Source organism: Melanostigma gelatinosum (assembly GCF_949748355.1).
Source record: "Melanostigma gelatinosum genome assembly, chromosome: 9".
In the NCBI taxonomy this organism is placed as follows: Eukaryota; Metazoa; Chordata; class Actinopteri; order Perciformes; family Zoarcidae; genus Melanostigma; species Melanostigma gelatinosum.
Window position 1 is genome coordinate 6612341 of NC_136642.1, and position 104109 is coordinate 6716449.

At 43.2% G+C, this 104109-nt stretch overlaps 5 protein-coding genes and 2 long non-coding RNA genes across 14 annotated transcripts; 4 read left to right on the plus strand and 3 right to left on the minus strand.

Annotated features, from left to right (window-relative positions):
• Positions 1 to 12363: 12363 nt before the first annotated feature.
• On the minus strand, positions 12364 to 15711 carry LOC306781706. 2 transcript variants are annotated; one of them, XR_013772229.1, is made up of 6 exons: positions 15428 to 15711; positions 14332 to 14376; positions 14025 to 14241; positions 13727 to 13881; positions 13507 to 13592; positions 12364 to 13326 (listed from the first exon to the last, which is right to left on the minus strand). It is a non-coding gene; the product is annotated as an uncharacterized lncRNA (long non-coding RNA). The 2 variants fall into 2 exon arrangements; XR_013772228.1 differs by lacking the exon at positions 14332 to 14376.
• An 840-nt stretch (positions 15712 to 16551) lies between these two features.
• On the plus strand, positions 16552 to 22137 carry LOC306782237 (uncharacterized protein). Its single transcript, XM_079275503.1, has 6 exons — positions 16552 to 16811; positions 17288 to 17347; positions 17885 to 18250; positions 19672 to 19911; positions 21393 to 21492; positions 21774 to 22137. Exons 2-6 carry the CDS (start codon positions 17296 to 17298, stop codon positions 21832 to 21834), a joined length of 819 nt encoding a protein of 272 aa, XP_079131629.1. The 5' UTR covers positions 16552 to 16811; positions 17288 to 17295; the 3' UTR covers positions 21835 to 22137.
• A 15090-nt stretch (positions 22138 to 37227) lies between these two features.
• ago3a (argonaute RISC catalytic component 3a) lies at positions 37228 to 57447 on the minus strand. 2 transcript variants are annotated; one of them, XM_079274594.1, is made up of 19 exons: positions 57121 to 57447; positions 50560 to 50731; positions 50287 to 50407; positions 49932 to 50140; positions 48977 to 49113; positions 45170 to 45304; positions 44892 to 44979; positions 44144 to 44291; positions 43830 to 43949; positions 42693 to 42815; positions 41637 to 41770; positions 41156 to 41340; positions 40883 to 41042; positions 40573 to 40663; positions 40284 to 40478; positions 39855 to 39989; positions 39190 to 39291; positions 38156 to 38355; positions 37228 to 37973 (listed from the first exon to the last, which is right to left on the minus strand). In XM_079274594.1, exons 1-19 carry the CDS (start codon positions 57137 to 57139, stop codon positions 37865 to 37867), a joined length of 2583 nt encoding a protein of 860 aa, XP_079130720.1. In that variant the 5' UTR covers positions 57140 to 57447; the 3' UTR covers positions 37228 to 37864. The 2 variants fall into 2 exon arrangements, with proteins under 2 accessions (XP_079130720.1, XP_079130719.1); XM_079274593.1 differs by having other exon boundaries at positions 42672 to 42815.
• A 906-nt stretch (positions 57448 to 58353) lies between these two features.
• On the minus strand, positions 58354 to 74872 carry ago1 (argonaute RISC component 1). 2 transcript variants are annotated; one of them, XM_079275176.1, is made up of 19 exons: positions 74758 to 74872; positions 71780 to 71966; positions 68326 to 68446; positions 67497 to 67678; positions 66855 to 66991; positions 66404 to 66538; positions 66071 to 66158; positions 65400 to 65547; positions 65153 to 65272; positions 64931 to 65053; positions 64694 to 64827; positions 64233 to 64417; positions 63924 to 64083; positions 63657 to 63747; positions 61880 to 62074; positions 61573 to 61707; positions 61385 to 61486; positions 61058 to 61257; positions 58354 to 60917 (listed from the first exon to the last, which is right to left on the minus strand). In XM_079275176.1, the coding sequence occupies exons 1-19, from the start codon at positions 74780 to 74782 to the stop codon at positions 60809 to 60811; spliced, it is 2577 nt and encodes an 858-aa protein (XP_079131302.1). In that variant the 5' UTR covers positions 74783 to 74872; the 3' UTR covers positions 58354 to 60808. The 2 variants fall into 2 exon arrangements, with proteins under 2 accessions (XP_079131302.1, XP_079131301.1); XM_079275175.1 differs by having other exon boundaries at positions 64694 to 64863.
• A 3377-nt stretch (positions 74873 to 78249) lies between these two features.
• dhdds (dehydrodolichyl diphosphate synthase) lies at positions 78250 to 83976 on the plus strand. Of its 3 annotated transcripts, none has more exons than XM_079276016.1 (9): positions 78250 to 78314; positions 78629 to 78709; positions 79573 to 79689; positions 79775 to 79917; positions 80697 to 80813; positions 80951 to 81052; positions 81167 to 81281; positions 82429 to 82536; positions 82988 to 83976. In XM_079276016.1, exons 2-9 carry the CDS (start codon positions 78647 to 78649, stop codon positions 83291 to 83293), a joined length of 1071 nt encoding a protein of 356 aa, XP_079132142.1. In that variant the 5' UTR covers positions 78250 to 78314; positions 78629 to 78646; the 3' UTR covers positions 83294 to 83976. The 3 variants fall into 3 exon arrangements, with proteins under 3 accessions (XP_079132142.1, XP_079132141.1, XP_079132143.1); XM_079276015.1 differs by having other exon boundaries at positions 78256 to 78269; XM_079276017.1 differs by having other exon boundaries at positions 78257 to 78709.
• Positions 83977 to 84831: 855 nt separating this feature from the next.
• LOC306781918 lies at positions 84832 to 88402 on the plus strand. Its single transcript, XR_013772237.1, has 6 exons — positions 84832 to 85017; positions 86259 to 86276; positions 86557 to 86589; positions 86923 to 86967; positions 87208 to 87264; positions 87753 to 88402. It is a non-coding gene; the product is annotated as an uncharacterized lncRNA (long non-coding RNA).
• A 2484-nt stretch (positions 88403 to 90886) lies between these two features.
• Positions 90887 to 98000, plus strand: LOC306781967 (putative transmembrane protein ZNF593OS). 3 transcript variants are annotated; one of them, XM_079275099.1, is made up of 3 exons: positions 90887 to 90996; positions 95281 to 95393; positions 96837 to 98000. In XM_079275099.1, the coding sequence occupies exons 2-3, from the start codon at positions 95343 to 95345 to the stop codon at positions 97008 to 97010; spliced, it is 225 nt and encodes a 74-aa protein (XP_079131225.1). In that variant the 5' UTR covers positions 90887 to 90996; positions 95281 to 95342; the 3' UTR covers positions 97011 to 98000. The 3 variants fall into 3 exon arrangements, with proteins under 3 accessions (XP_079131225.1, XP_079131224.1, XP_079131223.1); XM_079275098.1 differs by lacking the exon at positions 90887 to 90996 and adding an exon at positions 94101 to 94215; XM_079275097.1 differs by lacking the exon at positions 90887 to 90996 and adding an exon at positions 94951 to 95045.
• The last annotated feature ends 6109 nt before the right edge of the window (positions 98001 to 104109 follow it).

The following is a 104109-nucleotide window of genomic DNA, read 5'->3' on the forward strand; positions in this document are numbered from 1 at the left end:
CTGGGTCTGTTGTTTCCGATTCCCAAATGTTTGAGCCCTCTCAGTGTGGGCTGTAAGTGCAGCCTGGGTTAGGTTACTGGGATTATGCTGGGCCGAGGAGTGTGGGACTGGAGCGGTGCCTCCTTGGCGAGGCTGATTGGCACCATTTGTGACCGGATGTGTATGTCTGCCCGGGCCTTGTGGCGGTGTTTGGATCTGCACTGCTCTCTGTTGCTGGGCCATGTGTGCCTGTGGAAGGTGATTAGGATCAGCCAAAGCTCTCGAATCTGTACCCCGAGGTGCAGTCGGTCCCCGTTGTGTCACCGGTCCTTGTGGCAGAGCAGAGCGGCCTACAGAAACCTGCTGGCTTCTGAGAGGCAGTGCCTGGGGGTTATTGTTGTGTGGGGCTTCCTGCCTCGGGGCGGTCTGGCTACCAGACGAACCTCTGATGTCTCGCTGAGCTCCCTTCCTTTGTGTGTGGCGTTCAGCCTCAAGCTGTGTTACACTGCCAATGTTTGGGCCTTGAAGATCAGCCGAGCGGCTCCGTGTCCGTCTGTCCGCCGACGGTGCATCTCGTCTGGGTGCAGCTCTGCTCCGGGAAGTGGTTTGGCTCTGAGGTCGAGGCTGGGATGGGTTTGGCGTTCTTGCCTCTCGTATGGGAGGATGGGTAGTGTAGTCTGTATAGTCAGAAGTGTACTCAGGTGATGTCTGTCCTCTTTGAAGCGTGCCGCTGGGATACGCTGGCGTCGCTCTGAGAAGATCCCATGAGTTTCTGTTGGACGGCCGATGAGGCTCCGGCTCCTGCTGGTAGGCCTCCGTGTTGGCGTTTCGCTGAGGAGTGTACGCTGGCGTCCCTCTGAGGAGATCCAAAGAGTTTGTATCGGACCGGCGATGAGACTCTGGCTCCTGCTGGTACGTCTGCGTGTTGGCATTTTGCCGAGGAGCGTTATTACCGTTATAATGTGTGTATCCAGTCGGGACTAGTCCAGGCTGATCTCGGTGACCTGCTTCTATGGCACTAGGATAGGACTGCCCACTTTGCATTCTGGGATTTGATTGCCCCGTATGTGTCACGTTTTGTTGGGTTTGTGAAGCGTTATAATTGGTTGTATTGGTAAGCGGAAATGAGTTGTCTCCCTGAGTCTGTTGACTAGTGTTTGGGTACGAGGTGAGGTTGACATGAATGGTGGGTATTTGTGCGTTGTTGTTTTGCTGGGGAGTGTGAAGGCTGACGTGAACCGCCGGCGGCTGGGCGCCGCCCTGGTTAGTGCCAGTCTGTATGACAATGTTGGGATTTTGTTGCTGTGTGTTCGGGAGTGCGTTTGCATTCCGAGCATCGGTGTGTGTGAAAGCCCGGTTGTCGACGCCATTGTGTGGGTATGAATTGGCGTTCTGAGAGGCATTGTGCCGGAGTCCATTTGTGTGCGTGTGACCATTGTGTTGGTGTGTGTCGGAGTTAAGAAGCCCGTTCAGCGGCAGCGTCTGTGGGTCGCCACCAGTTTCACGTGGGGCTGTGTACAAGCGGTCAGGGTGGTGGGTGTGCGTGTTCAAGTGATGGAGGGGGGGATGGGGACCTTGGCCCAAATCCCTTGCACCATTAGGTAGTGGATCTGGAGGCTTAATGGGAGCAGATGAAAAATGACGGGGAGGGAGAGCAGAGACAGCACAAGAAAGACGGAATGAGAAGGTTCATTTGGGAAAAGCCCTTCAGCACCATCACATGGACACGATAAAGTCAAAATCAATGGTGAATCATACGTAAACTTTACTGTGGCTTACTATAGGCCTGGGATTTGGGTTGGTCTTCTGCACAAGCTCGGCAGTATCACTTTGTCTCTGTTGTGCTGTAATGATAGAAATAACAAAAATAAATGACTGTGGTGCAATAAAACATGGCTGAGCTATTTTGTTACGTATAAATGGAAATAGAGAACATCAAAAGGTCTTTAACAAAGTGTTTGATTCAGCGTGGTATACAATAAAATAATGGACAAACAAAATGTCCATGATCGCGCACACACACACACACACACACACACTTACCCCGCCTCCTTCGCACGAGGAAGACAATGAGCACGATGAGGAGCACGATGATTAGGATCAGCAGCAAACAGCCAATCACAATCCCCACCACTTCCCCTACATTCAGACATGTGGCTGCAATAGAAAGAATGGTGTCAAAGGGGGAGGATTAATAAAGATAATGAGTCTGGAGCCCAGGCAGACAAGAGAACGAAAAGAGAGAAAACGATAGAGGAGAGGAGAGCGCGAGTGTGTGAAAGTCACTGAATGACTTTGACCACATTCTCACCAGATCAATCTCCAGGATACTTCCTGTCTCTCTCTCTCTCCTGTTGTGAAGACAGATACGGGAACAGAGTCCAAAACCAACCGTGATTATCATCAGTCACAGAGAGGTCAGCGTGCACCATAACTCACCGACGATTGCCAAGTCTGTGCCTTGCTCCGACGTGCCGCCGGTGAGGCCGTTTCTGGCCGTGCAGACGTAGCGTCCGCTCTCATCCGTCGAGAAAGTCTGAACGCTGAGCACCCCGCTGTCCGGCTGGCCGGCGGCAACCGCCTGCCCATCACGTTGCCATGAGAAGAGGGCAGGGGGCAGAGAGTCAGACAAGCAGGTGAGACGCACAATCTGTCCCGCCAACACATCCCCTCCGCCGACACACTCTTTCGGAGACACCTTGGTCAGCACTGGGGTGTCAGGGCCATCTGTTATGTTGTGGAGGACATCGTTATCAGCATCAAAAACGTTTGGTTCAAAAGTACAAGCAGGAAAATCTGTGTTCCGAAAAACAAAAGAAGCTAACTCGACGATATATTCTGCTTAAGGGTTCATCATTTCGTCAATTATGGGTTTAAGTCACCTCGTCTGGGTAAAGTATTTTGATGAGGCCTCCTGGATCCGGTCAGCGTGTGACTGAGCTAATGAAGGAGCTGTGCATTTTGTTGTTGGATTTTGAAAGATAAAATCCCAATGGCTGCCCCCTCTTGAATACACAATGTGGCTCAACAAGTCATATTTACAGTGGAGAGTGAGGAGACACACCCAGACACATTACTGCAGCCTGCTGTTCAACTCTGTCGACGGGCAGATTTAGTTATCTTTGGACAGAGTCAGGTTTCTGCCTGCTTCCGGTCTTCATGCTAAGCTAACTGGCTGCTGGTTCCAGCTCTATCTATATCTATATCTAGAGACAGATATCTATATCTATATCGAGAGATAGAGATCTATATCTAGAGATAGAGATCTATAGATCTAGAGATCTATATATATATCTATAGATCTATATCTAGAGATAGAGATAGATATATATAGGACAAAAATGAGAGTGGTATGCATCTTCTAGTCAAACTCTTTCCAAGAAACCGAATGAGTGCATTTCTTGGAAAATCGGAAGAAAAAAAATTGTCAACACCAATTCTGATAAATAGTTCATGTAATTCATCTTGCAAAAGGCCAAATATTTGCAGATTCTTGCTTCTCAAATGTGAGGATGTAGCTTTTTTTGAATTTCACATTGTTGTTTATCATCTTTAATCGCAACACCTTCGCTTCTTCCGTCACTATTCTCTCATAATTCATAGACCAGAGCATTAAAGAAATTATTTAGATCAAGCACTGCCCTGCTTTGTCGTCTATTTCACCCTAGATGGGACCATCATTTTCTAAATGAACATCATGCTGCATTGAAGAAGACTTGAAACTAGCTATTGAGACCATAAACTCATGAGGTAATAAATTAAGCGATAAGTCGGGACATTTTCTCACAGACTTTAAACAATCAGACTTCTCTTTGCAACCAGAGGAGTTGCTCCCTCATGGCCATTAGAAAGAATCCAAGTTTAAGGCACTTCCTTATTGGCGTCACTTTTCAAACCCGGGGCTTGCTGCCTGGGAGCCACTTAAGTATGCTGCTGGGGTGATTGGGTGTGTTGGGATATTAGTGCGAGACTGTCACATCAGAATTTTATGTCGTGATCAAGACAAAGCCGGAAGCAGCACAACAAGCTTATGGAAGAACATCCTATGCAATCCAGGACACTGTGAGCAGGGCAATGTAGATCGAGTAGATAAGCTACTGTTTGCAGTGGCTACAGCAGATTAGCTGCCACTTGTCTCGATCGGTGCAAACTCACAGTAAACAGTGAGGCTCTTTGTGGCAGTTTGGGCGCTGACAAGGTTGCTGGCGGTACACATGTACTCCCCGGCATCCCCCCGCCTGGCTGGGTTGATGACCAGAGAGCCAGCTGAGATGGTGATCCTGGCGTCGGCGAGGATGGCTACGCCTCCTTTGCCCCACTGGACCGCAACATCCGTCCCACCATTCCACGTACAGCTCAGAGACACATTTCTCGCCTCTACCGCCACTGAGGGGACCGTCAGACTGACCCCAGCCACTGCATCTACAGGGAGAATAAAAGAAGGTTTCACCAAAGAGTGGCAAAAGCAGAATTGCCAGATAAGGTTTTCTAAAAAGGGCACCATTACTGTAGGTGCAGAGACATGAGAGTATGAGCGCGCTCATTCCAAAAGTTGGAGTGACAGAACAATAGAGGGCAGCTTTATGTTTCTGTTGAGGATAATTTGTTGTAATCAAAGAAAGTGAGAGCTGAGAAGGGACAGGATTCAGATAGAGGCACAGATGGCGCATAAGGGGGCAGACGGTGCGAGTGGTAGCCGAGATGCCTCTTGGCGGGCAGCCTAAGTTAAATAATTGGAGAGGGAGAAGAGGGGGGCATGCAGACGCGGAAGGCTGTGACTAAGAGAGAACAGCAGCAGCAAAAACAAACAAAAAACACCAGAGCGGCCAAATTGCTCTAATCACTTGCATTTTTGCTAACTTTCTGCCTGCGACTCAGCAGAAGCATTTTATATTTTAGGATTTCACTCGAACAAATTACGAGTGAGTAGGTGGTTGGGAGTCGTGCTCAAGGACGCGGATGTGCCGCGACATGAACTCGCTGCTGTGAGTTTGGGGGATGTGACCTTTCAGCAATTACGGACGAGTGTTTCTAACAATTCAGTCACTCTGACAGCCTACGAGCGCTGGTGGTAAGAGGAATGAGAAGGACTGTGACGTCATCCCTCCAGTGTGGGCTGATGACTGGAAGTAAAAAGAGAATGTTCAGGCTTCATTACAGTACTGAATGTAAATGAATGCAACGACTTCTATGTAAATAGTAACGCCACATATTTCGATGGCTACAATATCAAACATCTAAGAGCATGAGCGCTGCACAACAAATGGGTTTTATTAGCATAAAGCCCTGAGCCACTAGCTTCATCCCCTCCTCTTTCATTCATTTTACCTCGCCTTCTATGAGTCACTAATTTCATGATACCTGCCAGACTAATTCTCTTACTCCCCAAATCCTCCCTCTTCACTCCCTTCTGTTCCTCCTTAACATTATCGCTTCCCTCGAAACCATCCTCTACCGCACACTTCACCCCCCCTCCCACCTTTCCCTTCCTCTCTTAAATTCAGTGACACTTCTTTATCTCTTACCGAACACACTCAGCTGTATCGGTCTGGAGTTCGAGGCTGTTGTACCGGTGGGGACCACCGCCACCGTGAAGCTCCCCGAATCTCGGAGCTGGGCGCCTAGGATTCGGAGCTGGGTGGCGGTGATGGTGGTCCTGCCCGTGAACTGGGTCCCTGAGTTAATCGTTGAGGACGCTGCGTTCCACAGACCCACAGTGAGTCCTCCTTCGTACTGCCATGTCAAGGAAAGAACCGGGGCATCTATCACCACCGTGAACACGATCTCAGCACCGGTTCGAACCAGCACCGGGTCGGTCTGGAACTGGATCTGTACCTGGTTCTGAGCCAGCACATTGGCAGAGAGGAGGACTAGAAAGAAAATAGAAGTAGAGAGAACCAGTGGTGGAATCAAAACCGTATCAAAAACCGTAAGAAGACGATGGCCGCTCGCTAAAAGTGAAGTCAAAACATATTCATCGCCCCCCTGGTGGCTGTCTGCAGTACAAGTATTGTTAGATACAAACCAGTGTTTCCTCAAATATGTTGAGTTGTGACACAGCTTCACCAAAGAGTGAGTCATCATCGAAAGTTCTCAGATGGTTTCATTTGCATTCAGCAGTTTTTTCAAAACATTATTAGGAGTCTGCAGCCACGCTGGAGACATACGAGCCTGTACGTCTGCACAGAGGTGCTGCACATTCTAATGGTACGGAGGTAAATAATGTTCATCATCTTCATCAACTTGGTTCAGCACATTAGCATTCCAACATTTGATGATTAGCTGTAAACGCAGCGTACATCAGAGGCTGATGGGACTGCAAATGGGACTTTGCAGGTATTTTGGTCATAAACCAAGTATTGGACAAAACATGAGATGGGGGGGGGACCAAAGGTCATCCTGGGGGGAAACACATGGAGGATGACCCAACCAACGTACAGACGGACTCCTTACAAAAAAACTGTGTCAAGTTTGGGGCCCTTTTTACAGTTTCAGAGTTGTTAGCAGTTCAACTATAAAGACATTTTCCCGATAACCTTATCAGATTGTTTCATTAAATAACTGTTCGTGTTCCGAATAGGTACAATGATATAACATTTCCAAATAATAAAAAGGATTCATCTTGTGACCTTCTGGAGGGGCTCGCCATGTAACTGTATATTATATAAAACTCAGTTACAGGAGTCATTTTTCTGCAGAACGCAAAACTTTTTCTTTGTACTTTATGCACTTTATGTACTTCTGTACTTTCACTGTGAATTTGAAGGCAGGGCTTTTACTTGTAATAGAGTATATTTAAATTGATGCGTTGGTACTTTTACTTAAGCAAAGGATGTGAATGCTTCTTTCACCACCACAGAGGGCAAAATCTATAGACGCACAGACTGGGCTCAGGGGGCAAAAACCTATTAGTAAGGTACACACTATTCTGCCACGCAGATCTCACACCGTGTGTTTTGGATTGTAAGTGATCCCAAGCTAAACATATATTTTGTGTTTTTCTTGGGCTGACTTGACGTAAGCCGTGTCGAAATCACATTTGCTGTCTCTCTCCTCAAGAATCAGCGGTGCATAGAGGCAATTTTTCAAAAACAGTGTTGTAAAGAACCAACGGTTTTACAGGCATTGAACTATTGTATGCCGTTTGTAGTCTGTGTGTGAGTGAAGACGGGAAGAAAATCTGTGTTTTTGTATTTTCACTGCCAGTCCTCCCCCTTGTTTGTGTGTTTTTTTTTTTTTACAAATTCAGTCTGAATTCTCAATGCAGTTTTACTGGCACATAAAGCTACCACGCAGGAACGCTCTGGCCAATGAATTATAGTGAAGCAAATCAATATGGTCCCGATCAGTCTCACTGGACGGCCTTCTGGCAGTTTTCACAGGGGAGCAGAGTATAAAACGACCGGCCAACAGCGAGATGGATTGCGTTCAGGTTCCCCACGCAGAGTTGTTAAAGACATCAGAAGTGTGTCGGTGCCAGATTATAAATATCACCGGCCTTGTTGCTTTATCAGTAGAGACAGAAAGATAAAGAGACGCGAGTCCGGCGGGAGGAACAGCCAATGAGTGACAGTGTTGTTGGATTGTTTTTACAAGAGCAATTCAAAGAAGTTCTAAGTATGACTGCAAGAGTGAACATTAATAATTAACTATGGAATTGCTTTAGTTGCAGATATGTACCCAGCAGCCATGCAAACAACTGTGTTGAACTGATGATAAACCACAGAGATTAACTGGGAGGTGGTGGGTCTAAATGTTCATTCTAACAACCTATGTCCGACATTAATCCCAAACTAACTGCTGGTTCTGAAAATGCAAAATAAATCCCTTCTTGTGCACCAAAACACGTTTACCCCGGGCGTTTAGAATAGAAAAGGCAAAAAAAAGAAGCTTTTGACTGTGTAGGTTGAATTTCAATTTTGAAACGCAGACAGACAGCAAATGAATATTTAATTATATGAAAAGGTTGCTGATCATTACTTTAATGATTATGGTTCATGCCTGAACAACAGTCCTTAGTTAATCGACAAATTAAAATATCATTTACATTCCTGGTAATAAGTTGCTGTGCTCATCTTGCAGCAGAAATGAAGTGGATCATTTGTATGCTTCCAACACTGTATTATACCAGAGTAGGGAGTTACAATTTATAATGGGAACACCACGATAGATACTCATTTGGTGCACATTATCTTTGCAAACTTACAATGCAGTGCACTTAAAAAAAAAAAAAAGGTAAGGCTGGCATCATTCTATAATTTCGTTATTGCCAACAATTCCCATTAAAGAAACAAAACCAGCAATGTGTCACTCTGTTTCTCCATGCTTCCGTTTGTAGCGCCAACCCGCTTTGTTCTTACTGAAGTTGCAAGCCTCTAAAAAAACGCTCAAATACATTTCTTCGGGGGTAATTTCCAACAGCTGGGCACTGTGGTTTAAACAAACAGGAATAAATGGTGCATCTGTTTAATTTCATCTGCAGAGTAACATTAGGTGCTCGTGTGTTATTTACAGCAGAATGACGGAACATGACAGATTGAGTCACAATCAGTGGCTCGCGCGTGTTTTTTAAATGTTTTTGGACATGGCTAAAGATATATCAGGCTGTAGACACACGGACATCACATGTTCGTATGTTTTTGGTCGTCTTTATGGGATTTGGTGGAAATAATGAAAACATAGATCATCACCAGCTTCATTCTTTAAATTGACCATGTTGTGCGAATGACAAGACCACTCTTCAAATCTATGTGGCCTATTACACTGATTAAACAAATATTTTGAAGCAGTAAAAGTTAATGTAATTTTGCTGATTTTCGTTGTTTTGTCACAAAGTTATTTGCAAACTCTGCGATTGGTGTCATTAGAAACAGTCTGACCCGGACTAAATAATCGTATTACACGCTAAGTCATATGAACCAATAGCAAAGTATCGGTGTTGGACGTTGGCCCATTGTTCATGCATGAGCAACAACTACGTATCATTACGGTCTGTAATCAGGAACTGCAGCACTGCCCATCCCTAACTACAAAATGCCATACAAATATAGAAACAATGACCTGCTATACTCACTCTGAATCATCACAACACTTCAGATCTACCAGCTTGGGAGGAGGCCCTGAAGGCATCACGTCACTCAGCAGTCAGTGCACAAACGGGAATGCAGCCGCGCAGGTTTGCGAGCGGTTAAGACGAGCTTTGTGTTTGAAATGAAATTGTTTTTTTAAAGCGTGCTTGGAATTCCACATCGTCCCCTCCCGGCCTGTTTCTGTTTTTTCCCCCACAGACAACCGATACTCTCCTTTTGAGACTTTTGTGAGCTTGTTTTGGAGCACAAGGAGAGGAAAAAAACCTGTCAGTGAAAGTTGTTTTTACCTGCCAGCGACAGACTGAGAAGCAGCAAAGGTTGTCTCATGTCTTCAGTCAGGCCGGTCTGCGGAGAGATGAGGCTCTTTTAATATGCAAAATAACTTTTGTTTGATATGTTAAGCAGTTCCGTTTGCCTGTACAGATACTTACTCTACTATATGCTGTTAAATGTCGATGATACAAACAAAAATTACACAATTATACAAACGCTGACAAAAACAAACATCAAAACAGTATCTCCTGAGCTGCGATAAGAGGAGTTATCTGTAGGAAACTTACCAAAGTGATTTCCCCCTGCACTCATGTTCATTTTTGTGCTGAAATAATAATCTGTGTGAGTTTGTGCTCCCGAATTTATGAAGTCTACTTCCTGTTTCTCCACCATTACCTGCAAAGACGCACCTGTTCTCTTAAAGGGCCCGCAGCCTGCGATAGCGCTGCAGCAGAACCACCAGTGGTGGGAAGTGCTCATGTAGCAATGTACATTTGTGAGGTACGCTAAAGGAAATATTGTACGTTTTATTCCACTTGATCTATTTTAGAGCTGAAGTTGCAGACTTCATTTCAAGTTCATTGACAGACTTTGAAATGTAACACTTTAAAACATATGATGAACTTAACAAAATGCAATACATTTTAGAATAAACAGGAAACAACCTCCAGGTTATGAAAAGTGAAGCCAATGCGGAAGTGCCATTAACTTGCAGTCTTTCTAATAGCCAGCAGGGGCGGCGACTCTGGTTGCAAAAAGCAGTCTGGTTGTATAGAAGTCTATGAGAAGACGACTTCTCACTCGATTTATTACCTCAGTAAACATTGTGAAAATTTGTTTTTGGTCGCAATCGCCATAGTTTCATGTCTTCTTCATCACAGCATGATGTTCATATTGTGAAATGATAATAATAAACGATAAATCAGGGTGTGCTTTAGGTTTAGGGCATGGCTACCTTGTAATTGACAGGTCGCTACCAGAGTAGAGTCTGTTTTTGTCTTCCAACTTTAACCCTTTCACTGTTTTTCAGTTCGTGACAGTTGATTGTGACAATTTAAAAATCGTCTAAAAATGTCTTATCAGCGTTCTGTTGCGTTTAGCTCCACCCCCTCGTGTCACTTCTGGTTGAAAAGACACAAGATGGCATTGTCCAAAGTGCAGGAATCAAGGCTTCAAAACCGACCACATTGATGACAATAAAAAAGAGTGCCACACTGATAGCAGTTATGCAAAGACCATATCACTTTTCAGAGAATACAACTATTTTATTTCATATAAAGTGGTGATTTTCCTTTTGACTTGCAAGTCACTTGAATGTCATTTGTATTTGCTGTGGTTACTATGAAGCGGCATATGAAATGATATGGGGTAATGCTATTTTTATGAATTCAATTCATTGCTCCATTTACTGCCTTGTGCAATGGATTAATGATTAATGGTGATGAGGTTTGCTGAAGAAAAAGAGGCTAATGCTGAGGGCAAAGTGTTGATATATTTCAGCTGATGTATTAGTGCCACCCACTGGTTAATTTCAGCAAACAGCACGCCTGTCAACAAAGAGCTCAGTGTGAGGCACAGCTGTGATTCCCATGATTATTCATAAACCCTCTGCAAATACAAATGTATTTATAATCAGTTTTGAATCACTCCTTGCATCTGTGCCCCAGGATGCGTTTCATGAAGAGAGAAAGTGCAAGATTATATTTCACTGCTCTAGTTGTGTAAAAGAGGCATCGCTGACAAAACCATCTCATCCCAAAGTCTATTTAGAAGCTGTTCTGGAGCTTTCAATCATATTACATAATCCTGTTTGACAGATGTTTTTATTTCTCAGAGTTTGTGAAACCAGCTGAGGTATAAATTCACATTTATAAAAGAATATGAGCATAATTTCAATGTGACTCCACTAAATCAGCATCTCATTTATGAAGCAGACTTTGTATTTAAGGGTTTTTCGTCTGAACAATCCCAAAGGAAGAAACATAAAAATCATCGGGATTCCCACTTTACAGGCTCGAAGGTGTTAACCGCAGCTTGGGGGGCCTGATCGTTTTGGCCCAAAAGAGACGGGTCTATGAAGCAGTTTAGCCAATTGCTGATTCAAGATATAAATGAGTGACATACAATTTAGCCAATCAGCGCCCTCAAATAGATTCAGCTTGGGGCCAGAACGATCAGGCCCCCCTCGCTGCGCGTTCTCGTCAGGAGAAGTCTCTACAGGCGCCCGCGCCAGCGCGAGCACTCCTCCAAGACCCGTTTGAGAGGAGAACTTTGCCGGAGATTCTGCAGCCAAAGAGCTGATATCAGATCAGCCTGACCTCACAATCAGACAGCAGACTTGCGGGAAAGGGAAGCAGTACATGCGGAGCTTCTGTACTACACTCAAAAAAATAATTCATTGGATGAACTCAATTAAATTGTGGGCAGGTTTTCCACCGAGGAAATATAGTTAAACCTAACTTAAACTAAAAACATCCATGCAATATAATTAAATTGAGTTAGTCCGACTCAATTTTATCAAATACAACCTAAATAAAAAAATACCATTCATGAAATGAAATTGATTTGTGTTAGTCCAACTCAATATAGTACAATTCATTGGAAATGAATTAATCAGGTAAAAAACTTTTTTTTATTTGACCCCCAATTAAGACACATGAGACAAAACCTAGTTCAAGTGTTTTTTATTGAAAATGCTTAAATACATTAAATATGGTACAAATCTGATCATCCATGATTCTAGAGCCTGCATTTCATTTTTTAAATATTTGTTTTTTTTTACAAAAACACTGATCAGAAAAGGATAGCAAAAACATTCCAAAATGATCTATACAGTGCATCTTTCATCGTTTTTAAATATTAAAACAGTAGTCTTGTAACAGCTCCACAACTGGTGACAAATAAATACCAAGCTATCCCAAATCCCTTGGCGCCACAAACAAAGACGCCATGAGGGTGGAGGCTATGCACTGCTCTCCAAACAGGGAATATCATTGCACTGCAGTGTAGTTACTCACCAGAAACTATCATTTCCAAAAAGCACAAAACTTCCTGCAATCGATATGTACAACCACTATTGCAAGTGCTAAATTCCCACTACTTTGGTTTGTCAAGAGCAATACAGCTGTTTTCTTTCCTACCAGTAGAGATGGTAGTACAAAAGGACTCCTTTACACTGAAGAATAGCCGATGATGTGTTATCATGTGCAGAAACAGGCAACTTGGACCACTTTTGGGCTACAACAGTAAAATCACAAAACATCCACAAACTAAAACTTATAGATTATAAATAACAAGGATACTCATAGTCAATGGAAGTTACAGCGTATTGAACCGTGTTAGGGTCCATTTCAACTCGAGTAGAGAGTCATTCAATCAGACAACGAGGAAAATGGACGTGCAAGTTGACGTTCAAGCGTAATCACACTCGAGTTGGGATGTGGAGGTGAATTGGGCAAAACTTTCTGCGGGTAAACACTTAACCAAGCTTGCAGTGACATGTAAAAGTTCCGTAATTTACAGTCTCTGGCTTGCCTCTGTGCAGCTTAGTCAATTTTTTCAAAATGTCAGAACCAGGAAAACATCCATGAGGTCATGGATTGTCGTTGACTGGGCGGAAGATGAAAGTAGAAAACATCCAAAAGATCTGACAAGGTTCTTTGGCTTTGTCACTTGGTGTTCACCTCTTGTGCAAACATCTTGATTTTCAGCTCCTGTATCTTAGAATTCAGCTTGTGCCCATCCAAATTCATTATGACCTTCTGGAGAAGCTCAAAGATGTACTTGAAGTTGTCTGGAAAGCTTAGATTAAGGGCACAAATTAGCCCAAATCATGATGAACGCCATGATGACACCGTCTACGTTGTTCAGGACTTTAATGCAGTTGATCAAGTCCCACGTCCTCTGGCTCCCAATCTCTTTGGATCATGTAAATCCTTATGACAGTGAATGCGATGTCCCTCACTGCATCCTCAGCGGCGGAAGCCTGACAACAACACAAACACAGAAAACTTGTGTTTAAACTTGTGATTAATCCACAAACATGTGTGTGTATATATATATATATATATATATATATATATATATATATATATATATATATATATATATATATATGTGGGTAACACTTTGACGCTACATGGGAAACATATTGCGATAAACTTACCAGATTGATAAAGAGTCTGGATCTTCATTGAGGTAGGCTTCTCAGATGCACTCCCTTTTGGTGTTGATGTCATCACACTAAAGGTTCTGGATAAAAGCAGAATAAAAGCAGGCCATTTACTATTCATCAAATGTTTAAAAAAAAAGCAGATATGGACAAGAAAATATTACAATAACCACCCCAATACAGTGAAACTAATATTGTATACATATGTACTAACCAAATCATTGATGGTCAGGACATCCTTGACCTTTTCTCCTTCACACCTCCTTTGCTCTTTAAGCCCTGTATCAGGGAGTCTGAGAAGAGGTCCAGCTGTGACATGAACTTTGATTGAAATGGCTTGGTGGTGATCAGCAGGAACTCTGCATTGACCTGAATAACAAACAAAATACAGCTGTTTGTTACTTGTTTATTATAATTACTATCACATTATGTGGGATTATTAGATTCAAATTGCGATTGTGAAGCCATTAATCATCAAAATGGTAAACACATAGAAACACACATTTACTTACTTAACTTTGCTGGAACAGGGAAGGGGCCTCTGCTCCACAATCTCTGGTTGAATGTGCAGTTCAGCATGTGTGATTTAGAAGCTTACTCCATGTATTAAATGTACATGGGCAATGTATGGACATGTATAGCGATAACTGCCCCTACAATGCCCATGCAACAAGAAATACCTGCTAGCTAGTTCCAAACTGCATTCTTTACACTGCCACATGCAGAGTCCTAAAGAGAATAAAGATAATTAGTACATATCAAACTGAACAAATAACAATGAGAGATCAGCTTGCATCGAGCATATAACCTATTACGTACTATCATTAGGAGGTTGCCTCAAGAAGCTTGGTAATGCTGATCAAACTGCAAAAGATGAGATGAATGTATTTGTGGAGGGAAAGGCTGTAATAATCCAAAGTTCACATAAAACAAAGTCAAGTCAAAAGTGCTTTAGAGCACTCACAGATATAATGTTACCATTTAGAATAGACTAGCAATTCACCTTTTACAGCAACACTAAAGCTACATACAACAGCAATCAAATCATGCAAGCATGTTAAATAAGATTAAGACAGTCATTTTAATAAAATATCAAACTGTTTGCCTTGAAAACTCATTCGCACTCCTGCCTGCGTTCACACAGTGTAAGGTCATAGAAATACAATGAGTAGAACGGACATCGATGTTTGTCTTGGTCGTTTTACTCGTTCAAAAGAAAATAGTGCTCAACACTGCGCATTGACCGTAGTATAACAGAAAAGTTAGCCCGCTACATCGATCAGTTCTTCACAATGACGACGGTACACGTACAAACTGCCGCTGCTCTGATCCAGTTACATCGGTTTGAATGGGAATGTCCGTTCTACGCTCGTTCTATTTCTATGGCTGCTGCGCTAAAACGCCGCTGACTTCCGTGTGTTCATGCATCAGGTGCCCGCGCGAGTGAGAGGAATTCAGCGGTTTTATGAGCTCATGATTTATTCATATTAAACATTTTTCAGTGACGAAAACGTGGCTAAACCCACTACAACTGAACGCCCACTACTAGAGAGAGTGGCCTTCTGCGGCCTGGTCTGCCTGCCGACATTATGGCGCTGGAGAGGGGGAGACCGTAGTCTGCTCGTTTAACTGCTCTCCTACTGTTTTTTAGTGCATACAGTTCATAAGGAAGCCTTCGGCGCTGCGTCCAATGACAGTACCCTGATCTCTGGTCTGCTCTATAATGCTAACCACGTTGGCTACCTAGCTTGCTAGCTAGCCTGTGTTGCCTTCGATCTTATTAAAAACGGAACAGTCGTGTGGCTAAGTTATCACGTCTGTTCCACACATTGTGGTCATTATTACAGAATGGAAGCCTTCATTGACAGCGAGGTACAGTCTAAACTACTACAACAAAATATATAAAGTTACTTACCAAAGAATGGACGGTCGGTTTGAATCTTGCTGCAGTCGGAAAGGGGGGAAAGACACTGAGAGCACGTGATCTGGTACAGGCGCAAGGGGTAGTCCCCCAACCAAACACATTTATTTTGAGTTGATACACACCATCCAACCTAAATAAATCTAATAAATGAAAGTATTCATGCATTTTATGTTAGACCCATTAAATATAAATGTGTTCATTTTTTAACTTGATATATTTAAATTAATCAAACACGATTTAAATGTGTCACCTTTAAGAAGGGCTTGAATCGTTTTTTTGAGTGTAGCTGTACACCAGACAGGTTTGGCTAGCTGGATGACGTCATGCTAATCATTTATTTAGCTTTTTAAAACAACGGGGACGGATCCAGCACGGACAGTTACGGGAGTGAGGGATGAGGAGGTAAGGAAACATGAGAACACCAGGGTAGGGAGTGAGGGATGAGGAGGTAAGGAAACATGAGAACACCAGGACACACATGAGAACTCTGTCAAGCTACATATTATGCAAAGTGAACATCTTTTCTTCTACATAGTTGTCCTCAGTCTCATCTGCTTAACTTGGTCATGGAGGCATCAACATGTAATAGAGATATTAAATTAACAGTGAAAACTCATCATAGCTTAATTTAACATCAGTATTCATAATTACACTTCATGTTTACTTCTCCTGATCTTTACCTCCTATAACAAGGTCCATAGGGACATCTCAAGAAATGAACATATTATATTATATAAGTGTTATTTACTGATTGTTTTCGTGTTGGAATACATGTTAAATATTTAACTGCCAAGTAATAATGCGTGTTTGATACTTACATTTTTTTGCATTAAATCATACTGGGATGTTTGCGGAAATTGATAGGATGGCCCTACCTAGAACATGTTCCACCAGCCGCCACTGGTTAGGACAAAGGTCAGAGGAGGCCGGGGCAGGTTGGGAATGAGGAAGGAGGGGGGGGGGGGGCTGTTACAATGGAAAGTTCACTGATTTGAAGCACAAAGGAGAAAAAATGCCATCATTGTAAAGGAAATGGGGGAGTGGGTGAGGGGAGGAAACTGCTTGAAAACAAGGTGACTCACTGACTGGACCCGACAGGCGGAGAAACAGCGGAGCAGAGAGGAGGAGACCGTCCTGCAACATTTAGCTCCGCTCCGGTTTTTGAAGTTGTTTTGCAGCAACAGCCGCAGATCTAGAAACTGTCATCTTTAAACTAGATTATATCTCACAATGTCATGGCAACTGCTCTGAAGATATTGTTTTATTTGATGCCATAAATCTACTCGCAGAGTGAATTGCGCTGCACCTTAACCTCTGAGAAAGTGAAGTGGAAGAGCTCTGGCTCGACTGTGTTGTTTGTCTCAATTTTGGAGAGGTAGGTGAATCCCACTGTGGGGCCTTTTGATGTGGATGACTTAAAGGTAAACAGCAAGGGGACATCCAGGTTATATTGAATGCATGCAGGTTCGGGTTGTGTTCCTGCGCTGCTGTCACTGCTTCCTCCCTCTGTGTGTGTGTTTGCTGTCGACGCTGTGCTTGAGGGGGCTCATTTCACTTTTGGCAATAGTCCCGCATTCTGTTCCAAGTTCTGTCTGCAATGCCAGTACTGCTGTTCTCTGGGTACCTCACAAATACATTAAGGGCAAAAGATTACCCTTAACATTTCGAATTACATTTTCTAACAGAGAGAGATATGCTGCTTTAATTGCTTTTTGCTCTCATTTTTAATTTTACATTTTCTCTGGAGGTGATGTTATTCTTGCTGCGGTGGCAACCCGTGCTGCGGAGGAAACGGTGTGCTGTCGCTGAGATCATGGACAAATTCCTCTCTCTGTTCTCTGTCTACATCAGCAGGTGTTATGGATCTACAGTATTTCCTGGGCTGGAAAGTTGCCCTGCTGCTTCTCCTGTGTAAGGCTTTTTGTTGGAACCACCGGTCGAATGATTCCTGTTTAAAAACCTGCACGAAACTACAGGAAGAAAAGAAAAAACGTATTTTCAGCATTGCGTCCTGACATTAGTGCCTGCAGCTGCATTATTTACATCTCCTTCATCCTTTGCCTATCAAGTTAAGACGTGTGATTAATACTCCTTGGGGTGAATGCACAGAAGCTTACCAGGTCCACTGCAGTCTCGGCACAGATTTTAAGATATTGATGTGGTTTGATGGATATCAAATTAGGCATGGCTGTCATGCGCCATAAATCATCGCTTGGCATTCTTTGACAGAAAGCAGCCATACATATTCATAAAGTGTATGCTGGGGACAGAGATTAAGTATTATATCATAGTTTGTTTTATTAGCTTCATATTCTGCCCAAGCAGTGAGCCAAAAGGTCAAAAAACAATGAATATGAAATACTGTGGCTCATGGTCATCTGGATAGAAATATGAACTGCATGCACCATTTTGATGCAACAACAATTTGGTCTCAATCTCTGTCCTCAGTGCCATGTGGGCTCCAGTGTATGTCGGTGCACATCCTCAACGAGGAGCCTGTGCATGTAATGCCAGACTCCAGCCTGGTTCTGAAAGCCCGGATCGAGCACGGACCCCTGGAAGAGGTCTCCGCCGTAACCTGGGAACGGGAGTCCGAAACTGGAATGGCCCCCGAAAGAGTGACGCTGGCCAGCTGCCCTGGCACAGGCCTCCAGTGCGCTGGTACGAGGCCAAATGTCCAGGTGAACGTGGAGCAGCAGGAGACGACACTTCAGATGAATGGATACAGCGGAGAGGAAAGCGGCGTGTACGCCGTGACTGTGACGGATCACAGAGGGGCCAAGACCACTGCACACTGCATCGTCAGGAACTACGGTACAGTATACTCAGCATACGAGCGTAATCATGGTCAGGTACTTGGTTAACATTACAGATATTGCTGAAACTATTAGTAGATTCACCAATTAGTCAATTGATGAAAATGAAAAACTGTTTTTATAATCGTACACCATTTTTAAAGAGCAACTTTATTACGCTTTGAATTGCTCATGGTCCAACTCTGCAGTGTCCACTCCACATAAGTTCCTCTCTCCAGTAATTCTGTCGTCTAGACCCTCTGACGTCTGGCACAACATACCCTGAAGTATGAGGCAACCTCACCTTGAATGCATTTTGTTTCAAGCTGAAAAGGAAGTGTGATGTTGCTCTTTGCTTCATACATCAAATGAAACCGACCAACATTTGAAGGTAACGGCTTCTCCAATTAGACGATTTGCAAGTTCTCTCGTTTTAACGGCCTTTGTCGACAAAGCCATCGCACCTCAAGCTCCATTTGGTATAGCGTTCAATTCTATTACATTTTCTTTTTCTATTTTGACATAAAAATTGAGGTTCATAGTTCACTTTTTGACATTTGAAACAATCCCTGTTAAATCCCTTTTGGCTTATTTGACAGTTTCTCAGACAAAATGAGTAATTGAAAGACGACAACATGGGCTTTGCATTTGTCCTCATTTTACGATATTTTGTGACTTAATTGAACCGTTGATTAATTGCAAAAATAAGCCGATAGCTGAATGAATAATGAAAATAATCATTAGTTGCAGCCCTTATTATAGATGATTGTGTCCTCCACAATCGATACGCAAGAAGAAGGTCCTATGCATAGAAAGGATCAGTGTTAGGGTTGTTAGTGGTCTCCTTATAATTGTTAGATTAATGATATGAAAGTAGAAATATTTGAAATGCTCATCAGCCGACGATGTCCCGGCCTGTATAGTGTGTTGACTCAAACAATTACCAACTGTATAATGAATGTGTTTTAATTTCACGCCAGCAGCCAGTGTTTCTTTCCCATTGTGGAAGTCTCATTTAATAATGAAACACTTGGAATTAAATTTGCCTATAGGCTTTGCTTGCTGGGTTTTCCTTTTGTGTCTGTGCTTCTAGATGAGTTTGGGTGGCATCGTATAGCTTTCTCGTTTTATGTCAAAGCTTTCATGCTTTTAACTCATCCGTCTGCTCTATCAATTCATCAGCTGCACTCCACATCTGCTCTCTCAGCTTCCAGGGCTTTCCATCATCCCTTTCTCAGACTTTATGCCGCACTCTCCGGTCTCATTATTGTCCATAAAACTGAGCCGGTTTCTCCTGACGGCATTAAACGTCTAATGATTCTTCGTCTGCAAGCCTCTTGGACAGCCATGCGTCATTATTCTTCTTTCATAACAGAGAGTTTTTTACCTCCATCCCGATCACCTCTCTTCATTCTCACCGTCTCTCTTCTGTCTTTACAGAGGCAGTGCACCACGTCTCAGTCAGCGTCAACGTGTCTCACTCCTCGCTGGTTTGTGGCGAGGCCTGGGGGACGGAGCCCCGCTTCAGCTGGTTCCACGAGAGAGTCGCCATCACCAACACTGTGGGGAGAGTCTCCAGAGATGGGACGACATTGTTTGTGACCGCGACTCCTATCTGCGGCCACTTCACCTGCACGGTCAGCAACAAGCTGGGCCACAGCTCTGCCACCTACACTGCAGGTACGAGTTGACACTACATCTGTTCTTCTACCTTACTTAAAAAGGGGACATATGAACAATTTTCTTTTTCAGTGCTTGTGCACATACATTTGATTATCGAGAGTGCCGACCAACCCACAAACTGTGAAATAAGATAACCAGGTCAGTTTTTTGTGGGCTGCCTGGATCCGAAAACTTTTTTTTAAAAGGCCGTTGAGATTTGGCTCCCCTTCCTCAGTCACATGGAGGCTTGTTAAAATATACCGCCCCCCATGTGAGTATCGTCACCCATGGCGTAAGAACTACTTATGCGAAGCCAATCAGAGCACATGGGGCTCGTTTTTGGAGGGGAGCTTAAAGACACTGCGCAAAACAGGCAGAATGAGGAAAATAAAGTTTTTTATGAGCATTTAAGCACATAAACATGTCCTATTATAAACCCAAAATATCTATGAACCTGGAAATAAGCATATGTCCCCTATAAAGCTGCACTCATCAATAGTTTTATATTAACAACGAAAAAGTGATGAAATATGCTAAGAAAGAGCTCACTGATAGTGGCAAACCTCCAACTCTTCAGTTTCCATTCCATCCCAGCACATTGTTTGGGTTTCACAGCCCACAACTTCACTATCTCTCAGCAAAGACACCATACGCCACCTGTCCAACATTGAACGACAGACACGCAAAGTATGCAGCTGATGAATATCGTGGAGCATTTAGCAGCTTAAGAGCCAAGTATTTCCCTCAGGAGTTGGTTGAGACCAAAACAGAGCTCTAAAAAAAGGAGAGTGGATCTTTACCAGGTGGCCAAAAACAACTCCAAATGAATGATAATGTCGCTCCGCGTCTGCTGGACGTGTAAATAGGAAACAGGATGCCATAGCTTTTTTTTCAGTGTGATAACTTCTCAATGTTGTGTTTACCACCTGTTGAAAGGCCCCAAAGTACCATATTGAGGTGCTTACTTTACATCGGTATTTCAGTTTTATGGTAATTCAACACCACAAAACTCCAGAATAAAACATAGTAATTTGTTTCAGCTAGATGACTGCATGAGAAGGTGGCTGTGCAAATTTGGCATATTTAAAGTCGGCCCACTGCGTTGCGTCATTCAGAAATCAGACTCCTTTATACCGTCCATCATGAGCCATGTCCTCGTTGCACTTTGTTCTGTGTATTGTATCACTGGTGGTGTTTCGGAGATAAAGGATTTTCCACAGTGCGATCAATAAATCACTAACGCCACTTCTCCTGCTCCTACCACTGTTGCTAAACAGGCGAAACAAATGCAATTCTTCCGATCTGCCAAGAGGCGTGATGATCCAAAGCCAGTCTGGGTATTTTAGGATACCTCCTGTTAGCTGTTGCTGTTCCAGTCAGTTTAGTGGCTTTACAGGCTTGTTGTAGACTACCTTTTTTTTTTGGCCTTTTAGGGCAGCCATGTCAGATGATGGGTTTTTTTCCTCCCCCTCATTGGTTGTGTTTTTCCTGGCTGACAGCACCTTGCGGGACACAGGGCAGAAAGACAACAGCAGCTGTATTGTGTCCCGTCCTCCTGCTGCTGCTGTTTGGAGGAGTGCTGGCGTTTCTGCTGTGGAGGTACAGTAATGCGCACAGACACAAATCTCATTTCAGGCTATGCTCTGATAATAAAGCCATACGCTGAGAGAAAATAACACACTGGTAGGCGCTGGTTTAAAAAAGGACTTTAGTACAAGATGAAAACAGCAAAATGCTACAGGGCTAGCATCCTAAGTGACACACGCAAGGCATGACAGGCCAGACTGTGTCTGCTGACATAACCAGTGTCTGTTTACCCGAGCCGGCGTTCGGTTTGTCACTGTTGTTTGATCTGAATGGGAAACTTTGTTTCTTTACAGGCGACACAGGCACAGTAACAGAGGAGAGCGGCTGCACGAACATTTGGATGACACCATCTAAAAAAATTTTTTTTTAAAAAGGTCCGAGATACAAAAGAGGAAGACGGCGAAATGAACTGGATTGTGAGACTGGAACTTCCTGTCCTGTGAGCAGTATGGCCTTACATTGCATTGCAACAATGTGACGAGTGAACTGCTTGCTGGCAAGTGAAAAATATCTCAAAATGGATATTCAGCTTGAAGTGCCAGCAATGTCTTTACACCGACTCCTGCTGGGCTGCACCTGACACTGTGTTTAATAAAGTAACCAGGTTTCTAAACTTGAATCAGCTGTACAATGTATTGAAATGTACCTTCTAATGATGCCTTCATAATAAAATCCCTTTACGGAATGGGACAAATCTCAGTGATTTACTAGTTACTTAAATCAACAACAAATAAATAGATTTAAAAATTGTTGGAAATGTGTTCCCAATTATCTTTTTTTCTGAACTACTATTAGATGTTGGATTTGTTTGAAGCGCTCATCTATTAAACACCCTTTCAACAAAACTGCGAAAACAGCTTTAGATAACAAATCCAATGATAGGGAGTCCATTTAGAAAAAGATAAGATGTAGGCAAGAGTAAGTATACAAAATAATGGAAATATAAAACTGAAATGTGATTATTTCTTGCTATTTGGGTAATTTTTTTTCCCAGTACTTTTTTGGCGAATCTGTAAAACACATCAAACTTAAATTCTTTAAATTGATCAGTTGTCGAATATTGAGTCTTCAACCACAGCTTGGTTCCGCTCAAAATGTTCCGACTCATTGTGGATTCAACTTCAGTGATTTGTCTTCTGGGATGTCTCGTTCATTTATGTTTAGTGAAAGAGTTCCTGGTGCTCATCCAGAAACTGCAAATTGTGTGTGAAAGATAACACTCCACATAAAGTCATCTACACTGGCAGTGTTAACTTTCACAGTGCACCCATCGCGCTACGCAAGAAATGACCTCTCTGACCTCCAGCAGTGTTATGGCTGTGCCGCGTGGCCCATGAGCAGGAAACGGGACCGGAGGTGCAGGACACGCTATATCGGGCGTGGGAGGAAAAAGCAATTGAACATCTGCCATGAAAGTATAGGTGGGCCTCAGAGTTTTAGCCAAAGATCGTTCCTGTCTTCTATGATCGCAATTTGAAATATATCCAAGAAAAGACGCTCCATTTGCAGCTACAAAAGTCTTCCGTATTGCCAGAATGCAAGAATAGCAGAAACCGCTCCCTGAGGCTATATCCCAAGGTGAGAAAGACAATGATGAAATATTATGAAAACGAGTGATCGGTGTGGAATTCAGATCACTCATTACTGAAGACCGCAGTTTAAGTTTATATGCAATTTCTAAATGCACCTATATATGAAACAGCTTCATGAGTCTGTAAAGTTGCAAATGCAAACAATATATAAAACACATTTTGTGCAGAATATCCCTCTTTTGACAGCCCATGAGCCCATTAGCACTGCTCCCATTGTATTGTTAGTCTACCCGCTGGCCCCTGGTATTCCTGAGCCTCCCATCAGACTACAGAAGAGATGGAGGTGCAGAATAGTCACATCTATCAGAGCTGAACCTGCAAGCCACGGAGCCTCCTCTGAAACCGACACAAGCCGAATGTACAGAAAGCTCCATTGTTCCATTGGTTTTAGTAGCTCCAACTAGAAACACATCACTGGCCCACTACATTGCCATTGTAGTTTATTGTCCATCATACATCCTGCTGTTGCAGAGCATCAAATCTGTAGCTGAGAGTAGCAAACAAACTCCTAAATATGGTTATGAATGTTTTATTGAAGATGTTTTAGTCAGAACAAATCGGCTGGGGGCTCAGAGAGTATTGAGGGAACTCATTGTTTTTTGTCTTTTCACGCTGATTTACTGACACAAATTTCAAGTCTACAGCTGAACTGCTTTTCTTACAAAGATTGGCAGTATTTCCCAAAAAGTAGCTGAAGTATCTTTACTCCATGCCAGACTGGAGTATAGCAGCCTATACCAGCTGTCTGCAGAGAAAAAGGTCAAAAATATCATGAAAGATTTTACTCCACGAAGCCGCTGTCATAACACAAATCTGCTCTTTGAGGCTGTACTTAGTGTCTAGCTCAAAGCACCACTGTGCCTAACAAGAGCATGCTAACAACAACAACAACAATACTAACATGATGAAGTTTAGCAGGCATTGATTACCATCTAAATTTAGTATGGGAGCAGTTTCTTTTAAACTGATCAAGTACAGCTGAAGGAATGTCATTAATATTTGGTCCTAAACAAGTGTCAAGACAAAACCGGCTCTCTGACCGGATTATGGCACAAGATTAAAAAAATGTCACGGGAGATTCATCTTCGAGGCAGCATGAATGTCTGTACACATTTTGACGGCAGATCAATTAATAGTTCAGTCTGCACCAAACAGATGGGCCGCGGCTACAATGACGTGATATTAGCCAACTGTCTTGGTTTAGAAAAAGACTGGAGTGGGTCCTTTATTCATTTGACGGAACACCTTCATCAAAATGATCTGATCGAAACTACTGCCAGACTCTGAGGTCTGACAATAACTGAACAATGTCTGGGAAGGACCAACTGTTACAATGGGCCGTCATCAGTCACACAGTCCATAAAACAGAAAAGACTGTCTGCTGATCCCTGACAGCTCAATAATATCTTATCACCATCTCTGCTCTCAGGTCACACACTCACACACACACTCACACACACAATAGCTGATTGGTACATTGAGATTCCGGTTTGTGGGGTGCATTGTTCTCTGTAAAGAGCACTGCGCTGATTCACGGTGCATCCATGAGAAACATCAGCGGCCAGTCTTCCCTCCGTTGACCCCCCAACTATTCAATGTCTTTGTGCATTCCAGCCATGCAACTCTTATCGCAGCAGCATAAGACCTATACGTATTCCTGTTTATAGAGATAGAGAACAAAAAAGGAGAATGGGTGGTCTGGTGCGATTAGAGAAAAACGTGAACAGCTGTTATAGAGACTCACAGACGGTGTTTTCAGAAACTAAGCATGTCGTTATGAGTTTCTTAGCTCTTTAATAAGAAATATTTTGCATTTTGGGATTTGCTTTCGTTCCGAGAGTCAGATGAGAAGATCAATACCACTCCCATTACGATAAATATGAAGCTACCACAAGGATAAGGTTAGCTTAGCAAAATGGCTGGAAACGGGTTAACAGCAACTCTGCACATAACCTCCTGTAAAACCACAACCGTGACTTTATATTTTCGACATTATGGTTTTGGTACGGATTAAATAAAGAGGATATATTGTATTAATTAGCGGGTGTTAGAGGCGGTTGTAGGCAGATAGTTTTACCTCCGGACAGAGCCAGGCAAGCGGTTTCTCTCCGTTTGCAGTCTTTGTGCTAAGCTAAGCTAAGCTAAACTTAGCAGCTGCAAGCGTTGCCAGATGTGTAAAAAAAAGGCAATTTTTTAATTGCCATTCGGGAGAGGGTATAACGGAATAATGATTTCAACAGTGAAATAAGGGAAGCTAATTGTAATAGAGTGAAAAGACATTGGATTTTGACGGTAATAAGTTGTCAGTCAGTGCAAGTGGGGGTAGATTTATTGGAATGCAGCCTAACTCTCTGTAGGTCGAAAAAGCAGTACAAATTGTAACCCACTAAATTACAATAAAATAAAAGACAAAAAGCTGAGATCTTTTCAGCACTGCCAGCTGTTAAACATCTCCTCTCAGCAAGAAAGCGAATCAGTGTATTTTCCAAAATGTCAAACTAATCCTTAAGTGACTGTCATTTTGGCTAAAACATGTTTTTTGCAGTTCCCAATGCTTAAAGTGCATCAAACTGGATCCAAGTTAGTTCATCACTTTCCAGAAACCTTGAAAAGTCCCAAATATCAACTCAGCAGACAGTCGATCACAAACTATGCTTCGATTGTGGTCCCAGTAATTCACTATTTGTTGCTGACTGTGCCCAGCAAACACAGTCCTGTGCTTGAACGGCCTTCTGGGTGTCTTTTCCAGGTTGACATCTGTGATAATTGCCCGTGCTACCAAGTCATTTGTCATCTATGGGACAGAGGAGATATTGGTGTGCAGCCTGAGTCAAGTTCTTTCCTTCTCTATAACACCCGCCCTTCTAAAGCAATGGTGGAGGGTTAGAGGTAAAGTAAAAAACAGCACACACACACACACACACACACACAGGACACAGCGCTGAAATAAAGACGTCAACATCCTGTGATGTTTGGGAATCGTGCCATAAAGCCGTATATTTTCCATAAGTAATTTCCAAACATCCGTCTGTCCTTGTGCGCCCTCTCAAATTGCCCTCACTGTGACAAAGATACGCCCTTTACATCCTACTGCACATATTTTCTGTGAACCCCCACAGAGGTCACAGCACCTCAACCCTTCCTTAGCAGACCAGACTTTCTCTTGGTGAAGTGCTCCCACTCCTGGTGAGAGGTGAAACTGCAGAGAGTATTGTTAATCCAGGTTGTAAAACCAACAAGACAGACAAGACCTAATATTCAAGAAATGATCATCCTCATTCCAAATTGAAGAATCATGACAGGACAGCTTGGACTGTGCACGATCTTATGTACACAAAACTAGAATGAACTGCAAAACAAATTTAGGTTGGAGAGAGTCAGTCGTCATTGCTAATATCTTAAGTCAAATGTATTCGTGCTGTGTGTGATGGGGTTATTTTTGTATGATTGACTCATTCTGTTGTATAGAAAATGCAAACTGTTCTCAGGTCTTTTATTCTTGTGAGATAGATCTTTTTCTTCACCAAGCAGTGTTTACTGGGTCCTCTCAGAGCCACCCTCATGATAAAGCCTCTTCACTGAATGTTAAACCCAAGCTCTGGTTTGATTGTGATCCTGCAGCGTGTCGAGGAATATGAAAGGCGCTGCACTTTTAACTGTGGTTCAGCACACAGCTATATATTCTAAAACCGTGCACGTTGTGGTTTAGCTCGACGTGTTCTTTGCTGCAGCTAAGCTTGTCAGATGTTAAGTGACAGAGCAACGGCACCTAAAGTTTCTCACTTTACACAAAACCCCATATGACAGATATTTTGCCGCTAAGACAGACACAGCCTTGAGCAGGAAGATCACACTCCTTTTCCCCAAATTCTTCCTTTCATAGCTACCCGCTCAAGGTGTTTCAGATGCAGCTAATCACCGTTAACTAATCAAGGAAACCTGCAGAGCGACAAGCACGAGAGGAAAAGAACAACAAGAAGGCCACAAATGAACACCAACAAAGGGCACATGTAACAGTGTTTGTATTCATTTAGAATAAAGTTTTCAGTCAAAACTATGAGACGAGAGATAAAACAATCAATGGAAAGAATGTGTAACTGCCTCCTAATCAGCTGAATGAGAGACACCTGTGCGGTTCAGGCAGTTTGGCTGTCAGCCCCGTCTGAACATCCAGTTGCCTTGTTAACTCATTTCTTCATAATAATTCAGAGCTGTATTAAAGCTGACACATATTTGCAGTTGGTATTTATTTTAATTAGAGCCATTTATGTCGCTGCTTATGTAATTATGATAAAGTGTTGGCTGCCTGGATTGCTGGTGCATCAATGTTTGACTTTGCAGAATTATATATCGTGGCAAGGGAGAATAAACATGACAGGTACTACACGGGCTGAAAGCTTCAGAAATGATTGTATTTACATCTGTCTTAAAAGCAATGACTGTTCTTCCCAAAACAGCAGCAGGGCTTGGCTCTGATTTTTTATTCCTCCTCCTTTGATGGCAGCGGGGAATAAATTCCAGCCTTATGCTGTTTAATAACAAGACAAACTGTTGTTGAAAAAAATAGTTTACTGGCATCTCACTTGATAAATAAAACCTCTAATGTTTAGCAGCGATAGTTGTTGTGAGACTTTTGTTCGCGGTTATCAATAATTTAATATTAACACGGGGGGAATATTTGTGTTTGTATAGACTAGACTTTCTCATTTTAATTCATTTCCGGATCGCAAAATATGCATCCTACATTTGTGTTCACGAGTCTCTTCTCAAGTTACCTCTTTCCAGGCGATCACACTTTGCGTCGACTAAAATGTTGACGAACGTGACTTGCGACTACAGCTGTCGTTCTCTTTCCCGCCGCTCCAAAATAATATCCCTTCTACACATCAACGTCATCTTGCTGAACAAAAAAGATGCATTTCGGTGTGTAAAAAAGTTTTTGGAGTTTTGTAAAATTACATTTGATCTTGTTTTTATTCATTTTTTATTTTATTGGTTTATTTTGTAGAGACAGCACACATTATTAATAAAACATTCCTGGAATTGCGCCAGAGTTAGCCAAGAGGCTAGTTTTCAGCTGTAGTCCCTAAAACAGAATTTTAAAATTACAAAGTTATGCATTATTTACCCTTTACAAAGTATGCAGAAACAATAAAAGAAGATAGAATATTAATATAAGTAGAAACAAAAATGGACGTGCATTGTTGGACACTAAAACATACATATCAGAAGCACAAAACATAAAAGCATGCAGAGTATGTAAAATACATAAGTCAGTGTGACTCAGCTAAACAACAATAAAAGACATGCATGCGGGTATACGAGGGTCGACTGGCAATTTCAAGACAGACAGACAATTGACAGCAGACGTACTGTAATTTTCCTCAAAATACGAGACTTTTAAGCCTCTGGTAAGGTAGTTTAACATTTCCTACCTGGCAACAGTGCACTGTATACGCTACACGGCCATCACCAAATGGCAAACAGACAAAGTTAGCAACTTTTTGGTGAATATAGTGGAGGATTTACCTGCTAAAGAGCCCAATAAGTCCGGCTGGAGCAGTCTATGGACATATAATGCGGAACGCTGTGTAACCAAATCACAGAATAGGCTAACGTATGAAGTCCTAACGCTAAAAGGAGTTTGAACATTGACTTAAAATCACCAGGTAGCCAGAAACACGACACCAAATGAATCCTAATGTTGCTCAGTGTCTGCAGGATGTGTAAATAGGCAACAGTTTGCAGTTTTAACAGTGACATTCACAAAGTTTTCTGTTTACAGCTTTTTGTGGCCAAAAACCAGTTAATACTTTCTGAAGTGTTATAACAGTGTTTCTAGGTTGTTGATCTAGATTCAGGGCCAGCGTGTTTGGTGCCAGAGCTCTACCATCGTCACTGATGTGTTTACAGCAAGAAACTGTGGCAGCGGCATTTAAGCCCACAGAGCGGCGCCTGTTTGACTTAACAATGGCTCTGCCTTGTTTAAATGATGTACGAATATCAACACCATCGTTCTGTCAGTTGGACGTCGCTGGGCACAGGGGGAGCGAGCCGTTTATGACAGTGAGGAAGTGAACATAATCAGTGTCGAGTCCCAGCCTGCAGAGCATCTGGTTCCTCAGAGAGCATCTGGTTTCTCACAGAGCATCCATCTCTGCATGTTTTTAATGATAGGAAGTATTGCTGCTCAGCAATGATCATTTGCTGTTGTTTATTATTCTCCCATTACGCTGTGCTGCACCTTAATGTGTCCCGAGCTCCTTGGAAATGCTCCTAAAGTGTTTCACAACAGAAACAAAAAACTGGTTTAATACATGCTTCAGTTAAGTCAAGGGAGCTGTGTAATAACTGAGGTCAGAGGTTGTACTCGGTATGTGTTGAAATATATAAATAGAGCATGTGCAGAGGGGTTTTAAAAAATACCAAATACATGTTGAAGTTCGATAAAATACAGGTCTGATCCTCGAAGTATGAATTTAAGAATCAGTGTGGTACTAGATCTATTGTTTCCATCTTGATGGGAAACCTACCGTGAAATAAGGAAAGGACCTATTTTATTTTTTTCTTGTTAACTGTCCACATATAAAACTAATTTGAAGGATTTTCAATTATTTGAACAACACTATCATTCTATTTTCCTCTTAAGGCCACTTTACACATTCTGTGCTCTCTGCTCAGACTGATGTAGTGTGGAGCTCAGTCAGGAATCTATATTCAATCTTCATGTACCAACAAGAATGCTATATGTTGAATATATTATAAAGAACCAGGTGCAACAAAGAGTCAGGAGGAAGGGCTTTTTTTTAAAACACCAGCACAGTCAAAGAGGTCTAATCAGGCATGATAAGAGAAGACACCTGTGTATATTCACCATGCAGAGGAAGTCCCTCTCGCTCACTTCTCCTCAGGTGGGTTCCACTCCCTGCTGCCCCACATACCACATCTGTAAACACTTCAGCTCGTTAGTGGAAACTAGCTTTGCAGAGCGTCCTGTTCATGAGCAGCTGCTGACTGCTCTCCTCTGACGTGGCCTTCCACTCTTACCTCCTCTAAAATAAAGAGCTCTACATGTGTGTTTTTAAACAATATTCTTGTTGAAGTATTCCCATAACACGTTTTACTCGCTTTGCAGCAATGCAACAAATATAATGAATGTCTTTAAATTAAAGTCAGCAAACCAGTTTAAGTCGTTCAACCGCCAGCATCTACGCCGCAGTTTCTTCACTAATTATCTTTTCTAATTTATTTTTTTACATCCATGCTAGTCAGTTATTTGATGGTCGGTCCAGCCAAAAATATATTTAAGGAACGATTTGAATTTCCATTAAAGTTCGTACAGACACTTAGTCTGCAGATGATGAACCCTGATGATTTTGATCTCCTGACCCTTCTTCTAACATCACCATCAGGTCAATTGTACTCTAAATACCTGCTAAACTAATCCCATCAGATGTACATTGTGTTTAGTGCCAAGTAGCTAAATATGTTTATGCTAACACGATAAACTAAGCTGATGAACAAGCTAAGCATTATCGCTCTGTCCCAAATCCGTTCTACATACTGATCCTAAGCAGGTTTTTAGTGTGTAATGTGTTCACACTAGAAAACTGACGAAGTAAAAGTATACTTAAAAGCAAACAGCATGCATACTAAATACGGTTGTTTCGTAGTCACACTATTCTCCCACAATGTAATGCACATAATTAATAGAACATGTCTCTGCTGCTTTCGATTGTGTTCCTAAATATATGGTTGTGTTCGGTCAGTAAGACAGCCACGGTAAAGCAAAGCATTTTATTGCAAGTATTAGTCAAAGATACACTTCAAACTGAAGCAAAGCAACACTAAAAAGGACAACAACCTATAAGAGAGAGTTACAAAAGAAAGACATTTAAAACCGAGAGGAATAGAGCTGTTGGTACAACAGAGCCTTAGCGACATACAGAGGGACTGAGACGTGGATCATCTGGTGGTGAAGGTTTCACCGTTATACATCCGTTTGCTGGTGCATCACTCAGAGAGGTGTCAGAGTCCAAGACCTTGAGTTTGAAATGAGACCGACACTAGAGTGATACTGAATTTGAAAATAAAACAATCTGAACAATCAGCAGACACATGAAAATTTTTAAGTCCTTGGCCACTGTCTTCAAAACCATTATGTGTATACAACAGCACCAGGAGCCTAATCTCTTGTGCAATATTTGGTTCAAAGTCATTCTTGGAATGCTAATGGTGTGAAAACCGGTTAACCATCCAATAGACGTGGGAGTCAACGTTACAGTAAACATGGATCAAACCAAAATGATTTGGTTTAAAAGGAGAGAGGGATCATTTACTTTGGGACAGGATTGACAATACTCAAAAGCTCCATGTCTCTGATCCTCCAATGGGGTGAGGGGACAACCAACATAAAAATAAGAACAACTATCATCACAACGCAGTTCATCCATGGTTCATTTTAGAGGCACAGGTCTCTGTCCGGCCCGGGTCAAACTGCATCTCAAAATATAGTTCTTTGGATTTGTGAATGAAAACCAAATTATCAAATGTTTTCATGTCATTCTGACTTTTTTTTTTTTCCGGTGTTATCCTGAGGCAGTAAACACTGCACATCTGGTTCAAACAAACGGCAAGAATAGTTTCCAAATGCGGTTTGACCCCTGGACCTGGTGTGTGTTCTGACATCAGTACAAAGAGGACAGAGCAATCGTGTTCGTACATCAGAGTTCACTTAAGTTCTGGAGCAATGTTAGTGGTTTACATGAGAAATAAGAAGAGATGAGGATGCCGGTTGGGGAAATCGGGGCAGATCAAGTACGTAGGCTAGTTTTCTTGGTAGGCTGCCCGACACAGGCGTCGCAAAAGTCACATCGAAATCTGACGAGTATTTAAGAACGCACTTAAGGCTGAGGCGTGTCTTTTTTTCTCGTGGAATGAAACCTGTTGCTGCTGTGAAATGTTCTGGCACAAGAAAAAAGGAGCCAATTTAAGAGGAAAGAAGTGACGCCTGTGCTGAAATTCCTCCCCAGCGAATTTACATGGCTAACGTACCAATTAGCAGCTTAGGATGGTGGGGGGGTGGGTGAATATAAATCAGCTGTTGGACACTCAGGTCAGTGTGATTCAGAAATGGCTCCCTTCGTCAGAGATGAGCTGCAACATGTGGGGGTCGGCATTGGGCCTTCTCAGGTGGTACAAGCAGAGTGGAGGGTAAAGAATGTCAAGGAAAGGACAAAGGAGAGTTGACCTGTAAATACCACCAGGTCGAATCCACCTCTTCCCTTTCCTCCACCTCGCACCCCCCTCCATATTGTTGTGCTTGCGCGTCTCGGAGAATAAGGCGTCAACATGGAGGGGGAGGGGCTAAATGCCTCATCCTCCTGGCTCCGCCCCCACCATGCTGCAATATGATGCGGAGACTCCAGCCGCTTGAATGCACTCTCAATAAATACACCATAAAATATTCCGCATATATATATTTCACATATAAAGTTAAAGACACATTTAAATAGGACAACAAAATAAAACTCGGCTCGAGAACAATTTTTCAAAATCGGATAAGTGTTAAGACAAAACAGAGAATTATACTTATTTTGACTCTAAAATAGTTACCGTATAAGAATATCGCAATCAGGCATTACTCAAGCATTATATGTCATAATAAAAGCAATTTACAGTTTTTCTTTCATGTAGTATAACATATGCAGCATACCAAGGGAAGTGAGGTGCAGTGTTTTTTGAGATCTCTTGCAATAGAAACATTTCACCCCCTGGACTGAAAAGGTACCCACAGAACTACAGACCACCCTTGGTTTTTTTTTTTTTTTTTAGTCGACACCCTACCGGCTCAAGACAGGGATACTGCTGGGCACACATTGTCTCCATCAGGGACAAGACACATGACAGGACATTGCACTAAGATGAAAGAACGCCATGGGCCGCTACTAGGGCTGGGCGTCGGGGCGACAACTTTAAATACTGACACTGGTTCTGTTCATTTCATCTCCATACCTGCAGTAAAATGACACCTGCATGAAAGAACACTTTACTATGCAACAGACTAAATTGTTCAAGTCATTCTTGACTTTTTCAAGAAGTTCTCTTTCTCACCTATGTTGCTTTTCTAAGTAAAATGCCCTTCAAGAAGAAAACCTTGAATTCTCAGTGCAAGAACATATTTGTAAAAAAAAACTCAGAACTGCTTGTCCAAGTTTGAGGTGCTTGATGTTGATGCCAAAATCTGGGAGGTGCTGATATCACGTTTTGACACCCAGCCCTAGCTGAACCAAAAGTGTGGAGTGGTAACCTCCGGAAGGACATCCAACCCCCCGAGAGCAGGCGGACTCCACCGAGCCTCCAACAACGTCACGAGAGCATGAGGCACGCGTTAAATGACCGACCGCTTTGTTTGGGAACACGCGTCCCCTTCGACTCGTCGTTGAGGTTCAAACCCTCTCCTCGTCCTCCTCGGGAGGAAGGAGGGGCCGCGATTGAAACCGCTTGGCTGAGTGAGTGGCAGTCTCTAAAGTGCTGTGCTATGTTTGTCATTCGTGGGCTGAGCTGCATCACACCACGCTAGTGTCAGTTATGACCCCCGCCCACCCACATTCTACTGCACCAACGACACCATTGGTCCAAGACACTAAATGCACTAGGAAGCGAAAGCTCAACCACAACCATATACTTGGCATATATTAAATTTCTATGTAGGCGTAATGTCTAAATACATGAAACACAAGTTTGCATTGCCATTTCTTAAAAAAACAAACGTGTGTGTGTGTGTGTGTGTGTGTAAATGCAGCCGTTCCTGCACTGCAATGTGTTCTTGTAAAGGAGATTCTGTTTCTTTGATTTTACATTTCATCTTTCCATTTACAGCACCATCAAGAGGAAAGGCACTTTTCTCACTTCATTGCTACCTTCCACCGCAAAACGAGAGCAACCAAGATCCGGGTTATTGATCGCTAACTCGAAATGGAATACACCTTCACTTCCATTCAAAACCGGAGACATTGACCTTTTTTGGAGGCAATTTAGCTATTTTGCTTCATCAGACAGTTGTCACTTTGGATAAGACGTTTGATCTTCAGCTTCCATAAAACGATTTCCGTATTGTTTGCAATCCTAACCGAGAGCCAAAGGCCACAGCTAGCTGTAAGCTGTGTGCAGCCTTTCACGTCTATCAAGTCCAACAAGTCATGTTAATAGAGCTGAAAGGACAAACGAGTCTATTACCCTGCTGTGTAACACAGATCGACCAAACAAATCATGTCTTCTCATCCCTCCGAGCGTTCACTTCCACAGGCCGTAAATGGTTTTGCTCATGTCACTTCTCCACCCGCTGATATTTGCAACGCAGAGCTGATGACAGTTCACTTGTAAGCGAGGCAAACACATCTGCTGTGTAAACATGTGTTTAACTGCCCTCTAGTTTATACACGGACTGAACACCCATTACCGACAGCAGCGATAGTCAGTTACAAATGGATTTGAATTCCCGCAATTAACTTCATAGACTTGTTCAACTTCCAACACAACAACCCCACGCAAGAAGTTCTCGTTGATCCGCTTTGGTTCCGTCTAAAATCACACGCACACTTGAATGAATAACAGAAGCCGCTACGTCTTACTGACCGGACACCACTGTTGCCCTTCAAGTCTAATCTTTCTCACACCTCCCAGGGGGATCGGATGGGATTGTTGGGCCGTGGAATGTAGACCTCTGGCACAAGGGGAGTAAATGCTCGGGAGCAAAAAGGGGGAAAGAGAGCAACAATAAGATTACAGGCTTTGTCACACCACAGATTTACCGGGAGGGTAACTCGTCTGTGTTTGCGAGCACGTGAAGTGGCTCGGGTACGGAGAGGAGTCTGAGGAAAGGAACCGAGGTCGCAATCCAACGCAAATCCTCCCAAGGCTTGAACGACAGAAGAATGAACTACTACCCCGTGTTCGGATATGCTTTGATCACACCCTTTCCTTGAAATGGATCAACAACACTTTCAAAACCACTTCCCGGTTCCGTTTCCCTCTCCTGATAAGGAGCAGGCATCAGCACCGGCTGAAGAAAACCCGAGAACATTGGACAGCAGAAAGTCTGCTCAATACATCAAAGGCTTCTTCTTCTGTTCTACCGTTTTGCCGTCACAATAGGGATGCAACGTCTTTACAGGACGTACTGTACTCCAAGAGGCTTTGTGTTTTCTCTCTTGAGATTCTCTCCTCGGACTTTACGGCCATCTACACGAAATAAAAAGGTTGAGAAACAAGCATTCAACATCTTGCAGCTTTTTTTTTTTTTGTTCCAAACATCAAAGCAAGAGGCGGTTTAAGTCCACATCCCTATCAATAACAGTCCAAACACACGTCACTAGTTTCAACAAGCCCACCACTGTTCACACATAAACTACACGTCATACAGTGACACAGGAACAAGTCAGTCTATTGCAATAATAAACTTTGTTATTATACCTTTTTTAACCATTACTTATCATGATACATCGATTACTAAGATTAATAATTAGACTACTTTTTTTTTCTGTTAGCAAAAATAAGTGGTGCGCATTACATCATTTTTAAATGTACAAATATACTTTCGATCTGGCTTTTAAAAAGGCTTTCAGACAATCATGAAGGCTCAAACCCACTGGCCCATGAAAGGCCAGTGGGCAGCAGGATCCTACATTATACCTCACTGTCCGAGGGAACGTCTGCCATCGTACCGTTTGCAGGTTCTCAATGCCGATCATAACTACCGAGTGGAATCCTAAATCTCCCCCAAACCACAGCAGTGGGACTTTCTCCTGTCCTTATGTGATTGAGGTTTACTGTTTGTTTTTTCTACTTCCCCATCTGCTCATCAAGAGTCTCATAAAGAAGTTCAGCTTCAGATTCTCATTCATATAACAATAGCACCGCACTCGTGTTCAGTCCCGAAACACAGCTCCTTTTAGTGCAGATACCTTTTAATTAACCTCCCTCCCTCCCTCCCTCCCCCCGACGAGCTTCAGCAGCACAGAGGAGCCAAGTTGCGACTACAATCCAGGTGCACGTTTCACATCAGCTGTGCTACTGCTGCACCAACTTTTAACTCCTCCTCCAGCTTTTCTTCCTGAAGCAAGTCACAACTTCGGGCCGGTTCCATGGACAGGATTCAGACCCAGTCCTGGACTCAGGATCTCTGTTGACAGCAACGACTCACTGAAGTGAGCAGCTGATGACGAGGCTGAGTCCACGCCCATGAACCCGGCCTTTTAGGTACAAACACACTGTAGCAGCTGGATCCATGTCTGGTGAGGAATAAGCAAAAAGACGACTCGGCTTGAACGGCAACGTTGTAGGCAAACACGTAAATATAATGATTTTAGGATGATTTGAATGAGATGTATAGAAAAGTCGGGTGAAGAGGCATCGGGTGAAAGTTTCTTGCTTCAAACCATCTTATGCTGTCCATTTGTTGGAATATGCTTTTTGATTATTTTAACCCACTGAAATAGAATCCCAATAATGAGTTATGCAGCTTTTGACCATTTAACATTAAACTCCCACCAGGCACTTGAATACTACTTCTTTATGGCCTTTACACCCACTGTGTTACTCTGAGGAATAAAGAAAGTATTTTGATGACAAAGTATTCTCAAACCACTAAGCCGCATTAAAATCCTTCTTTTGAATCATTCAAGTCCCCTAAAATCCACTTCCCTTCGTTCAACTGATTATTGCACGAGAGGAAACCATCGACGTGATCTCTGTTTACCCACCGTCTCAAACTGTGAGGGAAAGAGAGAAATGTGAGATAAAGCACGGCTAAGATTAAAAAACATGAGCTTACATGGTTCAAATGATTAAAAAAAGTCTGAATCATAAAATGTTTCACATAATGTAGAAGAAAAATAACAAACAGGAACAAATAACAGTGTTATACTTTCAATAAAATCCATAGATGGCTGCAATTATTTATATATATATATATATTATCATCCAATATAAACTGCCTGTTTGAGTGACAGCTGACTGCTAAAGATGAATGTTAACTGATCTGAAACCTTGTTAGACAATTCGTTGTTGTGACTTTAAAGGGGCATTCATACCTCGTCGCCAACAGGTGGCAGTGTGCTCAAAAGAACTTGATACAAGAGACTGGTGATTTCTCACATCAGTGAAAAAGGAAAATATAAAAGTGGCAACTGGGAGGACCTTCGGTCCAATGAAACGACTACATTCCAAAATAAAACAAAAAAAACATCTCTGCTCCCTCGTTTGAAATACTGGAGAGAGTCAACAGAATGTAAAAGTGTGCTGCTCAAACTGACTTGAGGTACTGTAGATGGCAAAATGAGCAGAATACTATAAGACTGTGCCAAAGGAAGGGAAAAGTACAAACAAACAAGAAAAACAGCCACTAGGCCACAAGTAAAGGAGACAAACGGGGACGAACAGAGAGGCGGGGCAATGAAAAAGGGGCCTGATAAGGGCGAAAATAAACGAGTTGGCTGGTTAAATATTGCATAATAGTGCTGAGTTTCTCTCTCGTTTTGTTTTTTAAAGCAGCGTTTTGCATCCTCAGTCCAGTGTGGGGGTGTCTCCTCCCCTCCCTCCTCTCCTCTGCACAGTGTCCGGTCCGGATTGACTAGGCATGTGGGGGGGACGGGGGGGCGGGGGCGGGACTTGCACATATGAGGACTCCTTGACTGACAAGCCAGGTGTGCATGGTCGTGTCTGTGTGTTCATGTGTGTGTGTGTGTGTGTGTGTGTAAAGGGTGGCAATGGTTGGGAATGGTTGGTGTGGCTCAGGCGAAGTACATGGTCCTCAGGGTGTCGTGGTGAATCTGAACAGCTTTGGCCAGCGCCTGGGGGTCCCGACCGTTGCTCTGACCGGACACGTGGCTGCCCTCGGCGCTGCAGAGCGGAGCAGAGGACCGGTTATGACAGGTGACATATAATAATGAGACGAATTTGGATTTGAATTAACCGCTTTTCCAAAGAATTACACTTCAGAGTTCAAGACCTTTACAGCAAAGAGTCAAAAAAAAAAGAGGAACCTCTTGTTCATTCTCCACCACTTGCTCTCCCTTTCTCACCTGTCATGTTCTTTGTCCACCAGATGGTAGCGGGCACGGAAGGCCACCAGGTGGGCGTAGTAGGCTGGCGCAGGGATGGAGACCGAGCGGGTACAGCGCACGTAGGTGTGGCACAACTGGTAGGTGAGCAGCTGGAACTCGTCAGCCGTAAAACAATTGTCGTCCCACAGAACATGGTAGTGGGAGGGCCTGCTGGTGCCCTGGCAGAAGGGGGTCGACACATTTGTGTTGTTAGATTCAGATTACAGCGTCGTCGAAGAGACTTCGTAAAATCACACAACTACACTGGTTTACATGCACAAAATATTCTGTTTTCTGCAATTATTACAAAAAAAAGACAAGATTGCTGCTTAACGGTTTACATGGCTGATGAAAATGAATATTCTGTTAATATTCCTGTTTGCATGCAGCTGTGCATGCTCTGATTGACATGTTGTGTACAACACACAGAGCTGACCGTGTTACTGCGGTAAAAAAAAACCTTGTTTGAGACGTCTATTCCGAAAGCGCTGCATGTTGAAGACTGCTCCTAAAAGCTAATTAATATCAATATTAATATTTTTAAATCCTGAATAATTGTGGAATATTAGTGTGCATGTAAACGTAGTCACAGAGACAGAAAATGAGGGATAAAATATATCAAACTAAACCTTTTTAATTATTACTTTTTTAATTCAAACAAGTGTTCCTATAAGGATATTATTAGCACTGGGGGGGGAAGTTAAAAACAAATAGGTTAGAATCTTGTGCCCTGTTTCCTGTGGCATAATGATGTGAATTTCAATAAGGGGGATGGTACTGCAGCAAATGTTTTTTGATTGTTGGCACCACTTTGTCAGCTCCTGGGGACCGATCTTCAAATGATTACAGGAAAGGGAAAAAACGAGGGGTATTTCCTCTTTCGGCCATTTTATTTCTGAATCCTGTTTCCCATCTCTTTGCAAGAATGCACAGCTCTGCAAAAGCCCACAGGTGAAGGACAGTGAGATGAAATCCTGCTGAAAGAGGCAGAGAAGACGAGCGGTTGGACTGACCTGTATTCCAGCGTGACTGCAGAGGTAGAAGTCAAACTCGTAGGGATGCGTGATGTCCGTATCCACGGTGGTACCAGCAGGAATGTTTCCACTACGTCCAACCTGACATAAATAATGGTCAGTGAGTCCATCAGTTCACCAGGAAAACAAAAACAACTTTAACAGAAAATGGAAGACTCGGGAAAAGAGCAGCAGAAAACAAAGCTTTTAAAGCACTAAATGACGTCCGGAGATAAAAAGTCTAATCACTGAAAAAAAAGTTGATGGACCGAGTCAGGCGAAGGTTTACCAAATGCTTCCCAATCAACCAATTAAAAGCCTAATGCTCTAGAGAGCCGAATGCTCTGCTCTGCTCTGACAATAAGGTTGTTACTAGCCGAGTCTTACTCTAGGGGCCTTGAGTGCCACTCCAGCGCTCTCGGGTTGCATTGGGCCCTAATGCTTTCATCGAATGTAATTACAGGGGTTAGGAGGGTGAACAGTGCAATTGACAACAAAAGGTAATTAAGGCGGCCCATTTCGAGCACTTAACATGCTGGCACACAGCATAACAAAAAGAGAGAATATGGACTAACACATCACACACTGTGCTGACTTTAATGGGAAACATTGCTGCGTCGCTCTCAAAGAGACTGAAAGTGTGTGCGCGAGCGGCGGGGACTCACTCTCTCGTTGCGGTCGGCACAGAAGAGTCGTGTGTGGTGGCGTTTTTGCACAACTATGTAGGTGATGCCTGGCTGGTACTCCTTCTCCAGGCTGATACAGGCCTCGCGGATGGCCAGCAGCTCATAATACAGCACCTGAGGAGGAATGAGGGGAAACAAATGTGAATAAAAATAAATCTTCATACACTGTACAGTTACAGTATGTACTCCTATGTGTGTTACTTTAGTTTCATGGTGGCCTATCATATATGAAAGATACCTAATATTATAGATGTCATGATGATAAGAGCTACGGAGACAAAGACTACCCAAATTATGACCCTTAACAACAAAGTCAATTCTGCCAATTGAACAGAATTTTGGGGTGGTGACTGCTGTTCAATTCACGCCCCGACTCCACCCAATTGTTTTGTGAAATCAAGAGCTGACCTGTCTGAACTGGCCTTCTGAAACTCCATCCCTGTAGAAAATGATCCTGGTGGGCTTGTAGCGGGTTGACTTGTAGAACTGGATGAGCAGTTCCCGCACCATGGAGGCCAGGTCCTGGATGACCTCCTGCCTGGGCCTCTGGACTCGCACAGTGGCACAGTACCTGCTGGGGTGGGCGTCCATACTGCCTACCACCTGGAGGCGAGACGGTGTGTCAGATGCAGGGGAGTCAAACGCAAGTCAACAAATTCAACCAATAGGTCGGGTGTAAAATGAAGAAGGAACTCACTGCTGCGATTGAAGGCTTCTTCCCATCTCCAGCAGGTGGATGTGTAACATCTGCTCCCAAGAAAATAACTGGCTGCTGAAACACTGATGGTCTATCAATTGAGAGACATAACAAAGACAATAATTACATTGCATTACATAACAGTATACAGACAGTTTGCTTGCATGATACCCTGTTTGTGACTATAATAAGACAAACTTGAGCCCATTTGACTAAAAAATCGGAACAGTCCAAGCTACAAGCAGCCGTTTAAAAAGAGCATCACTACAGAGCACTGCACCAATGTGAGGAGAAGAACAGCATGACTGACCGTTGGTGAGGCACCAGGATGTTGTTGATGCCTCCCAGCTTCACGTTGATCTTGAGGCAGAGGTTGGAGAGGGTCTGCGGGGACGTCTTCACCACGTTCTTCACCTGGACGCACTGCGTGGCCATGCCCAAGAGGGTGTCTCCCACGCGCTTTACCTCGGCTATGAGTGGGTACAAAAAGTGAGCATCAAAAAAACCAGTCCCAGAGTAGTCCTTACCACCAAGCATTTCTCTGGGCTCGAATGTGATATTTCTTTTAAAGCAGTTTTCTAACCATAGACAGGCGTCTTTCCCGGCAGGATGACGATGATGAGCTGCAGGCCGGCGTAGGTGTTCTTCAGGTGTCTGAACATGGGCTCCACGCTGTCCGCTCCCTGGGCGTATTTACAGAAACATGGCTGGCCCTGGATGGGCATCCCGGCATCCTTTGAGATCTTACGCAGCTGGTCTGTGAAACCCCTAAACGAGGAAGAAGCAGGAGGTGATGGTGAAGAGTCAATAGAATGGTGAAGTCAAATCAAAGCTCAGAGCTTGCCCCTCTCGCATGGAAGAAAACAGAAATTGAGAAACATCTGGTCAGGGACTACAGATGAAGACTGTACTTTTATCTACCAGTTATTTTTCCATGTGCACCAGCCTACTAAGTAATGGTGAGGCTTTGCAAACTGCTGAGACAAGAGATGCTACTGCACGCACAGTGACAACAGCATCTCAGAAAATTGTAGGAAAAAGAAAACATTTGCATATCACCCTACTTCAGTATTTCTTCCCGACACTGCCTCTGTGTGGCGAAGCAGGCGATGGCCCACATCTTGATCTCCACCCCGGTGTGGAACTGCTTCCCCCTCATGTCCCACACCCCGTGGCTGGGCGTGGCCACCGTGCGGTTCTGAAACAACATTGCAGTCTCACCACATGTACTCATGATTACGTGGGCAGACACTCGCATTCATACAGACCCACGTTTGAACAGGCGCACACACACACACACACACACACACACACACAATTACCTTTTTTTTTTTTTTAAATCAACAGAACACACACACACACTCTACATCCATACCAAAATGTATTCACACTCATTTTCACACTCATCGATTCGCACTTTGAAAAATAAAAGAAACATGTCAGTCAAAGAAACATGCATCAGCACATTTTTGCTCATTAGAGAAACATTTAACTGTCAAAAAAAATGAACAAATATCACTTCATTGCAAATGTACAGTGGTGCACTATTTGATGCAATATAGTATGTAAGATGCTGTTTAGTGTGTTTAACATGCACAACACAGGTGTCATAGTTCTGACTGATACACAATCCAAATGTATTATAGTACAGTAAAGGTGTGTCACCTCAGAGAAGATGAACAGACAGATGTTGATACACACTGGGGTTCAGTCTCAGTATTCTTTATGCAATTTTCGGAAACCTCTTAAACCCACTTCTTTTTGACTTCACCAAGAAAAAACATTGGGCTAATGCTAAACACTTAAATATCCTAATATCATAATGCGGGCATCTTTTTTATCATTAAAAATAATCCTTGCCACAGAGACAACAACTTTTCCTGTCCTGTTTGTCTCAAAAACCCATCAAATTCATAAAAGAAAATGCCTTTTTTGTTCTTAAGATGGAATCAAAGTTTGCACTACTGAGACTCAACCACAAAAAAGAAGCACGAACAGAAGCCGGTGAGTTAGTTCCCCTTAGAGAGGGGGAGGGAGGCTGAGGAAGGGGAGAGCGTGTCGGACAAACGGAGAGGATGGGCGTGATAAAGGAAGAGTACCATGAAGTGCTCTGTGCTCACCCTGCCGCCGTATTGCAGCATGGGGGCGGGTAGCACTCGCCCCGTCACGTGGGCCATCTCGTCGCGCACCTTGAACTGGAACTCCTGCACAAACGGGTCTGCCTCGTAGTTGGCGCTGCGCACCTGCAGAGGGGGGGGGAATTGAACACAGGGTCAGGCCACGGTATGTATGGGTATTATTTTTCCGTCCCTCTCCTGCGGTTCGCAGTGTTTTTGTTTTCTTTGTAGGATGTTTTATGGATGGGGAAAAATGGAATGGTAAATTGGTGACATGCCACAAAATGTCAGGTGCCAGTAATCCTAAAATGACTGCAAGTGTATTCTGCTTGTTTTGTCCTTATCCCGTCTCTCCACCTCTGCTATTCCGCCCACACTGCTCTGTCAGTTTCACGCAACCGTGCATCTAAATGAAAAACGCCACCACCGTGCCGTCTACAATGATTTCCTGTGAGCAAGTCCGCTCATTTTGCTCCCGAGTGAAGAGATGGGGGAACGTGGTTTAATAAGGTAACGGCAGATACGAAGTGTGCGCCGCTAATCTGATGGTGGCCAGAGGCAGTGTACAGTCGGCCAATCTTTCCACAAACAATATGCTGCAAACACTGTAGCAGCCTCACACGCACATTAAAGCCATTACGACTCTGGTATTTTGTTGACCGTAGGTAGGCCTGCCTTGTAATTGCCAAATGCGATGGACAAGCACACAGACATGCCTCTGTTAACGACATAAAATGAGAATCTGGGAGAGGCGATTCCTAAACAGGCGATTTTATATCAAGATGAGCAGCATGGCAACAAAGTGTTGACAAGCGTAGCAACGTGGCAGCTTTCCAGGCAGCGGTTTGTCTTTGGCTGCGTCCACAACCCCCTCCTTTAAAGTTACAGCCCCAACAGAGGCCTGACATTTCAATTCAAAACCTCACAGGGCACTGTACCAATGAACAAAACATTAAACGGCAGGTATATGACGCACAAACACGCCTTGTTTTTGTGTTCTGTGACTCATAAAACACAACACACAAGGCTGACAATTGTTACTACTTTTGCAAGTGTCTTAAATGGAATGTTTGACATCTACAGTCTAATCAACAGATGCCACTCAACATCATTTCAGTCAGAGATGAGGATCCAGCTCACCAGCCGGCTGATCTCCTCTTGTCTGTCGGGTGCAGAGCGAGCTGTGGCTTTGATCATGGTGGAGGTCTGATTATCTGTCAGCTTCTTGATGCACCGCTGACCTGCTACAATGTTACACACCTGCGAGAGAATAAAAGAGGGAAACGTTTCATCAATTGAGTTCCTATATTTGGCCAGCAAAAGATTGTCTGGGCCAAACTTTATGCAGCTGCTGCTTCTTCTTCTTCATCAAACAGCTGATACACCAGTAGACCACACGCACTGCAGATTCCATCATATTTGGAGTTCTGTTTCAGCAACTAGTTCTCTCTCACCTCCAGGGGCAGGTAGGTGTGCTTCTGCTCCTGGCCCACCTGTAGACAGGGCAAATGTGGGTACTTAAGGTGCAGGTTGTACTTCTCCCTGAAGTACTGGGCTACAGTGCGCTCTACAGTCTGACCATTTTCCAACTGTAGCGGGAACCTGCGGAGAAACACACACAAATGATTTGCCGTCGGGAAGGTTAACATGTTACATTTTTTGGAGCGGTATTATTAAAGCTTTATGATCATAACTGAACATTATAATCTGCATGATGATAGGCTTTATTGATACGGTTTTAACTAGGTGTGTAATGCAAGTCAACTACTATTTATAAAATCATAGCCATAGCACGCATCAACAACAATCTATAAGTGTGTAGTCACTACTGTCAAACCTCACAATCACCATCTAAATATCATTCAGTGTCTTTACTCTTAGCATTCTAACATTGACATCGATATGGACCATCCTGTGTGAGGGAAATATGGCGTATGAATCCATTTAAGGATATCACACTGCGAGGTATTGTACTCCGCTTGTTAAGAGTCAGGAAACACTGAAGATCAGCAGCCACACACAGCGGCTACTTCATGACTAATGTTGACCGCATGGTTGTAAGATGAGTCAGCTTTCATCTGGTTTGTTTGGTGGTCAATTGGTAATCACATCATCTGTGGTGTGTGTGCTCCCCGCCCCATCCCATCCACACACTCCGTCCAGAGTCTCCTGTTCCCTCGCCCGCCCCGGTGGCTGACTCACGTTTGATGGCTGGCAGGCCGACGGGTCACGTTGCAGACGCGGTACTTCCTCCGCATGGTTCCACAGTGCGTCACCTCCACCTTCAAACCTGGTGAATAATAGAAGGTGTTGGAGCGGCATTAAGAATGTGTGTGTGTGTGTGTGTGTGTGTGTGTGTGTGTGTGAATGGCCGCGAGATGTGCTCTCCCTTTCTCTCTCCCTCCCTCACATAATGCATTTTGATTCATTTAACTCTTTCTCACACGCAGGCACACTCTACAGTTCACACTCCCAGGCACCTTTGATTTCTTTGGTGAATTTGACCCGGTGCGAGTCTGTGAGAGGCCGAGGCTGCTCGTCTATGTTGTGGATGTCCAGCACTTCACACATGAACTGGATGACCGGCTGAGCCTTGTAGAAGGCGGTGGCAGACACTGCAAGACAAAGCAAGGACAGAAGTCATTTTATACAGAAAATATATATATAGATATATATATATATCTATATATATATAAACATTCCACTGAACAACAACTTGTTATCCCACTGGCTGCAGTAACAAGTTTTAATTGGATGGTTTGAGAATGTGCCTGAACAGAAATGCGTAACCTTCTTATTTTGTCTGTTAATGGTCACTTAGTAAGGCTCTGTTTGGCATTGTGCAAGACTCAGACTTAGGGGAAATTGAATGGCTGTCCTAACAACTGCTGTAACACCTTTCACCAGTTTATAACTCCTTCAGAAGCTCACATGTTCAAAACAATATCTACTTCGAAAGTGCACACAACAAACTGAAGCACAGCTTCGATGAACAAAAGCAACGCATGAATACCAGCGAAAGTGTAACACAGGGATGGACTCTGTCTTTTTGAATGTGACATTATTATGAAGCTCTTATCGAGGAGCAGCCCACCATGCTGAAGAAATGTAGCAGGACCACAGGAAGTGCAGTCGATGCAGCACAAAGTCTGCGTGGAGATTCTCTGTGGTCAAACAGTCAGCAGGTTCCTTCTGTTCAGACTGTATTTTCTCTCAATAAATGGAACAACTGAAGCACTGGGGAATAAAAATATGTAACCGCACAGCAAGCCAAAAAAACATCAGAGAGAAATTTAAATCTCTGGGGGGGGTAGGGATATCAAAACACAAAGCAAGATCAAATGAATAATCTGGTCAGCTGCTGTAGAAATGGAAGAAATCTGGCTCAGCTGTTCAGATGCAAGAAATCTGTCTGAGGGTGTGTTTGATGAAAGCCCTGCTAGCACACATCCCTGAGGCAGAGGACTGCAGTGTACACGCGCTCTGTTACACTCCAGGTTTGCATCCTTGAGCCTTTCACCAACGGCCTGGAAGTGACGTCATCCCTAATCGTCCTCGCCACGCAGTGCCATTGTTTGACAGCGTTTATGCGTCATTCTCGCAAATGTGACATTGAAAAAGTTCTCGTTTCTCTAACGTTTGCTACATGTGGTGCTTTTGATCAGCCGTGATAGCGAACGTGGGAAGCAGTGTTTGTTCATGCACATGTATTCAAATGGGCTTAATGGTTTGATTTGTCAGTACACAATGCCATATATTATATTATATTAATATATATATATTAATATAATATATATATATATATATAATATAATATATATATATATATATTAATATAATATATATATATTAATATAATATATATATATTAATATAATATATATATATATATACACACACACACACACACACACACACACACACACACACACAAGAGTAAGAAAACAAATGCTTTGCAAACACTTGGGGTTCTAGTTCGTAGTTGGAGAGACCACACGAGACTTGAGCTGACCGATGGACATCGAAGGGTGAGAGGGCGGGAAAATGAGACAAAGGGAGAATGAGAGAGCAGAGGGGGAAAAGATTCAAAGAGAGACAGAGGCTTCAAAGACTTGAAGCAAAACAAAAGGCGTATCAAGGAAATGCTCCATACAGCTACCCTCCTGACCCAGGCACCACCCACCAGTCTCCCTCATGCCCACACACACACACGCACACACACACACACACACACACAAGCCGCCCTACATCTCCACAGCAACAGACTAGTCATGTTCCCATCCGACCAAAAGCCCACCTCCCTCCGAGTTCCTCTCGCTCTCTCTTGTCAGCAGAGACTTGGTCTCCAACAACCTCCTGCAGTGTGCATATGACAAAAACACATTCTCCATCCCTGACACTTATCTTCCACAAATAATAGCAGATTAAAACTGTAGCTCACTATTCCAAGTCACCAAACAAAGTGTGTCTACTGACAATAGGCCAGTGACAAAGCCAATTGTCGAAAACTGCATCTTGAACTTTTCCATTTGTCTCCCAAAAACTGGTTCTCAGCCAGCAGAAGTGGCTCAATTCTGATAAATCGGTCCACAACTAAATAAAGTGTGATGTCAGAGGAGGAGCAATGCCATCACCACGTAAAGCTTTAGTCCTTCAACAGCCTTTACAAGTAATGCAAGCAGCGAGTCGTCTTCAGTTTGATTTGAAAATAACCAAATTAAAAAGCAAGATAAATGTGGTAATTCCTCTCTCAAGCCTATCAGGGATGCAAACACGTGTACGGGGGGAAAGAAGAGAGCAACCCGGAGAGAAGTCATTCATCATAATACTGATCTTAATTATTGCAGATCTTAATAAGTCTGGCTGGTATTCCTACCTGATTGTAAACATGTAGTGAATCATGGTAAAGGGCTTTAGCACACAATCTGTAAAAAGCTTTAAATATTTAAAAACACGCCGAATCCTACCTTTGTAATTGAGAATCATTCGACTTTATTTATTATTTATTGACACTATCGCTGCAAGGTTTATCATGACAAGCCACAATAGTGGATGATGTAATGTTTGACATAAATGCACTCTTAATCAACAGACATAAACAAGGATATCTTAAGTGTGTTTTTATTCCCATGTATTGTCTTGCTTATGTACTAGTATGAAATTAAATGATCTAAATGGCTGCCACAGGTGTTTTCCTGTAGTAGCCTATCTAATGAGGATGCCCCCTGTCTGTGCAATCAATGCAATTCATTCTGTGTTTTGTCCATCAATTAATTTCATTTGCAAACATTTGTCAAACACTGACGACAACTCAGCAGGGACACAACCTCTCAGAGTGAGTGGGACAGATGGAGACACATCTCTCCATCGTCATGCTGGCATTGTTTTGAAGCGGAGGCTAGTGGTCCTAAGATGCACATGCAGAGCGAATCACAACTTGTTAATCCGCCGGCCACTCGGCGCTCAGACTGAGCCGTGCAGTGCAGGAAGAGAGCGTTTGCTAGCTTTTGCTGCTGTTTCAGCCACGGTCCATCAAGACTACAGTAAACAACCACGTAACCCATAATGCAGTTCACTCATGTGAGCGTGACAGAAATACACTGTAGGCTTCATTAGGGAGATTAGTCCGTCTCCCTTCAGATCCAGACGCACACAAGTCACCCAAATGGCTGTGAAAAAGCCAAAAAGCAAGTTGTTTGCATCCTTAAAAATGTATTGGGATCCGTGGCAAAGCCCTTCAGTCTCCCCAATGATGAAAAAGCCCCGAGAGTATCCTGCACACTTTATTCAGCTCCAAATAGCTTTCTAATGACCGTGATATTGTTAGATTCATGTTAAACACAGCTATTAAATGTCCTCAAACATAAAATCACTGAAAGTAGATCAATCATGCACAAATCTCTAAATATAGCATGTATCATGGAGGCTCCATGTCCCTCTCATCTATCCGTTTAATTATTAAAATCTCATTTCCCCTGCGGTGAAAGGGGAGCAGAGAAAACAATTTCTGTGTGACTGAGAAGACATCTTTACAAAGTAGTGTGAATGTTGAACATATTTCAATATTTTTGAAATATGAACGGCTGCATTAGCAAGTAGTCAATAAAAACTGCTTTCGTATCAACAGTGTGTGTGTGTGTGTGTGTGTGTGTGTGTGTGTGTGTGTGTGTGTGTGTGTGTGTGTGTGTGTGTGTGTGTGTGTGTGTGTGTGTGTGTGTGTGTGCCATATCGAAGCCCTGAAGTGCCGTCAAAACCAGATAAAAGGCAAAGTGGAATTTGGTTCTCACCATCAATGTTGAGCATCATCTTCCACATGGCAGGGCGCACAGATTGATGGAACCCGAACCAAACCTCCCTCCCACCTCCCAGGGGATGGTCATAGCCCTCTGGAGCCGAGAAGAAGGATCGACCCACCGGAGTGTACCTAGAAAAGTAGCAATTAGGGGAAAAAGAACAAAGATTAAAAGGAATGAAAGACGATGGAAAGGTCAAGACATTCACGGACAAGATGAAAATGAGGAGAACATGGGGCAAGTAGCAAAGGGCGGATGAAAGGAGACAGGAAATGTAAGATTAGTTCAAACATCCTGAATTGTGAATATTATGTCAATATCTGTTTAAACAGTGTCACTGAAACTACATGAGTGGGGCCCATCCACCTCTTATTACTCGGCCCAGCAGACACATTAATAATCTCATACTGGCTGCATTTTTCCCGGTGAATCGTGGACCGACGATGTCATTGCGATGCTATAACGGGCCCCCGGTGGCTGGGAACGGGGCTAAATGAAAGGTGTGGATATAACTTTTGAATCATGCTTTGAAAAGGATTTTCATTAAGGCGCTGGTGATATCGTGTTCCACGGGGCTCTTGCTGGGGCTTAGCGATGTGATATGGAGCAGAAGACGGTACGATGTCAGGTATGGTGCTTCGTGAGAGCCCGTATAAGCCGTGTTTGATTTCCGTTGGGATCAGAGTGCTGATATTGGTGCCACTATGACAAAACACATATAGCATTTACTATGAGCATCAGATGGATCATGTTTTGTGTTCTCCATCTTTTGATTTTACGTTTGCTGACTGTAAATGAAGGGAGATTGTGGAAGGATAGAAGGGATGTTTCCTTGACTGGATTTTAAAGATCATTCTTTAACAATGTCTCCTAATAATACAATAACTCGTCTATTCAGGCCACCAGCTGTCATTAAAAGAGTGACCCGAGGAAAACCCCAGCAGCTCACTTCATGGAGGGCAGGTGCCGCAGCACCACATCCACTGCGTGCACCGGGTTGGTGCTGATGGGCTTGTCCAGCTCCAGGGGCTCCGGCACGCTGCGGCCAGTCAGCACCTCGTGGAGCATGTGCCAGCTGACCAGCGACACGAACTTGATGGAAACTTTGAAGGGCCGATCTTTCCCTCCCTCGCCCGGTAGAGTGACATCCAGGTCCACCTGAAGGCGAGACGGGACGGAGGAGGTTAGATCGAGGCAGAGGGAAGTGTGGGTTCTTAAGATGACGTGTATTTATGTTTGCATGTGTGAGACACTGCGGGTATGTTTTGGTTCAGGTATGTTTTGGTTCTTTTTTTCCCGCTTACCCCTGCAGGTGCCACAGGTAGTGGGTTGGCTGTGTACAGGCTCCTCTTTCCATCATAGACTGGCCTGCGATCCCCAAAGATGGTCACCTTAAAGTGTTGTACCATTGAGTCGACCACCTCCCTGCACAACACACACACACATTCAACAAATCGAATGTGTCCATCAACAGACTGTGAAACCCTGCGTATTCACTCACTGCTCTATATTAATATTACTGTATCTGAGAGGTGTAGAAGAAGATTGACAGATGCTATTCAGAGGGTCCAGCCTACCTGTTGACTCGCCGGGGGCACTTGTCAGGCTTGATGTCCACCTCGTAGAGGTAGACGTCCATCTTGGGGATGTCCACCTGGAAGCAGTTGGCCAGCAGCTTGATGGGCTTCCCCATGGTGCCATAGCCGGGCCGCCGAGGCATGGAGAACAGGGACTGGGCCCCAACGGCTCCTGAGAGGAGGACCAATGAAAGGAAAAGTCAGTGTTGATCTGACTCGGGTCATTCAGGGTGGCGATGTGCTAAATATATGCACGCAGTGAAGGGTCGGGTTATGTTAAAGTAAATATGTAAAGCTCACTAAAACACGTGTAGATTACACATAGATCAATATTTTTTAAATATATATTTAAATATTTTTACTATTTTAGGACCAGCAGGCAAAAATCGACGCACAATGATGAACCTGGAAAATACATCGCCACACATTTTGCTCTGGGAATACAGGGAATTAACAACAGAACATGTGTTTGACAGTTTAAAAACACACACACACACTCTCACAAAGTCCGTGAGATGTCTCAGACATGAGTCCCTTTGATCTGGAGACCGAGTTCTGTTCAACTGGATGTGTCTCACTCATGTCCGTGCTATTTCTGGGTCTGCTGAAGCTTGCCTTCCACATCACACATGACCAAACAAATGGCTTCGCTCAAGTGCCAATGATGATTTTATCGTACACGTTGCTTTTGTTATGCAATAGCCATCTTCACGCACAAACTCAAATGAGAATTATCCACAACAAATGTCACTTTGTGTTTGACCCCTCCTCCCACACAGCCTTTTTTTCCTCCAGTTTTATACATCCGTCTCCACAGCCGTAAGCCTGGCATTCTCTCGTTTTCTTTTTCAAAACACTGCCCCGAATGTGTCATTGATAAATGAGAGTCGTGGTTGAGTGTGATTCATCGCCGATTTGACTCACATGTGTGGGTGATTTTGGGGTTGAGGGCCCTGCTGAGGGGGAAGTTCATAGAAACCCGCCCCACAACAGTACAGAAACCTTCTGTAAGGCAACAGCAGACAACATGAGCAACCCTGTTTGTTTACAGTCAGCCTCTGGAAGTGGGTACTCTCTGCACCGCCTCTCTTTTTTCAGTTCTTCCTCTGGTGGGCTGTGGGGTGGACGGAGGATGAAGGCCTGGTGTTTGAAATCGCCTGGTGGGATAAAATGATTCGAAGAAGAGCGGAAAGTCTGGAATTCCTGCCGCGGCTGTCCCTCTCACACCAAACTAAGTGCACGCAAACGTTTGTCATGGTAATTCCAATGGGGCCCTTGGTGAAACTTGTGAGGTGAGCCTAATTTCTCACACACACTGACTAGCACAAAGAAGGAAGGCAAATACTTCGGCAAATCTCCATTAAGGCTACAGAGATAAACGTGTCTACGACGGACTGTGATCCGTCTATTTTCAGCCACCAAAGAGCTCAAACTTCAAGAGGGTCCTCTGTTACTCAGAGCACTTTTTTCCCCTGGTGGTCCTGGTGGATTGCACAGACTAAGCTACCACACGGACTACCTTATCACACGGACTAACCAGTGAACACAAATGGGACCTTACCATGTCACGCACATGGCAAGCAACATGCGTGATATAGAAAATCAACTGAGCATGTCACATGGATGTGTTTCTGCAGCGTTTCATGGATAACCAATCGGATCCTGATCATCAAATCAGTTTGCGCTCTCTTATCTGGCCTTCTTGGAAAACTGAGTGTCTCATGCTCCACAAACAGACATAACAAACGAGGGGAGGGGGGGGGTTAACTGGGAGAGCACAGTGCTTCTACAGCTTGCATGAGCTTTCAGATAATTACAGGAAGGACATGCTTTAACAAACAGAAGAGGGCAGATTCAATCGCTCTCTGTCCATCAGTATCTTCCTCATTTCCCGAGCCTGTAAACTCAGAGGGTGAGAGATGACAGAAGGAGGGCAAACTCTTCTGCACCGTGAAATAAAATGAACTCCATTCGTGGATTTCAGTAAAATTGCAAATAATTGATGGTGTGGATGGAACTTGCGTCTCAAGCCTTGGGGCCCTATTGCATCCTGCTGGAAGAGGAGCTTAAGGGTCTTTCCTAAACGTTGGTCGTTAGCTTGAATTCATGTCCCAGCCACTGTACACGGCATCAAAACAGCCATAAAAACCTTTCAAACTACTCCAGCGACATAACCCACCTTCCCGCTGACCAACAGCATGTCCAATATGCTCCGGACACTTTAGCCGGATATTTTAGCTGAACACACAACCACAGTCTGCTGCTTGTGCACTGTGCTGATTTTCTGGCAACCAGCACTTTTCGTTGGCGGATCAGTTTTACACAAGTCAACTGGTGAAGAGTTGCTGGAGCCTTTCACGGTTTAAGCAAACCACAAACTACGAACATGAAACATATTCATTCCTTGGAACATATTAATCAGGTTAGAAATATCTTTGTTGTGCTTTTCTTACTCTGTTTGGCAGCTTATTAATGTGCAGTATTAGTCGATTCTCTTCTCTAAGATTGAGCCATTCTTTATTAGTCATATTAGGACCTAAATATTAAATTTCACATGCTAATCTATGGAACGCACTGCCAGTAACATTAACTAAGCTGTGATACTGGTTTATTTGCATCAATGGAGAATGTGTGGCGAGCACAAGGCTTGACTTTAGTTCATTGTAAACAAAGCTGAGTGACACGAGTCAGTGAGTTGAGGCACCACAATAGTGCACATGGAGTCAATAAATATTATGCAACACACCAATAAGTGTGCTGCCTTTCTTGGCATACGAGTTCTTTGCAGAAACATTGAAGAAATGTGAACTCGTTCCACTCTGCGGCTTTGCGAAACACAACACAGTCGCCCTGTACCCAGTGGGCCGGGAGCCAGAAACACTGGACAGTGAGTGCCTGAGAAGCCCCCTCAGCCACAACCCCCAGGACACAAACGTCCACGCTGCTAACGAGTGCACATTTCCTCACATGTACCGGCCCACACACACACACACACACACACACAATACAGCTGTTGTGTTTCTACAGGCCCCGAGCCGTAGCAACAGGCACAATGGCGTCTAGTCACGGCCGAGGAACACGTGCACAGACGCACACAGAAAGACCGACGGCTGGCGAGGAAGGATGGACGCGCGTCACACACCGCCAGGCTCCTCCCTCCTGTTCCCCGCGTCCACCTCAGGAGTGTTTCACCTGGCACCCGTGGGAGTCGATGCCACTCTCTCTGCCGCAGGTAAACACCAGCAGGCAGCCACATGCCGACAGGCTGACGAGGGCCTGGTCAATCACAACAACGCGGGGAAATGTTGAGATCGCCCTCAGGACGAACCTGAAGCTGAGTGATGGAGAGTGTGAGAGGGAGTGTGTGTGTGTGTGTGTAAATGAAGAGGCGGAATGAGAGGCCATGACAGAGAGACATGGGTGGGGGGATTTTGAGGGGGTTATGAACCGACTGTGAGACGCTGGTCTGACTCAGTGATATTATAGTCTTACGGGTAGGGGATGCACACACACACACACACAAAGTACTCGCTCTGTCAAACTGACCAGGAGATTCTACTCAGGCAGGTTAAATGGAGCCTTCTGTCCTCACAGTCTGGCTAGTCCTGCCTGAGTGGAAAAGCGGACACGGGGCCAGGGCCTGTTGACTTTTGATGTTGAGTTGGGCGGGAGGACCGCGTCGTCACTCTGAGAGTTTACATCCAGTCTAATAAAAAGAATTACAACCAAAACAAAATAATACTGCTGCAATAAGAATTTATTTGTAGACGTTTTTGAGGTCTCTGCTGCCGACACTGCAAGTCCCCACCCCGATAGATAATGGAGTTCACTTTTATTGGTTATGCTCATGACGTCATCCCGGGCTGCATACAGTTTTCATCGGGACTATTTTCCACATAAGAAATTGTCCCAAAATGAGTTAATTTGGATTGTTCAGCTGATCTTTCAAAGTTTTCACAGACTTTATTATATGCATGAAAAGGCTCTACTGTCTGATTGGAGGAGAGACAAACACAGAGCTGTGTGAAGCCACTTCTTCTTTGGCTTAAGTGTTTGGAATAATGACGAGGTATTTTAAATATCTCTCTGTCTCTGCCGCTGATCAACAGGCTAACTTATGTCTGCCCCCGATGATACACACAGACTTCCACGTCCACGTCCCTCTCTTCCTGTCCAGAACCTCCCCCTAAAATGAGCCTCTTGCAGTTACCCTAAAAAACAGATCTCAGGAGGAGGAGGAAGAAAAGGAGTGTGGTCTGGCTGCTCTGGCGTCTAATCTCTGTGACACATCACCTCCTCCTCCACACTGACTGCATCCCTTGACTTTCCCCTCTGTCTACTCAGCCCACTATGTCAGCCAGAGTTAGTCTACCACACCAGCACATGATTAAGAGTTTGTAAGGAACCTGAGAAATTCCTCCGATGTATTCCACACAGGGCCACAGGCTTCACAATACAGTGAAATACAACATTTAAAAAAAAGGCTTTTAGAAAGCTAATTTGAAGCAGGTACTTGTTGGTACTTACTGTGTTCCAACTCCTCTAAAGATGCTGAGGGGAAATTAAACGTGTTCTTCCTATTTAAGGAGCAGAGGTTACCGGCAACCCGTTACTTTACCTTCCCAAAACAGGGATTCTCCAATAAATGAAGAAATATATCCAATTAAATACTTGAAAGAACACTGCCTTTTGAATATCACTGACAACATCAGGTAATTACCTGTAGTAACCAGCATCTACAATCGTAATACAATAAAGAAGATGGATATTTATGATGATTAGTTGGAATGGCATTTCCTTTTCTTCAGTACAATAAATCTCTCTTTAATAGAATGAGCCTGAAGAGCAACGGCAAACTGAATCCTCCATAGAAACCTGCAACAATTATGACAATGGCCTTATGGCGGGCTGGGGTTGAGGATGGGGGTCGTCCATTGTCAGTGGGCTGCTTGAATGAACCGAGTGTTATGGGGAGAGACTGCAAATCAAGTGCCGAGCCCTCCCTCAGAGTGGACCCCACTGTCTGCACAAAACCCACAGAGAACAAGGCGACAAGGAGAATGACAGGGAGGACAGCGTCTCCCACTGAGGCCCAGAGGAGGAAATAAAAGGCAGTAACCAAAGGACGGGAGGCGGGGTGGCGGTAACCGTCTGTGAATCAAAAAAAAAAAGAGCGGGAAACCCGGGAGTGTGAGAAAGACGAAGGAGGGGGGAGGAAGGACATGAGCAAGACATCAGCGGGACAAACAAACAGAGAGGGAGCTAATTTGTGCACTGCTACACTATTCAGCTCTCCATTTTAAAAAGGTTGTGTTTAACCACGAGGACTCCACCAACATCACATCGATATCAAGTGACAAGCGGTTTGCAGGCATACCGAAGGGTTAGCACATCAGAACGGATTTGATTTGCTTCGGGCTCGAAAGCCTTGCACTCATTATGTCCCTCGTGCTAAGCTCTCCGGAGCTTCATGAGCGTTTGCTCCGACTATACCGAGGAGAAGACAGACTGTCGTTTTCTACGCGGGCTGTGCAATCAATTTGCATTTTCTCACGCTACTCCCCAGGCCGCTCGCTGACTGACTGACTGACTGATGGAGGGCCCCCTTTTAAACCATTCACCCAGGCATTGGGCTCACTGGTTGGCCTGTGGTAGTTTCTGATATGTGATCGTAAACTCCAACACACACACACACACAATATCGCGGCCCTGCCGGGACAAGCCACAGAATTATACAGCCAAACATGACTGACAACCTGACTCCATTAATGCACTAATGTCTTGGTTACTGGGGGGGGAAAGCACCTTGTGTTCCCTATATGCTACAGATGCTGGGATGTGAACTGTGAGGAGCAGAGACGTTGATGAGACAGTAGGCTGCAGAGAGGGATCTCCTCTGACTGCTGTATCAGGTATCACTGGCTGATCAAGAATGCCTGGCAGTCAGTTTACGGTCACATAAGAGGAAAGCTTCCGTTACAGCAGACAAAGCCGGGGCGGTTCGGACTGCTAAACTGCCACTGTGGCCCAAGAAAGGAGCAGTTTACCAGCCGTGGAGTAGAGGCGTACAATGTTAAAATCACCTGGATTAGACAGGAATCTGCAAGGTTACATGAGGTTCTGCACTATTACGACTAAAACCATGAAATAACGTAATAGTGTGGGAGTCTTCCTGATAACGCAGGGGAATACCAGGCCGAATCACAGCACCTGTGTACTGCAGCCCGCACACACCTGGCTAATTATGCAAATGACTTTACAGTGACTGAGAGAAAGCCAACTCATCAGTCCCCCTGGGGAATGACTTGTAGATTAATTTAGATATTTTGCTTTTGAGTTAACATAAGTTTAAGTCAGTCTTGCGTGACTGTAGTGAGTCACTGATGTTTCTTCAATTGTGACTCATCTTTAGGCAAAATAAGCAGCTTCAAGCTTCCCTCCAGGGCTGTCAAGCACCAGCTGGAAACAAACCTCCATCATGCCGGTGTTTTAATCTCACTACAGCGAAACCAATTTTTCTGCAACAACAACTCAGTGAGGAGACGTGACGGATCAATTTACCTGTAGTTCCGATTTCCATTCATGAGGTCTCTGTTCGGGATCGATCCCCCGATCACTGCAGTCAAACGATCGGGACTCTCTCCTCCGGTTCAATCCTCCGAGTGTCTCCTGGTTCTCTCTGCTGGCTCCTCTCTCTCTCTCTCCCGCAGACTGTCACAAGAACGGCCCCACACTAGCGTCCGCACACGGTCAACGTGTCCAATAGGGGTTTCAGTGCCACGGAGAAAAGCTTACTGCTTTGCTCAAAACCTCCTAGTTAGCCAAGTTAGCTCGCTAGCCTATCGGCTCAGCGAAGTGGCCGTCAGAGTGAGCTGTCAGGACATCATCATAGCGGGGGTCACCGAGTCCAAACGAATCCCTCACCGAAGGATGAACCAGAGACTCAATGGATCCGTGTCTACTGCACAGCGAGCATCGGGGCTTCGGTGATGAGCTCAGTTAAATGGCTATCTCTGGCTCTTTGACAGTTGGATAATTCTGGCAGGGGACGGTTACTTTAATCGCGTTTAAAAACAGCCGTTGACACGGCCCCGTTTACCCAAGCACCATATCTCAGCGGCGGCGTCTGCTGTAGTTTGTATCCCCGGTACCCAGGAAAAAAATAAGAAGCTGTCAACACCGGGCTCGTATCCGCCGGTAAGTGTCCCGGTTTTCTCTCTGGTTTGACAGATCAACTCTGCGGAGCTAAATATGGTGAAGTTGTGTTTCCGACAGGAGGAGGTGGGCTCTGTGTCACCACACGTCAGAAGAGCCAACTCCGCCTTCATCCAGATGTAACCCTGTGTTTACAACACTGTGGCTACATTAGTGGAGACAATATGTATGTGTTTAATACATCAGACTCTATGAATTATTGCATTGCTGCTCCCAGTAGACAACGCAACACTGAACATCTGTGCAGTATAAATACACTGTTATTGTGGATTTTTTACTTATTTTACTTTGTCTCTTTGCATGATCCACTATGCTGCTGTAATCCTGTACATTTCCCCACTGCTGGACTAATAAAGGATTCTCTTGTCTTTGTATTCAAACCGACAGTTTAGCGCTACATCTCTGTTGTAATGTAAAAATGTGCACGTTCCATTTTCTGTACTGACTTGATTACTACTTCTTGAGATGTAGATTTTATTAAAATCCAAACAAATATAGTATGAAGTTATAAGTGAGAGAAAAAAACAACAGGAGTAATAAAAAACAATTTTATTTTCTTTCAAAAATAACCCGCCCCAACAGAGTTCCCATACTATCACATACAGAGCCAAAATAATATGCTTCCATGTCCTTTCATTCAAATCTATTTGGGAAGTGCTATGACAAGGACTTATTCTTGATCAGTGGCTTCAATATTGCTTAGTCAGACAGTGAGGCTGTGTGGAGGGGAGCGGACTCTCCGGTATCCACATGATGCATTCACCAGGGTCACTGCCATGTCGTCTCCCCCCTTTGCAAGGTGCTTTGTGGCTTCAGTGAGTGAAGAACTGCATCTGAGTTGCAGTTATATTGGGGAAATGCCCCAAGACTGATTTCTCTTTTCTTTTTCTTCTTTAAAGCACAGAACGAGGGGTAAAACACTGTGAAAGGCCTGGCAACTGGTGAGCCAAAATACATAGCCGGTTAATATTATATATATATACAAATCACCTTAGACACAATGTCGAATCAGTAAAACGGTGTACAAAGGCATTTTGATTATGCACGTTAATAAACATGATTCAAAAAAATCAAATTCCTCTGATCTCTTGTCTTTTGATCCCTTTCCACTGAGGTGGAATTCTGAGACCGTCTCCACAGTGAACCCTCTTGAGGATACACTCCGACACTAGTCGCACTATTCATAATTATAATAACGACAAAGGAAGAAGCAGTCTTTAGAACCATTACACAATTGAGGCAAAACGTCTGACAGGCAGTGGCGAGCGCAAGGCTCCTACCGCTAAGGAAACCATAATACGGTGGCTCAGAATATCCAGTCATAAAAAATAATTACATGCATTTTTTTTTTCCTCCATCAATCCAGAAAGTGACTAGATGTAAAAGGCAGGGCATATTAGGTAGTAGTAATAGTGGCCCACCCTGTCCAAAGTAGCAATCCCCTATCTGTGCCGCCCATGCACACAGAGCACCAATGGGTATTGGCTAACACAAGCTAGGGGATTGGAGCAGGGGATGCTGCAGGTGTGTGATGTTCAAAGTGAGGATAGACGGTAAGGATAGAAGGTGACCATGGGAAGAGTGACGAGTGATCGGTTTGGCTTGGAGGGATGTAAAGGGGACAAGTGCATTTGAAGAGGTTGGTCTCTACATGCTACGAAAGAGACGGAGAGGGCTGCTATGCGTGTGCTTCTGCTATTCCGGCTATGAGTTGTAAATGCCTGCAGAGGGAAGAGCTTAGTGTTTAGTAAAAATGGGCATAGGTGTGTGTGTGTAGGTATGCAAGGAAGTACGCGTGTGAGAGTTTAGTGTGCACTGTGTGGCGTCACCTCCACTGATACGTGTTGGACTTTGCAGAATGATCGGAGCAAGGTCAATCGCTGAGTGAGAGTTCAGCTTTGCAGCACTTAAGTGATCACAGACGTTACATTTGCCTGCATTCAAATCTACAGAGGAGCGTTGACCTCACCTATTGCCTTAGTTACCTATTTGTTCGGAAAGCTATGCATCTTACTATTTTGAGGTAAAACAAATCAATAAGTAAATAAAAAAAATTGAAAAAGTGCCTCGTAAATACGCATACAGAAATGAAAGATTATCTTCCTGTTTAAGTGCCCCTTTTCCATTGGTTGGCTTCACGTTTGGCTGGTTAATAATGCTGGTTTAGGTGCATGGGGTGCAAGTATATTTGATAAAAGTCTATGCAAATGGTCCCTCTATTGTTCTGGTAAGCTTGCCTCTATAGGCTAAATCTCTAACGGGACTGGCCAACCGGCACGGAGCGTGCGGCAGGACTTCTCTGCAGTATCTACGATATGCTACGCCTGCTCTTTCTGTCTCCGCTAACATAAAGACCAAAGGCTAGCCTCACATGTTCAAACAAACTCTCAGGTGCAGGACAGGTGGCACCTACATGCTAACGCTAAGTGCTAATGTACCATACCTCGGACTCCTCAAGGCAGTTTAAAAAAAAAATAATAACATTATTTAAACAACATTAAAACATGAATGTACTTCATAACAACGACACAATGATACATGTAGGTGTGCGTGCCTCTGGAGGATGTGTGAGGATGCTAAGGGGCTTGGAACACTGGTAAAGAGGCAGCATCCTAGTGGCAGTTTAAAAAGTTTTTTGTGATTCTTTTTTTTCCCGCCTGTTTTCCTCCCGTCCGTATTGCATACTCACATACACAGGAGTGTGAAGGTAGCGTACATTACAATTACATAATAATACCCACGTTTAAAAATTCAACATAAAAAAAGAGCAATAGTCCTGGTAAAGTTTTTAAAAAATGACAATAATAATATTCATAACCATTTTGAGTGCATGAGGCTGTAGAGTCTGCCTGTGTTTTACAGGTGAGGGTCCTTATGTTGGTTGGATTTGGGTGAATGACTGGCAGGTCTGTGGATGTCTGGTGGGCAGTCATTTGGAATAAGGGAATGGGGATGAGGTGGTGGTGGTGGGCTGTGTGCCCACTCAGGTAGAAATGAGGTGGGAGGGGTCGATGGTGGTGATGGTTGGTGTGGCTCAGGCGAAGTACATGGTACTCAGGGTGTCGTGGTGAATCTGAACAGCTTTAGCCAGCGCCTGAGGGTCCCGACCGTTGCTCTGACCGGACACATGGCTGCCCTCTCCACTGTAGAGAGATGACAGGGAGGGGAGATCAGCGACACTTCATATGTGATCATATCTTTGTGATAGCGTAAGTCAATATGTTTTAAATATTTCAATGAAAATGCGGCGTCACAAGCAATTTTCTTTCACAACCACACTAACCTGTCATGTTCTTTGTCCACCAGATGGTAGCGGGCACGGAAGGCCACAAGACGGGCGTAGTAGGCTGGCGCAGGGATGGAGACTGAGCGGGTGCAGCGCACGTACGTGTGGCACAACTGGTAGGTCAGAATCTGCAACTCATCAGCCGTGAAACGATTGTCATCCCATAAGACGTAGTAGTGAGACGGCCGGCTGGTACCCTGGAGACGGGCAATAAAAATGAGATGAAACACAAAGATACGTCTGTGTAATAGTACCGGGGTTAGAAGCCTTCATCTATTCAGGGACTCTAAAAACACCGAAACATCTTTCCTCTGTCAATATTACCTGTATGCCCGCGTGGCTGCACAGGTAGAAGTCAAACTCAAAGGGATGAGTGATGCTGGTGTCCACTGTCGTCCCTGCAGGAATATTCCCACTCTTCCCAATCTATCACAAAAAAACACACATGATCATTATTAAACATATCAAAACAAGTAACTATGAAAAGAGAAGAAGTATTAACAATGTGTTACCCTTTCAGACTTGTCGGCACAGAAGAGGCGTGTGTGGTGGCGTTTCTGCACCACGATGTAGGTGATGCCCGGCTGATAGTCTTTCTCCAGCTTGATGCACGCATCTCTGATGGCCAGGAGCTCGTAGTGGAGAATCTGCACACCACAACATTCTTTATTAGCACCAACTATGATATAATCTATTTTATAGAAAAATGCACCTTGCAAAAAAACTAATTAGGTTACAAGGAACTTTTACATATGTAGGACAATGCAATGGATTCTAGTGTATGAGTCATCAGTTTCAACTACCGTGGTGTCCCATTACCTGTGGCAACTGTCCCTCGGGAACTCCGTCTCTGTAGAAAATGATCCTGGTGGGCTTGAACCGGGTCGACTTGTAGAACTGAATTAACAGTTCCCGCACCATGTACGACAAATCTTCTATGATCTCCTGCCTGGGCCTCTGGACTCGCACTGTGGCACAGTATCTGCTGGGATGAGCATCCATACTGCCTACCACCTGGAAGAGACCGGAGGGAGGAAGTGACACAGTTGAACAGGGCACTTACTGGGCTTAGTGATTTGGATTCCCACTGGTGACACATACATTGGGTGCTTTCCATCAAATGTAGGACAGAGAAACAAAGACAATCATGTTAGTTAGACGACGCCTCAATCTGCTTTCACCACTCATTTGTCCCAATGTGTGTATCTGTGCGTTAGCGTCCCATAGAGGCCGCCACTGGGAAGTGTGGGAGGCTCTTCATCAGCCTTTTAGTGTTCTTCCCTCATATTCTTCCCACTGCACTACAATCATAATTTTTTTTTACCAGTTTTCTCCACAGTCAGGAGGAACAGGACGAGACCCTCTCTCTCCTCTCAGTGTGTGACTCGAGCGTTTGTCATAATTGCTAGGCAACAACCGCAGCCAACCACGACCGAGCTGGGGGGGGGGGGGGGCTGACGTCATTTCCTTTTGGAATGTGAGTCAGAGATGAGCCAGTTGTTTCCCTTTATCCCTCCCTGACCCCTCGCTGACTACCTTCTGTTTGGTTTTTTTGCGTTCAGCCTCATATATTGTGTATCCGAGCAATAACGAAGCGTCAGACTCAGGACATGGACTTTCAAAGCACGGCTTTTCTTCAGGCTTAATTGCCTGTTAAGTGTTATGAGCTGCCTGAGAGTGCTTATACTTATTAAAGCTATCAAGTAGGGCTTTAATTAATGATGTTTTAATGAAAATGCCAAAATGAATTACAAATGCCCATCCAAAGCTACCAGAGCTCAAAGTGATGAATTCATCTGTTCAGATTCATCCATCGATCAAACACTCAAAAAACATCATCGCATTTCCCCATTTCTATTGTGCAATCATGTTACCGTAACAGTCAAGTTGATAATAAATACTCACGTATGAGCTGAATGTAATGACACTGGTCTCTCGTGTTTTGATTGACTTGTTGTCTGTGTTAAAGATCCAAAAGGTGTTAAAGCTCTTCTGCCTCAAACATACAATTTATAGCTGCAGGATTCTTCTTTTACAGCATTGCTGTCACACAGCGCCACTGTCACCAAGCAACCACGACCATGTCTTTGCTTTTCTATGACATCTTGAGGTCATTTGCATAATTTACATCATCTCGTTTTTTTTTTATTTGCCTATAAAAAGGAGTGCCCCTACCAACTTGGCATCAGCACTGCCATCAGAGAAGCCACACTACACTGTGGCAATTCTTTAAAATGATTTAGATCTCTTTATAGAACTATATACTTACAAATAGATTTAACAAAAAATGTTTTGGCTTGGATCAAATCCCTGTTGGCAACGATCCATCGTTCTTAAAAGGCAACTGTTCACCAGATGTAGTTCCACTGTTAGCCGTCTGAATGTTGGAGCGACACAAACACAATGGCTCATGCTGCTGTTCCTCTTATGGCCACTACTCTACCTAAATAACACCTGAATGTATTGAAGGCCACACATGACTTTTACACGCATGCCCCGATCATGTAAAATATTTGCACATTCCCTTCCTTTGTCCTGAGCTTGTGTTCAAGGACGACTAGTGTTGTTCAATGAAGGTGTTATTTGTGAGACTTACAGCAGTGATGGAGGGCTTCTTGCCATCTCCAGCAGGGGGGTGCGTTACGTCTGCTCCCAGGAAGATAACCGGCTGCTGAAACACTGCTGACCTGAGAGTGCAAATGGGAGGAGGAGGAGGAGATGCAAATTACACTCGCTCATAAATGCATCTTAGGTGCAAACACCTGTTCATATATGTGACACAACTGTTATTTAAATTCTCACCGTGGTCCTCCTGCCATAAATGTGTACAACTAATTCAAAAGCAGCCCGAACAAAAGCTCACCGTTGGTGAGGCACCAGGATGTTGTTGATGCCTCCCAGCTTCACGTTGATCTTGAGGCAGAGGTTGGAGAGGGTCTGAGGGGACGTCTTCACCACGTTCTTCACCTGGACGCACTGCGTGGCCATGCCCAAGAGGGTGTCTCCCACGCGCTTTACCTCGGCTAAAGGGGACAGTTTGGAAAACAGGACATGAAGAACACCATGACGCTAAAGGGGCCGAGGTAACATCGTGCCAAGTTCGACTCTTGAACAAGCTGTCTTGATGTCCCTTGATGTATATTCAAGAAAGAGAAAAAGTACCATAGCCTACCATAGACAGGCGTCTTTCCCGGCAGGATGACGATGATGAGCTGCAGGCCGGCGTAGGTGTTCTTCAGGTGTCTGAACATGGGCTCCACGCTGTCCGCTCCCTGGGCGTATTTACAGAAACATGGCTGGCCCTGGATGGGCATCCCGGCATCCTTTGAGATCTTACGCAGCTGGTCTGTGAAGTTCCTGAAGAGAAAACCAGAGTAGTTGAGACAAAGTCGGGTGCAAGCTAAGGCTTTTCATACTTTACTGTTGCCTTGCACTGTATATCTGCCCTGGCATCAGGAAATAGTGTTGATGATATTTAAAAAAAAATGAATCGCTGTGTTTGAGATACTAAATGTAGGTCAAATATGGCGTTGTGGATGCAAAATAATCGAATGACTTACCACTATTAAATGCAAAACAGCCAAATCATGAGGGGATTTTTAATTCCCACTGTTACCACTCATTAGTACTTACTTGAGCACCTCTTCTCTGCACTGTTTCTGGGGGGCAAAGCAGGCAATCGCCCACACTTTGATCTCGATGCCGTTATAGAATTGCTTCCCCCTCATGTCCCACACTCCCTGGTTGGGCGTTGCTATGGCACGGTTCTGTGGAAGAGAGGACCGGAGGAGTTCGGAGTGTACCTACTTCCACACACTCCCATCATAACATCAAAAACTGATTTTATTTCAAATAATAAAAGTGTATTACCCGTCCTCCATACTGCAGGATAGGGGCTGGGAGCACCCTGCCCGTCACCTCAGCCATGTCATCTTTCACCTTGATCCCAAACTCCTGGATGTACGGGTCCAGGTTGAAGTTAGCGTTCTTCATCTGTGGCGAGAGAAAAAACATCCATCAGTCATACGTTCCCATACACTGTCGTTACATCCGCTGTGTGGCCTCCCCCCACCAGTTGTCTCTACTACTCACCAGCCTGGTGATCTCCTCTTGTCTGTCGGGAGCAGAGCGAGCTGTGGCTTTGATCATGGTGGAGGTCTGATTATCTGTCAGCTTCTTGATGCACCGCTGACCTGCTACAATGTTACACACCTGGAACAAGTAAATCCAGAGTCATTGGGGTGTAAATATTGGTTGTTCACATGAATGGCATTAATCCTGGATGCATCTCAAACTAGTTTTTAAGTCGGTGTACATGGTGTCGTTAGTCCTTCCTCACCTCCAGAGGCAGGTAGGTGTGCTTCTGCTCCTGCCCCACCTGGAGACAGGGTAGGTGGGGGTATTTTAGCTGCAGGTTGTACTTCTGCTTGAAGTACTGGGCCACTGTACATTCTACTGTCTGCCCACTTTCGAGCTGGAGGGGAAACCTGGTTGACAAGACAAGAAACATACGTAACTATGGTGTGAGCTGGTAAAAAGGAGGAGGAAGTTGCCTTTGCTGGAATGATTAACAGAAGATTTTGAGTGGATACACCCCTGTGTGGTCACGAGTGTGTGGCGCATCAGTGACAAATGTCACGGTCATCGCAATGCGTCACTGGCCAGCTCCCGGTTTGCTGATTCATCCAGGTTGATGTTAAAATGTTAAAAAGCACAACTTAAGACTTTAAGTTGCTCACTCAGTTGGCAGCAAGCAATTATTTCTCTTTGTTTTCATTTTTTAACCAAATTTATTGTATTGTAATATAATTGCAGCACTAAAAATAAATCATTTTGGATAAAATACTGATAAATACTTTTTTTTTTATGAAGAGGAACCTTTCTAATGCAAAAACTTCCCGGGGGATTGAGAACCTAAATAGGAAGGAAATCCTAATAACGTAGATGTACGCATAAAGATAAGCAATGGGTGCATTTGAAAAATGAATTCAATGACGTCTGCGTACTCACGTTTGGTGGCTGGCAGGTCGTCGGGTGACATTGCATACACGATACTTCCTCTTCATTTGGCCACAGTGAGTCACCTCCACCTTCAGGCCTGGTCATCCCATCAATGAGGGGTGTAGACCGGCAAAAAACAGACACAGAAGGACAGACATGACAATTAGAAGCAAAGTAATTAAAAGAGCTTAAAAGGAAAATGTTGCTTGTTACATGTGGCGGTAATTTATAAGGTCTAGGAACATTTTTGAAATGCAGGTACAAATAATCTTTAGACATGAAGGTGTTGAGGGCTCATCATGATGTGTTTCGGCGGCACTTTCACACTTGCCGGTAACCCACCTTTAATCTCCTTGGTGAAGCGGACCCTTTGCGAGTCCGTGAGAGTCTTGGGCTGCTCGTCGATATTGCGGATGTCCAAAACTTCACACATGAACTCGATTACAGGCTGGGCTTTGTAGAAGGCCGTGGCCGACACTAGGGGGAGACAGAGAGCAGCAATAAGTCCACACAGGTCAGAGGAGAGCAACTTCACAAAAGGTTGAGGATGCCCGCAACTTTTATTATGCCCTCACGTCACCATTTTAGGTATTTATCAGAGCCAAAATAATGTTACAATCAGCCAATAGAAGCCTGTATTTATGATATAATTATAAATCAAACAATGATCGGTGATTCAAATCCTCCTTGGTCCCAGATTCATTTCATTTTCACCATTTCTGACTGTCTGACGGTTTCTGCCCAGTCATGCAATGTCAGTAAAAACAATGAGATCAGTCACTTGGTGACTCACCGTCAATGTTGAGCATCATCTTCCACATGGCGGGGCGCACAGACTGGTGGAAGCCAAACCAGACTTCCCTCCCCCCACCCAGTGGGTGGTAGTATCCTTCAGGTGGGGAGAAAAATGAGCGGCCCACTGGAGTGTACCTAATTGGAAGAGGTGGGGAGGAGAAAATGACGAATGTGCAAAAAAAAAAAAAGACTTGACTTAATTCAAAGCATGATCTCAGCATTAGTTCATATCCAGTAATGTTTTCATCTCATGCAGGAGGTTTCACAATAAGTCAACAATAAACCTGAATGGAAAAACACTAAAATATGAGTAACAAAGAACAGTGTCGTGTTGATCTGAAACAGACAAAAGACGGGGAAACATTACCACTTAACTTCTCACAAACTGTGGCTTGAAGAGTGATCGTTATACCCCTGCTCCGCATTGTTCAGTGGACACATTCACACAGGGTCTCGGCCAACAACCTTTGATTAGTGACTCTGACCCCTGGAGCTATGACGGTCTGATGTTATTTTGCCAACAAGGTAAAAACATTAATTCCCAATCTGCTTTTAAGATGTACATGAATATAACTTCAATTTGGCAGGAGTCGGGGTGTTGCCGTATGAGTGTTTGCGTCTGTGGGTAACGGTGGTGTACCTCATAGAGGCCAGGTGGCGCATGGCCACATCCAGGGCTTGGACCGAGTCGAGGGGGACCTGCAGCCGACCGCTGACCAGAGTCTCCTGCAGCAGGCGCCATGACACTTTGGCCAGCCAACGGATGGACACCTTGAAGATTCGGTCTTTGCCCTCACCTGGGATGGTTACCTCAAAATCCACCTGGAGAAATAGAGGACAGGAAAGACAGAAACGGAGAGGGGAGGTAAAGAACAAGGCTGAAGGAGGAGAACAACAACCAGAAATTGAATGAAGATGAACTATAAGCAAGAAAAAGATCATTATCAAGCTGTGCAGTGTGCTGGAAACTCTATTTCATGCAAGATTCCTTATTCAAGAAGGCATTTCACGCTAAAGAGGGTGGTTCAAAAGCCACCAAGCCAAGAGTTGGATGAGAAAATCAATACGACGTTCAAGTGTGTAAATATGAAGCTACAGCCAGCCGCTTAGCTTAGCATTAAGACTGGAAACTGGGAGATGCAGCTAGGGCCGCTTCATGGTCTATTTGACTCTAAATGGACCATAATTTACCAAAATAAACATCATGCTGCATTGAAAAAGACTTGATGCCAGCGATTGAGGCCATAAACTCATGTTTGCCATGTTTACTGAGGTAATAAATAAAGTGAGAAGTCATTTTCTCATAAACTTGCATACAATCTGACTTGTTTTTGCAACCGGAGGAGTCCAAAACAGTGTAACTCCTGTTCAAACGGGGCTTAACATCGACTGTTGATCCCCGAGCAGAAATGAGTTGGCGACGATATCAACGTGTAACGACGTCAAGCAAAGCAACTTCAAACATCTACCTTCTCACTCCCGATTGGAAGCGCTAACACCGTGTAGATGTTCTTCTTGCCGTCATACACTGGCTTCCTGTCGCCAAAGAGCTGGGGCTTGAAGTGTTGCACCATGTATTCCACCACCTCCCTGTAGGACGCGACACACACACACACACACACACACACAGTATGGGGTTTACGCGTGCCAAAAAGCAAGAAAGAGACTCCGCTCTGCCAATTAAACCCATCGCCTGATCAGGTGTGGGGGGGGGGGGGCAGTTCTAAAGATGATAGAAAATTGACCAAGCAGGATGCAGCTGTTGGGTGCAACATCTCATGGTCACAGGGGGAGAGGCCGGGACAAAAAGAATGAGGGTGTGGGCAGGGGCCCACTTTTCAATGCACGGTGCCTTGGCCTTCATAGAAGTGTGCGCGTGTGTGTGTGTGTGTGTGTGTGTGTGTGTGTGTGTGTGGGGGGGGGGTGTTGAGGAGTTCTCAATAGAAAAAGGTCAAAGGGCTTGACCTTTGCACGCCTTCTTAGAACCTTTGTCTCCAACCAGTGAAACCAGAAGAGACCCTCTCTGAGTGTTGGAGCAGGTGTATTCAACTCATGCAACTTTCTTCTGTAGAATTTCAGGGATTGTGAGCAAACCACTGTTCAGTAATTGAGTGTTTGTAATCGATTTGTCGATTTGTTTCCATTTCTGTTCACATCCTTGATAATTGGGAGGACAGCAAAGCTCAAGGAGTCTCCAAGAGAGCTCTCGTCTGTCTGCTTAACAACAAAATTACCTATTTAATCAAAGAGAAAATGCTATATGAGGCCACCAGTTAGGGCTGGGCGATATGGCCTAAAAAAAAAATCTCCGATTTTTTTACAAAAAATCCGATTCACGATTTAAATCGATTTTTTTCCCCCAAAATTTTTTGCAGATGACAGAAGCTGTTGAAAACAATTTTTTCTTTTATTTTGTGATGATTTTCCCAAGTAGGTTGATAAAAATAAAGTGCAAACAAAACCTGAACATTGTAGAAAGGTGCCTGTAGTATACAAAAAGTATTTGGTCACTCTTTTGTTTGCCTGAATCATTTAAATATAAAATTAAATTAAACATAACATTAAATGGCATTAAATAGTAGCCTTCCATTGTAAACAACTGTGCAAATGTAACTTTTTACAGTAAGCTTTTCTAACTGAATACACTGATACAAACACAGCATGAAATAAAATGTATATGACCCTTTAACATTCACATTTTCAAAAGTGCAACATCTGATCTAACATCAACATAACATATTTTGCACAGTAAATAAGTGCATGTAAACAAAATCAAGTGCATTCACAACATAACCAACAGTATTAAACAGTAGTGCATGTTTTTTCTAAATATTTTTTGCCAGGAAGACAAGCCTGTCTACTACCTCTGGCTTCAGGCATGCACGGTGGCATGTAACAATGCCCCCCCCCACACACTGAAAAGCCTCTCAGAGGGGGCACTTGTAGCTGGCACAGAGAGGTATTTCTTTGCTAAAGTACTTAGCCTTGGAAAGTTAAGTTGGTGACGCTTCCACCAGTCAAGTGGATCGGTGTCTGGGTCAACCTGCTGGACCACAGGTCAGTTGTTGCGGAGTAGAATGACATCCCCTCCAGCTCCGCAGAGATCCTTTGGCGTGTACTATTGTACAGCCGAGGCAAGGCAACGTCAGAAAAATGTTTACGGCTTGGTAGCACGTACCTGGGGTCCAAAGCTTTGAGACGGTGAATAAACCCCGGCTTTTCCACGGTGTATATGGGCACCATATCTTTTGCGATATACATCGCGACTGCATCCGTGATGGCTTTCCACCGGGCACTCTTCTTCTCATGCGGAGTACAGTTGGTGAATGTCTCCAAAATGCTGGGTTGTTTTTGTGAGGTGGCGGCGGCAGCAGTGAAGCTGCTGGCCGCCATTGTTTTAGTTTGTAAACAATGCGCGCGCACTCTACTACGGGAAAAAGGGGTGGGGGCGATTTTCTCGATTTTCAATAAAACACATCGCCTTAAAGCACACATTCGAATTAATCGATTAAATCGATTTATCGCCCAGCCCTACCACCAGTATTAAGTCAGAGCTGTTTAAATACAGATAAACACATAATGTCAAGTATTTATTTTCAGTTTTTGGGGGAAATAATTAATTGGTCTGGAGGAAATACGCAAAAACATCATTTTTTATCATTAAAGTTGTATAAGTCTAAAACAAACGTGTTGACAATAATGGCTACCTAACATTTGTAAACTAGCATCTTGCTTCTAATAGCCAGATGCAATTTTTGATCAGAAAAAAACCCCACAAACCATCTATCAGGGTTTCCTAGATTGATTCTAATCTCACCATTTCACAGCCCATCTTTCTAAATGATTATTGACGAGTCTCCAAAGGGCCGAGGCTGTTAGTCGGCAGCACTGGGACAGTAAACCTGAGAGTTCATGGATTGGGCTAGTGCCAAGACACATAAATCATATTCCTGCTTCTAGCCTGTCCCTGATACTGGACACACAACTCCACACAAAAGACACACACACACACACACACACACATACACACACACGTCGTATCTTGTTGACAGCCACTTGTAGTGTGAATCTACAATTATAATCTAAAGCAGAGAGAGCTCAGGAAAAGGGAAAATGGCATGCCTTTATGAAGAGGTACATATTCTTGGATCAAACATGACGATATGTATTGTGTGGCGTGCAGACGGACAGAATATTTGCCCCCGGATTTTATAATTGTACCTTTAAATACAAATGTTTGTTGCAACTGTGTCTTGTTTATGTTTTGTTAAGGGGGCCATTAAAAACTGTCTAGGAATTCATGGTTTCATGAAAAAACATATACTGAGATTGCGAGCATGTAGCAAAGTAGCATAGTTTGCCTGAATACTTCGAGAGTGAACCGACCAGAAGACCAGCATGATATCCTAAGAACCCGTCTCAAATCAGTGACTGTTTTTACACCAGCCAAGGTGAAAGAGTCCGTGAAGTGAGCCCCACTCTTGACTCCACCATCTGTCCAGTCCGGTGACTCGGACACACCTACTGCAGGCCTACTGCTTAATATGAAGTGAAACCCATGCATACTTAGGTGTTTTATTTTAGCCTGATCCTGCACAGATGGATGTACTTTTTTTTGTTAGGAAAATATTAAAAGAAGGTCACAGGGTTCAGGTTTTTTTTGCCCCTGATTTGAGTCATTTATGACAAAATATTCTGGTTTATACCGCATTTCAAACTAATTTCTTTACTTGCATAACAGAGATGCATGGTGCAAACATAATGCACATTAAAGCTAGTAAGACCAACCTATGTAAGGCAGGGGTGGCTGCAAGAATGCATACATTGCTGACACAATTGAATAAATCACCACTTCTGATACATGACAACAGACAAGTACTGATCACACTGTGACCAGATGAAGGGGTAGCACCGTCCTGTTACCTGTTGACTCTCCGCGGGCACTTGTCGGGCTTAATGTCCACCTCGTAGTGATAGACGTCAATCTTTGGGATCTCCACCTCAAAGTAGTTGGCCAGCAGCTTGATGGGCTTGCCCACGGTACCCATGCCTGGCCGGCGGGGGGCATGGAACACCTGCTGCAGGGGTGGGGGGAAGTCCCCCATGGGCACTGGAGAGACAAGGAGACAGGGAGCCATCGATGAGGACGGGTGACAGAGCGGAGGCGGTTCAGAGGCAGAGATGGTAGGAATGAGGAGGCAAAGCAACGGCAAGAACAAGAAAGGGAGGGAAAGCAGAGGAAGGCTCTGGGAGCGGATTTCGGCATTCTCCACTCTTATTTTCAACATTTTAGAGACCAACCAGCATTTCATTGGCAGAGGAGGTAACAAGTAGCCCGCCGCATCCACTGATTAGTGACCATCATGTCAGGAGGTCTTAACACAGGGAGAGTCCAGGACTGGGTGCTAGATGTGAGGCTAGCTGTGTGACTCCTGCCTGAGAGGGGCCCAGTGCCTTAACCTCTGGGTCCCCAGAGAACAGCCCTCCTCCACCACAACAAAGACCCCAGCTGCCCTGCTCCTCTGTCTCACACACACACCCAAATACATGGGTGTACGGAATAGAGGGAGCACCCTTGCTACGGTGAACACACACGCGCACACACACACACACACACACACACACCCTCATACACACAAACACAGGGGGCCCCCTCTACATTCCCAGCCTCACCATGGAGACACCACGGCAACACAGCATTGTCATGGATATCAGGGGGCCGCTGTCTGTGTGTGTGTGTGTGTGTGTGTGTGTGTGTGTGTGTGTGTGTGTGTGTGTGTGTGTGTGTGCGTGCGTGTGCGTGTGCGTGTGTGGTTGTTGGAGGAGATGGGAGGAGGTAGGGTGCCGCTGTGGTCGTATTGAAGAGACCTTGGCCTTTTTGGTCACTACACTGTGTATCCCAAACGGAAAAAGCCCTGCTTGAAATAGCTGGGATGGAAATCCTCGTACCACTCAATCATAAGCTCACTGAGCTTTTTGGCTCAGTGAGCTTAACTGACAGGAAGAGTAACATCAGTCATGAAACACAGAAAGATGGCTCTGCTTCGTGTGTGTCTACGTGTAAAAATCACACAAATCGGACAAACACCACAAACACAGACGCCAGACATGTGTTGACCACACGTTACTCCATGTGCAGGAGAGCATGTGTGTGTGTGTGTGTATGTCTCGGGTGAGTTGTGATCGCCGCGCACTCACACAATGACGCACACTTCGCCCTCGTGCCAGTGAAGGCAGATGGTGGGAAGCGGAGCCAGCGCTTTCACACATCCCAAGACAATAGCGGGCTTTTCCCGGGCCGGCAAGACTTAAAGCAGAGCTTCGGTGCTGCATCACGACATGAAGACACAACTTTCTGTCTACGATGACGTAACAAACAAGTAAGACCAGGTCACATGGGGAAAGGACTACTATCAAGGGAAACATGTACATGTTTTACCCCCTTTATTTTGGTTCATTTAGTGATCCTTTTGGTGACATCTGCAGGACGACGTCTTCAAGCATTCAGGACTAGACAGTATATTTTTTTAAATAATTCACATCGCAAAAGAAACGAGGCTGTACAATCTCAAAACAGGGAGCAGTGGTGACCCCTTCCCGCATCGGGAGATCATGACCAAGTGCATGAATGAGGAGGAACAGACAATTATGCTTCAATTGTTTTGGGCCAAACAGTTTTGGCTCTCTGAATAATTGGCTGTTGACCACGAGCCACGAGACCACGAAAATAGCACGTTGAATAATCACACTTCAAAACACAAAAGCAGACTTTGAGATGAGGGGCCCCTCGGGGGCCCCCCCGCAATCCTAAAAAATGAAAACAAGCCTATTCAACTGAATTCCATGCTCAGTGTCTTGGATTGACAACGTAATTTCAATCTCAGGCCTACTTGTACAACTAAAGACTCCATCCAAAAGATGCAGATAACGGGTCCTATATGAGCTCACCATCTCCTTTAAAAAACAATAGACAGCATTCAAGTTATAAACCCTGCCTTCCAAAAGTTCGAGACAGACTCAAGGCTGGATTATAAGTGCTAGGGTTCAAGATTTTCCGTGATAGCTGGACTTTAGACCCTGGGCATGAAGACAAACACTACCTTTGTGTTTCAATTGGCTGCTTCCACACCTCAGCCATCCAAGACAACTGCTAAATAAAGACCACTGCCCCTGATAAGCACATCCGAAGCACATAAAGCATGCAGACCGAAACCCCACAGATAACTGCAATGCACGCTGCACATGCTTCTCAGTCTTTCCCAAGTCTAAAAAAAGAAAGAGCTTCTGTGAACTCTGACAGCAGATGCACGGATATCACAATTGAGCATTATTTTTGGTTCAACACATATAAATAATTCATGCGCCTCTGCAGATGTTTAAACCTGTGTCCCTGATGTGTGTGTAATGTACACAGATGTTTCACACTCTTCGGAAGAACCTGAACAGTGTGATCATCCATAACCATGTCAGTGAAAAGGGAGGCTGTGTGGGGAGTTCTGGGTGCAGCCAGCTGCTGCTGCTGCTGCTGCTGCTGCTGCTGTGGTGGTGGTGCTGTGGTGGTGGTGCTTGAAGGCGGGCTTCACCTCATCCCTCCTCACCCCAGATTCCCACGACCTCACCTGGTCCCGCGCATGGCTGAGGACATTGTCAGCGCTCCCTCAAAAGGCTCGTCTATAGCTATAAATCTGGATAAATAATAACGTTCTCTACAAAGTGCTGTGCATGCAGACTACAAGGGAGCCCCCCACCCTCCATCTCCCCTCTGTAACGATGCAACAGACGTCTCACCAAGCTCCCCATTTATCCCCCAATTGCAGTCTATGTATTTGCAGCAGCCATAACTCAGGTATGCGGACTGATAACATTTTTTTTAAATACTTAAGTACAAAAAATAGACCTACCAGCGCCAGACGGTCCCGGCTCCATCCCATTCACTTAGCTGCGCGGGTACAAGCTAGCTTGTCCGGGTACTATGGCCAAAACCCGCCGGCCCCTTCAGGCTGGAAGCGTCTCAGACTTCCAGCCCCCTCCTCTCGACGTGTAGTCTTCTCTCGGTGCACCCCCCTATCAGAGCCCCCCGCCCCCCAGACCCGCAGAGGAGTTGATAGGCTAACAGCAGATAGCTGCCCGCTGCTTGTCTGCCCGTTGACCCTGGAATGCAGTTAACGGCAGAGCTCGAGGGCGATGCTGACTTCTTCTTCTTCGGACCTCTCTTCCTCCGCGGGGCCGTGATTTGGCCCGAGATGTTCCGCGGCGTTGTGATTCTCTTGTCCGGTCTGTTGTGCTCCTGCTCACCGTTCAAGCAGGATTCTCCAGTGGAACAAAAAAAAGGGCCAGCCCCTCACACCACCACCCACCCCCCCAAAAAAAATCTGAAACTTCTTCTTTGTCATTTAGAAAGTGCAAAGGAGCTGTTGATGAACTTGCTGTCACACCCCGGAGGTTAAAGGAGGAACTACACTGCAGATATGCAAATGTCGCCAGATGGGCTTTCATAAACTTAACCAGAATAAATCTGAAATTACATGATTTGGACCACAGCAATGAACCTCCCTTCTAACATATTCTACTTTTGTATGCATCGATCTATTGAGCAATCATTTCAGTATGCATTCATAATATAATTTATTTAATTATTTCTATTTTGTATGTATACAATCTTGAACACTTTGGGTCCCTATATAATGTTTGTTCGTCAACACTTTGAATTTGTCTGCACACATTATTCATACATCCACCTAAACCTTATGGTATGAAACCCATCTTAGTATTTAAAAAGAAGGCTAACTAAGTGGGCTATAATATAGTACGGCAGTGGTGGAAAGTATACTCAGGTACTGTATAAGTACATTTGACAGAAATATTTCCATTTTCATTTCTATTTCTTTTTACTTAAACTTCACATTTCAGAAGGAAATCTTGCACATTTTTGCTGTTTACTAATTAAGAAATGACAAAAAACATATAATCACTCAAAATATCTAAACATGATTTGTTGTAGATTAAACCACCCAGCAATGATGTACTAGTACATATAGTAAGTAGTAAAAATTACTTCAACCTTGACGAGCTCAGAGTAAAATTCCACTTGCACATGAATGCATTATAGTGACACTAATTTTGCAAAAATTAAATATGTAATCATGACCCATAACACTCCAGAACCAGCTATCAGATCTGTATAAATAGAGAGTCCCATCAACGGAATTTCTAAATTCTTGATTGTCAAGTGATTCAAAAAGACTTCAGATAGTTCCAGGAAGTACTTGGCAGGCAATTTGCATGTGTACATTTTGGTAGAAATCGGTGCAGACAGAGAGACAAAATTGAGACTTTTGCTAATTAGTAGTCAATAAAAGAATCGATTTATCATATTCATATAGATCAATATATATATATTGTCAATTTTTTGTTTTGTTTTTAATAAAATGTGCTAATATTTTAGGATTAGTAAGTGTAACAGCTAGAGTTACCTGTCTTGTTGAAATATTTTAGGCTAGAGTTCCCTTGTTGAAAGGAACTGAGTGGGATTTAGTGGCATCCAGTGGTGAGGTTGTAGATTACAAGCAACAACATACCGCTCCGTTCCCTCCAATTCCAAGCTGTTGGTCCTCTGGTGGTGATATCGTTAGATTGTATTATAAGGAGCTGCTCTTGTCGATACTCTGTTATTTTTCATGACTAAATAATTGCTTTTACAAACCCAGATATCATTTTTAAAGCAAATAAATTCAGAATAGAATTAAAACTTATTTATAATTTATATATAACTAAATATTGTTTCCAGAGCAGCAACAGTAATGTTTAAAAGAGCAAAGTCACTATCAATAATAACGAACACAGATATCAGATATATCTGTCATTCCTCAAGTCTTCCTCGTTGCTTTGTCTCAACCAGCAGAACAGTTTACAAAGAACAAGCTTGTAAACTTAGACTACAGACAGACAGCTATTGTTTTAGCTTGTTGGTAAAAAATCAATAAAGAGCTTTTGTGTCCAAACATGACATGGTTGCTTTCATTTACATGATCATGCTTATTGAACAGATGTATTGTTAAAGTATTGACGTTTTACTCATGAATGTTAAGTTTAGTTATGATTACAATAGCAAAAAATGATGCAAGGTAATCGTGCATTTGCAGTTTTCAACAACAAAAAAGACCACACCATTGCGATGATTAAATATGTATTTATTTCGTTTGTTTTTAAAAGTAACACTAAAACGCTTGGAAAACTCAGGGTGTTGAGACTCAGGGTGCAGGGTCAGGGTGCTGCTGTTGTCCTCTTGTGCTGAAAGAAAAAGAGATGGGGAAATGAAGTGTGGTCTTTGTTCCCACACATTAAGTTATGGAACGTCATTGTGATCATCAATAGTGTTTCCATCACTAGTTTGTCATCAGCACACATCAGTGCTCCTCCCACAGTAACATTTGTCCTTCTAACCCTACAGCACTCCTGACATGCAGCATCACCGCAGTATGATTAGCTATATTGATGATACATATTTATTATTACTTATTTAATTACTATAAATGATGTGATTCCTTATGTCATACGGCAATATAATACACATTTAGCATGTTTCCTTATTGCTATCTTGTTTGAAACATACCTTGTTATGTTATCAATCTCATTAAGGTGAACTCAGCACTCCAGACCTGCAGCATTACTGATGCGAGCTAATCATATTCAAACACAGCATTTGCACGTTTCCACAAATAAAGGCCACACCATTGGGATGATTAATATTGGTTTCTTTTTTTAAATATCAGTGAGTTGAAGGTGCAAGACCCAGGGTGTGATGGGAAACGCCTGGGTGTCGCCTGATCTAAGAGCTGATTGGCTCTTAGTTTTGACAACAAACACCACGTTTTGTAGAAAAATTCAAATTTTCTCTGTAATTGTAATCACTACATTGTTGGCTATTAGTTATCATGTTGTGCAATGAAGGTTTCATCTAAAACACCTCTTGTGTGGTTGATAATAATACAGCTTATTTGTATAGCACTTATCAAAACGATCGAGCAGCAACGATTTTTACAAGGCAGACATGAACAGAATAAAGGATAGAATACAATGCTAGATACATCCACATTTCCACAGAAATATATACTTACAATGAAATATAAATAAATCAGAATGTGGTCTGCAAACCACAAGTGGTGGGTTACAGTTTGGTGTACTTTTATTTGAAATTTAAGTCAAATTATTTCACTTGTAACGTATATACAAATACTTGATTATGTACAAATACTTGAGTATCTTTATATTGTATCTCTAAACATTAACGTTTCTTATGGACGTTAAGTTCATCCACATATTTTGAAAATCTACTAACGTCAAACCGGAAGTAGTCACTGCGCGGCTACGTCACTTTACTCCAATGCGGAAGAGGTCGTCATCGTTAAAAGCTGTGAGTTGGAAGCTCTCTGAAATGTGATACAATTACAGTGATTTTGTGAGTAGAACAGCGGCTGGTTCCATAGTGTGAATGAACGAAGCGGTTTCCATAAAGCGTGTGTGTTTACCGGACCACGTGGGACTCGGTTTTGGGCTTTTATGGCCTCACAGCAGTTCAGTTCACTGCATGTCTCGTGAGCCAGAATATACCAATCACTGGCTGCATGAAACATTTCAGAAATGACACATTAGTAAAACGTTATTTTGACCATATAAACATCAACTGCGTCATTGTTTCTGACTAGTGAATGGTGGGTTATAATGTTGACATTCATAACCATTTAAAAAATAATTTAAATCACCAATTTTTAGACTGTTGAGAGCCCGAACATGTCGTGGATAAGAGAGGGGGAATTAAACCTGCTTGAGAAGATTTCAGCCAATATCCTGAAGGTAAGCTTAATGTTGTGTATTCTTGTATACTTCTTTGTATGAACCTCTTCATGAACCCCCCCCCCCCGAAAAATAAACACGCTTTCAAGATGTGTTTGAAATAAAGACTAAAGACTCACTGCACAGTATATTAAAAAAAAGCATGTGCCACTGTTTTCCAAATCTGAACAAACATAGCAGATACAGTCTGAAACAAAATGAAAAAATGTGGCATTGTATTATTTTTTTTATGTTTATATTAATTCTTAAAGATGTGTAATTCCTGTATTTGTATCGTGCCGCAGATAGAATATTCTTTTCCATCCAGATGTTTAGAAAAGTCTTTGAGGATTCTGTAAACACCTGGTTAACCTAATTGTTGATCTTTGAAAAACCCAGACAGTTGTTGAACAACAGTTTTTACATACCAAGGCAAGGCACGGCAAAGTGCTTCACATAAAACCATTAAAAGCATCAAAAGAAAAGGAGATTTCAAAAACAGTGTAAGAAATAAAATGCAGTAGTACATAGGAGCACAAAGCCAGAGTTAATGTCTTTAAATAGCTTGTTTAGTTCGATATTACTGAATCACCTTTCCACTGCATCTCACAGTCTTCATCAGCAGCTCATACGACGTCCGCTGATAACGACTGTGAGATGCAGGTGAAAGTTTTTAAAGTGGAGCTCAGGGTCATGAATGAAACTTAAACACTGTAGAAGCTTGAAGCAGAGAATTTTGGCATGTTATCACAATTGTTTGCCTTTTTTCTTTCCTTCTGATTGGCAAATCATTTAAGCTCCATACGACCTTATTATTAACATTACTTAATGTCTATATAACCCTAATTGCTCTTGACTCCCCTGACCTGCATTGTGTCTACCAGGCTGGACCCATGCCTAAACACGTGGCCTTCATCATGGATGGCAACCGCCGCTTTGCGCGTAAGAAAAACATGGAGCGCCAGGAAGGTCACATGCAGGGCTTCAACAAGCTGGCAGAGGTGAGCTCAAAGCCTCTCAAACACATCACCTAAGCATAAAACCGGTTGCTCATTTACGTGTGTCCCTTTGTCCCTTCTACACCAGACATTACGGTGGTGTAAGCACCTGAACATCCGAGAGGTTACAGTGTACGCCTTCAGCATCGAGAACTTCAAGCGCACTCAAAACGAGGTGGATGGGCTGATGGAGCTGGCCAGGCAGAAGTTTGAGAAGCTGTTGGATGAACGGTGGGTTTCATGTTTAGGAATTTAAAATAGCCGTTTTTTGTCTTCGCTTGTTTCTTTCGGGACAAGTCCCATTTCATACATCTTTATGATTCACAGCTTTCTTAAAGTTAAGTCGAGAGGAACCAAATGCAGTGACTGTTTGGTGTAGTTAATGTAAGTTAACTGTCTTTGCAAGACTGAAACGTTGAGGTTTCAGTGTTTTGGCTTCAGACGGATAGTAAGTAGTCAAGTGTAACAAGAACTTTTTCAAACTCCCTGTTCAATGCTTTTACATCTGCATAGTTCAGTTATAACTGGATACGCTAACATTGGCCGATGAGTAAGATATACTGCGGACTGAAGGGGAAGAAAGCCTGACTTATAAATAGGAGTCTACAATATCAGTTATTTCCATGATATTGTAGCTGACACTGACTTCTCCCCTGCAACACACCAGAATATCTAGTTTACACCTTTTAGATTTGGCCTCTCATTGTTCTGTAAATGTAAAGAAAACGTATTCAAACCAATCAACAAGTAAAGGCTCGTTAATCTGCAGTTCCACAGATGGCCACTGGAGGTTGACCCAAGAGTGATCGAGTCTGTTTTACTTAGTCTTGTATCGACTTGCCTCCTGTTGCTGCCTTGAATTATCTGGTTAAATAAAGGCAAATAATATTCAATAGTCTTGGATTGAATGTCATCTTGGATGTTTCAGCCTCGTCTAAATGGTCGTTTTGTTCTCCCCGTTTCTTTTTTTCTTGATTGGTCCACTCCCCCCTCTTTACTCTCTCCTGTAGGGAGAATCTGGAGAAGCATGGCGTGTGCATCCGGGTGCTGGGCGACTTGAATATGCTGCCGCTGGACCTTCAGCAGCTTATTGCCAAAGCTGTGGTCAGCACCAAGGCGCACAATAAGTTTGTGTTTTATTGATTTGTTCCTCTGCTTCTACGACACCTATCATTAGTGGCTCACCCTTACCGCCACACTGGCCATGTGACATCAACAGATTTTGTGTATTGTAAATGACCAAAGATACACAAATGTTTTGCAGATGTTTCCTGAATGTGTGCTTTGCCTACACGTCGAGGTATGAAATCACCAATGCGGTCAGAGAAATGGCTTGGGGAGTGGAGCAGGGCTTGATCAAAGCAAGGTGACGAACGGCAAAGACAGTACTGAGTTGATCTTGTTGATGTTCTGCCAACACCCACAATGCAACCTGGGGAACTTTTGCTCTAACAAGTTTGTGTTGTTCTGTGGTGCTCAGTGACGTTTCAGAGCCGCTGCTCAGCGAGTGTTTGTACAGCAATAAATCTCCCAATCCTGATCTGCTCATCCGCACTTCTGGAGAGGTGCGACTCAGCGACTTCCTTCTTTGGCAGGTGAGGAGGACAATGACTGCATGGGAAAAACAATGATTTTTACTATGATTATTGTTAACTTTGAAAACACTAAAGTAAGATTGGAGATATGAATTCCAAGGCTTGGTTTAGTGTTAAGTGATCAATGCAAATGAGTCGCACTGGCTACTCTTCAGGCGTAGTAGCTGTAACCCCTGTTAGACAAAGCATGGTTTTAAAGAAGTCTTTTAGTTTATGTAGACACAGCCGTGAATATGTCTTTGGTGCATACAAACGATATCTGAAAGTTATCTTTGTCAGATTAAGTCTTTACAGCAAAGCAGACAGGTCTACTTTTAGTTTTTCCATTAAGACTTTGTGGTGATCTTCAGAATCCCTCGACAGAAAGCAGCTGGGATTTTCCATCAGAATTTGGATTATGGCAGACAAAAAAACTCTGTGGCATACACAAGTTTATGATAATTAAATGTTTTGTTCAGCAGGTTAATCTTCATGAGAACTCACTATTATGATTTGTGAAGCGTGAAGGTTAGGCTATAAACAAACTACAACGAGGCTGTGAGGGGGGACTAGTCGGCGTGATGACGTTTTAACACGATTCAAGGCTTCAAAATTCACCAGAGGAGTATTGACTGACCCTTTATACATCGTAGAACAAAACATTGACGTCGCTAAAGCTTGTGTTAACCACAGACCTCAGTTCAAACATCTAACCAAAAACCCCATTAAATATAATAACATTGAATGTGAGACGAGGAACCGGAAGTGCAAAATTGAAAACTAATTTTCAGGTTTTCGGACTCTTTCCTGCAGCACTCTATGTAGCAGCAGACACAGTTGAGTTTCACCGATAAGAAATAGATTTTTAATAAAGGGTCATTTTTATTGAACAAAATCAACAATACCATGTTACGATCGTAAGAAGAGCACGCCATTTGTTTTCATGTACAATTTTTTTTAGGATTTATATTTTCATACTTTTTTATGTGTTATCCACCATATTAGGGTTGCAATCTATGACAGACAACGTTAACCAAGTAGACTAACTGATTGGATCATAATGTCAAACGCTATACAGCTTCTCCTCTGAGACTCATTGATTCTCTTTATTTATATATATATATATATATATATACGTGTATATTTATTTATATCTCCCACTCTGCAGACGTCCCACTCCTGTCTAGTGTTTCAGTCGGTTCTGTGGCCCGAGTATTCGTTCTGGAACCTGTGTGAAGCCATTCTCCAATATCAATTAAATCACACATCCATTCAGGTAAGGCCTGCACGAGGGAACGTCTCAGAATACAGAGGTCTTGCAGAAGATACGGGTCATAATGTGTGTGGATTTGGAACTTTGCCAAAAAGTGTCGATTCAGCTGCGCTCCTCTTGTCACTTTTGAGACGGTAGCATCGTAAAGCAAATATCCTGCTGGGTGTCTTTTAAATCAGCGTCCCATCTCAAGAAACGCCAAATATTGCCAGCTTTATGTTTATTTACTGCAGGGTTATTGTTTTGTCCAACCACAGGATGTCACTCTCGTCACTTGTCAGTTATTCTGGCACAACACATAAATTAGAAAAATGTGATGTTGCAAAGCTGCAAAAGCTCTGATAACCGTAATACCTCGTCTCTATGACTTCAGCCTCCAGTCACATGATGTGTACTGTATCAGGATTCCTGACCTGTACACATCTACGTTGTTGTTGTTGTTGTTGTCTTTTAGAAAGCCAGAGACCTCCATCGAGAGCACCAGGCCTCACAGCAGCTCGAGGCGGACCGTGCCTGCGTCGCAGAGCACCTGCAGCATCGTGGGAACGGGAAGCCCGCCGACGCCCAGATAAGACAGGAGGCCCTGCTGCACTACACCACCCGCCGGGAAGAACGGATTCAGGACTTCCTCGAAGCGCTGAAGCACAAGAGAGACTCTTTCATTCATGACTTGTGGACGACGCCGTCTCGGCCTAGGAAAGGCTCCGAGGAGGATGAAACCTCCCCGGTCCTCTTCTCAAAAGGAAGAAGTGAAGAGTGAACAGTAACAGTAGCTGTGTTACTGGTTTCTACAAAACGAGAGGGTAGTTTTACCCCTATGGGGCTGTAAAATAATCAATATTTATGATTGAAGATCTAAAAAAAAGAGTCTAATAGGTGGAAATGTCTGGTCAAGATGTAGTTAAGTAATTGCGTAAATTGTCTGTCAACTGCATGCCATTGATTGGAAGATGTAATTACATGAATGAAAGCCAGGGATCCCAAAGCAGCCGTCCAGATTAATGTAAGTCAGTGCAGTTTTGTGGAGTGTGAACTTTGATGACATAACTATATTTTGACCAGCCTCCTTTAACAGAATAAAGCGATTATTGTATGTCCGCTACGATGAAATGATGTACAATTCCGACCTTTGTTCTTGCATACCACATGTTAATAGGCTGTCTTTGAACAGTTGGTGCCTCCGTCTGGCTGGTAATACGTCGGTATGTCAAGTCTGAACTTGTGCAGTAGAGAAATATCACTTGAATCTCAGATTTCTGTTTGGTCCACGAGATTACTGAGGTCTTTCTACAGATCAACAGCCAGATCAACTGGACCTCTAGTTTCTACTTGTAGCTGCTGGAGTCAGTACTGGACCTCTCCACTGATTCACATGGTAGATGTACAGTTTTAATTGAGAAATCCATTGCGTATATTAAATCAGTGGGATTGTATATATTTGGTCCGAAGCAAATATTTACCTAGTAGTTGTAATGTTTTAGTACATATAAAGCTTGGTAAACTATGACTCCTTAAATTTTATCTCCTACTTATTTTAGTCCGTTTTCCCACGTCCAAACTGCAAAAACATCTTCTTAATCCACTTAGTAGAATTAGGAGTTTTAATGCCCTTCTATAGGAAATATTAACATCAAAACTAATATTTTCAGTGAGGCAATCCTAATGCAAGTGATGTCACTTTAATCCAATGGGGTAAGAAATATTCAGGTATTTAACTTATTTAAAGTAGCAATACCACAGTAGCAAAACATCAAAGTTTTGATACTGAATGCAACTAAATGTAATTAAAAGTATCAACAGTCAAAAGTACTACAAAGCTAAATGGCCCCATTTTGGGTGTTTTATTGATGATTTATGAACAGTTAGAAAATAATTACTAATGCATAAACAAGTATGCAGCATTTTAATGGCACGGTGTAGCTAATTTAAACTACTTTATATTCTGTTGGCTAGTTAATATTCACCTGTTTTGCATTGAAAAATGGGATTTGAAAGCTAATTAGTAGAGCTTTTGTTACTGGGAGTATTTTTTTACTCTGTGGCATTGCTACTTATTTGTCGGTAAAAGTACTTCTTCCCCCACTGAAGTAAATGGTGAACTGGGCCTACTTGTTTATGATGCAGTGCATTTGTTTTCGACTACAAACCTCAGAGCCCTTCAACACAGCGCCCCCTCGCGGCACTGATCAGTATTTTCCCGGCTTGCTCCTGCCTCTTTAACAAATGGGCGGTGCCTGGACGCACGTGACGTATTTGCATCCAATGACAGACAGCGAAACACAAAACCGGTTCGAACTGGTTTCGTTCTTATATTTCAGCGTATAAACTACAAAAAACATTCGTTTGCATTATACATTCGCCATTTTACGCAGCGACTCGTCGGTTGTTGTGTTATCTCTGCTCGAGAAAAAAAAAAAAAAAAAACACCATTCAATTTGTTGAGCTCTCTGTCCACTTCCTATCAACAACATGGGCAAATCGAAGGTAAGATGTTTTATTTTTATTTAAACTCCGTGCACTAGGTTCGTGTTAACTCTGGTCAACCGTTAGGCTGCGTTTGATATATCTGCATCAGAGGAACGTCATCATCCCCAACAAACAGTGCAGCCATGGCGGTCCGACGGGGAGAGAGACCTGGGCGGGCATCCTCCCGGTCGGCGAAAATTAAAGTTGCACTCTAGATAGTAACGTCAAATGCACCGTTATTGGTCAAACACGACTAGTAACTAACATAATGTTATTTTCACGCCCTGCGCCAAATGCTCCGACAAGTGCAGCCGTTGACATTGCGCTGTCTTGTTTTTTCCCTCTTTGGCAGCAGGTTTTTTTGGGGGGTGGGGGGGGTGATGTTGACGGTTTACAGATAACGTTCCGCGCTGAATCGTTAAATGTGTAACTGTAGCTGTTAGGTCGATATGAACGCGTAAACTCGCGACGTACTTAATCACTGATTGTTTTTTTTTTGTTACCAACCAATCGAAATAGTAAGTTATAAGCACAACTTGCAAATGTCAGGAAGGAGTTGGGGGAGGGGAGGTCACATTTATTTATTTTTCCCTCTTGTTTTGAATCGGAAAAGTCCGACTTGCTCGTGCATGTTTGTTTAAAACGGGGTTAACGTTGAATTGAATCACATTTAGCGGAACGATATCTTGGTCGGCTGACTTTACGACAACGTTACACGTGCGCGTGTCAGTAAATTAACGAATGCATTGATGTGGACATTTTGTTTTCTCAATTATTAATATATTTAATAAATCAATGTTGCGTGTCGAGATTAAACACCCTGAAGCATATGGTTTTATTTAAATTATATTTGACATGAAAAATACATTTTAAAAAGGAGTTTCTTTCTGAAATCTCGACCTTTTAAAAAAAAAAAAATGTATTTAAAATTGTTTTGCAACCTCTGCAGACTTTTCGGCTGCGTTTCGCTACACGGCTACAGATTAACGTTGGTAAAGTAGTAATCTTATCAGTTTCCCGACAGCTGTCTGTCGGCGCGCACTGATACAAAACAAAGGAAGCTGTCAGGGCGCCAAAGCGGTGTCATAGTGACAGGACAGCCCGAATTTGAATTCAAATATGCGCGGGAAGTCCTTTGTCAGGTCTTTTAGGTTATGTCTGCAGAACTCCGTGATTTTAAGATTAAGTGATATTTGAGTTGTCGTGAATGATAATATTAAAATGTTAATGTTTATTTTCTTCTATTCTTTGTCTTTCAGGCTGCTGTCCGCCCTGAGGTTTGTACACATATTTACTATTTGTTCATATTCATAATCTATTGATTCTCTGTTATTGCCATTGTATACAAATAAGTTGTAATACATTGATAACTGAGATTTGCAGTAAATTGTTGCTTTTGAGTGTAACTTATTTTAGTTTTCTGTTTCTGTCATTTTGATAAGACCAGCCATCTGATGCCCTCTTTAGGGCTGTGAATAGCATGTTTAGTTAGTGTCATCATGCAAATGAGTTACATCTGCAATCGTTACTGACGGGTTTCTTCCTCTATCTCAACAGGAAAGACGATTTTCCAAGCGGCTGGCTGCTGGGGTAAGAAACACTATTAATCCGTTATCAAGCACTGCTATTTTATTTTGTGATTATTCTTACTCATCACCCACAAGTTGGTTTTCTAAAAGCAGCTTCCTCTGATTAACTTAAACCTTGAAATTTGAATCAGCATAAACTCATTGTCTGTCACAAACATGCTTCACTCAATATCAATTCATCTGTAACCCTTTTGTAATTACAATAGTGAACAGGGGGGGGTTATTTTTGAGAGATTGTCACAAAACTAATAATGTGCCTCGTGTCAGCAGCCATGTTTTTTTTTGTTTTTTTTATTTACTGTTAAATACTAAATGAAATGTCTTTGTTTTGCAGAACCCTCCCAGACCGCTGGAGGTTAAGAAGAAACCTGCTGTAAAAGTATGAAACCGATAGCTAGCTGATATCAACAGAACATCTCTGTGTGTCACATGTGAAACTGATTCATGGCCTTCACTTCCCGGAAGGGAAACTAAATGTGGCCTAGTTCAGGGAAACTATATGGGAGAATACCTTTTTGATGAACAATTTAGATGTTTTGGTATCCTTGTTTTTCCTTCATTAATCTGAAACGTGATAATTGTCTAATCTGTGAGTAATCAATTTTCTTGTCATTTGTAGAAGACAATCAAAGCAAAGAAGACCAAACTAGCTGAAAATGGGAACGCCAAGGCTGAGGTTTGTTTCTTTAATGAGAAAGATCTTACACAGCATCAGTTTTCTTTTCTTTTTTAGCAGGAAATTTGTGCCGTTAACTAATAAATAATTAATCAGAACTATCCAAAAGTATGTAAAGAGTGTCGCGGGGAGCTTATAATACTCATTTGAAGGAATAATTTTAGTATTTGTAGGGTATTCAATACATACACACAGCTGCTAGCCTTCCACAAAACTTCATTTGAGAACTCAAATGATCATATTTCTGTGTTTTGAAGTACAAGCTTGAGGGCACAAAAGTTTCAAAATACTTCTCCTGATATTGAGGAAGTGCCGGTATCTTTGGAAGTGTGTGAGCAAAAGCTGTAATTACAAACTGAAAGAAAGACACTACCAATCAAATGAGAGTTCGGGGTGGGGGGGAATCAACAGCATGAAGATCACAGTGAGGAATGTGCTGCTGAAACGAACGATTCTTATAAAGTATAACTCTTATCGTCTGTCCCCAGGAGCCAAAGGCCGACGCCGCTGAAGCCAAATGAATAACAGTTGATGTGCTCACTCTGTGTACTTGGTGATTGTACAGTTTTAAATTAGTATTTTTTACCAAGTTTTATATTACAAATGTCATTTATATGTTTGTTTGGGCTTGCACTTGTAACAAAAGTTTGTTGTCACATTCATATCCATTTTATATCCATTTAAAAATGATTACCGTCCATATCTCGTAGACGTGGCATTTTTAGTTTGTCTAATCCTATTATTTTTTTTGTTGTTTTTTTAAACTGCTGAGTAATTTTCCACCAAGTTGGAATTGGAATCTAATTTTAAACATTGAGGCAGCTAAAGCATATTGTTAAAATTTGAGGGAAAATAGGAATTTTTGCCTTTTATCTCCTTGTATTTGAATGTCAAACTCATAAGAAATTGCTTACCAAATGTTTTTGAAACACTGTACGTTGAAACAAGTTCCAATCAGTGAAAACACCACAAAAAGAATCCTGTTATTAGGTGAAAAAGATTGATGCATCCCAAAAACATGTACGACGTGAACCTGGTCATCTGATGAAAAGTCCTGTTAAGTTATGTTTCTCTCCTGAAGCTTTTCTGACTTTAATGGCTGATCTAAATGTTCTTGAATAAAAATTGTCAAAATGTTTTCATGGCATTACTTTGTTGCGATATGAAAACATAAATAGGAGAAAAGGAAATTGTTTAGGTGCACAGTAACCCCCAAAACTAATGTCATAGTTTTAAGATAATTCTCAACAAAGATGTTTTTATTTCTCCACGTCCCCTCTGAGGTTTTATTTTCCACCTGCTTTAATCTTAAAACGGTTTCTTCTCTGCGCCTACTTGATTTAGGGAGCTGGTTGACTTGAAATGATGAGCCTGAATGTCTCTGGACATTATAAATCCCTGAACCAGATAAAAGCTAAACGGTTCTGTAAAACTCCTAGAAATGTCCTTTGAAAGGTGTAAAAACAACACTCGTGAATTAAGCAACAAACTGTATATACTGTATTCTAATTGTATGAATTTACTGTTTCATCAAGTAGAATTTTCTCATTGTAGTTTGTCCAGGTGCTGTTAGGTAGATCATCTCAATCTATACTCAGCATGCGCCAAAAGAAGGCTCCAGTAATCCTCAACTCAAATGTGAAACAGTGGCGCGGATTTATTAAGTTGCACAAAATTGAAATGTCCATCCCGGTGTAAATATTTCAGCAGAAATCAGTATTTGAGATGAAACTGCTTTGACGAGTTCCCCGGCTGTGGAGAAGCTCTCGGTGTCTTTGCTCCGTAGCACCAGTAGAGCGCAGCGTCACACCAAAGTCGGTCACATGTGACACGTTTAGTTTTGAGACCTTTAACCAGACGTCCAGGGTCCTGCTGCCTTTCTGGTTTCACACAGTGAGATATGGGACAGGAAGGCTTCAGGTGACCAAAGTTACAACGCAGCAAACAGCTGTTCACAATCCTTTAAGAAACCCTGAAATCTTTTGTGAAGATTACTTGAAAGCTGTTACCGGTCAAGGTCTTTTAAAACACATGAGAAATGTGTATTTTGGTGTAGATATACTTCCCTTGTTATACATATTTTGTATATTAATCTGGTATTTACTTCCCCTCTTTTTGTTTAAACTGTCTGTTGTACTGTGGTTTTATTAATAAAGTTGTAAAAGATATTGTAGATTCTGTCCTTTTTCTCTTCTTCTTGTTGAGTATTAACCAATCATTCTCCAACTTTGAAAATGCTATTCGTTTAAAATACAGCTCACCAATCTCGCCATAACTTCCATTTAGTAGCTGTTCTGGAGCTTTCGGTCAAACCACACGATCTTCCTCATCACACGGAGCATCGCTGGAACGTTGTCATTTTAATAGATGTGTCAATCTCAATTTATAAACCATCAGAGATAAGATAAAACATCTCATCCATGTGCTGAGGAAGATTGTGTGATTCGATCAAAAGCTCCAGAACAGCCAACAAGTGTACGGTGGATAAAAACAGTAAATGCCATGTGTACATAAGGTGACTGCAGCAGCATTCAGTTGGGTTGGGGGTCATATACATTCCTACATACTGTAGAGTCACATGTCTCTCCACATGTGGTAAAGACTGCAGCACAGCACAGGTCAATTACTATGTTGGAAACGGCAGGGACAAACACGAGATTGATATTAAACCGACGTGTGCATTTCGACTATCTTGAGAATGCAGTCCACTGACCCCGGGCCAAGACATGGGCCCCTGGGCACAGCCATGCAAAAAGGTCCCACCAGCTCCAAGACACACAGACTTTGTTGTTGTTTAGCCTCTTTTTCTTGTTGTTTCGTGTCTCTTTGTAGTCATTTTGTGTCTCTTTGTAGTCTTTTGCAGTCGTCCCTTTCGTAGTTGTTTCATGTCTCTTTGCAGTTGGGTTGATTGTGTGATACAAAGCAAAAGCTCCAGAACCGGCACTGATTGGACAATGTGTTGGGATTGCTTTGAAGGAGTTCTCGTCTATATTGGCTGGAAATTGAGATGGATAGAAATTGTTGTTTTGTTTTTTAAGCCAGCATGGACGAGAAGTGTTTCGTTAGTGTTTCGTTAAAAAGGTCAACGGTGACGCCAAATCCTCCCAGCATTAAAGCCTCTACAGGCAGCCACTCGTGTCAACTTGCTGGGCCACTTCATCTGCTGAGGAAGATGGAGTGATGTGAAAGCTCCAGAACATCTACAAAACTGACCTCGTCGTAAGATTGTTTTGTCGACAAATTCACTTTTAATCTCTTCCAAAGAGCAACCAACCTTCGTCTGTTTTTATGCAATTTTCCCACACCTGCTTTACCTATTTAACATCTAAAATATCAACTTAATAAATGAACAAATGCGTTTTAGCCATTTTATTTAGGCCACATTTCCACAGTGTACACATGACATGTGCGGGTAGTCTATGTGCTAGCATTTCACGGTGTAAAAACCAAACTAAATGCACCAGCATGTCCTTAACATGACAGCAAAACATGGACGAGCCCATTTCGCCCTCACGTGGGGGGGGTTCTATGTGTGTCTAACGCATGCACACCAGCATGCGTTGTGTGTGCTGCAGGAATCAGAGTGCCACACCCCCCCACCCCGCCCATATAGGGCATTGTCCCGGCTTCCTATAAAGTCTGTACATCGTGTAAGCTGCATGTTGTGCTTTTCACCCAAACGCAGGCTGCGCCGCCCCCCTAACCCGTCCTGAAACCCCGCTGCAGCGGCAGGTAAGCGCTCTGGTCTCCAAGTAATGCTTTAAAAATAAGTGCAACGCTGCAAAAAGAAAGAAGTAACCGGTGAGGAGCAAAGCGTTCACAGCTGCTGTTACGACTCGTATGGAAGAAAGAAAAGTTTTCTTTTCTTGCCCCGTTGTCTCTGTGTGGTAGTAGTTGCTCTGGGTTGTGGCTTGTTTAGTTGGTTTTATTTCCTGATTAAAACTTTAATCTTTGGTTTTGTGGAGGTTTTATTGAAAAATTATCGTAAAAGCTGTTATTGAGCTCGTTTGGTAGCGAATTGAGTCAATTGTCTGCTTATGTTGAAACTCTAGGATTTTAAAGGGCAAACACACGTAATATGAGAAGCTGCGTGTAAAACATGTGACATCCATGAATTGAATAATTTAATTAATTGGCGTTTTAAAAGGTAAACTATGTATTGGTTTATTTTGGCGTGTTGTGCAGCTGACTGGGACCAAATAGTAGCTGTGGTGTTTTTTAGTTATTTTCTTTGGCAGTCTGGCTGTATATTTGGTACCAACACTGTAGTTTAAAATGTCCATGAGGCATCATTTTATGTGTTTGAGTCTTTAATGAAGACTTTCATGATGTGAGCTTAAGTCTGGAAAAAAAAACAATCTTTGGTTTTGTTGCTTTAATGCATCCAAACAAAGGCTAAATATAGAAACTTGACTTGTTAAAATGATACATTCATACAATCAGTGGCTGCAGCGTAATTATTTTGTGATGCGCTTCTACACACTTTTTGATGTTTTTGTGGGTGTGAGTAGTGCGTAGGACACGTGATGCGGAACCAAAGTTAACAAGCGCAAACTTTTAGTTGTATGCCGTTAGCAGCATGTGCTAATGTTAGCACAACAAGCTGGTTATCAGTCACACTATGAAGTTATTAAGACCCGACTGCAGGGTGTGTGTGTGACACGGGAACAGTCGGTGTTGCTCCACCTTTTTTGTAGGTTAACTTGATGTGACTGGAAACTTATCCAACATGCTAAAGCACATTCCATACATCATCATCATCATCATCACCCAGACCGCTGGACGAGCATAAAGCAAACTAGCCCAACGCCCAGGATAAAAGCAATGGGCATATAGCCAAGGTGGAACAAAGGGAAACACTCCTCCTTCAGGTGTAACGTTTTTGTTTTATTTTTTTCTTTACATTTTTATGAATTTTTCTATTTTATAGCATAAGATGCTTTTTCTGTTTCATAGCCTTTTGTGAGTGTTCAGTGCTCGTGCAGTGTACACAAGTGTTTGGAATGTTCCTTATTTTTATAATGGAAATAGTTTACCAAAGTTGCCAGTTCGCAAAAATGCTACCTCCGTCTCCAGCAATAAGACTTTCTGTTCAAAATAAATGAAAACTTATCCTGCAGTCCTTTTTCTTTCTGCTTTTCCGAACTCTCGGTGGCGAAAGTGCCTCTTAAACCAGGGTGTGAGCCGAACCTTGTACTACACTCCTTGTAGCGACAAAATATGTTCTTTGCGATGATGGACTTTAAATATTTAAACTGAGAACTCAAAGGCACAGATAGGCTTCCGATCAGCAGTCGTCAGTTACAGGCGATGGTGCACATCGCGCAGAGAAACCATGGTAGCAGTCGTGTACACGCCATAGTCCTGAATGTGGAGGAAGCCTAGATGATTGCCTGACCAGACAGTCAGGATGATGATGTAATCCTTAACTGCTGGTGCCCGGCAGGAGACTTTTATTGTGCCGCTGCAGCTGCTGCGGCGGTCTTTCCCGCTTCTGCATCCACACTCTGGCAGGAGATCCCTGCTGCAAGAGGGACTATTAAGGGACATGGGAAGGCGGGACCAAGAGAGGAGGAAAGGAGTGCTGGTATCTCATTGGCTGTTCGGTTTTAAGTACACAATGTACCCAGTAAATGTTTAGGGGCCGAGTGCAGGCTGATTGACATCCTCCCCATGGGGCTTTTATTATCACTCTGTGGGAGAGGAAGTCAATTGAATTCAGATGCCTTTGTGTTTGCATAACCTCTCCTGATGGAAATATGTTTTCTGTATCTTTCTACAAGCTTTAAACCAATTTTATATTCCTTTTTTTTTTGTATTTGAGGTAACTACAAAGTAGTTTTGCCAGAAAGCGGACATCAGACATTGTCCATGTGTTGCTCATGCAGTTTGTCAACAGCTGGTATGTTGAAACGTAGTCACAACCCCAGTGATGCGGGGGGAAACGCCCTCTCGCTGTCACGGTAGTGCTCAGGTAAACCTGAATAGTAATTACTGAAATCTGTTTTATTTTTCTCCTAATGTGCCGCCACACACTCCTAAAAGCTACTTACCGTATATGAGATTCCAGACTTGCTTGGACTCTTTGATTGAATCTCTTATGTTGTAAAGACCTCAAATGAGTTCAACTTGTTAATGAGAGTTATTTGGTTCTTGTTTGATGCTGACATTAGCAGCCCTACGTACCTCCTTGTTGATCAGATGCCAATGATTTGAGTTTGAGCAAATTTTTTGTCTTTGTTCAAGGTGTGATCAAACTCTACGAAGCCCAAATATCCTGATAACGCCTTGTGTGATGATGTAGCAGCGTGATGTGAACACTAGCTCGTCATCGAGGATCCATGGATAGTGACTATTTGTTCAGTGACATGGAAACAGATTATACAACACCGACAGCCACTAGAGCGATTAATACACACGGCTAAAATAAATAAATGTTAATAAAAGAAGACTGTTGTAGTCCCATGTTTCTAATCTGGACTGTCCTGAGGTCTGTGGCATTTCATTTCTGCGCCAGCTGAGATTAAATGGCCACATCAGGCTGGTTATGTAACTACTCTCTGACATGCGTGCTGCTTAGAAGACTGCAGTGTCACGCAGTGTTCTGTTTGCGTTATTCCTATTTGACATCATATCTGACGGTTCACAAAGGGTTTTTCTAGTTTTGGGAGGAGGGTTTGTTTGGGTGAATGTAACCCACTGAGAGTAATGCATTTCGACAGCATGTATGTGTTCTGAAAGTGGGCGTGTGCTTGAAGGTGAGCCCGCCGATCGGGTTGGGTGAGGCTGTATAAAAAGGCGGAGCGCGGTGCAGAAGCTCTCAGTAGTTCTAGTTCGTCGCGCTCTGGTTGGCATCTGTAAGGACTTTTCAGTGTGGTTGGGGACGTGGAGGAGCCCGCTGCTCTGTTTTGGGCTTCTTCTTTTTCCGCCAATCAAAACAGCTTCTGGGAGGTGAGGAATCGCGACCTGTTTGGTCGAATAACAGCAACTTATTTCACACTAGGAGCAGCTTTGCTTGCAGTTCTGTTTCTTGTGAGGGGTGTTATGCAAACCAGTTCGGCACATTAATGCTCCACACATGTTTCTACCTGATCCTCCTCCTCCTCGCCTTCCCTGGAGCCTTGATCACAAACCTTGTCAATCCCAGCTGAGCGTGACGTGCCTTGTCTTATCACCTTTTTGGGGTGGGTCTTTTTATAATGTACATCCTCATCTGCACCATCTTTTATCTCTTGAGATGACTCTTTCCCGTCCGTTCAACAGTAGAGAACATCCAATTTGTAAATGTTAATTCTTGCCTTCTCCCTGTACTTTTTGTTCTTTTAAGCCACGGTTAGACGGACATCCATCCCTTCGTATGCTTTGGTGCTCCTACGCTACAATTGGTGATCCAACGATCATGCAAAACGCCACTTTCTTAATCGGTTACACAGAATTGTCCATGCGTGAATGAACGAAATTGTCCTTTTTCCTTTGCTGCATCAGTTTGGAGCGCAGCATGAATAGTTGCTTTGCTGCAAGCATGATGGTTTTAATAACAGAGGGGTTTAAAGGGCATCCCGGGAGGAAATGGTGTCAAGTAGGTCGGATCTAAAATATTATATGATCACGTGTATGTTATGTTGTCGCTACATGGCGCTCCTATTGGATCAGCACATGGGAGTTTTGTGCTGTGCCTGCAGGCGAGACGTGTGCCGCCCTCTTGCATAGGTCAGATGGGTTTATTTGGGAGGCAATGTTCTCTTCCTCTTTTAGCAGCAGTCCTCAAACTCTTCTAAAAGGTTGGTTAGGAAAGTAGATTGTATCTGATGCTTCTATAGAAGACTGGATACACTTATTTTTTTTGTCATATGTTTGAGACTAAACTGCCGGTCACTTCTGGTAGATATTTTAGTTTCCTGGCTGTATTTCTGTCTGTTAACTATATATTTTTTTGTTGGCGTCTTTCTGTCAGATTTCTGCGCAGTTATTCAGTGAATTCTCTGGTTTTTTTTTTTTTTTTTTTTTTCTTTGCAGGTCTTGAGAGCCACCCCAGCTCTTCCCTCTGTTTGGCCCCACCTCTCACCACATCAACAGACATGATCATCAGACTAGGCAGGCTGACACCCGGATACTTCCGCCTCCTCCAGGTATGTGCCGATTCACCGCAGTGTGTGCAGATGATGGCTGGGATATGCTTTGCATAACTCTAATTTGATATTTTAGCTGTCCCTCACAGTTGGTCTTTATCCTTTGCTTGTATAGACATTGACACTGGTTGTAATCTGGACTGCGTCACACAAGGGGCCCGGTGCTGTTCTGTGACCCACGATCTGCTTTCATCACCGCTATAATTAGGGGTGACGCTAATCATTGATAAAATAAGTTTCTTTTGTTCGTCCCGCTGTCATCATAATCCACTAATCAGCAGTGACCCTCCATATGTCTCGCCCGCTGTGTAAAGTCTTTGTTCGCTTATTTACACGAAACAAAGGCTGTCTCCTCATGTGTCTCTACATCGACTCAAAAGCTCCAACAGACCGGAGCAAAGTGACTGCCTCCTACATGCGATTTGACACATTGGCGGGACAGTACAGTTTTAATGCAGAGTATGTATTTTGGAGAGTCTACTGCAGTGGAGACAAAGATTTCAACGTGGTTCGACTCGAATGCAAATTTATAAATTTGTCCTTCAGGGCAAAATTTCCCCAGAAAATCCAGTTCACACAACTTCTAACTAAGCAAAGTCTCATCAGTGCAACATTGCCAAGTGCTAATTTTCATTTTTTTTTCTCATTATTATTATTTTTTGTATGTAAGGAAAGGTAGCTGTTCAACATCCAGTACCACTTTCATGTGTTTGTGCAGTTGTGCTCTAAAGTAACATCTCCTTTAAAAAAACAACCGTTGAAACCACTTTGCATGGATCAAGTAGATCTGCCAAAACATTTTTGAAATTCTGAACAACTTTTCTGTAAATGTCTCCTTGATGACGTCTTAAAAATAAAACAATAATCATATATAATTAAAATATATATATTTTTAAAAAATTACCTTTTTCAAATACCTTTTTAGAAACCTGCCATTGGCTCTGAAGGCAGTCACACCAGCATTTTGACGTGTGTGTGTGTGTGTGTGTGTGTGTGTGTGTGCATACTTTCTTCAAATATAGAACGGGGTGTTGGTAGCCTGAGCTTTTCTAACATGCTAACATTCCTATCTCACTGCTGGAGTCATAGGGGGTAAGGAGGAGCTGTACATTCAGAGACTATACGCATAATGTGGGCAGTCACGCTATAAAATACAAGCCGTTGGATCCAAGGTGCATATTTAGCTCCTTTTGTGCCCAGAACATTGTGTTCCCCTTTTGCGAAGTCTCTCCCTTCCTGAATGTTTAATAACTTTTCCTGCCGTGGGTTTGGCCGCACGGCAGAGAGCTGTGGAGCTAAAGCTGCAGATGTTTGGTCTTTAAGAGAGAGAGGTCTCTTAGGACAAAATATTTGAATGTTTGGCCAATAAATGGCTCATTGATTCTCCTGTTGGCTGACCTCTGACCCTTGCCCTGGTTGCCTTTTTTGTTTTTGTCTCTGCAGAGGCAAGTGGCCGGTGAGGTGCAGACGCAGCCACAGGACCGCGCCGCCAACCAGATAGCCATGATGCTGGCCATCATGGGCCTGAGCTTGTCCTACTACAGTGCCAGACAGATGACAGACGATCCAGCCTGCGCCCTGAAGAGACTGCACTACTCTGATCATGGAGATAACTGATGAGCCAATGAGAAGTGAAGGGGGGGGGGGGGGGGGGTTTAGGTGCAGAGACGCAGCAGTGTCATCCAGGACTGCACTTTTCTGACCTCGCAGTCAGTCACACTCAAGACACTGAATATCTGGGATCCCTCACACACACGCACCATGTGTTTTCTGTACTCGTTGTCAGGGCTTTGTGGGGGATGGCTCACTTGGGGTTGTGGATAAGACTGCGGGTTTATGGAGTAGTTTGGGTGGGTGATCAAAACCAGCTGACTGCCAACTGGGTCTGACCATTAGTCGTTACAGAAGTACATGCTTGCATGATGCCGTCTATACTGTTCTGCGCTACAAAAAGGGAGGGGGAACTCTTGAATAACTGTGAATTTTGCCAGAGCTCAACGCTTGTCCAAAAAGGGTTAAATAAAAGACCGGTAATGCGTTTTTAAGGGAAAGGCTGACTGCAATTGAGATGTACCTTGTAATGAAGTGATGGCAGGCCCAGAACAGGGTTAAAGGGGATTCAAATTTAGCCCAAACCGCTTTTGTTTCAGGTTTTCTGTAAGTCTTTGTTCCTTCTCGAGAGAACCTTGCAGATCATTGTGAGCCCATTAAGAGCTGTATTCACAAACCGCTAACATGCAGGATATACTTGTGAAATGGATCTGTCAGAGATTCAGTGAATAGTTGCACAAAAGTGCATTTTAACCGCTACATTAGATCTTCAAAGGGACACGCACTCATTGCTTATATATTTTTCTTTTTCCTTCTGTGATCTCACACAATTTTATCATAAATCACTGAAGTCCTGTTAAGATGTGTGACTGTCTTTAACAGGCATGCTGGTTAAGAACCCTTCCTGCAATATCTACTACATGTTCATGCAAACTGCTAACTTTAATGAATATTTCATGGGTGTGCAGACTTTTAATCAAAATCAGCCTGTCTTGGTTTTATTGATGACTGTATTACTTTGTAAAGATTTAATAAAGCTGACTGTTTTGACTGGGATGCGCAGTGAGTGTTCAATGATGTAAAAACAGTCTGAGTTGAGTATGAACAGTTCCTCTGTTGGCGCTGGAAGCTGCAGCATTTCCTGTAACGGCGGCTCTGTGCTGTCATCTGCACGCAACAGGAAGTAGTTAAGCTGATGCACACTGTGGCTTTCAGTGAAGCAGCCCTTTTTTCATGCCTGCTAGTGTGCCCTCTTCTCACGCAAGCCCAAATGTATCGTGACTTTGCAAAAATGGGACGTTGGGCTAGCTCGTAATGTGACGTCTGGATGGTAAATTAAAGAACACACTAGCAGCATTTGTCCAAAAGTGGCAGCCATTTTTAACATGATTTATGAAATATTCTTGTTTTTAGACTCTTATTTCCTCAGTTACACACTGTTTTTTATAAGTGTGAGCGAACTAAAAACACTTGATTCCCATGTTCCCCTGCAACACAGACAGGTTTGAGGCAGATTGGTGATAGCTTTTCCGCACGTCCTCCCCAAGTCCTCTCCTTTCTCTGGCAGGGCGTGGAGTTTAGAAAGTGCGCATGCCTGTTCACGGTCTGATGTGATGCCCTGTGACAAGCTGAGGCCTCGTTGGGCGCCACGTGCCCCTCTGCCCACGCCGCAAGCCAAGTTCTGAGCCACAGAGACAAAAGGATGGGGATAAGGTCATCGCTGGGGAATGTGGGTGTCGAAGATCATTATTTGGGATGGAAGTGGGGGTTCCGTTCCCTTGTTTTATTTAGTTTTGGTATATCTAAAGAATTGTCACAAAGGGGCATATGATTGTACTCAAAGACTCAACAGTCAAAACCAAGTGAAGTTCTGCAGATGAGATGGTTTGGTAGATGCTTTTTGTAGAGAATGGTGATGGGTGGAATTTGGAGCTGCAGGTGCAAAAAAGAGCCGCCAACAGGACTGAGGCTCATTCTCAGATGACTGTCGCCTTTAATGTTCATAACCTTGACGAGCAGTTATGAGCAATATGCTCAACTTGTGTGTGCACGATGAATCTGTAAGACGGCGGGAGCATGTGTTGCTTCTGTATGTATCATCTTTAGATGTGATTTATTCTTGACGGGCTGTATAATAATGAAGAAATATGGTAAACTCCATTTCAAGCATAATAGCACTTTAGCTTTACTTTCTGTCAAACAGTATTGTACATCCCCTTTGTGTTTGAGCCTCACAAGGCGTTTCCTCCCTCCTGTGAACAGATTATATGTTTTGCTGCTGCTTTTTGTTCAATAAAGACATTAACATATATTTCCTGAATGTCATTTTATGAACTATTGTCTCGTGAAAAGTCACATGAATTAGTTTTTATATATATATATATATATATATATATATATATATATATATATATATATGACCGGCCTTTCTTAAACTACGAGTTTGATTATGTCCATCTGACAAGAACATTATAGAAGCAAAAGAAAACAGAAAGGCGATTTGACATGTTAATGCTCGCTGACCAACCCACCAAGTTTCAACACCTTCTGTAGAGTTAGCGAGGGGGCTCATTTTGCCAGTTGCACCTCAAGGCCTTCACAGGCTTCTTTGTGGTTTTTATTATCAGTTTTCTTGAAATATGTTCTTGAGTATGTGCTCACTCTTTGCCGTCTCCAGAAATCTTTTTATACATTTCTGGGCCCCACAAGCTGCGACGATGTTAATGACAATTGTCAATTTTGAGACCCAAAAACAGAATGACATGATCGATGTAGAGCTGGTGCAAAGACACACAACAGTATAATATCGGCATCATGAAGAGGCACACATAAAGAATGTAAACCACAGTCCTGCAGATCAACATCCCTGTTTATGTGCAGAGGCCACATCGGGTCACATCTCAGCTCAACCTGGCTGAGTCAGGCTGAAGAGCCGGCAGCGTGCTGGATGGAGGTTCACTCTGGAGGGTGGCCTCTGCACAGGGAGCCGCTGTCGTGACTGGTGTCAAACGTGCCGACTGCAGATCTGTCTCTCGGGGATCTGTCTCTCAGATCCCCGACAACCCCACCCTGCAGCATAATCGGCAGCATCCACTTTGATCTGCTGCCACATCAAATCATCTTTAAATATAGACTTTTACTTTGAAAAATACCTCAACTAAAAATAAATTGTTCAGTAATCATTAAAATATGTTTTGTTTTTTAGTCACTTTCATGGGCCACAGGACAACCTGCCATGCCCCAAAAACAAACAAGTAAAATGCAATGTGCTATATAAGTTAATAACCTGACAAAGTGTTTATAGGTTTGCTGTAGCTGTTAGTGCTTCAGTATCTCAGCCCTTTAAACTGCCAGGTCAGTGATGTAGGACGCCATGTTCTGTCTCCTAATCTCACTCCGATTTTTTTTCTATCTCCCTATGGCTTCCTTTTCATTAGGATTTACTGAAAAGCGGCTTATCTCTGGACTCTACGAGCTGTTTGTTTCTCTTTTCATGGGCTCAAAGGTTTTTTTTCCCCCACTGGGTTTATGATTATTTTGCTTTATGACTGTTGCTAATTGATGTGGTCCATTCGGGACAAACAGAAAGTGTGCAGTGATAGATATCAGACAAACCATATCGATTTTACACTGCGACTACTTGCCGAAATCATGTACATTTTGGCAAACATGGCGTCACTTATTCTATGAATATTGTGGATAAATGACTAATGACGAAACTAATGATGTTCCTGCCAGCCTGTCAGCTGTGTGTGGTGCGAAACATGTGTTAGCAACACTCTGAACTAAGATGACTAACATGATAAACATTGTCATGTAGCATTGTCGTTGTGCGCAAGTTAGCATGCTGGTATTAGCATTTAGCTCAACCTGACAGCTGCTAGCATGGCTAACTCATGTTTAAACCTATTTATTTTGTTTAAATTTAAAAAAAAATCTTACAACAATGTTGTCACGCAATCTAAAATCATTTGTTCATCTTTCGTCATGCCACCAGGAAACACATGGAGGAAATCATTTGCAGAACATGTTGCAAAACCTTTCTCCACAGCACGAGCGCTAAAGTAAGCTTCAATGGAAATCACTGGAGGAGGAAGTCATGACTTAATAAACCACAAACATTCAGCGCCGTCACGCAAGGTTGTTCCTCGCAGTGTCATGAAAACATGCTAGGATATATATATATATATGTATATATATATATCTGTGTATTGGACATTAGTCAAAACTGACCCCAGTATTTTCTGCATCCCTTTTTGAAATCAGTTCAGACCCGTCCTTTTGCCAATGAAAGCCTGAGAATGTTGTTTCAACACCCCACAAGGTTTTCATGGGCACATTTTTTGCTGAGCTGCTGCATGAGAGGAGCAGTAAGCTGGTGATTTCCTGTCTATACTGGCGGGGGGTGTTTGTAAGAATACTAGCGACTGTGGGAGCCAGAGCTGGGAATAGACAGTGGTTTGGGAATTATAGTCTTATTTCTGTCAGGAGCAGATAGTGTTCTGCAATTATCTCCCTGCAGATACTGTTATACACATCATGTGTTTTCACGTAGTTTCAGTCACTGTTTGAGAGCTTCAGGTGTTTGCATTCATAGAGTATTTATGCGGACAAAGTGTGTGTGGGAGGTTTCTGTTACACTGCAATACTTTTTTTTTTATTGTCTCTCCTCTCTTTCCAGTATTCACAGACTTTTTTGCCTCATTCTCCACACCTGTGCAACACTGCTTGGTTTGAAAATGTCTCACCAAAATGTGGAGTGCTTTATTAGGAATAGATCACCTGTCCCAGCTCAATGCCATCGTACGACATTGACATATATCACTGCAAAGGGTATACCTTCGGGCCATGTGACCTTCTTCTCCGCTGTAAACAGGATCTTATATCAGTTGTAACATGACAGTACTCACTTGCACCTACACAGGCACTTTCCAGTGTGTACCCGTCATCTTCAAATGACTCATTTGTCAAAACTAGAACTAACTAAAACATCTTTAATCTTATCACTACATTTTGAAGTTTCACCTTTTCTGGAAATCGCTCCGTGGTTAAGACACACTGAGATACTTAAAGGCTCCTGTCGAGTTGAAGACAATGTCACGAAAATGAAATGGAGAAAAGTACGGCTACTACAAGTTTAGTCGACTTTCACCATACAGATACAGCACATGAATTACACGGCATGGAGTGAGCTCATGTATTGACACACACATGCATGTAGACTGTATTTACAGTAAGTTATCCCCTTCAAGGACATGGTCCACCGTGATAACTTTTTATTGTGGGTACCATGACATTTACAATCTGTGTATATGGATCCATGTGTTGTCATTTGAATCTTTGAATGTCGGAGTCTATCACGTCTGTGCAACATCATCGTTTTTTCTGTTTTCTTCTTGGTCTTGAACTTTAAATTCCTGTGGAGCTAAACGGCGGGCCTTGGGAACAGCCTCCAGCCGCGCAGTAAAAACCTGCTTGTAACTTTTTCACAGCCGGTTTGAACAGGTTAAATCCTGAAAAGAAAAATGTCTTGCACAGAGAAGCACACAACCACATACAGTGAAAACAGCTCCTGAACTAGTGCCTATGCAACCACACACAAACCCCAGTGTCTCCGCTGATCACTGGAATGCTTCACTATTTACTGACAGATCAACCTTCTGTCGTGGCCTGTTTTTTAGGATAACGTGTGCGGCTCATATCAAAGACATGCAATGCGTGCATGCAGCGGTACATGAAATGACAGCTTGGTTTGATGTTGTTGAGTTTGGACTGTCGTGGATAACAATAAAAGCAGATGAACTTTTAAAATGAGCAGTATTTCCCCTTTTAAAGGAGCAACGTGTTGGCTCGTTGGTTTGTGCACAACGCACAGAGCTGGTCATCGTCAGCCATGTCTCGTCCTGCTCCTTATGTTTACCCTCATCTTTACATTTCTCACCTCTCCTCTTGTTTCAGATACTTCACTTCCCGCCTTTGTGATCGTCTAACCCGCCCCTGATTGGATTCACCATAGCAGCCTCATCTTTCGGGCCTGCTTATAAAATCATTTTTCATAGATCATACAGGTTCGAACACACTTGATGGAGACGGGCTTCCAAAAATAGATATGTTTCATTAACAATTTTTCTGTCGTTAAAATGATCAATAATTCCAACGATACTGTTTACTCCACCGCCTTTTGTGAAGCTAGCTAGCTTAATTGAGATCGAGTTCGTACAAATTACTGAAGTTAATGTAACACGAAACAATTTGTTTGTTATTGCCCCTCGTGTTTCATCAAAGTCACAAGAATCTGACATAAAAGTGCGTTAAATCGTACTGAGAACCAAATGCATTGCCATTGGTTTGACTGACACGAACAGGACGATAAAGTTACTTCTGACTGGAACGCCAGGCCACGGCTGCAATCAGACCCGTTTCAAAGAGCTGGCAAAACACAAAAATCCTGACATTTTTACAGAAAGGACCATGAAGAAGGAGGAGTAAAATATAAATGTCAAACTATTCATGTGATATTCTATATTAAACCCCAAACTGTAGGCCTACATGTACAGCAGACTCACCAGCTGTCCTACAATCTGACCTGCATACTGAAATTCCCAAACTCTCTCTCTCTCTCTCTCTCTCTCTCTCTCTCTCTCTCTCTCTCTCTCTCTCTCTCTCTCTCTCTCGTAGCACCCTGCAGCCTTGTGCTTGTACAACAGAGGTTGAATTGATTTGCTCCGGCCTGCTTCCCTTTTGTCCGCAGGATTAGTTTTCACTGAACCAAAATGTTCATTATTTTTGTTGGGAAGGATCTCTCATGTGCTTTTACATTCACATGACCCACGCCTGTGTGCCGGAGCTCCTCAGAAGAGGTTGTTGGCATTTCCCTTCGGTGACTTTGAACAGGCTTGCGTGTTGGCACTGTGTGCTTGTATGTGAATATCATACATTTGCACACTGTGTACATTCTGTTCCAAATATCTGAAGCACCACACTGGAGCACCCCCTAGAGGTCCAAAAAGGGAGGCAAGGCTCATAACACAACACCCCAAAAAAGGATGTGTCACATGCATACGATGCACATGCATATGTGTACTCGGGCTCCTGCAGACATTAGCATGGACTTTGGCTCATGTTAATGGTGGGAAGGATGTAAGTGTTTGTTAAGCTGTGTTTA

Coding starts and splice junctions, on each gene's coding strand:
- LOC306782237 (XM_079275503.1), top strand. CDS start 17,296: ATGGATCTACAGTATTTCCTGGGCTGGAAAGTTGCCCTGCTGCTTCTC. Junction 18,251..19,671: donor CTGCATCGTCAGGAACTACG/GTACAGTATACT, acceptor CTGTCTTTACAG/AGGCAGTGCACCACGTCTCA. Junction 21,493..21,773: donor CTGGCGTTTCTGCTGTGGAG/GTACAGTAATGC, acceptor GTTTCTTTACAG/GCGACACAGGCACAGTAACA.
- ago3a (XM_079274593.1), bottom strand. Junction 50,141..50,286: donor TACCTGTGGCACCTGCAGGG/GTAAGCGGGAAA, acceptor TCTCGCCTTCAG/GTGGACCTGGATGTCACTCT. Junction 40,479..40,572: donor AGAAGCCTTCAATCGCAGCA/GTGAGTTCCTTC, acceptor TCTCGCCTCCAG/GTGGTAGGCAGTATGGACGC.
- ago1 (XM_079275175.1), bottom strand. CDS start 74,782: ATGGAGCCGGGACCGTCTGGCGCTG. Junction 71,967..74,757: donor GCCGGGACCGTCTGGCGCTG/GTAGGTCTATTT, acceptor TTGTCTCTCCAG/TGCCCATGGGGGACTTCCCC. Junction 61,487..61,572: donor GTGCCGACAAGTCTGAAAGG/GTAACACATTGT, acceptor TTTTTGTGATAG/ATTGGGAAGAGTGGGAATAT.
- dhdds (XM_079276016.1), top strand. CDS start 78,647: ATGTCGTGGATAAGAGAGGGGGAATTAAACCTGCTTGAGAAGATTTCA. Junction 81,053..81,166: donor CAGGGCTTGATCAAAGCAAG/GTGACGAACGGC, acceptor TGTGGTGCTCAG/TGACGTTTCAGAGCCGCTGC. Junction 82,537..82,987: donor TAAATCACACATCCATTCAG/GTAAGGCCTGCA, acceptor GTTGTCTTTTAG/AAAGCCAGAGACCTCCATCG.
- LOC306781967 (XM_079275097.1), top strand. CDS start 95,000: ATGTTCTCTTCCTCTTTTAGCAGCAGTCCTCAAACTCTTCTAAAAG. Junction 95,046..95,280: donor TCCTCAAACTCTTCTAAAAG/GTTGGTTAGGAA, acceptor TTTTCTTTGCAG/GTCTTGAGAGCCACCCCAGC. Junction 95,394..96,836: donor GATACTTCCGCCTCCTCCAG/GTATGTGCCGAT, acceptor TTGTCTCTGCAG/AGGCAAGTGGCCGGTGAGGT.